Source organism: Caloenas nicobarica, chromosome 11 (genome assembly GCF_036013445.1).
Source record: "Caloenas nicobarica isolate bCalNic1 chromosome 11, bCalNic1.hap1, whole genome shotgun sequence".
Lineage (NCBI taxonomy): Eukaryota > Metazoa > Chordata > Aves > Columbiformes > Columbidae > Caloenas > Caloenas nicobarica.
Window position 1 is genome coordinate 1800087 of NC_088255.1, and position 143276 is coordinate 1943362.

General features: G+C 45.9%; 1 protein-coding gene across 5 annotated transcripts; it reads left to right on the forward strand.

Annotated features, from left to right (window-relative positions):
- The first annotated feature begins 10851 nt into the window (after positions 1-10851).
- On the forward strand, positions 10852-117315 carry FBLN2 (fibulin 2). Of its 5 annotated transcripts, none has more exons than XM_065642692.1 (17): positions 10852-10872; positions 46658-48130; positions 83161-83272; positions 87594-87723; positions 91165-91351; positions 92737-92943; positions 95317-95433; positions 95880-95981; positions 102546-102680; positions 104771-104908; positions 105224-105367; positions 109021-109149; positions 109642-109767; positions 110407-110523; positions 111324-111452; positions 115315-115438; positions 116377-117315. In XM_065642692.1, the coding sequence occupies exons 2-17, from the start codon at positions 46792-46794 to the stop codon at positions 116732-116734; spliced, it is 3594 nt and encodes a 1197-aa protein (XP_065498764.1). In that variant the 5' UTR covers positions 10852-10872; positions 46658-46791; the 3' UTR covers positions 116735-117315. The 5 variants fall into 5 exon arrangements, with proteins under 5 accessions (XP_065498764.1, XP_065498761.1, XP_065498763.1 ...); XM_065642689.1 differs by lacking the exon at positions 10852-10872 and adding an exon at positions 18441-18593; XM_065642691.1 differs by lacking the exon at positions 10852-10872 and adding an exon at positions 18725-18779.
- The last annotated feature ends 25961 nt before the right edge of the window (positions 117316-143276 follow it).

Below are 143276 nucleotides of genomic sequence, written 5' to 3' on the forward strand. Positions count from 1 at the left end.
CTCCCAAGAATTGCTCCTCAACTCCAAGGGAAAGGCAAAGGGGGTGAGAGCGTGCGTGCGATGGAACAAATCCTGCATCTCATCTTTCCTCTGCGAAGGGCTGTGAAGCCAACAGGGCTTTGGGACCAGCAAAGATTATTCTTGTTTGCATAACAGTAGCATTAACCGTGAAGGAAAAAAACCCATTATTTAAAAAATCCAGTTCCACATTTACACTGTGCTGAAATGTCTTTCTGTTGCACAATAGCATGGCGAGCTGCTCTGGGATAAAGATGGGGCAATTTTTCGTTTCGCTCTCCAGGAGCAGAATAAACCACATATTTTTCACACCACGTGAGGATTTATGGGAAATGTTGACTTGGTTGTGTCTGTCAGGGTTACAACAGTCACTTCAGCATTTTTTTTGCATACCTCTTTAAAATACAACTGTTCACCGGTTTGTCATCTTGGTCTTACATCAAGGAAGGGGTAATTTTGTTTTGCAGTTCGGGGATCTACTCAAGTATCTCATTGCCTTATTTATGAATATAATGAGGTGTGATTTTCATGTGTATATACTCAAACTGCAGCTACCAGTGTGTCCCTCATCTTACAGGAGCTATGCCACCAACTGATATTTAATATTTTTATGGTTTTTCTAGTCATTTTCTTTCCGTACTAGGTACAGAAAACAGAGCATACTTTCCTGTATACTTTGTATGGTGTTATAAAAAGGAACTCAGTGCTCTGGACATTAAACTCAGTTTGCAAAACAATGTTCCTACTGGAACCAGGACTGCCAAGCAAAATATCTGCCTATTTACTGCTCTGACAGTCTGGCAGTTGGACTAGGGTAGGTGGTAGCAGAGATATGGCATTTACCTTTGTTAAATAGTACCGCTTCGAAAGAAGATGACGTATTAATATATTAAATACCTTACAATCAGGTGGAGACAGACTTGGAGAGTCAAGAAGAGGGGGCTGAGGCTCAGGGTGATAAATGGCCAAGAGACTATGGGAACTTGGGTAGAAATTTAAAAAAAAAAAAAAAAAATTCAGATAAGCCAGTGACAGATAAAATCCTTGGGGAGGGGGACATGTGGAAAGCGAAATTGGGACCAAAGCAGGGAAATGAGAGAACCAAATGAAGCCTCTGGTTTTGCTCTTTTGTGCAGTCAGTTTAAGGTAACTGTGGAGAATCTGCGATGCTGAAAATCTAACAACCCTCTGAATTTTCACTACAGATAGTTTTTGATTTTTGTTGCTGGAAAGAAAAAAAGAAAAGGTGTATTATAGATACTTAGGATTATTTAAAGCGCTGTGTAGTTTTTGAAGGTGCCAATTCGATGCTGGTGCGGTCTCAGTGGGCGCTGGTTGCCCTGGTCCTGTCCTGTGCTCCCTGCAAGAGCTGCAGGACCAGAGCCCTGGTGGTTTGCATTAGGCAGGACAGCTGAGTGACGGGTTTCTACAGATCTTTATTGCTAGGCTATGACAAGGAAGGAACCCAGCTTGCCTTTCAGATGCCAGATTTGGTTTTGTAGTCTTAGCAATAAATTAAAAAAAAAAAAAAAGGAAAGAAAAAAAAAAATCACCCTGTGAACTGTGCACACATTATCATTTCCCATGGATTTCCAAATCGTTATGAGCCCCGACCAGGCCAGCTTCCCGGTGTGCAGGGTGGGATTGCACTGGAAACAGAGCTCACCAGCAGGAATTTGGAGCTGGACCGAGGAGCAGGGCTGTGCTGGTGGAGTCTGTGTGACCCGTCCTGCGGCACCGGCGCTCAGCCCCATGTCACGGCGCTGCCACCACCAGCTCCGCTGCCGTCGGGTAGATCAGTCCCAAGTACTGCATGGAAAACTTCTTAGAAAAATTGCTAGGACGTTTGAAAAGGCCCAAATCTATCCATTCGTTTGAAACGCGCACACAAGCTCATATAGACGCTGCTGGTGTCCTCACCACAGAATTTAGCAGCTGTTGGTTGTGAAGGGAAAGAGAAATGCAGCTAAACAGGAGAGCGATCAGTTATTGACCCTCTGTATGGTAACTGGTGATGAGTAATTACTGTTTTTTCTAGTTACTTTCACAAAGCAGGCTCATCAGGGTCTTAAAGTCAAGTCTCTGCTGCCATTCTTCTGGTTAAGAAACCTCAGGCTTTATGGCAGCTGCGTATATTGTAACACAACCACGTTAACATGGTGGCGAGAGATACGGCACAGCTGACAAACACCAGGGAGCCAGGCAGACTCACGAACGGTATCTTAAAAAAAATCAACTAGCAGAAGCAAGACAAAACACGCTATTCATTAAGTAACCCCATATGATCTTCTGAGTTCCAAACGCTCTACAACTCCCAAAAATGCCGATTAGGAGGAGGCTTTTAGTTAAAAGCAATCCTGTGGTTTGCGAAGGCAGGAGCAAACAGGACTGTAACTTCTTAGGCAGCTGCTGCCGCAGGACGCGGCTGCAGAAATGGGGTGAATATGCCGGTGTACGGCTTTCTGTCTGTGTTGGGAAAGTTTCTTTGCAAATTCTAAATTAATGCGAATAACTTGTTCACGTGGGTTTCAGAGGCTGTACAGCCTCGGCTTCTCACACCACAGTCGCTGCTTCCTCAGATGGTGACCAGTCACTTCCAGTGTTCTGTGGGTACTTAGTGAAATTAGGTGTTTGGAAAAACTCGATAATGTGAAAGAATACTGGAACATTTCTTGGATCAGACCACTGCATTACTCATGCATCATTAATTCTCAAAATATTAAGGGAACATTTCTTAATATTGGGCCGTATTCCATTAAAGAGATACAAAACAGCCTCCTTAGGTTAAGCCATGATGCAAAATGCTCCATCAGCTGAGCAGATCCACTGCGTAAGGGGAGGCAGGAAACCAAAGCGGGGCTGTTGGTGCAGAAGGGACTTGTTGGGCTTAGCTGGGGAGCTTTGGATTTTCTGTTATGCGCTGTGGTGTGTACATGTTTTATTAGCCCAGAACTGCGATATCTCATTGTGAATACTCGTATTGCTTAACTCTTACGTAGGATTTTCTGTTGTCACAGCAGACCGATTTCATGCTGTATTCAGCATTCCTTGTGTAACTAAAACCACTACAAACTTCGCCTGCAAGCCGGAGTTCGGGGAGAATGCAGCTTTAGTGCTGGTGGTGTTGGGACTGCAGCTGCGTGCATTCGCTCTGGTTTTTAGTGTCTGCCATTCCAGCGAGATTCTCCTCTTTTCTGGGCTCAGAACTGCCCTGGCATTTTCATTGCATTCGTTGCCACTCTGCTAGAAGTGCACAGAATTTCAAGTGAGCCTCTACATTGGTACCTAATGATGTTACCTACTGTTTTATTGCTCATGTCCCCGCTCCTGTGAAAGTGGTAGTTGTGCATAACGCTTCGTAACTGGAAAAAGTTTGGAGTGTGTCAGCAACCAACTGCTTTATTAAGTTATTTTTCTGGCCAGGTGATGCTATCCCCTGCATTTTAAGGTCATCTATTAAGATGGAGCGTGGAATTGGTAGATGGCAGAAGAACGGCCCCCAGGCAGCGCGGTCGGAGCTCAGCGGGGTCCCCACTGCCCTGACATCTGTGCGTGCAGGGGAGGAGGTGACACCCCACGCCCGGCAGCACCAGCAGGTGACACTTTTCACTCCGTCCGAGCTGATAGGAATAGCTGACCGGAGACTTGCTTCTGCCTTTTTATCACTTTCCAAAACCCTCCATCCACTGATTTCTGCAAACCCAACCGGCTCTGTGAAGAAATGCTCAGAATTCTGCGTTGCCTTCCAGAGCTCAATAGAAGTTGGTTTCTGAGCATCCCCCCGGTTTCCATGGGACTGCTCAGCCGGGGTCAGGCACAAACTCCTGCTGACTCGACCCCCCCCAGCTCTGACCGTGGGGCCTCTGGTTTGGAAGATGCAGCAGCAGGAGGGAGCAAGGAGCAGGACAGGTTGGATAAGCCACGTAATCCCCAGGCCTCGGGGACATTCCTTCTGCAGCAGAGTGAGTTGTGCTGTAAAAATTTATCAGCTTCACTTGCTCTTGCATACAGAAGACTTTATTTTGAAGAGCACGTATTTTTCTATTATAATGGAATTATTGTAGATATTCCTGCTGGCTATATGCAGAAGTTTGAAAGGAAACAATATATCTGCTTTTGGAAGCTGATGGTTCTTTGTCATGGAACTCATTTCTTGAAACAAAAACAATTTTCTATTTAATCATTCTCATGTGTTATTTCTCTGTATTATGCAAAGTAGTTCTTTACAGAAATTATGCTCTTGTGTATAATGTAAAAGGCAGACTTTAAATAAGAAGATATTTTTGGCAGACTACAAGATGGAATGCGACAAGGTGAGCTCTGGGGAGTTACTGTTTTGGGAAGCACAGCGAGGGCAGGTGAGGCAAAACCCGCCTGTCCTTGCAGTGCCCGGGAGCTTTGGGATAAACCCCCCATCACTGCAACCTGCTGCACAGTTAAAACTTGTCAGCATCGGTGGGCCAACAGAAAGATAAAATGAGAGACTTCTGTCTGACATTTGAAGAGGGGCAAGGCTATTCAACACTCAAGGAAATTCAGTTGCTGTATTTTTCAGCAATTTTCTCGTCTCTGGCATGTCAGGTGGGTGATAAAGCTTTAAAGTTGTTACCACCACGGGGACTCAGCATGAAGAGCAGCCAAGTGTGAGTCGACATCAGGCACCCAGAGCTGCAGGGCTGCGGGAAGGAGCCGGATCCTGCAGCAGCCGGAGAGAGGGGAAAGGAGAAATGCAAACAGCAATGGAAGCAGTAACGTAAACTGTTTACAAGGGAGGTCAAAACCACTTTATTATTTTTATCAGTTGGTTTAGAGTGAAAAATGAGATGTGCTCGGAGTGTTTTGGCAAATATCTAGCAGGTCTGTGGTTGTGAACTGCTGGGCTTGATGCAGCACTGATCTTTGGTAAGTGGTAAATTATGTATTTCCGAGACATGTGCGCTCAGCTTAGAGATTTAAATGGCCGTTCTGGTCTTTCCTTAGCAAAGACAGCAGTTTCATTTTTCTCAGTAGCTTTTCCTAGGAGCGCTCCTTCCTTTCCCACTTGACGTTATTTGAGTTAAAGGCACAGTCCTGTTGAACTCGCCCAGGGGATTAGGTAACCTGTAGAGATTTCTAAGGAAAACACAGATGCCTGGGGTCTCTGAGTCCTGAGGCAGCTTCAGGACTCTCTTCCAGCCGTCTTTGATGGCCTTTGCTTTCCAAAGCCTCTGCTTAGCAGAATGGTGCCACGTCTTACCTGAAAAGAGGAAAACCAAGATGATCATCGCCTGAAGTTTTCTTGGGTATTTAGCCAGGATCAAAGAGTTACAATCGGGTTAGCTATGATGTGGACAATTTTGAACATAAATGTAGTTCACCTATTCCCGCCCCCCCCCAACACACTTAAGAAGTGCCAGCAAGGATGAAGAAAATAAATAAACCCACTGTCAAGCTAATGAGATCCATCTGCTTGTGCAGTCAAATAAAAGTGAGCTAAACATACTGAAGAGCCAAAAAGCAGATGAATGAACCACAATAGACACTCTGAAATCAAGTTTAAAATGCAAATATTCACATTTCTCACACTTTTTTCCCTTATGTAAATCACATCTAAATAAGGCATCTGGTAGAAGAGAACATCTTTTTTGCCTTTGAGCTTGTACTCGAATGAAGCGAACCCAACTTGAGAGAATACTCACAGGCTGCTGCAATTACTGGAGACTGCAGAGAGTTGGGGAGTCACAACAAGACTCGCCACCGTGATGGAAGCTGAGTCTGAAAGTAATTTCTATTCAAATCTGCAGAAAATAATCTGAGATTTTTTTTTTTTTCCCCAAAAATGCAAGCCACACAATTTTCTCCTGGGATGAAACTGCAGATGCCGGGTTTGGGGAATCCAGAAATAGTTGGAGTCAGAAAGCACTTTAATACCAGAAAAATTATCCTCTTTCTTCTGTTCTGTTCCCATGTTACTTATACAGAAGAAGAAAAGAGAAACAAACTGCCAGCTTTTATGAGCTCGATATTACTTTCAGGAAAGGTGTATCTAAGGGAAGAATTTCCTTCCTTTGCTCAAGATTTGGGCCGTTCGCTGCTACGTGCTCGCTCTGCCAGCTGCTGCTGTCACTGACATCTAGTGCTTTGCGGGTCTGACAGATCAGCCCATGTTTCTCCACTAGCGATGTCATTTAATTGGGCAAATTATGTCTCAAAAGTCGTGCTGGCAGAGAGCTAGCTGCCCTCTAAAGAAAACGTCCCAAAATTCTTCTTTTTCCCTTTGAAGGTGCCACTGTGACTTGATGGAGCTACCAACTTGATGTGTGTGGGACGGGCCTCAGCGAGACGCGAGGATGGAGCTCGTGGGTGTGCTGCGTGGGGGAGTCGTCGTGTACACCCCTGAGTGCTGATGTTTGTGAGCAAGAGCGATGTGGCCGAACTGTGAATTTGTGGGCAATTCAAAGGGAGACCGGGGAAGGGGCTGCGTGTGGTGGCGGCTGCTTGGGCTGAGGAGCAGGGTGCTTGGTCAGTGCTGGATTCGCGTGCTTGCGTGGTGGCTGCCACCCTCCCCGTGACACCAGGGGCTGCACTGGGCACTAGCACAAGCTCAGCACTGGATAGACTTCTTGTGATACACTTTATGCATCGTGACATGTATGTATAATAATATACCCAGCATATATCGTGTGCTGGGGTCATAAGGGTACGTGGTGACACTAAGTACTGTTTGGTTCAATGGCGGCCCGATGTTTTTCTGATCTTTTCTTTTCTTATCTATACCTTTGCCTTTTGCTGATACTCTTATTTTTCTGATCTCCCTTTCAGGCAGCAGAAAGAAGAAATACACCCTTTTCGTGGTTACCCACCTTCTCTGATTTCCCTCTCTGTGGGTAGGACACATCACAATAACTCATCGGGCGGCGCTCTGCTTGGCACCACTGGATTAAACGCAAGTGTTCCTTCGCCCAGCCACAGCGATCCATCTAGTCAGGGTGTTAAACCGTGCTTACAGCACCCATGAAATGCCCTGGAAAATGCACTAATGCCACAGCTTCTCTTGCCGCTGCCACAGAAATCCTTATCGGCTTGGCTTCCTTTTGGACGGTCTTCCCAAAAAACAGAAAGCTGTGAATATTCATCACACTTGGTTTGATTCCCAGTGCCCTCTCAGATGGAAAGCTTCAACACGTTTTCAGAAAGGGCACTTTACCAGCCTGGGCAGTGCGTACCCAGTTGATGCCCAGCAGCAAAAGATGGGAATGTTTGGAAAAGACACTTATGGGTTTTAACCCAACATAGATTTTCACAAGATACAGTTTAACTGGTAGCTCAATGTTTATACGCTGTTTCTCTGTACCTTGGAGTGGAAAGGTAGAGCTTAAAAACGATGAAATACTGAGAACTGAGCCCAGAACGGAGAAAGCTAGCGTAGACGTACTAGAGCTATGGCAGTTAACACCAGCTAAGGATTTGGCTTTCAGCTTCTGCGTGTTCTCTGATTACACAAGTTTGTTGTTGTGGGTTTGGTTTTGTTTTGGTTTTATCTCCAGGTCTGCTGTTATGGGATTTCACTGCATTGCAACATCTCCAGCGAGAGGCCTGTCAAAGGCCTGCTGACAAAGGTTTTCTTGTGGTTCATGTTCCGTCTCTAACATCACTGAAATACAAACTAGCATTTGTGACTAGAGAGGGTGCCCTAAGTGCAACGAAAGTGCCGATGACGTGACACTCCTCCAGCTGAAGTGTGACGCTGCCCTGTGCTGGCATCAGCTGACAGACTATTACAAGGCCACTAATGACAATTCCCTTCCCTCATATCAAATTGTAAGTGCATTAATAGATCGCAGTAGTACCTCATACCTTGCTTAGCTGATGGAAGGAAGTCATTCTCCTCCAGATTACCTGAATTACAGTGGGAGTGCCATTCCAGATTCACCAGGACTAAAGCAAAGGCTTCTTTTATGATCCAAAATTTAGGACAATAGCTGTATTCTCCTGTTTTTTCTCTGAACCAAAAAGGTTCAGTTTGGCAGATCCTATTAACCACCCTCATGAAGTGCACCATATGTTTTAGTCTTTTTTAATTACTGTAGCCTTTACAATCTCAGCTAAATGTCACACTTAGTGCTTTGTTTCACAATTAAATCTCTCCTTTGGGTAGATCTTAACATCTCTTTTTCTCGTCATCTGTGAAGTGTAAAGGAGAACTGCAAATTTACATTACTATAGGCAAACAACAGTTTTGTTTGCTAAACAATCTTTAAACTATTATTATATCAAGATGTGTTTTGTTACATGCTGTGTCGATGCCACATAACAACACTGTAGGAGATAAAAGACATTCTCTCTCCTTCTTCAGCAGTGCCTTGCATAAGCCAGAGCATTGGTTTATTATTTGAAGATAAAGGTCTACACAAAATAAAAAGACAGTATCAGCTCAGGCCTCCACGTGTTTTTAAAATCCCAGTACTAAGGGCTGAGGATAAATTTACATCTCGAGCAGACTTTTGGTAACTGCTGCAGAACCTGAATCTTTTCAATCTCTCCCACTCCTCAAACCCACACATGCTTTCCGCAAAGTGCTTTGCATAGAGATATGTCTCATTAAAAGAAATCATTTCTTAAATAACAGAAAACTTAAATTTAGCCTTTCCGAACCTCATGCAGAGACTGTTAAAGTTCTGCTGGAAAACTTGTAGCTGTGAGGAATGCCTGGGTGCAGGGAGGGAAACGCGGCTGCCTCTGCCGCAGGGTTTGGCTCCGGAGATCTCCGAGCTGTTCCCCAACGCTGATTAAACATCGCAGCTCCCCGCAAGATAAACAAGGGCCTGGCTGCACCCTGTGCGCTCCAGCTCGGGGTGAAATTCAGCAGCGGGGTGACGGGGCCAGAGCTGCCCATGGCGGGAGGCGCGGGCTGGGGGTGCTGGCCATGGGGTTGGCTTCGTCCGAAATCCTGCGGAGCTGCAGCTCCTCTTGTCACAAACGTCACGAGCTTTTCTGTTTCCAGCAATAATTTCCAACTATCTTGGTTTGTGCCGCTTTCTGTAGGTAACGCTTAAGAGGGAAGTCTGTTATCTCGTCCTGTTTCTAGGTGACTGGTGCTCCCTCTTTGCTACAGAAGCTATTAGCATGGCAGCCTTAGGAAAAAATACATTTATTTCTGATTAAAATACAGATGGCCAGAAACAAAAAACGAAACCACCTTCCTCCTCCTCATCTCTCCTGGCTGTCACAGGGCTGTTTCTAACGCTTTTTTCCTCACGGCAGTGTGGTATTTTCACCTTTAACTCCTCCGCCGAGGGCCGCGGCCTCCGGAAGGGCTGTGCCGGGCAGGGGCGCAGGGACCGGCCGCCTCAAGGCCGGGCAGCCCCGGCCTCCCCGCACGGGGGCCCTGGAGCCCCCCAGCCTCGCCACGGACGCCCAGGATGAGGAGAAACAAGGAAAAGGAGGTTTTTGTGTGGAAACCATAAGAAGTGAAAGGCACTGCGCTGCTCCAAAGGTGTTTGAAAGCAGAGCAGGGCTGAGTGCCGGGAGGAGCGCGGGGTTGCCGGCCTCTGCAGGGTATGCTCCTCGCTTCTGTCTCTGTTATTTTATACAGCAGGCATTCGCAATTCATGTGTATTGGGAGACCGTCCCTGTTTGTCACTTTTTCTCCGGTCTGGAGCTCTTCCCCCGTGGCCAGTGGCTGCGGGCAGACACTGCTCAGGACGCCATGAGCTGTGCTCTCGCGTTTTCCCTCGTTAATTAGTCCTTGCTCTGGTCCCGCAAGCCAAGGCACGTCTCGGTGGGCACCCCTGCTCCCTCAGGCTTGCTCCCGTGCGGTGGGATGCAAGGAGCAGCCAGCGCGGGTTTGGGCAGAGCAGGGGTGCTGGGGGCAGCGGCGGCACCGCGGGTGCTCTGGCAGGGCAGCCCTGGGGCTCCGTGGCCTGGCCTGCCCGACGGGCCTTTGGCAGCCACACAGTCACCTCTCTTCCTCCTAACGCCTGGCTTCTGTTAAAATCAGGGAAAAATTGGGTCCTCCTTCCTTCTGCGGTGGCAAGGGTCCAGATTTTCCCCTTTCCCCTGTGTGAGGGCAAGGCCTGTGCCAGCTGTCTCTATTCGGAAAAGCCCGGGGGGGCAGGTAGCACGGGTCAGTGTGGCCTTTCTGAGGAGCAGCTCCCACAGCGCCTTGGCAATCCGAGTTTACAGATCTCGCTTCACATTACAAAACCCCCACAATCTTCCCCCTGTGACCCTTTCTTTTCCCTGCAGAGGCTCATCGTGGCTTACACTGGAGACCACCAGAGTGGGGTCTGCGGGCAGCTGGAGATCTGCCCATCGCTGCCTGAAGACTTTGTCAGAGCAACACTTCCCCGGAACTGTAACGTGTTGGAAAACAGACCAGGATGCTGCAGGTCAGACCCTCATTGTGGAGGTGTTTTATTCTATTTTTTTTCCCCTTTCTGATGGTTATAAAACTAACAGGCCACATTTTCCATTCTCTCTGGCATTGTTAAGGAGAAACAGGGACCTAGGGATATCCCTAAACAGTTTACATCTGTGTTCTGAATCTTGAAGAAAACACCCAGCCAAATTTCAGGAGAGAAACTGGAGACAGCTGTGAAAGGGGTGTTGCTGCTGTCTGTTTTATAGGGTCATCTATTCCCTTCAGTAGTAACAGGAGAACCACATCCAAGGCAATCATGAGTTGGCCTTTGAGTATGAACTAACTAGAGCCACATAGTATTACAGTTTTGTTACTCTCCTACACAGCAGCACCCATAAATTCAGCGAAGAAGTATGTAGATGCCTATTGCATGGATCCAGCTCTGAAGCTGCAGTTTCAGCTACGGTAGAAAAAAAGGAAAGAAAACATCTCAGTTGGATTTTCCAGAGCAGGTAACATTGGGACTACTTTGTAACTTTGAACTGAGATGATTTTGTGTGAACTAGGTTTATTTGTGCAGGATGACATCTCCAAATAGTCCCTGTGGGGCTCATGAGATGGTTTTGCTAAGAACTTGGCTGGCTGTGTATCTGTGCTGCCCAACAACAGGGATGTTTTGCTTCACTAGATGATAACTTTCACATGTTGTTACAGATCCATCATGGTACAAGTCAGTACTAACTGGCTCACATGGCCTTCAGCTTTCCAAGACTTAATCATCAGGTCTCTAGGCTGTTTCAAGTTTTTATTAGCTCCACACCTTATCCAATTTGGGAAGCTTCTAATATGAGGCCTTGTTCCTGGCTGGAGGAGAGAGATGGTCTGCCAGCACTTGGTGACAGTCACCCATTTCCCTGCAGCAGTCAAAACACAGTTTTGATAATTTCTTTGGATCATTTGTATTTTAAAGCAAGCAAGGAAATCAGTAGTGACAATTGCATACTAAATACCAGTAGGTTAGTTTCTAACCCAAGTGGTTTATTTTAACATAAGGCTAGTTTTCTGTGGAAGGAGGCTGATGCTTTTACCATTTTTTATTTGTTGGGGCGGGCAGAAATTGAAACTTAGTATTCTGCACCTGGACAAGGGCAGCTGCTCGTATGCCTTAATGATAATGGCTTGTAATGGCTACTAAAAGTTGGCAAAGAATTGCCTGTCGTGCTTCTTCAGGATAGCAGGCAGCATCAAACAGCAACTTGCACATGGCTTAACTTTGTGACATCTGGGGAAATAGCCACTCGGGTGGTTTATTTGCATAGTAGGTATTTATTACCAATGCAGGATGTTACAGGGCTCAGACCCTGCAATCTTGGCCTCAATGCAAACATTTCTATTTGAGCCATCACCAGAGGAAAACAATGATCTGTGTCAAGTAATTGTAAGGGTTTATGCACTTCTTTGTCAAAGGGGACCATGCTGTACCTCCCAAATGTGGGCCAATAACCCACACTCATTGGCAGCAGGTCTCTGCCTGTGCGGGCTGAGCCAGAAACCTCCCGTCAGCAGTGGTGCTCTCTGCCTTAGTCTTGTGTGTCACTGTGGCTGGGGTTACATCAGGCTCCTCACAAAAAATTCAGGTGCTGCTTAGAATGGACTCCTGGTTGTGAGTCACATGTGAGGACTCGGTATCTAGAGCACATGAGACAAAGCAACAGCCTCGGTTAATGAGGTGATGTGAGGTGCTGCTGGGATTTGAGATCCTGCTGGAGAGCAGAGAACCGTGGAAGGCTTAAACAGTGTTTCCTCCTGCATTTGTGAGCACTAGAGATGAGACAGAGGCGGTCTTATTTATGATTTAGCAGTTTTGAAGGGCCATAAGTTTCTGGCAGTTTTCTGGTAACTTGGTGAGTGGGCAAAGGCAGTGGGCAACTCCAGACAGCAAAGCAGAAACTTGGGAAATGGTACTTCCCATGCAGTGAAATGCAGAAATGTCAGATGGAAATCATGCCTCGCTTCAGGGATGGAGACACAATCTTCCCATTTTGGGCTGGTGATGGAATTTGTGATGGGGATGATGAGCTTGCCATTGCAATCTAGATGGGAATATGCAGGCCCAGAATGAAACCTTTACAAAATTAATTTATAGGTTGGGAGGGAAAGAAGGGGATCCCACATCGGCTGGTACATGTGGAAAGCACACAGCACTACTGTTGTGGACATGGGAGTGAAGCCCAGATTTCACAAGAGCAGGCGTATGAGTGCACAAGGATGTGCCTGCAGAGCTGTCTGTGCCGTGGTGAGCACACACACACCATGTTTGGGGAGTTCTGTGGTGCAGGCAGAGTGCACGTGGGCCAAGGTTCCAGCCGCAGTGGCTCCTTCTGATAGCTACAGGATGCTGCAGCAGGAGATGGATATGTGCTCATGTTGGAAAAAAATACAAGAACTATTAATTACAAGGTGTCCATGCAGATAGGAGCACTGCTGTGAGCAGAAATATTTCCACAAAGGGAAAAGCTCCTAGTAGTAGAAAATGAGCAGGTAAAATTTAGCAGTTGGGAGATATGTAAATTGAACATCTAGGTACAGGAATGATGGGAGATATAATTGACTTCAGGTTAAAAGCCTGGCAAGTCCTCGCTTGCATCAAAAGGGCAAGGGATTTAAAAAAGAGCTGACACAAACTTAAGGGAGAGCTCAAAGTCACTGCTGCCACCCTGCCTGGGGCTGGCTGCGAGTCCCCGCAGACTCTCCCGTTTCATCCCTTCTTGTCCCTGACTCCAGCTGTGGCAAACTGGAGTGGCTTTTCACAAGAACAGCCATGCAGAGCATGTGCAGCTTCTCAGGGCACTTCAGCCCTGCTCACGGTCCGGCTGCCAGGCTCCCCTTGCTTCCTTTCTTCTTGCAACCTGTAGCCACGCTGGCGTTCACACCACCTGCTCTCCTGCATCCCACCAGCAAGGCTGGGTGCAGTGCTGACAGATCTCTGCACCCACAGAGAACCTGCTGATGTTAGCAGAGCTGTCTGTGGGTGCAAAAACCCACATAAAAAGAGCCCACACAGGAAGAACCCGTGGGCTCTGGGTCCTACTTGGCAACCTTGAGTATTTGTGATGTTCTGCTGAAATGACATTTCAATACTGCTATTCTTTCCAAATTAAGAGCATGTTTCAGAGTCATAATGCAAAGCATTACTTGGAGGGTAGCTTCACATGATGCAGCATGTTGGTGGTCATTCTTATCTCAGATATTTATTTTGTTTTGTTTATAACCTGCATGCGATTTGCTGCAGCAAATCTGAAGTGGATTGTAATGGTCTGTGTTAGTCAGCTCATCCACCACGAAAAGAGCTAGAACTTTCAAGGTCAATACCGAACACTTTCAAAAAAGAAAACAATAAAGAGAAACTTGTTGCTTCAGTTGCATCCTCAACTTCCTCACTCTGAAGATGTTCAGGTAGAGAGGGGCTGTGAGAGGAACCGGGATGGCCAGGAGGAAATGGGAGATGCCAACAGGGGTGACTGAGGACAAACACAACCCCGCCTGCTCACTGCACGTCTGCATGGATGTCAGATTTGAGCTACTTCTGCATAAACGGAAATAAGTCCAAACTGAAGTGCGTCTGATGTGATGAGCTGGGGTTTCCTGGGAACTTTACGTGTGACAAAAATGAAGGTAGCAAGCCCTGGAACAGGGCATGTTGTGCCTGTTCCTACAGCTATGGGGTAACGGAAGAGCTCGCCTTGGTGGAAGATTTGTCTCGTAGCATTTGCAGTCTGAAAGTTCATCAATGAGGTGATGTTTGCTGGTCCCAGAGTGCTGATTTCTGAGAGCCATGCTTTCTGTTGTCTACTGTTGATGGTGAAAAGGTTTGAGAGCCAGGAATCGTTTCAAATCAGGTTCCAAGATAAAGATTCATGCCATTCGTCTCAAGGAGCCCTTCGATCTTAGATATGGGTACGTTTCTCAGACACTTGCAGCACGATGTCAAAATCTGAAAGAATATCTTATTAAACGCTGCTTATAAGTGCTCTCCGTTTGTCAGTACATTAAATTAACAGCGAGTCACTGTCGGGCACACATTTTATGCTTTACTTGGTTTCACATGTATGACTGTATTTCCTCCAAGGGCACTGAATGGGTATAGCAGAGCACTGAATTTGACCAAATACCTGCAGAAAAACTGGCTGATGGTAAAGAAAGGGCAATGCTGTTTCCCTCCTAAACTGTCGAGACAGGTAATTCTCACACTGCATTCATCCAGCACCTCAGGAATCTTCTCTTGTAAGCTGTTTCTTTAACTTTCCACTGTTAAGAGTTTGACTGTGCAGGTCACAGCAAATCTTTGCGAGTCCTGGCGATCAGAAATCTCCAGAATGGTACGATCGCCACTGGGTTCAGAGCAGACATCCATCGTAATCGATTTGTTTTAATTGGGCTAGTCTAGAAATTGTTCACTTTATCTCTCATTGAAGTGTTTTAGGATATTGACTCTATAGTATTTCGAAGCAGCAACATCTGCTAAAAGCTTTTCCTAGGTGAGCTGTACCTTTCTTATGTTTCTTGACTGTCCTCTGTGCTAAAAGGCGTGCTGGTGAATGGCTTGACTTTGGCCAAGTAAGCATTGTTTTCTGTTGCTGTGTGACATCTTCCCAAATTCTGGAAAACTGTGGTTGGATGAGGCCATGCAAGAAAATATTTCAGTCTGAGTCTGCCCACACTGACAGTTGTTCAGCTCTGCTCCATGGTTATTCAGCCAGAGTAGCACTGTTTTAAAGTGGGAATGCTGTAGCCATGTGGAGGAGAGAGTCACAGAAGATAATGTGGTAAAAGAGTTCCTAGAATTTACAGTAGCATAAAAAAAGGGGTACTGGCCTGCAATTAGGAAATTGTTGCTTAGGAAACACTAGGGAGGGGTGTTGTTTTTTGGTTTGGTTTTGTTTTGTTTTTTAATGTTAGCTGTGGAATTCTAAAATGTCACATCTTTTCTCGCCTGATTTGGTTCCTCTTCTTTGGGGCTTTTATTTGGAAAAGCTCCAATGGTTTCTAAGTGAGCCACACTCTCCAGGATTAACTGCACCATGTCCAGAGGCCTCTCCGTGTCCAGGTCTCCTGCCTGTCTCTTGAAGGAGGCAGCGCTACCCCTCTGCCCTTTGGTGCCCAGTGCAGAGTTTCACAAGTGTTGTGGGTTCAAAAAAGGGCCGAATCAAAGTCCAAAAGAAAGATTGTTGTTTTTTTTTTCCCCCCACCTCTTTAAGTCAGATTTCCAAAGAGTTAGCTTTGTGTTCCAAAGACAGTCCTTGAGTGGGTATGTGCTAATCCCACCCATGATGATGGCTGCTCTGGATCTTTCACACAACCTGCCTAATCCTTTCAGTCCCCAAACAATATTTTTTTTGTCAGTTTTCTTACATTCAGAAACGGTGGCCATTTCCATTTAGCCTCACGTCATGAAATCTTGGATGTATTAGTTCTTCAGTGTCACTTGAAGTCAAAGCAAACTATTTCAAGTGATTTTATGATGTTAAAAAAATTGCTTTGCTTCTGAGCCATATTTTTACTCGAGCAAATTGAGTGCGAACACTACCCAAGGACAGGCCACCAGCGTAGAACTCCAACTTTCAGTGCAGGTTTAGGACTGCTGGGTGTCTCCAGGTGAGCGGTTGTGTGGTGAGGTGCAGCAGAGCTGAGCTGGTGGGTTCTTCACGGCCATTTTGCTCTGCTGTGCCCAGGAATTTGTCCTCCCCAGTAAGGCCCTCTGTGGCCGTGTTGCATCTGTTATTGCTGGTTCACACTGACGTGTGGAGGGACGAACTGTTTTGTCCTACTGGTGTGTCAGGAGATCATTGCAGAGCAGGACAGAGTCCGCTCCCTGTGTCACAGTTATCCACCCTGGCCATGCCATTGCCCTCCTTCAGCTCCATCCTCAGCTGCTGGACACAAGACTGAGACCTTGCGCATGATTTCCTTCCCCCACCACCTCTCCCCTCCTAAAGGAGCCCCAACAAACGCCGTGGCTGTGGTTGTGTTCCCTCCTGAAGCCCCCCCATTGCTATATATTCATCTCTGGGCACTGCAAGGGCATTGGAAATGCTGTCGAACAAGTGGTGAGAAGGATTTTTAACTTGTCCTTACTGGGTCTGGTTATCGGGATCTCCTGCTGCCTCTGCGTCGGTTGTGCTGTTGGAGCAAAAATGGGGATAACAATGAATGGGTGTTTCAGGGAGAGGAAACCTCATGCAGAAGATTTAACATAAGGGTACAGCTTGCACCCCCTTCTTAGATCTGAGGAAGGATTTGTGTGCCTGGAAGCTTTTAAAATATTTGTGTGCATCAATCAGTCTGAGAGATTTTACCCCTACCTACACACTTTGCCTTGCTGAGGCCATCACGGCTTTAACAGCAAGAACTACTGGAGTGATCTGGGGAGTCTTCTGTAATTCCTGTTTTAGTTTTATCATAGTCCTGGGGTTGGCTCCATTGGTCTCTCCTGGTCTTCCTCAAACATCCGTGACTCCAACTGTGGGGTGTGCAGCCGGCAGGCCTGAGCTCGCTCCCAGCTCAGCCTCAAACCCGGTGCAAAGCCCAGATGAAGCGTTACCGCTGGCTCTGCTGCTTCCATCTGCTCATGGCGCAGCTGGGTGACAGCACGTGGCACTCATGGGCTGTCACCAGATGATTTAAGGAGACGTTAGTGCAGCAGTGCTCACATCACATCTTCACAGAGGTAGAGAGAAATCTGAGTCCTCTGCTCCTTCTATGTTTTCTTTTTTCCTTCAGATGAAATTCAAGACTCTGTAGGATCATTTTTGGAGGGTTGATTGTTTCCTCACAAAGTAAATAGCATTCTTCTCTCTGGCTAAAGTTACACAATAATTTTGTATAGTTGGTCTAGCCCTGAGGGCGTCCAGCAGCGATCGGCAGCAAACCCCCTCCCCGCACACACTGCAACATCACGCAATGCGACAGTCCCACTTTCCCAAGCTTTGGCTGTGTCAGAGACAGGATACCACAGTGTTCAGAAATGGAAATTCTTACACTGCTGTATTTCCCTAATTGTGCACACATTTTGTCTGTGCGGATTTCAAACTTGCCTGTGAATGGGAGCTGCTGCGGGCCACGCTTCTGCGGCCCTTCCCATGCAGGCTCGGGCAGAGCCGTCCTTTGCCAATGGCTTTGGGGGCATCAAACAGGACGAGCAGCGAGGCCAAGGCGTGCGCGGGGGGCGGTGTTTGGTTGGTCCCTTCCATAACTAAATGCCCGAGAAGACAGAGGAGCTCAGCAGTGTGACAACACCCAGCTTGTGGGGCTTGTTGCGGAGGTTGGGGGCTGGCCCTGCAGCCAGGCTGAGGGCTGGGAACGGCTTGTGCTAGGGGGGCAGAAACGCCAGGGGAGAGCTGAGGCCAGTGCCCCAAAGGGAGGCCCCAGAGCTGCCCATCCAGGGTGGGACAGAGTCCCTGACCCAGCCAGGGTGCTGGAGCCAGCCCGGCGGGGAGCAGGCACCCTGCCTTGTTCTGGAGACCCTCCGAGGGATGTTTGCTTGATGACATAGAGCTGCAGTGACTTTGTTCTTCCCAGGGACTTCTAATTTATACCAGGACTGGTTTCTATAAACAGTCTCTATTGTCATATAAATATGACAACTGGACCCTCTTGATGTAAAGATTTAGATTCTAAATCACCAAATGCTTCCGTGGTGGCTTACAGCGAGGTACGTTTGGCGCCGCTTCGATCTCGGTGAGCAGCAGTGGGAGGAAAACAGAATTAGAAACACTGCTTAGCACGATTTCGAAGTCACCTTTGATGGACTGACCGGGCTTAACATGGGCAGCCCCGGGCGGTGGGGCCCCTCTGCCCTACGGCGGGTGCGGGGCTCGGCTTTCGCCCTCCGCTTTTTTTCTTTTTTTTTTTTTTTTTTTCCTTTTTTTTTGTTTTCAATGGGAAGCCCCAGGCCCCGGGCTGCAGCCTGTTCTCCTCCACGTGAGCCTCCTCACCCAGCCGCTCTCAGCGCGCAGCGTGCCCAGCCCCGCTCCCCGCGCCGCGCAGAGCCCGGGCCGCTGCTGCCCGCGGAGCGGAGCGCGGAGCTGCGCCCGCAGCCCCGGGGCCGGCTCAGCCAAACCCCCCGCCGCCGGTCAGCCCGCCGCAGCTTTCCGGCCCCTCCCTCTGCCTCCCGGGGTCCCTTCGCCCCTTCCCCCGCGGAGCGGAGCGGAGCAGCGCGGCGCGGAGCGGCCCGGTAAGTGCAGCGGGGCGGAGCGGAGCGGCGGGCAGCGCGGGCGCGGAGCAGCCCCGTCCCCCGCTCCGCGGAGCCCAGCGCGGAGCCGGCCCCGCGGAGCCCAGCGGTGGGTCCCGGAGCGCTCGGCCGTGGCGGCTGCAGCCCCTCGGTGCGGGGACACGAGCCGAAGTCCTTTCCCGGCTACCGGTACAAATTCGCCAATGTTTCCTTACGCCGTTTCTCTTTCTCGCGTTTTTTTTTTTTTTTTTTTTCTTTTTTGCTGTTGTTCTGAAAGTGGCAAATTGTCAAGGAAAAAAGTTTCTGTAGATGTGTCAGGGCTGTTGCTTTATTGAAAACAACTCCCCGGGTGGAGGCGAGAGCAGCCTGCGGTTTGGTGGGAGTGTTTGCAAATCAAATGTCATTTGGAGGTGGGGGGAAATCTGGCAAAATTGTTCCATAACCGCGTTCTCCAAGTTGTGCTGGCTCGCTCGCCTCGTTGTGAGCTTAACGAAAACCAACGGGAAGTTTGAAGAGGAGAAAATACACGGGATCACTAGGAGAAAATACACAGGATCACTAGGAGAAGTGCTTTCTGCTGCTTGGATTCCTGGAGCGAGCCGGGGGGCTGTGTCGGGGAGGTTTGAGGGACCGGTCTGGCCAGGTCAGTGGAGAAATCCAGCCCCCGGCAGCAGAATTGCTCATGGTGTGTTCAGGGCTTGAGCGAGAGCCAGCTTGTCCTCTGCCCCGCGCCTCCCGTCACCTTATCTCTTCCTCTTGTCACTCAGAGGCTTGTGCTGGAGCCCGTCCGTCTGTCTGGCCGGAGCTGAGCCACCCGCGGGGAGCCAGGCTGGGGAGGTGGGGTGGGTGCGTGGTCTGTGCCACCTGCAGGAACGTTCTCTGAGCTTCCTGGTGCCACACTGGCACTGAGTTTTTCCTTCAAGCCTTTGGTACTGAAGGAAAATATGTTATTGTTGCTGAGGCGTATCAGCACTGAGTTTTGTGTCTTTGCCCCCGTGGGTGATGAGTAGAGGGGTGGTACTTGGGAGCGTGTCTGTCCCTGTGGTTTTCTAACAGACCATCAGCGCCTGAATTCTCTCGTTTCCCACTCTCTCCTCGTGGGACACCCTTGCTTTAGGCATCCTTGTCCTTGCAGTTGCAGAGGGAGGCTATGGGCACATCCCATAAATGTGGCTTTACTTATAACTTGTCAGTTAACAACAAAACCTACAGCTTATGATGTACAGTTAATGGATGAGAATTATCTGAGAAAGGTACAGCTTTCTAGGCATAAAACACCCTTATTAGTGGAATGGATGAAACTATTTTTAATAGGAAAGATTTTCCCCTAATGGCAGAACGGGGCCTAGAGAGGCCAAAAAAGGGTCTTTTAACTGCTCCTTCTCCCAAATGGAGTCAGCTGGACCTTCAGAATCACTTTGAGGACAGTTACACCAGCACTAATAGGGCTGGTATTGGCGTAAAGTTGTCATCCAAAAATCACGCCCTTAATTGGTGTTGCTGTGTTGGCAAACCTTTCCCAGTGCTGCCTTCTTCTTCAACAGCCAAATTATTTTAACTGTACCCATGTATTCTGTCTCACGGGCAAGGCTCTGAGCAGGGGTTATTGAATTCAGGGTGGTGGGTGAAGCTTTACCTTCTCCAGTAAATACAAGAACCCGACGGCAAAGCAGCCGAGGCCTCAGTCCTGGCAGCTCCTCAGGGATCCTGCTGCTCTGAGCACACTGCAGTGAGCTGCTTTGCAAGCTATACCGGGGTAATGGGTAAACGCTAGCTTTGCCGTGTATTTAAATAGGAGGAAGAATGTTTGTCTTTTAATTGAAATCTGTTTCTGTGATTTGAGCAATCTCTCACTCTTTTTCTTCAGTAGATCCATCCACTTTGCCGCTTTTTCAGTTGCGTTAAGTGATAATGTGGCATTAGAGACTTCTAAATTTATCTGATCTGCCTGCAGCTGGAAGAAGCCATCTTTCTGCGGTTTTGTGCACTGAGCCATAGGTGTAGCCTTTCGGGGGTGATGATGGGCAGCGAGTCCCACGGTGCTGGGTGGCATTAAAGGTGACATTCTAGTGCCATCATCAACAGCTTCTGTCCCGCTCAGGCACACAGCGTGGGAGAGCAGCAACAACCCTCACAGCTGAGGTGGGGTGAGCATGGCTGGGATCACCTGGCCCCTGGAAAAGGCCCATGAGCACATGGGATTCTGCCCCGGGGTGCTGGGGAGTGTAGTTTGACTCCTGCATGTGCGCAGGATGGAGCCCACCAGACACCCCAGGCCGGGCTTTAGCTCTGTCGGTAGGTTGCTGTAGAGCAGCAGCGTGGTGAGGAAATGGCATCTTCTCAACTGCTGTCTCTCTGGTGGGCTTTGAGCTCCGTTATTACACTTTTTGGAAGTATTTTGTTTTGCTGGACAGTTCCTCCACAACAGGAGGGGCAGTGCTGGTGCATTTCCACGCTGCCGGAGCCGCTCCAGCCCTGTGCGTGTCCGTTCCTCTGGATTTGCAGGAGCAGAGAGTACTTACGTCCCCTCTCCAGGCTGTGACCTGCTTTCGCTCCATGTTAAAAGTTATGCTTTTTATGCCTTTTGTATGTGTGTTGGAACCTCCAAGGGCTCCTGTGGCTCTCCTTGCCGTGGTGTCTGGTATCTGCCCTCAGTTCTCAAAGCCTGTGTGGGGACTGTTGGCAATGGAGGTACCTTGGCTGTTCTTCGTTGTCATCCTTGTGCCCATAGGTTTTGCATCCTTTGTAAACCAAATCAAGCCTACTGCCAACTGTGCCTTTCACAGCTGCACCTTGCCTTTATTCTGGGAGATGACATATGTTTACAATGTTGGTCTTCTCTTTCAAGCTGTTCTTCAGGAATTTTTCCATGCCTGGGAATTTCTTCCCCGAGTTTGTGGGTAAGAGGTGGGATTTAACTGCTTCTGACAAATCCAGAAGCGTCCCTTAAATTATCAAGGTATTTTTGTGGTTGCTGAAAGACTTACAGTGGACACATGCTTTCCTACAGCTGCCTTCTGGCTTTTCAGCATCATACCCTGAAGAAAGCAGCCCGCCGTGACTGGTCCACCAGTGCTGGCCTCTCCCGTGAGCCTTCCCGGCCTCGGGGGAACCACGATCCCAGGTGGTGGCACCATCCCTCTGGGAGCTCCTCTTCTTCCTCCCCCGTCCCAGGGCTGGACTGGACTGAGGTGTTTCTTTTCTGAGCTGTATGCAGATCCCGAGTGGCAGAAAGAACCTTGACTCCTAATTATTCTGCCTCTTATCTCCTCTTAGATGAACCAACAGCCCATGTGTTTAAAATAAGGCTCTGATATAGTGATATGGTCTCATGCATTCACTTTTGTTCTGCTTTTCCCTTTATTCTCTTGCATTAGAAATTTGCGTTTCCTTCCATCTCGTTGGCATAACATTAACCTTCCTTTTTGCTGGAAGTGACGTGTTGCCTTTAATAACAGGGGCCTGGATTTGATGTCCCAAGAGGACCTTTTCTGATTCCATGTTCATATAGATTAAGAGCTAAAAGAAAGAGACTTCTGAAAAGGACTTTCCAAAAAGTGGTTTGTTTTCTCCTGCTTACGTTATTGTGGTCTTTTTGTGAGAAATCAAACTGTTGAAACAAACATGTATCCTGCTTAGATATAAAGAAATTGCAGCTCACTTGTGGCCTGGATCCACTTTTTCTTCTGCTGAACATGATTAGAGCAAGACCAAACTGTTTGAGTTACCTTTTCATTCTTGTGTGTTACAAAGCTAATATATTATTCATGAAAATTAAGCTGTGTTAATTACATCGCCTGGTCTGCTTTACATTCCTGTCTGACTTGTTCGCTAATGAACTCTGTGGATCGAGTCCAAAATGAGGGAGAAGGTTGAGCACTGTCACGGATCCACGCATGCAACTCGCCCCGACGTCATTGTCCAGATGTGACCGCCGGGCTCCCCGTGTCGGGGCGGCCGTGGCAGTAAACGTTTGACCGGGAGATGTCACTGACTTTTACTGCCGGGTTCGCTGGAGCCTGTGGCTTTCTTCAGTGTGGTCTCGTTTTTATGAATGAAGGCAGGCAAGGACGGCCGAGCCGTCCAAACCCCTGCCAGAAATGCGGTGTTGGAGAGCCGTGGGTGGAGGGGGGAGCGTGAGAAGCGCCTCTGTGCCGGTCCCACCGCCGTGCAGCTGCCTGCCCATGGGCAGCCCTGCGACTGCTGCAGGGGGCCTGGGCTCAGGGGACCCTGGAGAGGAAAAAGTCACGAGGAAGGGCGTCACACACTCCTTTCCATGAAGTGAAGGCTTAAAAAGTGTCCCTTCTCACCTCACAGACTCTTTGCTGCCTGTCGTTGTAGGGATTTTTTCTTTTTTTTTTTTTGATCCTTGGGATGAAATTTCTTTTAGTTCAGTTCTGTTTTTTACTCTGGGCTCTATTGAGTCAACAGACCTTGGAGACAAGGAGCTCATTTTTTCCTGTATCCACAAAACCTTTTAGTAAGTGCTAACCCCTTACACCTGTGCATGGACAGTCAAAGAAGGATCTTAGCGTGGTTTTGTCTAGACTTGTGATGGAGGGAGAGAGAGAAAGCAATTCCTGGGGCATGGATACATGACTTTTTGGAGGCAGAAAATACAACCAGCAAAGATTATATCCCCAGCCGAACTGGCAGAAGGGATTTTATGGGTGTTCATAATCCACCTCACTGCAGTGTCAGCCAGGTTAGCTCAAACCACCTTTGTGTTTGACTGAAATTAGCTGAGTCTGCGCGAGCGCAGTGAATGTTCTCTCTGTCCCTCCTGCCAGATGTGCGGTGGGAGATTACCAGCCAGCGGCTGGGCCTCGGCCAACCGCTGCTGAAACCGCGGCCAGGAGGCACCGTCCGTGCGTCCCCCGGGCCGCGCTTAAATGAGACCTGAGCCGTTTATCCAGGATCGACGTCAGCACGTTTATCAGGTGGAATCAGCTTAAGATGTGCCCCTTACACTCACGTTCGTGCTGTCCTGAGTCATTTCAGCCTGGCACCTGTCCCCAGCTCGTAGCTTGGGTCCCATTAGCAGTTCTTTCTGGGGAATTTCGCAGGTCACTGGTGCTCTGCGGTGGCCATCAGGAGTGGGACCAGTTGAACTCCTTCAGGGTCTGTGCGGTTCACACTGAACAGCTGTTTTACCCATGGAAGGACAGACCTGTTCTTTCGCCTGGGTTTGTGAACTGTGGGGTTGTCTCATGCAGGGACAGGAGTTGAACTCGATGGCCCTTGTGGGTCCCCACCAACTCAGGACATTCTGTGATTCTGTGGTTTAGGATGATACTGGGTATTCATGCATGGACAGGTTGAGAGGGTGCCTGTGAGATTTGAATTCCCATTTAAATGAAAAGGCAATTTATTGTGGGTGTTTCTGTGACCATCCCATTTGAAGTGTTTTATAGAAACAACTTCTAGGACTTTCGCTTTTCTGAACTGTGCATGGGGCTTTGGAGGCCAGAATACTTACAAAAAAAGAAAAAGATGATGAAAGCCAGAAACACTGTTTTGTTGGTGTCATGAATCTCTAGATAGGAGAGAGACAGAATACATGTAAAACTCTGAAGTGTTGTGTAGCCTGAAACCTTTTCACAGGAGAATGCTGCTTTAAATATATGGCTGGAATGGAAAAAAAAATCACTTCTGCAAATGATGATTTTTTTTAAGAACTAAAACCAACTGTTTAGAAATGATTAATTATTGTAACATGTGAGCGCTGTAAAGTTTCGTCTATCCACAGTAGTATTTCACATGATTTGAAGTTGTTTGCTTTTACCATGTCATTAAGTCATGGATTTGTTCCAGCTGTCCTCCACAGATGTATCACTTGTGATGGATTTTGCATGGGAACAGGCTGCAAGATTTTAATTTGGATACCAAAGCCCCCTTTTTTTTTTAAAAAAAAAAAAAAAGAAAGTTTAGCTTTGCAGAATGTATTACTGGCTTTTAATGGAGCTGGCAGAGAAGATGCCAGAGCTGTTCCCCTGTCACAACCTCCCGTCGCTGTCACAACCTCCCGTCGCTGTCACAACCTCCCGTCGCTGTCACAACCTCCCGTCGCTGTCACAACCTCCCGTCGCTGTCACTGCCTCTTGGCAGGAGGTCGCAGTCCTCCTCTCTGCTGGCTGTGTAGCTCCTATGAGCACTTCTTAGTTTGCTTTAGGCAAAATCAAGTGGATTGTCTCAGGCCACTAATTAGACTGCTGAAGAGAATCCAGCTGGCTTGTGGGTTTGTCTCGTTTTCCTCCTGGAGTGGCTGGGGGGACGGTGCGAGGCGGCTGCAGCAGCCGACGGGCGCTGGGCAGCTGATGGGTGTCGGAAGGGGGCACAGGCACCATGGCCTCGCCAACAGCCACATGGAGTCATTACAAAGGAGAACATCGTTATTACTGAGCTGCTGAGGCTTGCCCAGTGGCCCTACCAGGTCTGTTGAGGCTTATTTATTACTTATTCGATTTTCATAACCAGAACACTTAGCATATAATGTTTTCCTCCTCTAAACTAATCTGCCTCGTGCATGGAGCTCTGTCTTTTAATCAGTACAACATACCGTCTGGTGATCTTGAAAGACTGGGTATGATTAATGTATAAAACTTGGCCGGCCACTTGGAAGGGATGCAATCTGATTCTGTACAGAACGGATTGATTTGGAGGATTACCCCTCAGTTCTGAATTGGTAACTAGTGTAAATGGATCTGCCCAGCAGGAAGAACGGCAGCATGCTTTGAAACGTTAGTTTGCCTTCAGAGCAAAGCCAAGATGCAGTCTGCTTTCTGCCGTGCCGTTTGGTTTCTGGCATGGCTGCTCGTGCATGCAGAAGGATGTGTCCCGTGGAAAGTGCTTGTAATCATTTGTCGGTTTTTCTAAAATGCAGACATCAATAGCAAGAGCGCATGATAAGCAATCTCTCTTCATTTTTATTAAGATTTTTGCATTCTTCTCAGAGTGTTGACATAGTACACTATACCCTGGGGTGTTGCAAGTGTCTGAATATTTAGGATGTGTAAAAGAACAAGAACATGTAATAATGTCTCTTCAGTCTGGGCAAACAGGTTAACTTGAGTGCATTGCTTTTATTGCTACATTTTAATAAAATGAACTAAGATTCTAGTAATAGGAAACTCACTGGTATATACTTACGTTTACTAAAACCTCTCTTCCTGTAAAGAGTGAAAAATAAATTAGCACTTTATGATCTTTATCATGAAGATGAAACACACCTCTAGACTAGACTCTTACATGTATTTAACTCTAAATCTTGGTGGCGTTTCTGTAGCCTGTGGTTGCTTGTCTCTGAGGCTGGAAGTCACAGCGCTGGGCACTGCGGTACTATCACACGCAACTGAGGCTCCAGGTGTTGCCACCATTGTGAAATACCTTTGCACTGGAAAAAAAAAAAAAACACTAAAATAGTGAGCGAAGGGCATCCGGCAAGCATGCGTGTGTTTTATTTAATAGTCTCCACTGGGTTTAAAATGAAATGTTTCCATTTCTTTTTAAGCCTGCTTTTCTAAAACCCATCTGAAGAGACTAAATAACATCTGCCACCAGCAGCGTCCTGGTGCTGGGGACGTCGGTGTGGGTGACGGGGTGGGGGGCAGAGCGGGGCGCTCGCAGGGCCGGCACCCGCGTGATAATGCGAGGAAATACTTCTGCTTGGTTCGCAGTGGCATTTTTTTCCTGACGGGTATATTAAGCAGATCTCATTTCCTCATCAAAAGAAAAGTTAAAGAAGAAAACTGCTTTCTGCAAATCACATCGTATCTCCATCCTCATTCGCTTAGCACAGATTCGAAGTTGTGGCGTGTGGTCCAGCTGACCTCCCTCCCCTCCCCGCCTTATTGACACTGATATTAGAACTATGGGAAAACTTCGACTGCTGGCAAAATGGGTGGAAAATCAAATGTTTAATGTTTTGCTTGAACATTTTGTGGTTTCTCCTGAAATTCTTTGTCTGAAACAAAGGATGTTCTTTGTTCTTTTTTTGCGGGGGTTTGCTTTTTATTTGAAAAAATATGCTATGTCATTGTGGATTGCAGAAGTTTCTACAGAAATGGCATAAGCTCTCTGCAAAATCTTTTTTTTTTTTAACTTGGAAAAAAGGCCAGATGCAAACCACAAAAAGTTGCCTCTTTTGACGGTGAAAAATTTTTTGTTGGCAGATTCTTACAAATGCATTGAGAATCAAAATGTTAGTGATTTGGAAAAATCTCGAAATAATGTAATTTCACATGAGCCTCTCTTGGAAGCTTCTAAGCTTTGCATTCTTTTCTCCAGTGCGGTCCCGCCGCTGAAGAAATACTTCAAAAACCAAGATTATGGATTCTTTTAAAAATGTCATTCCTTGCTTTTTGGGTACCGTACTAAGTTGTGTTTATATATCTTAATCTCATCCTGATTTATAGATCAAAATGAAGCTTTCATGGATTTGTTTGGAGTCTGGAAAAGATGTGAACTGACCCACAGACACTTGCAGGCTGGGGTGCCCAGGCCCTTCCAGCTGGATCTGGCTGCGTCACGGTGGCCGCCCCGTGTTCGACACCCCCGCGGTGACCTGTCCCCAGCCGTGTGGCACTGCCGGTGCTCCCGGGCCCTCCTCGCTGTTCGCAGGCACGAGGAGCAGCCATGGGCACGGGATGGGCTCTCCCAGCAGAGCTGCCTGGGGAAGGGGGTGTCTGCAGACTCGGGGCAGCAAAAAAGAGCAAATCCCTGGGAGCACACGGTGAGGGGGTGTCCAGTTCTGGGCTCCTCGGTTCAAGAAGAACAGGGAACTGCTGGAGAGAGTCCAGCGCAGCCACGAAGATGCTGAAGGGAGTGGAGCATCTCCCGTGTGAGGAAAGGCTGAGGAGCTGGGGCTCTGGAGCTGGAGAAGAGGAGGCTGAGGGGTGACCTCATTCATGGGGATCAATATGGAAAGGGGGAGTGTCAGGAGGATGGAGCCAGGCTCTTCTCGGTGACAACCAGTGATAGGACAAGGGGCAATGGGTGCAAACTGGAACACAGGAGGTTCCACTTGAATATGAGAAGAAACTTCTTCATGGTGAGGGTGCCAGAGCCTGGCCCAGGGAGGTTGTGGAGTCTCCTTCTCTGCAGACATTCCAACCCGCCTGGACACCTTCCTGTGTAACCTCATCTGGGTGTTCCTGCTCCGGCAGGGGGGTTGCACTGGATGAGCTGTCGAGGTCCCTTCCAGTCCTTGACTTTCTGGGATTCCGTGTGACACGCTCAGCCCTGCACAGTCCTCAGGGCCTCTGAGCTCCGAGGGACTATCTGAAGTGTGAAAAAATAGTGGTGTTGGAATGATGTGGGTGAAAGGACCTTCTAGTCCCATATCTTACTGTGATGCTGGCTTGTGCTCTAAAGTAGCTGCTGGTTGTCACTCGGAGAGCGTCCCTTTGTTATTTCAGAATCACTGAGACACTTAATTGGCTGTTCATTAGCTGCTTTAGAGAAAAATAAGATTTGATTAATGATAATTTCAGCAAATTATAGCCTGTTGTACAGGCTGATGAAGCGAAGTAGTGAAGAGCGAGCTGTGACTCGCCCTCCCTGCGCAGCCTCACAGACACCGGAGGGGTCACCGCTGTGAATTGGGGACGGAGGAGCGCAGTGTCATAGCGTCAGAGAGTCATTTGGGTCAGAAAAGCCCTTTAAGATCATTGAGTCCCACGTTAATGGGGTGAGGACCACAGAGCGCTGCCCAGGGCGCAGTGGGGATGATGTCTGTGCCTACAAGCTGTGGATATAAACACAGCAAGAGAGACGGCTATTGGCCATAATTCCTAACCTTTGAGATCACTTCTCTTCCTTTTTGCTAACTTTTTTGTAGGCAATTGTCGTTATAACTGATGAAGATCAAATTTCCGAGCTGAGATCTTGAATTCATCACTGAAGAACGTATCTTTTTCTCTGAAATAGCTCTATACAGTGCATTATTTCAGGTTTTACCTTGCACACTTGCTGATTTCAAACATAGCTGGTTTTAGTTAATTATGCAACAGGGAAGATGCAACTAGTGCCTTCGCTTTAGAATAAACTGGTTTGTCCAAAGGTCTAGAGTTTGAAGAAGGGGAACGTCTGCAGATGGACTAAGCGATCATTAGAAATCCCACACAAGGTATTACTCACAGGGCTGAGAATTAAACAAGCAGGTTCCTTACATGAAATTGTTTTGCTGCCTTCTGGCCAAGAGAAAGTTCCCCCAGAGGTTTTCTGTCTTCTGCCATCTTTGTGTCTTAGGTCGTTCCTTTGTCGAGACCCCTGACTGTTGCTCCCCTTTATTCTCTTTTAGGGCCCTTTCTCAGCTGTCACAGCAGCTACAGCTGCTCCCCCACCTGGCTGGGAGAGCCACAGGAACCTCCCGTTTCTCTGTGAAGTGGGGCTCCCTCAGCCCCCCCGTGCCATTGGATTTAGCAATGTTCGAGACACTGACAGTGGTGACATCAGCGTGACATGGAATTTGCTTTCAAGAAAGTTGGGGAATAGCACAACCGTTGATGGTTTGCACTTGACCCTGTTTAAGATCTAAACATTCATGAAAAGCCTCCCCCAGCTCAGTGTTAATCCGCTGGGATTTGGTGTGGTTGGGGCTGGACGAGCAGGATTGCCAGGACGGCTCTGCCCCTTCTGCCCTGTGCCCTCACTGGCGTTTCGCAGCTTCACCTGTGTGTTAATTCTGTCCTGTGCAGAATTTGGGAAGAATTTATGCTTCTCTGAAGCGTAATCTCATCATTAAGAGTGATGATGATTGGAAATGCAGAACGGAAACAGGTCAATAGCAACAGAAGAATATTAACAGAAGAATTAATGGAAGGAAGTTTAGGGGCTGGTGTTTGTGTGTGTGTAGCAGAAAGCTTTTTTCTGTTAGCAGAAGAAACAGAGGTTGTTTCTCGCTCAGCTTTTGGCAGCACTGGAGAGGAGTGGATGGGAGCCTTGCAGCACACCCCGTTTAACATCTTCCTTGCCAGGGATCCCGGGCCAGATGCCCGGACCGCGCGGGGTGTCGCGGGGCCTCCCCAGAGCTCTCTGTGCAGGGCCTTGGTGGTGGCCGTGGGGACAGCGGTGTCCCCAGCACCGCGCTGTGGCCCTCGGCAAGGAGAGCGGGCTCCCTGTGCTGCGGGGCTGTGGTCCCCTCTGCACCGGGCGCCCCAGGGCTCCCAGCCTGGCCAGCGCCCCCTCCCAGGAGCTGGGGGGGGGTTGATGGTCGCGCTGGGGTGGAGGAGGCAGCCCCAGCGCTGCCCTGGCCACACCGGGGTCAGGCAGCCACAGGCTGGGCTTTGAAATGCGAGGCAGCTTCCTTAAGGCATCGCAGGGGGTAAAAAGTGCATTAACCATATCATAGGCACATGGTACTTCCCTGCTCAGATTACACTACAAAATCTGGGCAGTTCCTAAGATAGAGCTGGAAGAGGGGATTGGGGAGGGTGAGCAGCGCTTGGAGCAGAGCACAGCTGAGATGGCTGGGAACAAAAGGTGACAGGAGAACTGCCCGTGTCCGCGTTGCCGCGCACCCGCAGGTCAGCAGAAATCCTTCCGAACGGGACATTTGTTGCACATTTACTGGGAGAAGCATAAAATAAGTTTGTTTGAGTGCTTGGCTTTGCTTTGTGCCTTGTGTTCTGCTGGTTGATTGTATCTGGCCGTGTTTCTCTTTGGATTTGTACTTTGCTTTCCAGATTTACTTTCTAACTGTTCATCAGACTCCAAAGCTCTTGTTAAATATCTTCTGTTTGCTACAGTTTAAAGACTTATGCAGATAGAGAGGTGGGTTTGCTTTGTTAGCTAAGACTGCTAAAGCTGGGTCTACTCTGCTTGTGGACAAAGCTTTCTGCAGTACGGGGTTTTTTGCGAAATACTCCATAAGCAACACGTGTGTTTGTGCTATTAGTCAGATCTTCGCAGGCTTCTTTTTATCTTCTCCTCAGCAGTGAACTTCTTACAAAACCAGTTATTTTAACGCCGCTTCTGGCCTTTTGACTGGGAATTCAGAGAGCGTTTTACCTCACATACTGCAGCGAAAGTTAGGTTTGTTTTTGTTAATGTAAGTCAAGAAGTAGCGATGATTCAGTGTGACAGGCTGAATGTGAGCCATATGAGCCGAGCTGCACAAGCATAAAGGATGATTGTGCTGCAAAATATCTCCGAGTAATTTAGATTTTGACACACTTACCACTTCTCAAGTTGCATTTCCCCCTCCTCGCCACTCCTGCCCTGCCCCCACCGTCCAGGATCTGATGTGATGGAAAAATATAGGCATTGTCGCTGGGGATAGGAATGGTTGGGCTAAAAGTGCTTTACTTCTGCACATTTTATTATAGCAGCGTGAGAGCTTCACAAAGAGACAATAATAATTGTATACGCTTCCATACGTAGTCTTAAGTAACAACTTTATAGGCTTGAATAGCTCAATTTTTAGATGATAATTCCTGTCACTTTTAGAGCATGCAAGTGCCATCTACCTACCCGTGGCACTCGCAGGTTTTGAAATGCAGCGGTGTGTAGCGGGTTTGTGATTTGAGCCGTGCACGCCCTGCCCTGAGCCGCTGGAGCAAGGCTCGCGCCGCTCCCGGTGACACGAGCGGCGTGTCCCCAGCATCCCAGACACCTGGGCACGGTGCCACCGGCCCCGCTCCGGGGTGCAGGATTCTCTACTGCCATTTTTTTCCAGTTAAGCACTATTGATTTCTCTCGCGCATGCTTTATTTTTCTGTCGGAACTTTTTTTTTTTTTTTTTTTAATCTGTGATTTCTCTGTATGGATGGCAATTGAAGGCTGTCGTATTGTTGACTCGAATGATGCATACTCATAGCAGGATTTTATGTCCAGCCTTTGTATTGATTAAACTTCTGCGTGGATATAGAAAGGAATAGCAGATGGCAGTTCATTTTTGGCTGGGGTTTCCTACCAGTAGGTGAGTGGTGTGTGTGTAGGGGTGTGAGAGTGCAATATATTGGTGTAACATCTATAAAACAGAATGTATTTTAATGGCTCTTGAACTTGAAGGTTGAATTCTGTTCTCTTAGGAAGTATATCATAGAGGTACAACAGACACATAGCAAGGTAAATGAGAACAGAATTGGGTTTTTCAGTGAATCTGTTCCTAAACCATTGGCCCAGTCCCAGCGGGCTGTAGTTGGTAGAAGGGACCCTGCTGACACTGGTAGAAGTGGGGACAAAGCCAGGCTTTGAGATGGTCTAGATTGTGACACACCTTTGCTGTTTAATGTTGAATGTGAAGTTTTTAAAGAAGCAAACAAAAAATAATACATTGGATGCTTTTTTTAAGGCAAAATCCCAGCAAAACATCTGTCATCAGGTTCCAAATGATTCCTTGCGTCACTTGAACAATGAGCTATCCATTATATGGTCTTAATTTATGGAATGTTGAACAGTTTCTGGCATTACTGTGCCCCTGCGGGAAGACCAGATGGTACTTTTGAATGAGTTTTGCTATGGGTTAAAATGTTCCAGGTCTTCAACAGATCATATTCATCTGTAAGAAAGGAATAGCATTTGTGTAAAATGAACAGGGTAGAGTCAAACAACTTGAAATCCTCTCCTGAAGGAAGAACAGCGCCTCTCAGCTGAGGTGGTTCTAGGCATTGGAATGTAATGTGGAAAGCTATTGTTTAACATTATTTTAAGAGTGAACCTTAATTTTGGTTACACATTCCAAATCGGAAATCTTATCTATCAGGACTTGGAAGGCAGCGGTCAGTATATAACACGGTCAGTATATACTGACAATAGTCCGTGTGTAACAGGAGTATGTTACATTTATAATCAGATAGATTGGCGATGTCTTCATCTTGTCTCCATGCCGTAAAGTTCTGTTTTATTTGATTTATAGAGCTTTGGCTCTCTGAGAGTAGTGTGGAAGCGATGAAGACCCAGATCCTGATGGTCCTTATCGTGTCGATGTGTAACGTAGCTGACCTTACGAACAGAATGGAACATCTCCATCGTGATGCGCATCCTGCACCATCCGTAAAAATTAGCCCTACGAGTCAAATGGAGGATTGGCAGAATCGTGAGAGGCTGTACCACTTTCCTTCTCCATTCTTCTGAAGGACCTGGAACTGCTAGAATGGTGGAGCCCATCATTTTTTAGAGCTCTGCTGGGATTCTTCCAGTTGGCCTCTTGGGGAACGATTGCTTTCTCTACACTGGCCTCTGCACTTTTGTGGTCCACATGTGGGGAATTAATATCTCCTTCAGTTTTTCTGTCTTAACGATTCTATAAATGCTGTTCATGTTCCCTGCAGTGTTCTTGTTTGCAAATTGAAAAATGACAGGCTCTTCAGCTTTATCTACCTGAAAATAAGGTGATTGATCGTGTAAGGTCCCCGTATGGTGCACAAAGACAAGCTCACATCTAGGGAGCAATCCATCCATCCATCCTAAACCAGATTATCAGTGATATTAGTTGCCCTTGGAAGTTTTAGCCACGTCTCCGCTGACTGTAAAGGAGGCTTCACTTGTGGGGGGTCTTGTAGGAAACTGAAATTAAACTGAACCTGTGATCTTTAGAGGACTTAGATTCATGGTCCTCTTTGCTCTGTTCGTGTTCTTTATACTTTGATCACTGTATCAGAAGCTTGGTTTCAGAAGTGATTCTGCAAAGTTGTGGTACCTTTATATATTTGGAAATCTGGTGCAAATTTTCCCTCTCCCAGCCTCCAAAATCAGCCAGCTGGGTGTGAATGTCTCCCATGTTTTAAGATCATTCTCGGTGAGACAAGGTCGTGCCGCAGGAAGGGTCTCTGCAGGTGCCTCATTCTTCTTCTGTTGTATTAATGATTTCTTCCCTATTGTGTAAATCATCTTTACAGTTGTAGGATTTCTTCAGCTGGAAAATAAGATAACTTCCTCACCTTCCAGGAGAAAAGTGACCAAAACGTATGTATGTATTTTAGTGTATCAAGACCAAAACAAATGGTGCTCCCTGGTCAATACCACCTTATTGGAGTGTTGTTCATTGTAATGAAAATCAGACTCAGTTTACTGTTTGGCTAGTGTGCTCAAAAAACCAAGATGTCAAAGGAAAACACATATTCTTATTATTTAAATTATATGCACCTCCGTAAGGTAACATACAAAAAAATATTCATCAGCATTTTCTGTTGGTAGGTGTACCTGCATGTACTTAACTTAGTGCAAAAATAGAGCTGTAGTCAGTTGATTGCTCTGGATTCTCTCTCCAGCATAGAAGCAACATGTGAGTGTGGCCCAAAATGACAAGCAAATTTTACGTCAATATTTTCATTTTGCCCAAAATTTTATACGAGAAGACGGGGCTAGTGTAATTTTCAGTATATTTGATAGGGTCTACTTCTTTCTCATGAATGTTGGAGAAAGTCTGGTTGGTTTCTTGAGTAACAGGACCTGTTCTCTTCTGGGCAACACTTGCAGTAAAATTGCTATTTTGTTAGATATCTTAAATATCGCATGTTCCCCGTTAGAAAAAAAGTCAAATTTTGCAGTATTAGCGTTTCTGGATTGCCGAGATTTCTAAATTTGATTGTTCTGCCTTTAGTTGCAAGTTATGGTGGGTTTACTTCTATTTTTTGATGATCGATAACTTAAAATATTATGAGTATGGGTTGCATATTTACACAGCAGACCATACTAGCTTTCTGTGGTAATAGAAAATGTGATGTATAACTTACAAAGTAAACCAGACTTGCTCGTCTAATACCACTCTGGTTTGTAGGGTGAGTATGGTACAGAACCACAAATCATTATGAACACAAGAACTACAAACGTGCATCTGAGGGCTGAAGTTGTCTAAATGTACTTAGACATATAGGAAACTATCTCTTTGTTATTGCTGGATATGTGAGTTGGAGATTCTGTACAGTATGCAGAATAAAAACAGCGCTCCTATCCCCGGGAGATGATTCTCCAAGTCGAAGTTACACCTTGGACAATTTGGATGTGCTACAAAGCTGTTGAAATTGATGGAAGGAGTTAAGGATCCAGGGTTCCACATGTGCAGTGGACAAAAGGGTTGTGCGTTACCGTCACCTTCCTTAGGGAGCAAAAACGTGCCAGGGGAGTACAAGAACTATCATAGAATCACAGAATGGTTTGGGTTGGAAGGGACCTTAAAGATTATTTAGTTCCACCCCCCTGCCATGGGCAGGGAGACCTTCTGCTAGACCAGGTTGCTTAAAGCCTCGTCCAACCTGATCTTGGACAGTCCCAGGGATGGGGCATCCACAGCTGCTCTGGGCAGCCTGTGCCAGGGTCTCACCACCCTGTGGATTCATATGTTTCCATATCTGTGTTGAAACCTTTCAGAAAGAATTAATACTATAATAGATATTTTGCTTTTACGAGTTTCAAAGTACCAGTCAGTGCCTTCATTTTATGACGGCCTCTGAATAGCTTTAAATCAATTTCAGGTTGGTTATAAATAATTTTGCTGCCCAGAAGAGAACAGGTCTCATCACTGAAGAGACGCACCAAACTTTCTCCACCATCTAATATGAAGCCTCCTCTGAAACACTTCTCTAATCTTCAGTAAATGAGGTGGCATTACTGGCCTTGGCATCTCTTGATGGATAAATGGGGCTCAAATCCAGGTCCTCCCCGGCAGAGCTCTGAGTCTGTCTGTCCGCAGGAGCTCGTCATCTTCCTGGTCAGCATCGGGTGTAGTGCACAGAACTGTGTGCTGCAGCAGATGCCAGGAAGGGTTCCAGGCAGGGTGTGTGTGTACTGGGTGCTTGGGACCCCGACCTGCTTGGCCCATCACCTTGAGGACTCGCCGGCTGAGGAGCAAATCCTTCCCCAGCCTCACACCCAGCCCGTGAGGCGCAGGGTGGCTTGAATTCCCAAAACTGGGAGGCACGCAGCAACCCCCGGCTTCTCTTACGCAACTCGTGGAGGATCGGTGAGGAATGAAGGCAGGGTGGGAGATGGGAGGTGTTGCAAGAGTAGCTTCTGTAGGTTACATCTGGCGTTATTGTTGTTGCTGAATGAGTGGCTCTGGGCTGGAATAGCAGAGCAGGCATCTTTTCACATTTTGGTATCCAACAAACCAAATTAATTCCATTATCTTTTATGGAAAGTTTGTGCAGGAGCATTTTTGATGGATGGATTACATCTGCGGCTGCCGGCTGATTAGCAGCGTGATAGATGGAGCTTTATTTACAGGGATTCGCTTTCATTCATGAGGAAAAATTGAAGGTTTCTTTCCAGCATGTTTTTTGCATTAAAACTTTTCAAAGTGCTCCACAAATGGTAGGCTTTGATTTCCATTTGTTTAATGCCTGTGGCAATTAACATTTCTTTGAGAACATTTTAACCAAATGTTCCAGTTTCTCCTCCATTAAAATAATAATTTTTCGCTTTAGCTAAAGAATCTAATTGGTATATATAATAACTCTGATTTGGGATTTCTTTTGTCACCATACGAGAGTAAACTTTTCCTGAGGAGTGATCATTGTTGCTTTTTCTGGACTTCACTAATCGATAATTGGCAAGATGCCTCCTGGAACATCCAGTCCATTCACTACCGATGTGCTGTGTCTGCAGCCCATTGTCTCATGGCGTGGGCATGTATGCGAGTGCTGGAGTAAATCCCAGTTCCTCGTCTTCATGCCACAGAAGAGCTGGGCAGATTCTCAAGCAGATCAATTAGCTGAGCAGTTTTCAATGCAAAATCACAAGGCTGGATCCTTAACCCAGCCTTTGTAGAGCTGATTTCTAAACTCTGTCCCCTCCTTCATGGCTTATGGAAAACCATAGGATTGGGAAATCAGGAAATTCAGCTGAGTGGTGGTGGAGCAAAGGAGATGACTGTTTAGTGGTACTGGTACCAGTTTCTCTTGGGAGATGCACCCACCCTTTCATCTTTTACAGCTCCATTTCGTCCTGTGTCCGCGGTTCCTGTGTGCAGGCTCAGGCTCAGACTGAGCTCTGGCTCAGAGGTCCTACCTGACCTGTCCTGCCGTGGAGCTCGAGGATGTCGGTTCAGGCCAGGCTTACTCCAGGTAAGCCTTGCAAGTAGAAGTCGTGGTCAGGACAGTTGTTTCATCTTGCGCTGCTCATTCTTGTCCCTCCCTTCTGTCAGGAAGACACTCTGTTCAGGTTGGAGCACTCTCAGGGTCACTGTCAATTGGGGATGGTTTCGGCAGTAAGAACATGCTGAGGGCTGAAGATTTGGAAAATGAAAAATTCTAAGAAAACTTACTGTAAGAAAGAAAATGCAATGCCAGTGACTAAAGACAGAGACATTTCCCTGAAGTGTGAGGTGGAGGCAAAGAGGACAGCAGTGATGCCTCCGAAACTTGAAGAGGATTGCAAGCCTTGGTGTGCCTGTGATGGATAGATCTCAGCTAGCATTTTATCTACCAGCAGTAATAAGCTAAGGAGTCTTTCTTCTCCAGTTTTGCTCCCAGCCAGAAGAACAGGGCAGTGGAGCACAGGCAGCGATGTCCGTGCTTGCTCTCTCCCAGTAGAAGGCCAATGGTACCTGGGGTGGATTAGAAGGGGAGTGGTCAGTAGGTCGAGAGAGGTTCTCCTGCCCCTCTACTCTGCCCTGGTGAGACCACTTCTGGAATATTGTGTCCAGTTCTGGGCCCCTCAGTTCCAGCAGAACAGGGAACTGCTGGAGAGAGTCCAGCGCAGCCACGAAGATGCTGCAGGGAGTGGAGCATCTCCCGTGTGAGGAAAGGCTGAGGAGCTGGGGCTCTGGAGCTGGAGAAGAGGAGACTGAGGGGTGACCTCATTCATGGGGATCAATATGGAAAGGGGGAGTGTCAGGAGGATGGAGCCAGGCTCTTCTGGGTGACAACCAGTGACAGGACAAGGGGCAATGGGTGCAAACTGGAACACAGGAGGTTCCACTTGAATATGAGAAGAAACTTCTTCATGGTGAGGGTGCCAGAGCCTGGCCCAGGCTGCCCAGGGAGGTTGTGGAGTCTCCTTCTCTGCAGACATTCCAACCCGCCTGGACACCTTCCTGTGTAACCTCATCTGGGTGTTCCTGCTCCGGCGGGGGGGTTGCACTGGATGAGCTTTCGAGGTCCCTTCCAGTCCCTGACATTCTGGGATTCTGCGATTTGTTGAGGAGCTGGAGCACAGGCAGGATGGTGGGTGTGCAGGAGTTCACCGCTGTTGTGTGGGTCTCAGCAAGGTGCGTTCCACAGCCGGGAGAGCAGCAGATATATTTTCTCAGCTGCAGAGCACAGGACAGCTAATGAAAGGAGCTGGTTTGTTGCTACAGTTGGTTACTGAAAGCACGTTTACTCTTGAGGGACAGATTTGGATCCTGGTGAGTCATAAAGGAAGAGTTTGATCTTGGGTCCTTCTGGGGGTTTTGCTACATTGTGGAAAATTATTGTGCATTTTGAGGGGAACATGTCAAGATTCACAGCCTACTCCTTGGGAAATTCTAATTGGAGACAGCAGCTCTATGTGCTGTGGATCAAAAGGTGTCCATTGACAGTGCTTTGTGTAAAAGTCATGGAACAACTGTGAACAAATTAGTAAGAGGCTGTAAAGCGTTCACTGTACAATATGTGTTTTTTTCACCTCATCGGCAGATAGAATTTTGCTATTAATCACAGCACCGACAAGGCCAGGACATATTTACTGAAAAATTATTTACTGCAAACTCACTGCATTGACATTTTGTTTTGACACTGATTTGGAATTAATCGGCAGACTGAAGCAAACCCCTCTTAATTACTCTGGAGAGTCCCAAATTGCTGAGCTCTGAGGTTGAAGTCCAGGCGCTGGAGGAACTGCTGCTCCTCTGGCTGGTGAGAACTTTTGCCCCACAGGTGGAAACTGTTGCAGTTCCCTTCAGTGTTCTCTCAATGAAAACAATTGTTAATTATTTCCAAATTGGCACGGAGCAATGCACAGGGCAGGAAAGGCCACTTGCTAAGCTGTCAGTTAAACAGTAGTCTTTCTTTTGCCTAATTTGTATTTTAGGGTGGGCGTGGAGGAGTTTTAATTAACTGTTCCAAAAGTAGGTAGATAGTACCCAGGTGTGTGTCTCTGTAATGCCCTGGTGCTGCCACCAGCATGTTTCCCAACAACAGGAGAAGATGTGCATTCCTGATGCTGTGTAGGGCACTGCGCTGCAGGCAGGACATAGAAAACTTGATTAAGAAAAGAAACAAATCCAAAGCTGGAATCTGTTGCTTACAGAAAGTTCTAAGTAGCACTGTAGTAATTTCATTGACGAAAGAAGAACCGGGGATTGGGAATCACAGAGGGAGTAGAAACGAGGCGCTCGGTGTTGTGTGCCGCTGCCCCTGGTTTTCATTCCTTGGTGAGATTCAGCAGCAGCCCCGCAAACGTGTGAGCTCTGTGGGACACTGGGAAGGGGCAGGGGTGTCCTGGAGGAAGGTTCGGGAAAGAAAGGAGAAAAACATAATGCAGGGCCTTACAAGGATGCTTTTTAGGGAGCGTGGTTATGAAACTGTACAGGGGTATCGTCTGCCTATGGTTTCCCACAAAAAAGAGTATCTAAATAATGGAGAGCATCATGGAAAGTAGGGACTGGTTTTGTCCTGAGAGGGAAGGGAGGAGTGCAGCTCTTTAAGTAAATGGGAAAAATTCATTTCCTTCACTCATCAGAGCAGCTCCCGGTATTTACAGAGTTCCCTGAGCCCAGGGCATCGCCGCGGGGCCGTCACCGGAGCCGTCACCGGAGCCGTGCAGCCGCGTCTCCTGCACTGCCCCGCATGGCGCGGCTGCGCCGGGGCCGTGGAGCCGGGGGGCACGCTCAGCCTGCCCGCTGCCAAGACAGCTCTCTGTGCAAATTAGTCCATAACTTATGAGCTCTGACAAGTTTTTGTTGGCTGTGCCCTGGGAAACGCTTTTGAATGGCTGTTGCTGAGTTTGCTTTAATCTTTTCCCAGATTTTTTTGGCTGTCGTGGAAATAGCTGGATTACTTAATTTTGTTTTTTGAGGTGCTTATACAGTCACCTGAAACCTAGTGGTGTAAGAAGGAAAAAATAAAAGTACATCAATAACAAACACATTTATTTTCAGTGAAAATAAGGAGATCGGCTCCTACTTTAGCAGAGCAGAGTGACTCTGGCCCTGCTGCGAGCACATGCTGAGCGTCCTGCGCCCTGCGCTGGCATCGCCCCGAGGGACACTGCATCCGTGCGGGTTGTCACAGGCTCCAGGCACCGCGCTGGCTTCGCCCCGAGGGACACTGCGTCTGTCCGGGTTGTCACAAGCTCCAGGCACCGCGCTGGCATTGCCCCGAGGGACGCCGCGTCCGTCCGGGTTGTCACAGGCTCCAGGCACCGCGCTGGCATCACCCTGAGGGACACCGCGTCCCTGCTGGTTGTCACAAGCTCCAGGCACTGCGCTTGCCGCGTTCCAGCCGCTCTCGTGCCCCCGTTGCGCACAGCGCCTTTGCTGAGCTCCCCAGCGCCGGCTGTCAGAGCTGGGCCAGGAGCAGCCGTGGGCGCTGGGTGGGATGGGGTTTCTCTTTGCCTCCTTTTCCCCATGTGAGTTGTTTCTCTCTCGCTCCTCTGCAGCTCCATCCTCCCCCTGAGTCACTTTGGATCTGCTGCAGTGGCGACTCCCAATGACGTAGAATTTCGCTCTTCAATGAGCCAAGTGCTTGCCCTGTTATTTTGGGCTGGTCTGGGCGAGGGAGAGCACTGACGTGCTAGATCCAAGACATAATTCTCCCCTCCTCTGCTCTGCCCCATCGTTCACTTGGAAAAAAGCTGCCTTCACTCTTCAGAACTTCAAAAATGGCTTCAAAAGCTGCACATTCTGGAATAATACATCCCAGAGCTGCCTGCTCGCTCTGCTAATGCTTGGCTACTTCAGCTGAAATACCTTGGGTGATGCTTTTCCGTTACTGCAGCGTGTCAGGTTCCCGTTTGGATCTGAGCGTGGGGAATGTCCTGGAGAGTGTCAGGAGCATCTCTTCCCCGGGGACGCTTCTGCTGGGAGGGGAGGTCTTACCGGAGCCGCTGCTGGGAAACCATGTGAGTTTTGATCCCGTGCTGCTCACTCCTTGTTTGTCCCACTCTTGAGTTCTCTGTGAAGTAACGATCCTTCAGATTCCCAAATGTCCATTTTTTACGCTTTTCTTTGAAAAGGGGGTTAACAGTAACTGGTTCCTTATTGAAAATAAAGCTGAAGAAAACCGCCTGCAAAAACTATGACTTCTGAAAATGGGCTGATTTTGCCAAGAACTGGAGTGTTGACAACACTAAGTGACTAAGCACCTCATGCTTTGCTTTCGATAAGAAAAAGCAGTTCATCAAATTTGGATTTACACTGAGGTTTGTCCTACCCCTCTCCTCTTTCTCCCCAGCCCAGGTGCCCTGAATGAGGAGGCTGACCTCGGCTCATCTCAAATTTCATCAATTAGCAGGCAGAAACGACTGGCTCTGTGCACTGTGTGTTGCATAAGAGCAGGAAAGGAAACCCTTCTGCGCTTTTCATTCATCTGGTGAGCAGCCCTTGGGTTCCCTGTGCTCTGGAGCCGGCCAGCGCGCTGAGATCCCGGCTTTCCCACCGAGAGGGTGCGAAGGGAAGAGCTAATCCCTGCCTGGCACAGCTTAGGGGCTTTTCTGGTTTTCATACAAGAAAGATCTCTCACAGATTTCCATTTTCTCTTGTGTTTAAAAGGGATTGTTTTTCAATGGATATTTCCTTCCGTCCCCTCCCTTCTTCCTCCCCTAGTCTAAGCTCTGACTGCAGCCATTGAAACGCTGCTGGCCACGGAGCAGCGAGGTCTGGCTGGGGAGAGGTGCTAAAATACACAGACTGGCGAAACACCTCAGCCCTGTCGTTCGGTGTGGGTGTGCACGTGCGCTTCGGCCTCCTCCTGGGCTTTTTGCAATGCTTTCACTAACGTGATACAGAGGAGATTCAACATCACAGACCGGTGTTTGGTCACTGGTCATGTACAGCCTGAGCCTGCAGAGCCAGTTTGGACTGGGTGGCACTGGGAGACCGGGAAAACTGTTCACAGCTGCTGTGTGGGTTATGAAGTTGCTTTGTGCGCAGGTGCCGAGCGCCGCTGCTGCATTTGCTTTCCCACAGCTCAGCACGTAGCCAGGCTTGTCTGTGCGCGTAGATCGGTGGCCGAGCTGGGTGCTGACCCCAGTGTCACCCAGGGTGCTGCCAGGACATGGCACGTGGGGTCATAGCCCTCTGCCCCCTTCTGCTTTCGCATCAGGCTTGCCACTGGCTCTGCACACTGTTCAAAAGAACATGTATATTAAACCAACTTTGCTATTTTCACCGTCCTCAAAAAGGGCAATTTAGTGAGGAATTGAGAGGTAGCGTAAAGAATTGTTCTATCTAAACCTGTTTGTGGGGACCTGCAGCTGGTTAAGTCACATCTTCAAAGCTGGAAGTCAGTGGATTCTCCTGCAGGTGTTGTCCTCTTATTCTGTTTATTGCTTTTTGTTTATAAATGGCTGCCTCTTCTTATTCCATCAGCATTTGAAAGAATGCTCTTGATCCTGCAGCATCTCTTCCACACGTGCACACCCTCTGCAGTTGTTCTGCCATCTCTGAGGCAACCTTTACATAGAAAGATGATGTTTGTGTGAAGCCTTTGAAGGAAAGTGCCTCTTGTCACCTCTGCTTACCTAGAATAAGCTTTCTGGTTCAGCACTGAAATGAAACCATCTGGAGAAAAAATCTCCCAATGAAATACCCCTCTTAATTTAAAGAAGTTGCACATTTAAAATGTCTAGATCTTCTGCGGGAACACACTGGTTTCATCAACATTTTCAAGTAATAGAGCTGAACTGTTTTAATCAAGTCAACATTCTTCCTTTCAACTTTATGCTATGGCTTTGATTGAAGTAAATCACTCGAAGTATATTGTTTTGCAAAAATGTCAGAATTTATAACTTTTTAGCCCCCAAATGAAATATTTTGAAATCTTGTTTTGTTCTCCCCGCTTCCCCTGCCAGGAGACAGGAGGATGGTGTTTTTCAGCCAGCTCTAGTTATAATTTTGATGGTTGCTGTTGTTAGATGTTCTGTCCCACGGATACTGGTTTCATCTGCAATGTGAAGCGTTCTCTTTTCCTTTTCCATGAAATTGTGTGCCTGCAGTTCATGTTCATTTGGACTCCTACTTTTTAAAGCTGGTTTTCTGTAAGGTGTCTTGGCTTTGCCTTTCCTAGGATTTGTTTTTAAAGAAGGAACTGAGGAATAGGGAACTCCTTTGTGGTCTGACCATCCTCTATTTGCTGCTGTTTTACCTCACAGGTTTACTTCTGTTGACTTTGAGGGACTTAGTCCCAACCCAGAGCCTTTGCTCTCCCTTGCGCGGGTGCTCGTGCTTTCTGGGGACGCTCTGTGTGCACAGAACTGGCAACAGCTCCTTTAGCAGTGGCCCGGTCTGACCCCATTAAAGCAAACAGGGTTAGTGCTGGAGCCAAAGCAGAGCAGCATCTGCAGCACAGCGGGCTGGGAAACTCCACAAAGGACAGAAATTGGGGCCTTCTGGGTCATCAAGCAATGCATGAGGACTGAGGGGACACTGGGGTTGTCTTGCTGTAAAGCTTTCAGCAGGAACCTTGAAAGACCTTTATTTTAGGTGTGCAGGGCTTAATTTGTTGTGACATCCCACCCAATTGAGCAGCGAAAGTCAATGACATTGATAAGGGAGGGTGAAGGACTGAGTTGGGAGTAAAAAGACCTGATTCTCATTAAGGTGAAGCCCTTGGGTATTGTGTAAAAGGACGTTAAAGAAAGCATTAAAATAGTTAGTGGAAACAAGTTATTGCAACACTGTCTACTGGTATTAAACTTCCCTGTCCTCCAGAGATGGTGCATTTTTTCCCTCTTGGTATAGACACCTTTATTTCACAGCTCCAGCTTTTGATGCCATTACCAAGTAATGAGCTGCTGTGTCCAGAGCATCGTTCTGGTGCTGGGGAGGCCGCAGATCCAGGGGCAGCGGATTCAGGGGTAGCGGATCCAGGGGCAGCAGCACATGGGCCGCCTGGGCTGGCAGGAGCACACGCACTGTTTGGGGGGACGCGATTTCGCAGTGGGGCTCAGTGGTCTTGTCTGTGCGCTGCGCTCAACCCTGGTTTTCTCTGTGCCTGAAGCAGAGACTGTTTCTTTGATAGGCAAGTTTATGGGGTGGGTGGGGAGAGCAGGGGGAGCGATGGGTGTGGGGAACAGATGGAGAAAGCAGAGGGAAAATGAAATGCTTTGCAGGAATAAAAAGAGATACTTGTGTTGGAATCATTACACCAGAAACAAGGAGCCTCTGGTGAAGGAAAGTGAGCCTGAGGACAGGGAAGGTTGTGGTGTTGTTAACAGAAAAAGGGTTTAGAAGGATTTCGGCCTTATCACTTTGAGGTTGGTAGTTTGAGAAACCAAATGTTGAGGGATGTGGGAATGATGAGAAAAGAAAGGGTGCAGAGGGAGTGATGGGGCTGAGCAGAAGGTGTGAGGGGTGGGAGCAGGGACGGGGCTCGCTGGGGGACAGGGGCCACCAGCCCTGGGGCCTCTCCATGGGCGAGAGGCGAGGGAGCGAGGAGGGGAGCAGGAAAAACAGGAGCTGAGCTGGACAAGCAGCCAAACCCCTGGACAGAAAGGGGCTGCAGATGAGGAGGAGGTTGAGGGGAGGGCACTCGGGCACCTCCTTTCACTAAACCAGGGCTGTCCCGTGATAAACCTTCAGCTGAGCTTGAACTTCTGGCGTGCTAGGTGTAAAGTGTGCCTAGCTTTCTGTTTCTTGCTTCAGGACATGAGATAATGTGGGGTTTCTTGTTGGGGGTTCAAGTTCATGCCTGAGAAGTGAGTGAATGGTTGCTTTGGGAAGGCTGACCGTGCAAGCAGGGCAGGCAAACACCGTTCACGGGGCTGTCCCGTTCGCGTTGTCACTGGTACCTGCCGGGCCGTGCTGCCCCAGGACAGCAGCCGGTGACTGTTTGGATGTGTGGTGGGTGATGCACACACGGTACAGAATCCCAGGCTGGTTGGGATTGAAGGGACCTCTGGAGATCCCCCAGTCCAATCCCAACGCTAACGCAGGGTCACCAGAGCAGATCGCAGTTGTCCTTCCTGTGGCCGGCGGGTGCTCGTGCCCAAGGCCACGCCGTGCCCTGCCCTTGTGCAGGCAGAGGTGCCCAAACCTGGGGCTGGGACACCCCGAGAGCCCCTGTCGAGGTCCTGGGGTTTTGTGAGCCTGGAAGCAGCGATGGGCAGAGGGGACATGGCCAGGGCAGAGCTGTGCCCAGCTGCACCAGCACCCAGGGTCACCAAGGGCTTCCACGTGCTGAAGCGTTGAAGCCAGGAGGTACCAAGGGGAGGGGATGGTGAGAAAATCCTGCCGTGGGACCCTTACAGAAGAAGCTTATCTTGAATTGTCCTCCCATTAATGATTTCCCAGCAAATGCTACGTAATCATTACAAATTTGGATTACCTGGGAAAGCTGCTGAAAGTAGGATAAATAATCAATTCCCAGACTGGATTCTGAAGAATTAATTTCAGCACCACATATTGAAAGTTCTCCCTCATACAAAATACCCTGGTTTTGAGAGCAGTTCTGCAGAAGTGATATTCTTCCCGGCCACTCTTACGCTTTCTGACAATTTTATTTTTCCTTCAATGAGTACCCTTTAGCACGCTCAACTAATATACTCAAATTACTAGCAGGAAAGCTACATTTGTAAGAATTACATCTCTGTACAGTGTGCTGAAGTAATTCCAGTTCCAGGGCAGAACTGTGGAAATTCTGAGTGCAGTTTGCCCGTATCTTATCAGAGCAGACACGCTTTTCCCATGGCCTGGCCGCCTCCCAGCGCCGCCGGAGCAGCCTCCTTGAAGCCCGGTTTGAATGGGAGAGGTGATCTTTCTGAATGGATTTTCTGGCAGGATTCCTGTTGCGTGTGTGGTTCATTGTTCTCAGCAATGTGACTACATTTTGCTCCCCTAGATAAATGTTTCAGGGTCTTTATTTTTTGGTGGCGGGAGGGGTTCTGGAAAAATAATCAGAGCGCTAATTCTGTACAATTCTATACGCAAACTTTTTTTTCTGTTTTAGCTACTTTTCTGTGTTGATTGTGTAGCTTTTTGAGCATGTTTTAGATATGAAGGACACCAGCTGATTTACTTGAACTCTTAAACTTTTCTGTGGTCGAAGGGTTTAGTGATCAAAAGCAAACAACTTTCTTTTCCTCGACGCATTTTAGCACAGTGCTATTATGCCACTTCATTTATGTATATATTCTGTTCAGAGTGTAGTAATTCACTGTAAAGTACTACTGGTAGTGTCAGAACTGAAAGAAGTGGTCCCAATGGTGGCACGTCCTCAGCTGGTGTCACTGTCCCTGCAGTGGGGTTGGAGTTGATCCCCGTGTGCGCTGTGCTGTGCAGCTCTGCCTGCTCCGTCAGCTCAGGATCCGGCCTCTGGTCTGTATTGCAGGACAGCTAACGTGCTGTTTAACCGCACAGTAACCACAATATACAGAGAAGTTCTATTTTAGCACTGCCGGGGCAAGAAAATTACCGTTAATGCAGAAGACTGAAGTGCAAAAGATTGCTAAGAGGGGGGAAGGAGGCAGAAAAAAATTCCTCTTCTTTGGAGTTAATGTGTGTACAGACAAATTCTCACGTCTCAAGGCTATGTTTTGTCTAGGAAAGATCCTTAAGATTTGGGTCTTTGTAATTAAAGCATAAAGCATAATTATCTTCAACTTACATCTGCAGAGGAAGAACTGTGTATTTACTTACTATCTGCCAAAAAATCTTTCTCTTTTTAGCTAGAAAGAATGATTAACAAAAAGGCATTGAAGTATAAAGGCGTTTTTGTTGAAATATGTATACATTTTGTGAACAGATTCAAAAGAGAAGAGTCACAGCCTTTTTTTCTCTCTTTTTCTTTCTTTCTTTTTCAAAATGGGTGTGAGGGGGAAGCATGCAACTCCAAACTTTGTCCCTACCATGCTTGGAAGACACGATGATTAATTTCATACTTAGGTTTCCAGATGTTGGATTTTGTCCCAACGTTTAAAGACCTCTAATGTTTAACAGGATATGTGCTGAGTATGGTCTTTAACAGAGTTCTCTTTCATAACTCTAGGATCTGTGAGAAAAGGTAACTCGGGAACAGCACTGCAGATCCGGAGCTGAACCTACAGCCTTCTAGGAAAACAAAACAAAACAACAACATTAAAGGTGCAAGTTTGGCCTGGAGCTGTGTTATTTGGGAAGACCATGGGTAGGTGCCAGCGCTGGCAGCAGAGCTGTTGGAACGCCGTCCTGCTGGCGCTGCTGTGCGGCGGCGTGTCCCGCGCGCAGCGCGACTGCACGGGCGCCGAGTGCCGGCCCCTGGACAACTGCATCGAGGAGGTGCTGGAGCCGGGCGAGTGCTGCGCCACGTGCCTGCAGCACGGCTGCACCTGCGAGGGCTACCAGTACTACGACTGCGTCAACGTGGGCTTCGTTAACGGCAAAGTACCCGAAGGGCAGTCGTACTTTGTGGACTTTGGGAGCACTGAGTGCTCGTGCCCCAAGGGGGGAGGGAAGATCAGCTGCCAGTTCATGCTGTGCCCAGAGCTGCCCCCAAACTGCATCGACGCGGTGGTGCCGGCCGACGGGTGTCCTCAGTGCGGGAGGATCGGCTGCCTCCACGAGGGCCAGAAGTACGTGGCGGGGCACACCTTCCACATGCCGCCCTGCAAGGTTTGTCACTGCCCCAATGCCGGCGGCGAGCTGATGTGCTACCAGCTGCCAGACTGTAACGCGTTTGCCTTGAACACCGCGAGTCCCATAGATGCCGAGGACGGCGAACCAGAGAGGCACTACGATGATCCGTACAGCTATGACCAGGAGGCGCCAGAAGGAGACAACACCCAGGTGGAGTCTCCAAAGAAATACAGGAGTTATTCGTCCCACCTAGAGCAAGAGAGTATCAGCCAAGAGCAAAGTGAGGATTACGACTACCTGCCAGCCAGCATCCCTCCTTCAGCCTTGGCTCTGGCCGATCTGGACACCGAGGAAACGGCTGCGCCGCTCACCACACCGGTGCCTAACGTCCCCTCGGAAGTTCGCAGTGCCACAGAGAGAAGCGAGCGAAAGAGGGTGCCCCGCACCACGGCGGCGTCCCTCCAGCAAACAACACACAAGGAAGCACCAGTAACCACCAGTGCTCCTCCAGAGCACACAACGGCCACCACTGAGACGCCCAAGCAAGTGGAGGAACTGGAGAGGAGACCAAAGGGGAAGCAAGGGGACAAAGAGAGGCATGAGCAAGAAAGAGCCCTCCACTCTAAAATGAAAAAGCATGCCAGGAAAGAAGACCCAGGGAACAGCCTGCATCTGGGCTTGAAAGAGGTGAACTTAACAGAGCCCAGTGGGTCAAAATCTTCCCAGGAAATGCAGGAGGGAAATGCTTTCCCCAAGGTGAAGTTCAGCGCAACAACCTCTCCTCCGGTTGCTCTCAAGGAAGACCGCAGTCAGGCATCCCAAAAGCAGTCCCAGACGCTTTATCGTTACCATCCCGAGGAAGACGGGGACCCCAACTCCATCCACGCTAACCCCAGGTTACCAGAAGGTAAGAACCACTGCCAGTGTAGATGTCTAGAGAACATTTATGCATAATAACATTGGTGCATATCGACTATTTTTTTTCTTTTTACCGCTCCACATGGGCATGAAATCAGTCCAGTTACCTCCTCTTGTCCCTTTCAGAAGATGGTGTGTTTTTCATTTGACATAACAGATGCCATTTCACTATTGCCTACCTTGCTTTGGTTTTGCGGACTGTGGATGGTGTTTTCAGGTATTTTAACAGTATTTCAGATGTTGATTTGTTAGAATCTGACCTTTTCCTTCCATGACTTGCTTTTAGTTTCTAATGGGATGTTAGAGGAACGTCTTAACTCTACACAGAAGAATTGAATTAGTTATCTGCTTGGATCCTCCAGTTACCAAGTGAATGTAATCACATTTGTAGCTTTTGTCTTTTGCTGGGGAGAAAGTGAAACAGTTGTGCTTCTACTACAAAAATATTTACAGCACTTGTTGTAATATTTATCCTCTGGTTGAAAGGCTGTCTAAGCTCTTTAGTACAAGAACTTGATAGATACACTCAAATACCCCAGAGGACTAGTAGGGAGAAAAAGAACTGCCTCTTGCTTTGTGATTTTTTGGGTCTGGAAGTTTATGATGCTTATGTTGAACTGTGGCAAGTGTACGTATTTCCTCTCTGCCTCCGGATTCCTCCTGACATCTGCAGTGAATGTTGATTATATGCTTTATGCAATGCTCATTACTGTAATGAATGCAAACCTCATCACTATAAATTAGCACGTGTACAGCTCATCTTTCCAATTCATTTTTCATCAAATCAAGAGTAATATCTCCTTTTTCCAAGATGTGGCACAAAATGTTTTCATGAGACTCAGATGCATCATAATTGCAGTCTGAGCAGAGAATACTGATTACTCCCTAGACAGCGATATTTCTTCCTGGGTTCAGCAGGTAGCCCTTAAACATCTTGAGCTGCCCCAGCCGCCTACTGGAGATGTCGAAGGGAGACAGGAGGAGAGCAGATCTGGAGCTGAGACTCCGGGACCCAACACAAACACCACCTGATGCTTCCTCACCAAATAAAACATGTACTAGGTCCATGAATGGAGATGGCAACGTTTTTTTTCTGTCGCTTCTCTTTTTATTGTAAATGTTGACCTCACAATTAGTGATAGCAGCTCTTATCTGAGTGAGACCTTGACTCTTGGTTTCAGCAAAACAGTGCTCTAGAATTGGGCTTACCAAAGAACGTCACTGGTTGTAGGAGAGCGACAGGGTTTGAACACAGGGCCTTGGAAAGAGAAAAAAAGAGCTGAGCACACAGACCATCCTGGGGGATGCTGTTAGCAACGTAGGCTTTCAAAAGAGGTTTCATAGATAGTTAGTGTGCTCCAGGCCTTACCTCTGTGCTACCTTCTCTTCACGGGTGCCTGTTGTATTTTCCTTCTGGCTCCTTTTGGTATGTGAAAGGTGAATCAAACAGGGGTGATTATCCTCGGGGAGGAGTGAGCGGATTCCAGCCTTGCAGTTTGTGTAACCTGAGGAAGAGGATCTGTCCTTAACGCCTGCGTCTGCTCTGTGCAAATGCATGTGGCAGAAAGAATCTGCCTACATGGTGCCCTGAGTTCAGCTGTAGTTAGACTTACACCGCGTAGTATTACCGTGCAGATTAAGTGCAAAGCTCTTCCCTTATATTTGTTGCCGCCTACCACAAAACCTGATCTGAGCTGTGAATCAAGGCCGTGCATGATACACGGGTCTGAGTGGGGACTAATACACAATAACCTGTTTTCTGACGTGACTTAAAAACAATTTATTAAAAATTAAATTGCCTTTTTTTTTTCAAAAAGGAAAGATGGGAGAACCATCCTGAAGTTTTCAAAGAGGGGGTTTAAGAAAGCCCGTTGGCGTAGCGTTTAGCAGCAGAGCTAACTACTGCGTTTTAGAGTCTCCTCAGGTGATTTCCAATCTGTGATTCCTGGGGCCTGCTTGGCTGAGACGGGTCTGCTGTATTTTTACTTGTTTGGTTGCTTTAATTGATGCAGTTGTGACTCATGCAAGTAGATCCATATGTTTCAAGTAATAAACCACATCCATCTTCTGTCGCTTTGGTGACTCCTGAGCCAGTGATAGAGGGCCAGTGAAGATATCAGTCAGACTTGAAAGAAAAATTAATTTTGCCTTCAGATACAGAATGAAAACATAAATTTTGTACATGTATTTCTATCTATAAAGTGGCATAATCTACTGGAGTTGCCAAATAACTTAGTTTCTACCCTCAAGAATCAGCAGCATGATGTGACTGCATCGATTCCTCTCATTTTCACAACCCGCCAGGTGGTTTTGCTGGGGATGGCCCCAGGACGGAGGTCACCTCACTGGGAGATACATTTTTGTGACTATTGGGACATTCTAGGGGTTTTTTTTGGTTTGTTTTTTAGTACTTTTTTTTTTTTTTTCTCCAGAGTTTACAAAAGTATAGAAGGCTTCATAGCTTCATGGAAACATTTGCTGCCACTACAAATTGAGCCCGAGTTAGATGGCTGTTTTATTTGTTCTCCCTATTAGCTGTGTCCTGGCACCAAAACTCAGCTGTGGTTGGACCCCTGATGCCTTTGGTTAAAAACTTGGCTTCATTGCTTGTATTTTATGTATCTCACTTTGGTTTTATATGTAGCTGAGTTTTCATCTCCCAAATCTCTGATGCCTCATATATAATCTAATGGCGGAAACAACATGCAGGACTTTGGTGCTCAGGAAGGGTTAATTTTGTGGTTTAATTCTCTTTCTGCTTTTGGGCTTTGCTTTCCCCGTGTTCCCATACAACTGCGGGGCTGGTCCGTGCCGCTGCCCTTCTCACCGAGGTGCAGGTTGGTCCCCAGGACCAGGACGGACATAATTCTGCACCCAAAATCCAGTTGGGGGTGGGACAAGCATGTACAACGGGGTGTAATATTGCACTGCTTTTGCATCAGCCAGCTAAGACGATCTATTTAATGTCGTCACTTGCGGACTGCAGTGAATTGCCATTTGGTTTGGGAATTTTTTCCCCTCTCCTTTTTTGGCTGCTCTGGCCCCAGGTGTTTTGCCAGTGCTGGGCTCTGGGGAGGCCAAACCTCCAATCCTGGGGGCAGGTCTGGGCCCCTCACACCAAGAAAGGCCTTGAGGTGCTGGAGCAAGTTGAGAGAAGGGAACGGAGCTGGGGAAGGGGCTGGAGCACAAGTGTGATGGGAGCGGCTGAGGGAGCTGGGGGTTCAGCCTGGAGAACAGGAGCTGGGGAGAGACCTTCTGATCTCTGAACTGCCTGAAAGGAGCTTGGAGCCAGGGGGGGTCGGGCTCTGCTCCCCAGGAACAAGCGCCAGGACCAGAGGAAACGGCCTCAAGTTGTGCCAGGGGAGGTTGAGGTTGGATCTGGGGAACAATTTCTTCCCCAAAGGGCTGTGGGGCATTGGAACAGGCTGCCCAGGGCGGTGGTGGAGTCACCATCCCTGGAGGGGTTGGACAGACGGACATGAGGTTCTCAGGACATGGGGTAGTGCCAGTGTTGGGTTATGGTTGGACTTGATGATCTTGAGGGTCTTTTCCAACCAAAATGATTGTGTCATTCAGGTGAAAACATCCACTCCTGCCATAGTTTACAATGATTTGCAAATGATTGCCTTATGTGAAGATGACTTCAGTAACCGTGCTTGCAGGTACGCAACAGTATCGTTAATCTTGATGATCACATACAAGCATGACTTGCTCCTTTTAATTAGGACCATGGAGTTGAAACAAAGCCCATGAATTTTGTGTGTGATCTGAGTGGTGTAGATTTTTTTGTCAGCGGGGGGATGAGGGAATTAACCGCTTGATGTCATTGTATTTCTCTTGGTGTATCACGGCCAAAGGCTCCAGTGGGGTTACACTGAGCTGCACCACGGGATTCTCTGGGACACCAGCAGCACTCACAGGCCCCAGGGAGGATGCAGGTGCTGCTGCCGTCACAGAAATGGGCCCCGCTGCAAACCCTCCGGTAAAACGGTGACCTGGGGAGCTGGTTCCTCCGTTTGTGGGGTGGGGAGCGCAGCAGCAGCCCGGTGGGTCCTTCCCCACCTCTGCCGGGGCTGCTGCCGCTGCTCGGGGCTCTCCGGCCCCTCTGCTCTGTGCAACCCCAGCGCTCCTGGCTGCGGAAACGTCTGCGTGCTGCTCCTCATTCACGCTGGGTGTCGACTAAAGAGCACCTTTCTTCAGCAACACACAGACCTGTTGAAGTTTCTGTGGCAAATGCTGATTACTCCATTCCTAAAGGAACTGTAAGTGTAAAGTAGAGGTAATTAATCAGCTGAGGAAGTGTAAATTAAGTACTTTGACCAAGGGAAGGGGTGTGATTGATGCATGGAGACTATTCTCTTTCTGCAGTCTCTTTCCAAACATTGATCTTATCCTGTCACTTACTGCAGAGCAGCAAACAGAGGGAGTTTTAATTTCTGTATTTCCTATTCCCTCATCCTAAAAATGCCCTGAACAGGGGAGGATGGAATAAAACATCTTTAAAGACCACCTTGCTGTCAAGTTTCGTTACGATTTCCCCGATTTTTTAAATTATAATTATTACTTTTTTTTCTTCCCATTTCCCTATGCTTTGCCAGTGGAGAGCTGTCTCTTGCATATATGCAACTCAGGTAGGAAACAGCCTCGTTGTGAATGTTTTCTGATGTGCGTTGTGGTTTTGGCAGGCTGAATAGCAATTTGTGTCTAGCTGGAACCACTGTGTTTCCGAATGGAGGTATTTTTCCACTTAAACTCATCCACAACTGGTGATTGTTTTATCACGGTCGTGTTTAGAGATATGGATAATTGCTCTCCAACTGAAGTAAATTGCACCAAGTAAATATTTGCGAGCCGAGATCAGTGGATGTGAGAATGGCATTTATTGCATGGGAATCCTCATCAGGTAGGAGGTTCTGGGAGGCTCCCGTGTAACTTCTAAGGAGGTAATTGAAATTTCAGCCAACCCATCTACTGCATGTTTGCTGATATTGGGGCTCATGAAGAAAGATGACCCTGAATTTCTGAACTGAGGACAAACAGGAACTGAGGTCCATGAAGCAATGAGGGTTTCTGAGGCATTCCCTGGGCACACCGACCTTTCATCCCTTCTGTTGCCACCATAAAAATGCACTGGAGGTGGGAGAATGCTGTGGATGGTGCGTCAGAAACACAAACTGTGTTGCAAATTACTTTGTATAATATTTTTTTGTATCAGGCGAAGCATTCTTTCACATTTACTTGAATTACCTCAGGCTTAATCCTATGTCGTCCGCTTCGTCCCAGCTCTCTCTGCTACAGGAAGAAATCAGCTTTGAGCCCTCAAACTAGGATAACTGAGAAGTAAAAATAAACCTCTGGAGAGTGGAGTGCGGGGAGAAAAAGCCTCTGGGCCAGCAAGTGTGAATCAGCATGAATCACAGCCCCAGGTGACAGTGGTCGTTGTCTCTTTGGTAGTTACAGTTCTGAGACAGTAAGATTATAGAGGAAGATTGCACGAGTGGGTATAAGGCAGGCTGAGATACTTACAGAAAGAGGAAGACTAAAATACTGTAAAATTAAGAAGTGTTTTAAGAGAGAACTGCAAAATACATCGATCTGTTCTGCCAAAACCAGCATTCATGCCTTGTCTGGTTTGGTGCTGGGGCGCTGCCAGCCGGCCCTGCGGATGGGGACGTGTCGGTTCAGCTTTGTGCCCGAGCCGAGCGGGGGGGATGAGGCACAGCCAGGTCTGTCCCCTGCACACCACGTGTGGAAGGAAACCTGCCCAAGCTGCAGGAGTCACCACAGCCGTGTTTCTCTGTCTTTTTATGTCTTCCTTCCAATATCTAAGAGCACAAGTAGCAGCCAGGGTTGGGCAGCAAGATGAAGGGAACCGCTTGTGCTGGGATGGGCCCTCTTGGCTCTTTCCATTCTAACAAGACCAGTAATTTCAAGTGTGTGTACACTGAACATTGCTTGTGGCATGGATTTGTGAGCAAAGGGTGTGAGGGAAATGAAAACCTGCACCAACATGTAGGAGGACACCCAGGCTGATTGTCTGCACACCCTGCAATAACCAGTAGCCAAAGGGATCACATCTCCAGATCTGGCCTGGCTTTCTGTTTCCAAAGCTCTTACTTTCAGTGGATGCGACATTCAGCCTCTATCAAGCACTCTGAATAGTCCCACTCGAGGAACTGGAGCAGGGCTGACCTGACCTGCCAGCCTGGGCACGGAGGCAGCAGCTGCGTTGTGAGTGTCCCCCCTGCCCTCCCCAGAGCACACTGCTGGGTCAGCGCTGGCTGGGGGTTTGTCTCTACATGATCTCTGGACGTGCTGCTGCATGACTGCTGCTCGTCTGGTTGTGTTTCGGGAGCTGCTGCCGGTTTTCCAGCTGGCTGGGTTCAGGGTGCCTCTCGGAGCTGCAAACTCGAATTTGGTGCGTTATTCTTTCTTTGCAAGAATTCCCTCGATGAGCCCAAGCCCTGGTCACCACAGACCTCCTTCCATTCATCATGTGCATCTGCTTGCTAAAACGGAGATTCTAAGCAAAGATCGTGAGCTCTTAGTTAATACTTTTGTGTCAGGTTTCTATTTATGGTGTATTTTAAGTGGCAGCTGTATATTGAACCAGGAGCTCTTCGTCTTTAGTTAGAGAAAATAGTGTAGAGAATCTTTTCTCAAAGATGTGAAGGTCTGTGAAGTGGCGCAAGCACAAGCCTGGGATACAGAATGCCAAGTTTCACTGTGCTTTACAAAAAACTGTGTGCATAACCTGTCGAAGTCAGGTGTATGCAGATGTGTAACAACTTACAGAAATATTCAGGTCTCGACATCTTTTCTTTTTAAGCCCCCGTACCTTCTAATCTAGTAACTCGAGGTGTTTGAGACGATGGATTTCTGTCTTCCTGAGCTGCCCCTAAAATGAAGATACCAGCTCTTATAATGAAGCACAATTTGGGGTGATCTTATGGGTAAGGCTGCAACTCAGCAGGGACCATGGCGAGCAGGTACGGTATACAGTACAAGGTGGGACAAATGTGTGTATTCCTTCAGATTTTGCTGGTCTTGCCTTCATTAAATACTCTCTGAAGAGCAAGGTCTTTTTCCCAGAACATGGTGTGATGATGTGGTGTCGCCAGATTTCCCATCTGCTGATGGTGCATTTTATATACCAAGTTCTTTTTGCTGCAGCAAAATGGGAACACTGAGCACAGGCTGGGGTTTTCAGATATCCTTAACTTCATGGAACTTAGTTACCAAGACAGTTTCAATCTTATATGTTGAAATAATAAATTCAACTGGAGTGGAGCACCTAACCTTCCAAAATATTTTGGGAAACCCATCCTGCATACTTACTTTGTAGAGGTAAACATCATTGTTTGTGAAAAATTAGCTCCATCCATCATTTGCAACAGGAACATTTGATTTCAATTCTGAAATTAAAACATGCTGGAGACGAGCTATGGAAATAAGACGGGTGTTTTCTTGTACAAATTAGTTAACTGCTTGAAAAGACAAGGCTGTTGGGATGCCCAGGTTTCTCAAGGAGACTGCATTTGCTGTTTATTTATAGTACATATCTGAGAGTGTATGTTTTGTATGCATGTTTGGTACTTCTTCAGAAAACAGAATTTAAATGAGACCTCTTTGCAGTAGTGTTTGTAGTATTTTAATTGAACACTGAGGAATTAAAACCAACCCTGAATATAACTCCTTCTTAGAGAAAGGCAAATGTAAGTAGTAATTTCTGATCCAGATTTTGTGAGACAATAACCTTTTGAACAGTTTCAAATATGTAGGCCAAATAAATGTAGCTTTCTAGCATATGCTTACTCATGGAAGGATCTGTAATTCCGTTACTCCAGGCCTCACGGGGAGCAATATCTCTTACCTCTTAGGGATTATTACGTAACAAGCCAGCAGCAATTGGAATTTTATAAAGATCCCCTTATGTGTGAGCAGGTTTTCTGTTTTATTGACCATTCCCAGCCTGTCTGTGCTGTGCCTGAGATGACCAACTATCTTCCAAAAACACCAACAAATTCTAAACCTCCATCCCAAAGCCCTGGTGGTGCTGGCGCTAAGCCAGAGTCTGAGAGAGGGACAGGGGACAACAGTAATTGTGCTACCAGACAATTTAGGACCAGCAAACCTCCACTGCACGTATTCCCCTTTCCTTCCTTGCCCAGGGAGCTGCGATGTCCCCCGGGCCCCCTCGTGTTTGCCCTGACACGACACGCGGGATGTTGGGGACTCGCCTCGCAGTGACAGGGACTGTGAGCAGCGACGTTACAGAACTGCCGGGTCTGCGGTTGCTCCTTGTACGTCGAGTTCCCGGGTTTTGCCCCATACACCAAAAAAGATGCAATTTAGAAAACCACACGAAACAGTAATTCCTTCTCCCTCATTGCTATGAGTGTTGGTTGCTTTTGTGTTCCTTCTGTGAACTGCTGATTGCATTCAAAAGGCCTCAGAGTTGTTTGACCTTAGTTTTGAATTACCAGGTACTAAAGTAAATGTTTGTGTCTCCAACAACTCCGGGTTTAACACCTTTTAACATGAAAGGGGAGGATTTGCATCAGTAACTTCTTTTAAAAGGCATTATGAAAGTTGATGCTCTTGCGAGCTGTTGCTGTGTGTATAATACAAATCTTAAAAATAATGAAAATCATCAAATGAAACCCGGTGCCATTCACAGGGGAGGTTGTTGCTTGTGCCTCCCGTCCGGGTACGGCACAGATGACAGGTTTGCATGCAGTGCTGTGTGCCTTTCCAGTGAGGCTGTTTGAACTGGGCACAGGAGCGTGTCTCAGGGATATGTAAGGGAAGTGCTGCGGATAAGCTCTATTTTGTATGAGGTCACTATGTAGCTATTTTATTTCAAGAAGGATTTGCATCGCCTCTCCTGTGTTAGCCATCTGTGCTGCACCTTCACCTTCCCTGCGTGTTTTGCCTCTTGCTGGACCTCACTGGGGATTTTCCGCGCCGTGTGCTGCGTGTCTCCTCCTCCCCTTCCCAGAGCCCTGGAGCAGCCGCCTTCTGTGCCTTTGCAGCTGGGGACACGTGTCATTTCTCTGAAGCCAGCGCTCCGGGCGTGCTGAGGGCTGGGGATGGCGGTGGGATGACACCCCCGACTGCTGCAGTGGCTGCAGGTGGCTGCAGCCCGGCACGGGGACTTTGCAGCCCAGCATGGAGGCTGTGGCTCAGCACGGGGACTTTGCAGCCCAGCACGGGGACTTTGCAGCCTGATGTCGGCCACCAGATGTCGAGGACCAGTACAGGAGCTCTTCTGGGAGAGCCGCAGGGAAGAAAGAGAGGAAGATGTGCCTGTGTTGGTGTCAGGGAAGTCAACAGGTTACCAAAAACAAATAACTGAAAAGGCAAATAAGTGCTCAGTACAGGGTTGTCAGTGAGCACTACTGAAAAGGGACAGGAATACCAGATGGGAAAAAATGGCATTTGCCATGGGTATGATACATAGTCTGAGGTTCCTAGGGACATGGTTTAGTGCTAGAGTTAGGTTATGGTTGGACTTGATGATCCTGAGGGTCCCTTCCAACCAAAATGATTCTATGATTCTAAATTTTTAGCCAACTTCAAGCAATTTATTCTGCTCTGGGTACGTCCCTGAGGTGCTCTTGGTGTGGTTTTGTGAGAGCCGAGCCCCGCAGCAGCGTGCGCTGTGTGTGGCTGTGACGGCGCTCGACTCCTCCGGTTGTGCCTGGAGCAGGAGCCGGGGCGCACAGGAGCAGAGCTGAGGAGAAAATGAATGAGCTCTTGCAACAAGAACATCTGGCTACATTTCAGTTTCCTGTTCTTCTCACCTCTCACTATTTATACGTTAGTTTCTGTGTGGGTTTTGAAAGACATTGTATGTGCTACTTACTGGAATAATTTTCTAAGCACAAGTTAAATCGATTAATATTACGGAGTTATACATCCTGTACGACGTGAAGCATCGAAAATGCTTCTCGTATTCATATTCTGATTGCGCCATTCCACAGGGGCTTAGGAAACAATTATGTTTTGCTATCAGTGGTTTGTAACACAGAATTCATTGTAGAATCGTAGAATTGTTTCAGTTGGAAGAGACGCTCAGGATCATCGAGTCCAACCATAACCTAACCTAGCACTAACCCGTGTCCCTAATAGCAGACCTACTGAGTGCCGATAGCACATAGCACACACAAAAGGAATTCCAGGAACACAAACCTTGCTTCAGTGGGGAACAGAATTTCCTGAAGAGCAAACACTGAAATGAAAAGTGTGTCATCTTCTCCAGCCACTTTGGTGGGGACAACGGGCAGTCTTGTGGGCCTGAGACAGGTGATCTGCCTTGGGAAGACCTGTGTTCAGACTTGGCTAACTTGTCATTGAAGAAGTAAAGATCATTACTGATAACATCTCTTTTTAATGAAAATGGAGCTTACTGTATATATAATACATATATTTCATATAATATATAAGAATATATAACGGTCATTTCTTATGACTCCTTCCATAAGGTTAAAGAGCTCTTTTGCATTGAATGGGAAACTTTCAGCTAGATTGAGGGTGTTTAAGGACTCTCTTTGTTTTTTGTTTTCTGTTTTTTTTTTTTAATAGCGATTCTGAGAAATCACTAGGAGGAGGACTTTTAGAAAAGAGCATTAAGTCAATTCATGATGTGCTTGGCGGCACGGGAAGCTTTACACCCACCCAGCAGTTCTGCCAGTGCCGTCAGCGTTTGGCTTTCCATTGATGGCTATTTCTCTCCAATGCTCAAATAGACCCAATTGTAATTCTTCAGCTACCTCTATAAAACATCTTGTTTATGGCCTGTAAGTGGCTGCAGATTAGTATAGTTTTCCCTTTTATCCAAGAATTCTTCCTCTGCAATGTGCATTAATTTTCCTTCTGTTGGAATTGCCTTGCTAGTGGCTTTCGGTTCCAGATTCAAAGCAACAGTGTTCCAGACACATGATCCTGTACGAGAGTTATTCTGAGGAACTGTTTTCATTGAAGATAACATATACTTAAGTAATGTCTCATGTATTAATGATAAAATTTGTACTTTTGCTAGTTCTGGATCAAAGTCGGTAAGTGTTGTAACTCGTGTCATAGAAATCAAAAGAAAAGTATGGTAAACATCAGCGATAACTAGGTTTTATGTTAGAAAGTTACACAGATGTTTCATTTCCATCAGCTTGGACTGACTGCGGTCACAAGCAAACTGTATTTTTGCTTGTATCTTTAAGAGAGGTGGAAGATAAATATGGGGACTTTCCAAAATCCCGTGCACTGGTCTCAGAATTCTGGAGTATTGCATGAAGCTAATGAATGTGCTTTACATATGTGTTTGAAATACAGACTTGCGCCTTGCTCGGCCTGTGGCCCTGGGAGGCGATTGTCTTGGTGGCATCTGTGCCCTGTGATCAGCCCCAGGGACAAGAGGAGCGGTTCACTTTTGGAGTCAACCAGTTCCATTTGCTTTTCAGTGTGAATAGAATCATAGAACCATAATGTCCTGAGTTGGAAGGGACCCACGAGGATCACTGAGTCCAGCGACATTGCAGGTGGAACACTTCATCAGCATCGCTGATGGGATCTGGCCTTCGTTAGGTCATGTTAACGTCCCTTTTTGGCATGGTGAACAGCTTTACACAGTCTTGAAATCTGACCCTGCTATTTCAGAGAGTTTGCTCATTGTTATTCACCTTATGGAGTTGGAAACATTTCTTGAGAAAAGACTTTGAAGGTCAAATCCTGTCCTGTCAATGCCATATTAACCCCCTTAGTTCCCGTAAGGTACAAACTCATTTTAGCTGTGTTGCTTCCTCCGGGATTACTATAAAATGGTAAAGGACAACTGTTAAGCATTAGGAATTCTGAAAGTTAAATGCTATCTTTAAGAAAGAATGCCTTACGTTCCATGTGAATGTACAACAGTTGGTCTCACTCCACAAAGTTTTCTTTGCAGTCACAAAAAACTTATTTGTTTGTCTATTTTTTCAGTCAGACTCAAATTCCTCTCCCAGATCTCACAGTTAATTTGTAGGAAACAAATAGCTCATAAACCATGCAATCATTATACAAATGCATTATTGTAGCCATTTGTCTTTTTGTTTGTGAATTGCACAAATTAAATGTCTGGGTGATGGATGCGTAGGGGGATGCAGGTGACAGCAGCGCCCGAGCCCACAGCACGACACGCTGCCGAGGGGCATGAACGAGCCCCCGTTCCATGGCCAGCAGGGATGGGCTTGATGCCTTCTGATCCGGCTTCCCCCATCCGTGCCGGCTTAACAGAGCTGAGGTTCACGCTCCCCTGTTTCCAGCCTGACACAGAAAAGTCCAGGCTCCCCCAGTTAATCATGCTCCTGACCACAAGTACCTGGGTTATGGTCAGTTTTGTAGATGAATCTGTCTTTCAGATATTAGGGACAGACCGATTAATTGTTTTGCTTCTCTGAACCCAGAGTAATTGCACTATCTTATAACTATGTTAGTATGGGAGTTGTCCTTGTGTACTGCATTCATACTAGGTCAGAATACTGCTGTTCTTGGAGCATATCTTGGTTGCAATTGCAACACAGGTAGGTCCTGGTACTAGTGAAGAAATCTTCACAGTGCTTTATTGTTTTATATTCTTTAATGGCAGGAAACAAAAAACTTTAAACGCTGCAGGGATAGGAATACACCCATTTCCTGGGAGGCCAGAGGACCACACTGCTGAAATGGTGATTGATTTTGTTCTCAGAGATAAACTTGAGAGGTTTTCTAAACCCAACTTGTTTGTTTTGGCTGGCTGTTTGCTGCCACCTTGCTGAGATTTTTCTTTAGCTGCTTGAATCTGCTCCAGACTCTTCAGAACATGAAAATTGCCAAAGCTGATGACAAATAAGAAGGAGCAAGTGTTGGTGCAGTGGAAGGAGAATGCGAGTTCTCAACGGGTGTTAAGAGGGCCAACATTTGTGGTGTTGGAGCCTGTGGTGTGCTCCGCACCGTGGGTACGTGCTGCCCTGGCTGCGCGTTCTCCCAGGAATGGAAAGCACGTTATCTGCTTTAATGACCCATCTCCTCTCGGCTGCTCTGGCAGTGCTGGTGGTACAGTGCAGGTTTGTTCAGCAGAGCCACTCGTGGGACTGAAAACGTAAAGTTCAGGCTTTAGCTGTGCCCTATCTTGATTTAATTAGAAGATGCTACCCGTGGGCTCCAGCGGAGCAGTTTGGGAGCGTGGAGACGCTGCTCCCGCTCGTGTGGCTGTGCAGGCTGAGCTGTGGCGTAGAATATCAAGTTGGTGTTTGTTAGAGGAGTTACACACAGAGAGCACGTGGGATGAATGTGTAAATACAGCCACTGCTGGGTACGTGTTGCGTGTGACTGTCAGGTATCAAATGCCTTAAAAAAAAGGTGCAGAGTAACTTCCAGCTGCGTGCTGGAGCGCTGTGTGATAGGACTGGAAAATGCCTTTGCCTCGCTTGCCCCCTTCTTGTCTTATTCCCTGGTAGTAAGACTTGGTTCCCAACTTTCAAACTGCTGAGCAACTTTTAACCACTTGTGTATACTTAAAAAAAACCCACCTAAAATACTAAAATACTTCCTAATGTGTTCTCTGAATCAGTCTGTCAAGCAGCTCTGCAGTCGTGATGACCAGTGCCACAATTTATGTAATTGAAAATAGAAGATTTATAAGCAGGAGTTTAAAAGTGGCAAAATTACTCCACAGGTTTACGTGGTGCTGTAGGAATTCTTGCCAGCTTGATGTAAAGACTTTGCATATAGATGGAAGGTTTGTTCATCTCTCTTAAAAGTGCAGTGCTGTAGAGAGTCCCATAAATTGGGCAGCTGGAGATGGAGCCACACTGGACGGTGTCACCAGTGACACAGGGAACCTTTGTTGGGTGACTGAGTTGGGCCACAAACCTTGGAAAATCCTCAAAGTAATGCAAAATTGGTTTGCAAAACCAACGCAACACAGCAAATGCATTTCTGGCTGTAGCTGGATAACAAGAGCATGTAAAAAGACTTCACCTGGTTTCACGTTTAACTGCAACATTTCTCACAGCTCAGACTTGCCTGGCTTTTTTCCCCGTAACTGCCAGTCGTGCAAATTGATTAATTTGACAAACTTCTGCCTTTTGTAGCAAGTTTTGTTCAGAACAAGGAAGAGCGAAATTCTGTATGCGGTAAAGTTGCTTGTCAAGTCTTGTGCCACACATGCTTGTAAAGGAGACTCATAAACACTTTCCAGCACAGAATGTATGCCTTGGACATCACCGACAAAACTAGGGCAGGAGTGCCAAATGCTACAACATGTTTCAAATAATCCAATATTTGAGGTTATTTGTAAGGTTCCATCTCCCGGAGTCTTGTGGCTGCCCAAAAACATCACCTTGCATTTGAGAGATTAAAAAAAAAAAAAAAATAGGAGAGCCGCACAGTCTTCCTTAAAGAGCTGAATCTCAGGAGTTTAAAAATAACCAAAACCTGCCTCACCTTGTAAACAGACAGCAAATCACAAGAATTCGAACGTGTCCCTGTTCCTGCTCAGGCCCACGGAGATCACTGCAGAGGGAGAACATCCTTGCTGAGATGTTCGGCAAGGGGAGATCAGCAGACAGGAATGTCCTACTTTGCCCCACGCCATGAGTGGGTGATGGGGTGGGCTCGGCGTTTTTTTTCTATTTTCCTTTCCACCTGGAGGCGGCTAAATGGGAATGGTTTAAAATAGTATCGCGGTTGCCATAGATACTTGTCTAAATTGAAAATAGAGGTCTGGACCAGGCGTTCGGTCTGTCTGCCAAAGCAAAACTTGGCGCCGAGCGCTGAAACCCGAGTGGGTTTGGGGAGTCACGCCGCAGCTCGCGGTGCCGCGGGCGGCGATGCGGCCGCACCACCAAGGATGGGACGTGTTTGACGTCACCGAGCAGCTCCAGCGAGGGCTCACGTGGGCCTGGAGACGCTGGGAAGGGAAAAATCCATCATGCTTCAAATGTTTTCCTCCTCTTTTTTTTTTTTTTTTTGCCCCAGGAGGTCTGTGGAGCTCGGAAAAACACCGTAGAATGCTGCTTTCCTGGGACTGGGTTTGATTTTTATTTTTTAAATGTTACTGCGCAACAAAGCAGCAGCAAATTTAAAGTAGTTCAGCCGGATAAAAGCATCCTATAAGGTAAATTCAGTTTATTTGTCCCAGGAATGTGTGGCAAATGTGTATCTGATTACAGATAAGGCAACTAAGCCTTTCATCTTCTTTCAGTGAAAAAGAATCTGCAAATAAAGCGGAAAAGGTGTTGGTGAAATGTATGAAGGTCTTTTCAAGGATTTGGTTGTCACAAGTGAGCCCCACTGCAGGGAACTGGGAATGTTTCTCCCTGTCCCTCTGCTGTGTGGGTGGCACTGGATGGATTGGGACCGTTTCAGCTGACTCTGGAAATCCCTCACTTGGAGATAAAAATCTGCCTTTGGAGATTTCTGGGTTCATCTGTCATTTTTAGATGGAGAGGCAGGTCAGTCCTGGTCTGGTGAGGATGGTGGAGCTTGAGCCTGTCCTGAGAAGTGCATACTTAACATCGTGTCGTATTTCCTCTCCAATTTTTGTCTCAGTAGGTGGTAGAGAATTAGTGCTTAATTACTTGCAGGCTGTGGACAACAACCAGCCCCCTTAAACTGTTTACATTTCTGGATAAGGCCGGAGCTGAATGTTCTTTGTGGGTCAGTCTTTCTCAAAATCTGTGGAACACTTTGTAGCGCTTGTTTATCTTCTGTACCATATACTGGGAGAAATGTTTCTTCCCAAAGAGCTTTGAGCTATTAAAAAAAAAAGTCCATTCATCCATGTCTATATCACATTATGGATGATAAATCTGCTTTGTACCATTCAGCTCCCCAGCTTGCGAAGAGGCACAGGCTGTCGTTCAAGAGGCTTGTGCAATTGTGGGAGTTGATAACTGAGCAGAAAATCAAATCCAAATCTTATAGGTGGAGCTGGAGTTCTAGACGTGGATGCAAGGAATAACATTTAGCAAACATCACTTGAATAAAACATTAATTTCCCATTAAAAAACATTATGTTGCTGGGATAATTGTTCCTGTTTTGAGTGATCCTCATTTCCTGCGTGGCTCTGGTGACTCATCCCAGCAGAGATCTCATCCGTCCTGCTCTGCAGATGCTCTCAAGCTGTCTGTTCCCATCTGACTCAGCTTCTGTATCATCAGCATCTTCCCTCCTTGCTATTGTGCTGTGAAACGTGTGCTTTGCTACGGGCATCATTCTCCTTCCAGCTTCTAAATGGTCGGCATCGCTGGCTACACTTTTAAATTTAACTCAAGTTTTAAGGAAGACATAGGTTAAAAATTCCCATTTGGTGTTTTCAGGTTGTCTCAAGTCTTGAATCTGCAGCTGAGAAGCTCGGATTGCAAAGATTTGTGCCTCTTGAGTCCCGATCTCTGTCTACAACGGGAACAAATCTTCCTTTCAGATTTTCTGCAAACGGTTTTGCCGGTGTAGTGAATTCCCAGTGTGATCTGTGCATCCTGTAACTTCAACCGGGATTGACTCTGAAGGGTTAACAGAGGTGGGTGGTGTGTACGGAGTCCGTGCTTGTCAGCCATCGCCTCTGAGATTCTGTCGCTGAAGTTTATAGGTAAATATAAAGTTTAAAGAAAGGTAGTGGGAGGAGGGCGTACCAAGCACCAAACCCACAGGATTCAAAGGAATCCCTGTTGAATGTGCAGCTCAGAGGGCTGCAGCGCCCTGCCGGGCGCTGTGCCTCCACGCGGAATGTTCCAGCACCTTTCCCTTTAGAGCCCTCCAGGCTGTGGTGTTGGGTGTGTGTTATTGGCAATTATTTAAGCTTCTTAGCTCATATTTGCGTAAAGGTTTTCTCTCCATACTGAAACGGGTTGTAGTATTAAAAATTGCATGGGGACAATAGCTTTCGGTCAGTGAGTGGTGGTGGAAGGAGTTTTGGGACAGTGCCATGGTTCGCGTGGTTCTTCAGATATAGCTGTCATTTGAGGTGGTTACCTCAGCTGTCAGTCTGCTGAGATTGCGTAAGGTTTTTAAATTATCTCCTCTTTGTGTGGCCAAAAAATGATTCAGTCCTCTTGCGTATCGTATTACCTCAAGCTCTTGGTATTTATTATGCACACAATCAAAAAGTTAAGAGCCTGAGGCTTGCAAAAATTTGTTTAGTAGCATTTAATGGCTATCTGTTTGCTAGTAATTTGACTCAACAGAATGAGAAATTTATTTTTGAATTGTCTTTCAACGAGCAGATAAGCAGGTTTCTCTGTCACTCTAAAACTTTGGGTTGTCACTTCAGGGCTGTGTTTTTACAAATGGAAATTGTTCTCTCTTGGATGGGTAGCAGGCTATTGCAGTAGTTGCTATTGGTTTTAGTGGAGCTTGGTTTTAAATACCCCCATTAGCTAAAAGAAGAATCAGAAACTTTCTCTTTTACTTCAGAGATATTTCTTTTACTGTATATTTGATAATCCTGCCAGTTACAAAAAGAAAATGAATGTCTTTTTTCATGAAACGGGAAAAATTACATCATCATTTATTATATGGGAGGAGAAGGATTGTGAGTGGGATTTGTACTACACCGGCTCTGATAAGCGAAGATTACCACTCTTAAGGGAAAAGTACCTTGATAAGATGGTTAAATATATATATATATATATTTATAAATTGCATGCTAGCTTGGCTCCTACTTAAAAAAAAATCCTTCTGTAAAGGTGATGAGTGATGGACCCATTTGTATATCTGAGGTGACAAAGGAAGGAGAAAGTCTCCTGAGCAAGAGATCTGGATGAAATGAAGATGACCCCAGCCATGCTGAACAGAACTGGATAGACGGGAACAGTACCTCATGCTAGCAGCCAGGACTTCTTATGGCATTGCGAAGATTTTTGAGATATGCATGAAGAGAGATTGTGGTGAGTTAGACTGCTGGGATTTAAATTTACGGCCATACTGAAGGAAAAGTGTCCTCAGCTTGAAGTCATTCAAATTAGTGTTAGGTCAGTCTGTCCTCAGAATTTAAATGAATAAAATAGTTGCTAAAAAAGTGGATGCATTGCAATGGGGAAAAATGGCGAGAGGTTGAGCGTTTGTGGAGCTGTGATTGTACTTACAATCAATAGCCATTTTTAATCGCTGCTTGTAAGTATACCTTTGTAAAATTTCAAATCACTTGCATTCTTCCAACAGAGCCGGAAATGGATGGTGCTGGATACATAGTTAATAAGCTCAACTTGTAACACTGGACTGGGTTGTGAAAATATTCCATCAAGAGTTAAAGTTGAGTCTTTCTTATTAGCAAATATCACTGGATGTCAAGCAAGCGTATCAAAGTTAATAGACTTCTTAAACGTATGAAGTGTTTTGGAACTATTCCATGGAAACGGCGTTTATAAAATCTTACCTGTCGGTGCTGTTCCTGTGCAAGTTGGATCTATGTGTTGCTGGCAGAGAACTGGGCAATTTGGGCTCTTGCTGGTCTTGGGCTGATTTTGTTTGGAGCCAGATGTTGACTCTTGGGAACTAATGTAACCATCTGTGTTTAAATGCCAGTGTATTTTCCTCATTTGCAAAAGTTTTTTACGTGCCAACCCCACTGTACGGATGTTTGGAAAATAACTTTTTTTAATCACTGATTCTCAGTGACAACTTATGTTATTAAACTTTTTTGTGTCATAGATGTAAGTTGACGTAAAGCCTGGAAAGCTGGAAGGGGCAAAACAGTTTCCTCACTCCTAGGAAAGCAAGCAACTATAATACGGGAAAATGTGCAGAGAGGAAGAGAATATGGAAAGCAAAATTGTATTTAGAAGGCTTCTTTTCATTCCTTTCAGTATTCAATATTACTTCCTCACTAAATAACTTCAATCCACAAATCAAGCGCATAGGGTTGCACTAATCATTACTTTAACAGATGATGGTGTGGAAAAGTGATTAACTTTCAATAACAAATTGTTACGCTATGCCAGGCAGTTTTGCTGTAGATGTAAGTTATTCTTACTATCATTATGAAACTGTGAACTCAGGTTCTCTCCAGTTCTTGGAATACTATTCATTCGGTTATAGTGCTCGTCAGTTCATGTGCACACTGGAGATTAAGTCGTATAAAAGTCAGTGAACTGCTGCACAGGAATAAAATAGTTTCCAATTGTGAGAATTCAATGCAAACACCAAATGACTTTGATTTCATCCGTTGGCTTGAGGTGGCAGCACACGGGGCGGTGCAGCACAGACCTGGCACTCGGGATGGTGGAGCTATGGGGGATCTCTGGGGGATCTCCTCCTCTCACACTTTCACACCTGCTGACCGCCAGCTCAGCCAACAGCACTTGTGAGAGCACTTTGGATGCACTGAGCATTGGGAGCCCTGAGCGAAGGCAGAAGCTTTGCGGAGTCAGCGAGTTAATGTGCAAAAAGGTTTAAGGGCGACAGAGGGCTGGGGACACACGTAGACCGAAGGAGCCGTGCGGTGGCCAGTGACCGGAGCATCAGTAATTGTGGACAGGCTGGGTGGGGGGTTTGTGTCCTGACACAGAGGGAAAGGGATTGCTTTTTTCTGTTAGAGACTTTCTAAAAGACGCGGGCAAAGAGATAGCATTTGGAGGGAGAGAAGGAAAAAGGGCGAAGAAAAATAGTAATACGTGCAGGTAGCAAAGGGAGAAGATGGAGTCAGATGAAATCATGCAGTGAAACAGGGAAACCTTCTGGGGTGAGAGCTGCGGGAAGACAGCTGGACACAGATGCTGTTGCTTGGAGTCGTGGGGCTGTTGCTGTCGTAGTTACCACTGTCTGCCCGGGTACTGGTGATTTATCCGGACGGTACCGAGCGGGTCACAGCCATGGGCACAGCCGGGATCATTTGGGTGAGACGAGAACATCACAGAGAGTGGTCCTGGCCTGAATCATGTGGATGGCACTTTGCTGTTGTCGAAAGCTGAATTTTCATATTTGTATGAAAGTTTTTGTAACAAATTGCCTTGTGATCCCAAGAGGTTTTTTATTGTCTTTTCCCAGATAGCCAGTCTTTCATTAGAATGTGGTTGCAGTGCATTTAACTTCAGTTTTAAAACAAACAACTCCTCCCAAAAAGCAGCCTTGCCAGTGGGGTCTGCCAGTGGCCCTGTCCCTCGCCAAGGCAGCCCGGCTCAGAGCGACGCTTCTCGCAGCAGCTTTGGAGCTCCCCGACACGGCAGCTTTAACCTCTGGTTGTGCTGTCGCTGCCAAAAAGCCTTTGCCCATGCCCTGGTGCTGAGCATCGGAGTCGCAGGGACAGCGTTAGGCCTTAGAAAGCTCAAAATGCATCCGAGACACCTGCAGCTTGGGCTGGGTGGGTCAGAGCCTTCCAGAGCACTCCTGTGCTGGAAACAGGTACATTTTTCTTCACATTTTTATAAGGACTCACCTATCTGATGTGATAAGAATTTCTGGGTTCCGTTTTATTTGGCAGATGCTGTGAAGATATGCGCTGATACTCTGCTATAGTCACACGCAGCCCATCTTCCACCCCTCTTCCCCTTCATTGCAGGTTTAGACAGTGGCAAAGCCTCACCACAAGTCGGATTCGGACCCTGTCTTTCCAAAAGTGTTTTAGAGGGGAACAGTTTTTTCCCCTCTCGCCCCTGTGTGGCCCTTGTCCCCTGTGCAAGCCGGTGTCTTGCAGTGATTGGGAAGCAGCGGACGGTTAACAAAGAGTGTTTGTGGATGGGAGAAGCAGCAAGCTCAAAGGTGAACCTCCGCCTCGAGTAAGAGAGTGAGACGCGTTCCTTACTGGGGAGGGTCTGGCGGGTGCCACTGCCAAGGCCACTGCACCGTTCCGTGGTGTCCTGCACGTTGTTCCCTGTCCCCTTCCCACGAGGTCTGGGTCAGTCCGTCGGTGATGGGGCGATGGGGGCTACAAAGCGGCGCCGCGGCCTCTGGACCGTGTAGAAATGCAGCTGGTGCTGAGCGCAGGAGCTCTTATCGGTGTCATTAGAAGGGACATTATTCAGAAGTTCATGTCTGGTTTCATCTCTGAAGTTTTAAAACATTTGAGTTTTAGCGCTGTAAGAGAGGTTTTCCCCTCGCGTGAGTTAGTTGGGGTTTAAATGGGAATTAGTGGGTTTCACGTGCCTGGAGCGTGGCGGAGGTAAGGACGGTCCTGCCCGCAGGAACCTTCTCCTTCCATGCCTCCAGGATCCCGTTTGGGATGCGTGGATGTGCTACTTGGTGCGTCAGATGCCTTTCTCAGGGAGAGAGGATCTTTTGGAGGTTAATAGAATTTGCATCTGATGAGAAAAATGAGGAGAAGAAAACAAGGGAATGCCACAGGCACTTCACTGAGACCTGTGGGGTGCTTGTGGGTGCTCCCTAGTGTTGTATTTTGCTTTTAAGGATCCATTTAACATCCACTTGAGATTGCAGATACAGCACAGAAAGGTGTATCTGGCAAATCCAAATGAAAACAAATCAGATCTCAGCAAGAAGTCAAAATTGTAAACTTGCTGGAGAGACCAAATATTATGCATAGAGACCTCTTTTTCTGCAATAGTTTAGAGAAGACCTATTTTGTACTGATTTACCTTTGTATGCATAAATAACAAAATAAATTAGATTAAATCAGCTACAGAATTAAAAATCTGCATTACAGTCCCTTTTACAGAAGGATGTCAGTGTTTTTACATGTTTATAAGTAGTACAGCCAATGTGCATAGGAAGCACTAAGATATTTCTCTTCTTGGCCTGGGTCTGTTGAAGAACCAAGAGGGGGTGAGTTTATCTTTCACTCGTCTTCGCAGCGCTCTCTGACCTTATTTAAATAATCTGTTTGTCATGGGGTGTACTGAGGTGGGAGGAAAAGAACACTGAATAAAATATTGGCCTAGTGATTTTGGTCTCTGTGCAGGATATAAATCTATCCCTTTGATTTTGAGGGTGGAAATGCAGCTGGATCCCTGGGACCCGGCTGAGGTGGTCACCACACGCTCCAGCCAGAAGTCAGGCTGTGGAGCCACCCCGGATCAATACAAACGGTGTAAACAGCGCTTATCAGGGCGTCTCAGGGGTCACCAGAACGGTGCTGTGTCTGTAGCTCTGCCGCGTAGAGCAGCTCTGTGTGAAGTCATTACCTCATACGTGAAGATAAAATTTATGCGTTATTGGGCTGCGAACGTATTTTTCTGTTCTCCAGAAGAAATGGGCAGATCCCCTCTCAGTGAAGGTGCGAGGATTGTGCTCATTTTCCTTAGAAATTAATAGGCCACTGAGAAGTTATTTTCTTTTTGCAGCTATGTTTGGACTTTTCTGGCTTTGAGTACATAGACACAGAGTTCCTTTCTGATGTGCTCCCCCCAGAGGTCGCGATCAGCACAAAGTGCTTTGTATGGATCTTATTATCAACAGCCTCTGGGATAGAACTAAGACTGTACACCTGTCACTAGCTCTTAGTGGGCTGACTTGGACTGGAAACCTGCATAAGAAATTTCCGAATTGAACCATCCTGATACTTTGATCTTTCAATTATAATTTGGTTTTTAAACACAGAGCACTAAAACCGCTTCCCTGCTCTGCTTTTCGCTTCCTTCTGTTCTCCATCATCTCCTCCCTTATCCAGCTTCTGTTTCCTCAGCCTGAACAGGTGCTGTGTGTGAATGGACATGGCTTTATTGCTTTCCCAGATTGTGGTTGAATATTCAAGAAGAAAGAAAATGAGCAGTGGACTCTTCACTTATTCACACAGAAATAATAAAAACCTGGTTTTTGGAAATACATTCATGAAGTGGAATGTAAAGTTCTACCTCTTTTAATATTTTCTTTCACTCTGTTTCAGATGTCTCCTGCAGTAATTAATTGTAATGAGCCTTTGTGGGAGACATGAAGAGACTCCTCCACCCTTCATTAGAATTTGCTGCCTTATCTCCAATGCTCCAGAACACATTTAAATCACAGAGTTGGAGCTTTTCACAAGTCAGTCCCTTTTCTCTCTCCTCATCTCTGGTTCCAAAGTAAAATATGTTCAGGAATGTAAATTCCTTTAAAATTGGCTGCAGTCTGTAGTTTCCAAGTAGGAAGTGTAGCCAGAGTCCATTGCAGGAGCTGGAATTCCAGCGAGATGTAAGTTGTGCCGGGGCGAGGTGCTGGTGGGGGGTGGTGGATGCAGCCCCAGTGCTGCACTGGGACCAGAAGTCTCCTTCCCAGCTGTGGATGGAGTACTTGGCCAAGCTGGACTAGGCCTCTGTCTTTCCAGTCATTTTTGTGATTGTTTTGAGTGGTTTATACATAAGAGCTTGAGAAGGAGCTATCTCTGCAGCTGAGAAAAAGCATGAAATGCTGAGATCGCTGAAGAAGTAGTTTCTGTAGAGACAGATACAAGCTGCCAGCTAATGAAATGCTAATCTTTTCACAACATCCTTATGATTATTTCATACTTTGTAGGAGACAGATGTTACTTGTTGAATGTTCCCCATAGGACACACTGTCACACTTGGTCGCACTGCAGCTCGTACAGGACTTGAGTCAGCAAAGGACTTCAGCATGTGCCTGATTTCATCAATGCTGCTGAGCTAAGGAATTGCTTAAATATAAACATCTTCAAAGTTATTCTGCATATTCAAGGGCTTTGTGCTTTAATTTTAGTAAAGCAGACCACAGGGCCTGTAGCTCCCATGGACACTGGTTCAAACCCTGGCGATCTGGACCGGCTGGATCGATGGACTGAGGCCAATTTTCTGAGGGTCAACAAGGGCAAGTGCCAGGTCCTGCACCTGGGTCACAACAACCCCATGAATGCTCCAGACTGGGGAAGAGCGGCTGGAAAGTGCGGCAGAAAAGGCCTTGGGGGTGTTGGTGATGGCGGCTGAACATGAGCCAGAGTGTGCCCAGGTGGCCAAATGGCCACCAGCATCCTGGCTGGGACCAGCACTGGTGTGGCCAGCAGGCCCAGGGCAGTGACCGTCCCTGTGCTGCGCTCTGGGGAGGCCAAACCACAAATCCTGGGGGCAGTTTTGGGCCCCTCACACCAAGAAAGGCCTTGAGGTGCTGGAGCGAGTTGAGAGAAGGGAACAGAGCTGGTGAGGGGCTGGAGCACCAGTGTGATGGGAGCGGCTGAGGGAGCTGGGGGTTCAGCTGGAGAACAGGAGCTGAGGGGAGACCTTCTGATCTCTGAACTGCCTGAAAGGAGCTTGGAGCCAGGGGGGGTCGGGCTCTGCTCCCCAGGAACAAGCGCCAGGACCAGAGGAAACGGCCTCAAGTTGCGCCAGGGGAAGCTGAGGTTGGATCTGGGGAACAATTTCTTCCCCAAAGGGCTGTGGGGCATTGGAACAGGCTGCTCAGGGCAGTGGTGGAGTCACCATCCCTGGAGGGGTTGGACAGACGGACATGAGGTTCTCAGGACATGGGGTAGTGCCAGGGTTGGGTTATGGTTGGACTCGATGATCATGAGGGTCTTTTCCAACCAAAATGATTCTGTCATTCAGGTGAAAACATCCACTCCTGCCATAGTTTACAATGATTTGCAAATGATTGCCTTATGCGAAGATGACTTCAGTAACCGTGCTTGCAGGTACGCAATAGTATCGTTGATGATCACATACAGGCATGACTTGCTCCTTTTAATTAGGACCATGGAGTTGAAACAAAGCCTATGAATTTTGTGTGTGATCTGAGTGGTGTAGATTTTTTTGTCAGGGAGGAATGAGGGAGTTAACCGCTTGATGTCATTGTATTTCTCTTGGTGTATCATGGCCAAAGGCTCCAGTGGGGTTACAGTGAGCTGCACCACAAGAGACCAGATAGTTTGAGCTGGAGTTAAAGTCTGAAGTGGAACTGAGCAAAGCAAGTTACCTGGGACCTCCTGTGTGAAACCACAGGGACAGTATCAAACAAAGTGCTCCATTTAGAAGTTAAAAACTCCATTTTCCTAATTTCCACCCCAAATCATTAATTTCTTAGAGAACTGCAAACCCTTGTTTCCAAACAGCTCTGGTTCTGATGAATACTGCATGGCAAAAGAGAAATTTCCTGCTGGGCTTCCTGCTGGCAGCTGCTAAATTCCCCTGAAACACTCTAAACATCATTATCAGCCCACCAAAATTAATATTTCCTCCTACATTTCTGAGGGATAAAAGGAAGTTTGTTTTGTTGCTGTTGACTAAAGCATCCCAGCGAATTTCCTTTGCAAGAGCTTCTCTGGCACTGGGTGCATCCTGGAGAATTTAAACTCGGGGTTACTGGATGAAGGCGGAACGTGGCCCATCGGCTCTTCCAGCCTCCTGTAATCCAGGAAACGCCCTGGGCCGCAGTCATTAGTGCTGGAATTCTTGCACAAATGCCGACGGCAGAACTTCATTTAAAAAAGCCAAAGGAAATGAGAGCGCTCTTCAGAACATCGTAAAATACGTAAACAATGTAATTTATGATTATGAACCTGACAAAAGGATAGCGAGGAGTACAGTAGGATACCCCAAAAAAGAAAAGCTGGAACCCTACAACAACTTCTCTGCTCTTTTTAAGCATCCCTATGCACTAGTTAGAAACTCAGTGAAACTCAAAGGTTCAGAATTTTTTGGCCTGAGGCAAAGAAAGTGTGCAGGGCCCTGGGGCTGTGATCGCTGCTCTCACCTGTGCAAGGTGTGCAGGGCCCTGGGGCCGTGATCGCTGCTCTCACCTGTGCAAGGTGTGCAGGGCCCTGGGGCCGTGATCGCTGCTCTCACCTGTGCAAGGTGTGCAGGGCCCTGGGGCCGTGATCGCTGCTCTCACCTGTGCAAGGTGTGCAGGGCCCTGGGGCCGTGATCGCTGCTCTCACCTGTGCAAGGTGTGCAGGGCCCTGGGGCTGTGATCGCTGCTCTCACCTGTGCAAGGTGTGCAGGGCCCTGGGGCCGTGATCGCTGCTCTCACCTGTGCAAGGTGTGCAGGGCCCTGGGGCCGTGATCGCTGCTCTCACCTGTGCAAGGTGTGCAGGGCCCTGGGGCTGTGATCGCTGCTCTCACCTGTGCAAGGTGTGCAGGGCCCTGGGGCTGTGATCGCTGCTCTCACCTGTGCAAGGTGTGCAGGGCCCTGGGGCTGTGATCGCTGCTCTCACCTGTGCAAGGTGTGCAGGGCCCTGGGGCTGCTGCTCTGTTGTTAACATCCCGCGTTCACGTCCTTCGAAACTTGTGTTGGGAAACGTTGCAGGGAAAATGAGCTGACACCAGCAGCTGGGGATGAGTCAGTGAGTGCGTTTTCCCAGTTTCAGTAATGTTCTGAATAAAGATGAGCATTCAGTTCACAGTGAAGAACTTTGCTGATGAATTTTACCGTGTTTCTGCTTTGCACGAATTGGTCATGAAGAGAAAGCAAATCTTGGCCTTTTTTTTTTTTTCCTCAAAAGGATTCGAGAGGTTTTTTGTGAACAATTCCTGGCTGGGCTCTCCTAGGGCGCAGCTCTGGGTGCGTATTTGTCGTCTGTGCTGATGCGGTTGTACCGATCCAAGCAGATCAAGCACTGGTCATCTGCTTGGGGTTTTTTTCTCAGTTATCAAAGTTGCAAAACTCAAATTCCTAAAAGCTCACAGCTACAACCTGAAAGTGAACTTGGGGGTTGGCTCCCCATGACTATTCAGAACCAGTTTCCTCTCATGGGTTAGTTCTGCCAGGGTGTGTGTCTAAACCTGTCATCTGTGCCCCTGTGAAGAAGATACCGTTCAGATATAAAGGTACAATCCTCCTTTGTGACCTTACACAACAGTCCAATTTCTGCTGTGGTTGGTATGAAAGCAAATTCTGTATTTAAATGGGTTGCCTGATTAAGGTGTGTCCAGCATTGTTAAGCAATTGAACTCCAAAATGGCACAGTAGCTTGACTTGTCCTTGATCAGTGTTCCCCATCCAAAATAAAGACCTTTTTCACTACTACACTCTTAAATTTTGAAGCAGCAACGTCTTGATGGATGGCTGTCCCTAGTATTGTGGTGCATGGGTTTGAATAGTTACATGGTGAAACTAATGAATTTTTTTCTGTAGGTAAAGGCACAGGAGTAGAGGAAGCACATAAGCTAAATTAGGGCCTTACACACATATCCATTTGCCTCTTTGTTTGCTTTTATTTAAAAAAAAAATATTATTTTGGTAATTTCAGTATCATTACAACCTCAGAACAATCTGTAACTGGCTATGAAGATACTGAAAGTGCTTGGGTTACTAAATGCTTGAGTTGCAGCAGATTCAGGGATCCTGCCTAAATTTCCCAGATGCTCGGACAGACAGCCCCTGGCTACATCCCCTGAGAAACACTTTAAAATTAAACAGGGCTGGTGGAAATGCCGGCTTTGGAGCAAGGAGCCTACCTAGCCACAAAAAGGAGCACACAAAGAGCACGCTCTCCCCCAAGATAAAATCTTTTAGGCAGGAATCACAAGCATAATCGGAACCAGGCTTTCCAAAGCCTCAGCTCTTTTGAAAGTTAATAGAATAAATATACTCGGTGCAATATCTGGGGAAGGAAAGTTGAGGAAAATACAGCCAAGACTCTGCCGAAGGGCAAGGAACATTGTGCCTACTTGAGTTATAATTGTAGCTGATAGAAGGATGATTGTGAATGAGCTGTTTCACTTGAAACTCGCTGACAGAAGGATGGATCCAAATGAGCCAGTTTTTTTAAAGGCAGGAAGAGGAATTGCTTAGGGTTTTAGTTGGTGAAAAAGGTTAAAGAATTCATTTAGTTGGTTCCCCTCCCCCTTCTTTCAACCTGGAGCTAATAAAGGCTGCTGTCATGGAAACGTTAAAGACCAAACATCGGCTACATTGTCCGACCTCTGGCACAGGTAAAACAAGTTTTGACTTACAAGGGTTATCCAGAGCTAAAGCCGGAGGGAATATAAGGTTGCTATTCATTCACACTTTGAAGAAAATCTGCCAAACAATCCTGGCTGGGGTTATGTTGATGTATGTCTCTATTGTACAGTGCAGAATAAAATGAGAACATTCTGTTTGTTTTATCCAGTTTTTCATTGTGCCTTTGGGCAGACACAACTCTCTATGTTTTGCCAAGCAAGCCAGCATAAGGAATTTATGAAAAAAGAATAATGTAGGAAACAGAATGATTTCAGGTTGAAATGGAAAGCAGATGCCTCCCAAGGAGTGAAGGCAATAGAACAGAACTGGTCCTGGCTGATGGGTGGGATGGGTTTCTAAAGAGAGCCAGGTGACCTCGGGGGAAGTAGGAGAGCGTAGAAAAATGCTGTGCTGTATGAAGTTTAAAGCGAAGGCAGGTTGCTGCGGGTGTGATGGGCCTCCTTACACTTCTGCGGGGATGGCACGGCAACCCCAGGCCGGTCGGAATGGGAGAGGTGATGGAGAAGGGGACAGGAGCGTTAGGTACTGGACTGAGGCCGTGAGATGTGTGTTGAACTCTCGGCTCTGCCGATATTTCTGCTGCCATCTTTTTTGTTATTTCCAATGAGAGGAGCCTAAAAGTCTAATGAGCGCCCGTGGATTGGCAGTGAGCTAACGCGGGATTTGATCATGGAAACACTCGAGCACCGCTCTCATTTCAATGGGATTTAGGGTCAAATATGCTCCTGATCACGGAGGCGCTTTGAGGAGCCTGCGGTAACCTGCGCAGAGCAAACCCTGCGCTGATTTATCCGGGAGCAGGTCCTGAGGAGAGCTGAGCCGGCCCTCATGACGTAAGTGCGACTGGGTTTGAAGTGAGAGCAGCTGGGCTGTCACCCTGCCCTCCCCTGGCTTTACCAACAGAAACGTTCTTCTCTTTACCCTAACTCATTAAAATGTCTTCCTAGCCAGCTCAGATGAATCAAGTTAAGAACATGTTACACTGCACAACCAAATGGTGAAATTCAATGAGGGAATTTAATAAACCCTCTCAGACTGTTGATAAGATAAGAAATGACAAGCTATTAAGGAGCAAAGTTATGGTACTTTTTTTTTTTTTCTTTTCATTTATTAAAGCTTTAAATGATGAAGAGATTGGAGCAGAAAAAAAGGCCCACTGGAAACAGGTATTTTTCTGTATTCGAAGAACTCCATCAAGTTAATCGTTGTTCTGTGAAGTTATTCTTCACTATTTACCATGATATATGGGTTTTTGTTCTCAGGCAGGTATTTCATAAGGAAACACAATACCTTTTTCTCCAATGTGAGCAAACAATTCTTGTGAAATGTATGTGCAGGGTGCATTGTAGGCTTAGATACCCCCTCCTTTAAAAGGAAAGATAGACATATATAAAACTATAAACATATTTTCAAGGTGCTTTTTGGGGTTTTTTATAAGGGAGTGGGGAACAAGTCATGAGCACCGACTAGACAGGAAAAGCAGCACTCTGCTTTGATTGCTTCCTTGACTGCGTGTGCTCGTGGAACGTGATGGAAGCTGCTTTTGTGCTGCTCTACTACCATTTCTGTTCTTTCTCCACTCATTTCTGGTGGGTGAGGATGGTGGCAGCGGGTGAAACCAACCTATCCCACTGGGTCAGCTTTTACACCACGTAACGCCTGTCTTTTGAGGTGTGAAAAGGTGCCCGAGTACTCCGGTACCTCAGGAGTCAGGCTTTGCTGCTTGGGAAGCCCTTAATCCACCGTGGCTGTTCCTGGGGAGACTCATCAGCTGCTGGTTCATTAACCCGATGTGCTGCCCGGCTGCACCATGAGCCCTGTGAGGGCTTTGTGCAGTTGCTTTTTTCAAAATGACGTTATAGCCTGAGAGTCAGCTTCCCACGTGGCCGAGCAGTGAGATCCTCCAAATGAAGATGTGTCTTAGGGGAGCGCCTTGTGTCTTGAGGTTCCACATCAAAATTAATCTGAGTGCACAAACTCATTTCTTTCCAAGATCCTGCGTCATTTGTTGGATTTTAGTTCCCCTCCCACCTCAAAGAGTAAGTTTTGGGGAAAATAAATGATTTTCCTCAGGTACAGGAGCTGAAGAGCACGCTCCAGAACAAGAGTTCAGCTCAGGTATGGAGGTATGGCCATGGCCTCCTTTGCATGCCAGTGCCAATTAGCCAATTAACAGCTTCAATTAAAGCCAGCAGTGAAGAGATGGAGCTGTCTGGGGCTGACAGCATCCCTGGATGCCAATCTTACCTGTGATTCACGCTTCATCTGGAACGACGTGCACTGACTTTCCCTGGCTAATAGGTAATCTTATTGGGGAATAATACCAGTTTTGAACTTAACCTACAGCTTGGATCAAATGGTTATATCCAAGCCCCTGTGCTATGTCTGCCTATGTGCATCTCTCTATAGATAAAAATTACCATATAAGAGTATTTAATCCATCGTGGCTCCTATAATAATTTTAGTAGAAAGGAAAGTAATTGTTTATTTTAACTGAATGAACTCTTGGTAGTGTCAAAGCCAATGGCCAAGGTTTAACCCATCACTTGCCACTGGTGCATGGGAACCTGGATGGATTGATCAGCGATGGGTCGGTGCTTGCATCGGGAGGGAGTGCTTATGTCTTAGGGTTTGGCTGTGTGTTCTGCTTAGGCAAAAGAAACATTTACAACAGGAGAACAGTGCATAAAACACGCCTCATAGCTCCGTCAGTGAGTCAGTGCATTTGCCCCAAGAGTGGGTATTTGCACAACAGAAGTTAGTCGGTCGATGCAAATGTGCTGCAGGGCTGAAGTGAGAATGGAAGCAAGCAGTGAAATCAGAGGTGTTAAACCACGTAAATGTTCTGAGTGGAAGTTCAGGTGAAGCTGAAATCAGTGAAACTTTACTGTCACAAAAAGTTCTGGCAAGAAATGGAAATATTTTATCCCTTCTTGACCAGTCATAGAGCTGGCTGATGTTTTATCACTCTCAAAATGTAATTTATGAACACTGAAGGGAAAAAGAGGGAGGAGGGTTTTTGAAAATCCCTTTTTTCTCCTGTCCTATTCTGACAAACTTATGGTTCACTGTGCAAGCGGGGGGAAATAATTTAGTAGCCTTTAGCTGTGTGTTTTCCTCGGTGTAATATTTGAGCTTCAGCTAAACTTTCCAAAATACACACACCCCCCATAGCAGATTTTTGTGTCTGCAAGACGAGCTGCGTGGACGTCGTGTGGCCCTGGAAAACCGTGTGTGACCCTGAGCCGTCCCACCGAGCCAGGGCTGGACCCGGCACTGGGACAACCTGGCCTGTTAAACCGCAGTCAGGGAAGAGTTAAAATTCTCAGGAGGGGAAAATGTTTCAAAAAAGAATTGCGTGAAATTCTAAATGTCTCTAAAAGACAATACACGAACTTTTGAGATTTGGCCAAAATGTACTTAAGTTCATATCTTCAGAGTGATGTAGAATGATAATGATGGGAGATAAGTTGCTAAATTGAAAACGAGTGAGGAGACATGATGCTGTTTTATAGTACAGCTTGAAATAAATTACTTTTTTTTCCTAGTGAAGAAATTAATAAATAGCAAATTATCTGTTCACAGGTGTCTTATGAAGTATCAAGGGCACACACAATGTAAAAAATATTCAGGATTATGGTGTTCTCAAACACAATTACTTTATTTTTTGTGAGCAGATGTAAATCTAATTCTAAATCTGCTAATATCATGAGAGCCTCAAATAAACAGAGCTCTGTTTGAATATATCAGTGTTTCACAGTCTATAGTCTCCATCCAGCATAGAAGCTGTGTGATTTTCAGTCTTGTGCATGTATCTCGTTGTATATGTTTGTTCGTGCTAATGTGTAATCAAAATATCATAAATCCACACTAATGACTGTGAGTCCTATTATGAATTATTCAGTTTTTCTAATTCCTGATTGAGATAAAATGCAGTAGTTTGTTCATTTTATTATAAGTGCATTCTAGATTTAAAAATTCATAAGCTCGTAACAAAAGGCAATATATTTTGTAGATATGACTGTTTAATGGTGTGGCACTTCAGTACAGCAATCTGATACTGAGTCTTTAGTGAGGAACGAGTAGTTCATTTTTATTTGAATTATAAATCATGTAGATTACTGCAATACACATTAGTAGATTCTGCTGTATTCTGGCGTTTTAAACCTAGCAATACTGTAGCAACAGATGTGTTTCAGCATGTGGTAAAATGAAGGGAGTTTCCACCAAGGGAACACATTAAAACTACGTTGAAAAACTGTGTTATAGCAATGATTTGTTACTATCTGGTACCAGGTGTATTTCCTGCCTAGTTTAACTGTGTATATCCTCCCTCTCATGTCATATAGCAACTCTTACATGTAGTACAGCTTTCAATACTCAGTTATATTTTTAACATGGTTAAGACACCGCACAAAACGAAAGCATTGCCTGGGCTGAAGTCCAGCTGTGGTTCGTTCTGGTGCCACGTGTCCCGTGTGTGAGCAGGAACGTGGGAGGACAGGAACGGCGTCGGGCACGGAACCCTCTGCAGCGGGGCTGCTTTGGGTTGTCTCGCCCCAAAGCCTTAAAGAAAATGAGATAAAATTTACAAAAGTTACGGGAGGAGCGGGGACTGTCCCACCTGTCCTTGGTACGATGGCTTAATGGCATCGCGAGACTGTCCCCAAAGCATGTTCCGTGCGGCAGCTGGAGCGGCCAGCACTGCTCAGCCAAGTCGCACTCAGGTCTGTACGGCACTGCCACGGAGTGTGTGACATGAACTTTATCGGGGTCAAAGAACGCAGACCGAAATGGAATTTGGCAATTTTCTACCGTGAGATCTTGGTCAGTCACGGGACGTGTATTCCCTCCTTTCCCTCCTTTCCCTCCATTCCTTCTTTTCCTTCTTTTTCTTCCTTTCCTTCTCCACCTCTTTTTCCTTCCTGTTAGATGTAGTTTCTTAAAGTTGTTTTCTCACGTGCAGACATTTCATGATCACACGCACCATATTTTGTGTATGTTTAATTTTTCTAGTTGCTTTTTATAAAGCAAGCCATGCTGGTGATGAGAACTTTCCAGTTTGCAAAATGTTACAGTTAATTTGGGAGATAATATTACAAGCATAAAGGAATAGTCTTCTGCTGAGGAGGTTTGTAGTGTTTGTGTAAGTGCCAATATTTTCTAACATTGAAGATCACACTACACTTAAACTGCTTACCCTTGATATCTACTGACTACTTAGCTCTCCAAGACACTTTATAAAGTTCTACTATTGTTTGAAACATAGAATAACTGCTGTAAAAACTGCTTGCATGGGCTGTCTTTGTCTCTTCTGCATTGTGCAGCATGGGTACCCAGATGTTTTGAATTGTAGCTGTTTCTAAAAATGTCTCACTTAAGTGTTACAATTTTGCAAAGAAAAATTATTTGGCTTGATACCATCTACCGAATGCAGACAAAAGAAAGGGTCGTGTTAACTTTTTCACTAGGTCTGGCCTGTTGGAGGGGCTGCCATCTGACCCTGCTGACTGCAGGAGGAGAGGGTGCTCAGTTCAGCTGGGATGGCGGCAGAACCTCCGATGAACCGCGATGCCATTCCCTGACAGATCCAGCCTGTGCAGGGCCAGTCCAGCAGCGACTGCCTTCCAAGTGTTGCGTTTCGTTGAGTTTTGCACCTTCAGCAGCAGCGGCTTTTCTCCTAAAATCCCTGTAGAGAAAGAGGTTCCTCACGCTCCTGCTGTAAGCAGAACTGATTCAGGAGGGATTTATCTGAAGAGTGGCTGGGGGATCTTGAAAATCCGTAGTTCTGCAGCGTGGGTTGCTGCGTGTTGGTCAGGGAGTGATACCCAAGGTCCGTTGCCCCCACACATCTCCTACAACTCTGTTTGGGATGGTTTTGTCTTGTTTCTTCTTAATGGTACCATCAAACCATGCCAGAGACTGGCCCAGAAGGATGAATGAAATGTACGAATTGTTCCTTATATCCATAAAAATGGTTTTGAAAGGAACTGGAGCACTTCTGATGAGCCAATGGAGCAGGTGCTGCTCCAACTCCTCCGCCCAGGGCCATGGACTCTTGTGGAGGAAGAGGAGCCCTGTGGTCTGATCAACCATCTTGATTCTGTGTATTGACATGAATATCAATACTGCGAAATCACAGCTCCCGAGCAGTTGTGATGCACCTCATGTCTCTCTAACATACATCTCTTAATCACTTTCTTACCCGGTATCTGTGTTAACTGTTCCCAAAGCCGACAGCTCCTGCTGTGGCCCCGTTAGCCGGTCCGCTCGTTAGTGGAGCCCATCCACGGTGTGAACGGGCGCAGGAGGGACCTTCCCAAATGTCTCTGCTCAGCCTGATGTGACCTGAGTCTGTTTTATACCGTCTATGTAGCGTATTGCAAATCCACTAGTTTAAGTCCTATTTCATCGTGACCTGAAAATTTACATATTATTGCTCGTGTTTTACATAAGCTCATTAGCAGAGTCATAGTTACGTTTCTCACACCTTTTTCGTTATGATTTTAAACTAGCTGAACCAGCAAATTCAGCCACAGGACACTGCAGGTATACGTACTCCAGGCAATTCTGAGGAGTGAAATTTCTCCATCAGTCTTATGGAAACAATTTCTTAATGCTACGTACGCCCAGCCTACTAAAAACACCCTTGCAAAATGCTAAGACCTTTAAGGGACTGTGACAAGAAATGTGCTTCAGTTTGTTGTTACTCATCAGTGAAACTTCGTATTTATAATTTGGTATAAGAGAACTGCTGCCCCTTGTGTGAGCCATAGGCCAAGCTTGTGTACACTCGCTGTGCTGTATTTTGTTTGTCGTGAGCTTTATTTGGACACCTTCATGCTGCCCAGCTGGTGGTAGCAAAGGCACTGTAATGACTTATTAAACTTGCGTTAAGTGGCCAAACATGATTTTTCAGGTTTTTGTTCAGAGATGTCAAAGGTGGAGTTGTCTTCAAATCAGTTGTGTCTTTTATTGTGTTTAAAACTCTAATTTGCTTCTGCCGTTCCTCCCTGGAAGACGTTATTAGGTGTCAAGATATTGCAGGTATTAGTCGCCTCTTTCTTTTCTTTTGCATGTAACTGAATGCAATGTGGAAAGGAAAAAAGAAAAAAAAAAGAAGAAAAAGCCGAACTATTGTTATTTTAAAGATCTTCTTAATTAAGAAAACAGAGCTAAAGCCAGCCCATTCCATACAAAACATTCTGGGTGTATGTTTTCTACAGGTTCCACAAAGGAATTGATTGAGAGCTGCTGTGGAGCTGGACAACAGTGGGCTATAGACAACGGGGAGTGCACAGAAATCCCTGTAAGTGGAATGGATGGTGATATTTGCAGGTACGTAAGGCAAAACTGAGCATTTTAAATGAACATAGAGAGCAGCCCTTTAGAAGAAATGAAATGATTGCACAATTTGCGGGATGTTCAGGGCACTGGGAACTGTTTCATTCATTGTATGAATTATTGGTAGACTGGCAATATGTTTTGACAAATTTGAAAGAAGGATTTCCCCCTCCCTTTCCCCAAAGTCTGATCTAAACAAAAGCCTTTTAAGGTTTCTTTCCCTCTCTCATGTGGGCAGAGCGCAAATTTTTGTTTTCCAGTTTTATGTGCATCTGTGGAGTAGCAGATAAATAGAAAGGCAGAGTAGCTAAATGTGTTTGTCTTCCACTTGGCAAGTGCTAAATGCAGTGATTATCCGTCTCGTTAAACGATGTGCTTATTGTCCGATACGAATGGCTGCGGGTTCTGACGCCTGTGTCAGCAGCATCTGGGCTGAGTGAGGGTGCCAGGTCCAAACCGCACAGCAAGAGAAGTAGAACGGGTGCAGGGTGACAGGGACAATGACGTTCCCTCCCATTCATTCCATCTCTCTCTCCTCCTCCCCCAGTCTGAAACAGGCCATAGGGAGGGATGAAGGCAAAGTTCTCTGGTGCTACATAAGATGGATTTCTCTGAGAGTAATCCCAGCATTTTCAGCGTTAAAAAAGTTTGCCATCATCAGTTTTATCAAAGGTAGGACCATTCTGAGGTTACTGGGAGATTAAAATCCCCCGCACTGGGATCTGGCATGACATAACTGACACGTACCAACTGTCTGTGAAGTAAAGACAAATTAAAAAATTCCAGCCTTCTCCTAAGTAGGTGCAAATCCAGTATGTTAATGAGTTGCACCTGCACATCCGAGGCTGGGTTTAGATGAAAAAGCCAGATCCTAAATGTTTCAGTCCCTGTGAATCTGTTGGGATTTGGAAGAAAAAGAGACCAGGAGTTCAGCTGGTTTACTCTCAAAATTTCAGTTGTGTCCCTGTTTTAAAGATTTAAAACCAACCCTAAATATTCCACGTAAAGAAGATGTTTCATGTAGAAAAGCGTTCCAATCCAGACCTCGAAAGTGTAGACAAAACTGCCGGGTCCAACACCGTCGTGCACCATCACCATCCAGCATGCACGCACCCACCAACGCCACTCGGGATCTAAAGGGTTCGAAAAGTAGAAGATAGATACTAATTGTAAAAATTAGTTACCGTTCTGCCAGGATGGTTGTCTGTACCTCTTGGGTTTTACAAGCAACCATGAGTGCACTGAGGGATTGATTTTTCCAGCTGAAGCAAACGAGCGGTGCCTCCCCCGTGTCTGCTGAGGCTGAGGTTGTTTCTATAGAGATGGCAGGTTGAGGTGTCTGGTGTTTCCGAATGCCGTTTTGGGGTTTTCAAGTGGCAAAAACTTAAATGTTAAAGCTACTCGTTGATGTATCTTGATGTCTCTGGACGTTTTATATTAGTGCACCAAGTCAGTGTACCTCTGTGTAATGATCAACACCACTAATGGCAGCATGGGAACTCTATTAATGAGATGATCGAGGTCAGGGTGAGCATTGGGAATGTCCAGGGGAGGGTTTGCGCCGAGCTTGGCTGCAGACACAGTGGTGAGTGATGTGTGAAACGCGATGTCCCCCCTTGGAGCAGATGTAACATCTGGCTTGGCCAGGGACATGATGGCGCTTTTTTGATCTGCCCAAGGGTTATGTGCAAAACCCCACCACAGTTCAGTATAAATTTTCCCATTTCTCCAGCTATCATAAATGTCATACAGCGAAACAAGTCGTGCTTATCTGAAGTCTTTTTTAGATGTGATTTGTTTGTTCCCTTTGATGGTACAGACACAATGGTTTGGTTAAGAAACAACAGCAGGTTGCCTAGAAATGATGGCTATGACAGAGGAGTCTGCTGCAGCTGGGACTACCTAAAAGAGCTCGTGTGCAGTAACTACACAAATGAACTTAAAATAAAGCAAGTTACAGGAAAGCCTTAGACAGTCAATTGATAGTCAGATGTAAAAATACTCCCAGAGCTTGTGCCACTGGCTGTGTCAGAAATAGGATGTTAGGCTAGATGGAATCTCATCTGACCCAGTGTAGTAGTTCTTATCTCCTAATTGAAACGTTTTTATCGTAACAGAGCGGTGTTTATCTGGTGGCATTGACATCAGCTGTACCAGTGTGAATCCGGCTTTCTGCTGACGCTGTGTCCCCATTAGACTCACATCAGTGTGATCACATTGACGTCATTTCACTGATCTTAACCTGTTAACTCTCTCCCTAAAGCAAAAATGTTCTGAATCTTCTTCGAACCAACAACTCGTCTGCTCTCCTAAGAGTAGGTTTGTGAAGAAGAAACAAGAGAATGTGGTTAATGCTGTTCCCAATTCATTTGCTGCTAATAGAGTAGCTGAAGCTGAGCTGTGCTGATACACTTAAGGAAATACTAAAATAAAAAATGGCCAGTGATACCCCGATGCTCCAGATAATGCTGTTTCTACTATGTATTTCATACACCAAAGGAATTTCTCGCAGCTAAATGTCACGTTGCGGAAGAAGATGAATCTATAGAGGTTTTAGTGTTTTAATACGGTGAATGCTTTGCACATATAAAAATGCTTCTAGCAGCATTTTGTCATTTTTATAAATGATAATGACTTCCAGATAGTTGTGGGGTTTTTATTTGTTTTTAAATTAAAGTTTGGATGTCTTGTGTAAGCAGCAACAGTTAAGTTACTGGCACTTGAGTCTATTTGGGTAATAACTATTCATTGTTCAAAAAATTCTCCAGGTGGCAATTATACTGGATTAGAAAACTAACTTCCTAGAAAGCGAAGCACATGGAGGTGGTAAATCCCCTTCCTGTAATGGCACTCAAACCACTGCTTCCTGCTTACGCCTCTGCAGCATAAAAATATTAATGTAAAGCTGACGCAACAGGCCATTGGTATCAGGAAAGTGGCCAAGTGGCTGTGGCTGGCTGGGTTCTACTGGAAAAAGAGACATCCCTTTCCTTTTTTAATTTTTTTTCTTTAATGGAAGCATTAGGATGAAAGCTGTGAATTGTAAATACATTTTTCTCAGAAAATAAAAGGTTTTGTTTCCCGGGACAACTGTATTTTCTTGCAGTAATAACAGCATCTGACTGACAAAAGTTGTTTGCTTGCAAATAATTCGGTTGGAGGAGAATTGCTTCGCTGTGGGGCACTGGCTGTTAAGATGCATCAACCTCCCACTCGCTCATGGTTGCCGGGCACCCCGTGAGGCAGCGAGCGCCGTGACGACGCGTCAGCAAAACATAGTGCCACATCAAGGTTATTCTTGGAAACGTAAAAACTGCGCTTAATTCCTTCATGCCACCAAATCTGTCCAGAACAGAAATTCATCCTTACTTATGACATAATGTATGGTTTCATCTGAGTTCTAACGTGTCAATCCATGTCACATACGCCCAATCTACAGGTCATAACCCCCGCAGGACAATTCCTGTGGCCACAGCTCCCAGTGCTCCCCCTGCCCCATCACGGGGCCGTCCCTGTCCCGGGACTCCCAGTAAAACGAGTAAAATGGGACAGGGACAGGAGTAAAGCCAAACAGACAACCTGATTTTGTCTGCCCTTTTGTATATGAATGGAAGAAGCAGACACCTCTTTGAAGGGGCATCGGGGAAATCTAATATAGACTTGAAAACAGTAGGGAGGAATATTTTATTATTTCAATAAAGGTCTATTAAATTTCATTTAGAAATTTGCCATTTAGATTGTTAATCTGTTTCATTTCAACCTCTAGTGAATCCTGTTAAAATGTTAGATTTGAAGAGCTATATATAGGAGATGTTCATACACAGTGCTCGAGCCTCCCGTAACCTTCTCATTGATAGCTGGAGTCAGAGGAAAGCTGAAGTCCTGGGTTACGATCTGCAGGGCTATAGCGCATGGAGGGGTTTTGTGATGTGCCACACTCCTCACGTCCCGTCCAGAGCTTCAGCCCTCTGCTTGGTGAAGAAATAAGTGCGTACAGCTGCATTTCCCTTTTCCTACTTGCCAGAGAACAAGGCTTCTGTCCGTTTTCTCTTTCTGAAGACTTCTGAGAAGCAAAGCATGGCGAAGAGGGACTATTTCACAAATATAGCCGAGCTGTAAGGGATATCGCTGGCCAGGCTTTCAGAGATAGCGAGCTGAACACGAGACTCCTCAAGCGTTTATCAGTGCATCTTCTGTATCATGCTAATGTTGACACCCGTGTCAAAGAGAGATCAAACCTGTGGGCTGCGTTGTGAAGCCAGCAGCTCGGGGCGGGGGGTTTGCTGTGCATGTGACCGCTGTCCTGCTCTTGCAGGGTGGCACAGAAGCAGTGCTGCGTGTCGGCCGTGCGGGAGAACAGCTGCCTGGCCGGCGTGGTGGCCGCCAAGGAGGGCGACGCGTGCGGGCCGGACGAGAGCGATCCCTGCGGGGGCTCAGCCTATAAGGTACGGCGCTCCGATGCTTCCGTAGGTTTTGTTGCAAATCTGAGGTGTTCTCCCTTCCTGCGTTTAGCAGTAATTTCTTGATACGTTATTATGGAGCACAGAAAATCAGAGTTGTGGGAATGTGGCAGGGAAATGACACTGCACTTAGGTTTCAATTGCCTGGTGATGCAGCCCCTTCTAAAACTTCACAGTAATGTTGTTTTGAATTATTTCCGTCTCTATTTTTAAGATGTAACTTGCTATATTACTTCTACCTCCTCACTTTGGAAATAGCTGAAAAGACCGTTTAAGTTTTTATATCTATGTTGTGGAAGAATTTACAAAATGATAGGGGAAAACTTAAGATATAACGCGAAACCCATTACTGAAGAGTTTGCTTGGCTACGGTGTTGAATTGCAGCCTCATTTCTCAGTTAAACAAAACGATGGACGAGAGGAGCGAGCATTTTAGATGATGATGGAAGCATTTGGTCATAAATAAAGGCAGACTGTTAACAAATGGTTCAAATCACGAGCCACAGCCTCAGCTTGTATAAATGAGATTTGCTTTATGAGAATCAGTGGAGCCAAACCAATTTAAACCAGTTTGAAGATTCAGCATCTTGCTTGCTCGCTTGCCTTGTTTTTACCAGAAGGGTGCATTCCACAATTCATTTCCCTCTGATAATAATTTACATAGCTATATCTAAGCTTAAGTGCAGCTTCCCTTGTCTCAGCAAGAACCTGATTAGTTCTGTGTGTTCTTATACATCGGTGACGCTTGTGGATAATTGTTCACTGCAAAAGCAGAATACATGGACGTCTACTGCGGAGTTTAAAGTTTAATTAGCTATGCCGATTTGTCACGTTCAGAACTATTAATTACTTAGGTCTGGAGTCTGCTATTAGAATCGAAAGAGAATTTGTGCATTTGCGAGCAGACACTGATATTTCTGAAGTGTGACAGAGTTATTATTCTTATGTTTTCACCGTGGGTCTTTTGCATGGCAGTTGAAGCACAAGCCGTAGGGTAAGTCTTTTGTCTGGAATGTAGAAAGATAAGTTTGTTGCCCCAAAGACTTTGCAAGACGTTTACACTGTCCTGCCAGAAGCCGGGTGGTTTGCTTCCAGGTGGCAAACGTGTAGGTCTTCAGGCATCTTAGATCACGCGTAGGTCTTCTTCAGGCACTTTATTATGGATGTGGCTCTTTTGCTTCGAGATGGATGCAGCAGTGCCAGCTCTTCAGCTCCAGGTATTCAGCCTGTCCTCAATACAGCTTAATCTTAGGCTGATTCTACCCGTTATTTAAGACAAAAAGCACGTGCCTAGGGACTTGTTGCTAAAGGACGGAGATGCCAGCATGGTAAATCCAATTATGCTGGATTCCAGGAAGGATATTTTGAAGAAGAACATAGAAAGCTGTGGATCAAACAGTGGTTCTCAAGGCAAGTTTCTCAATCTCAATGCAAAAGTAGCCGTATTTGTTATTAAATCAGTTGTAAAATTCTGGTGAAGTTCAAAAGGTGGGTAATGGAACGTCAAGACGTTCAAGGTTTTGCATTTTAGAAGGAACTTTTTGACAAACAAGTTTTTCCACTGGAAAATGAGTCACTTGTATTAATCTGGAAAACATGTGAACCCAAAAGCGTGCGACTGATATAATACTCTCCGCGATGCCTGCACATGGGATAAATTGTGAATTAAAACTGTGACTGAAAAAAGCCATATTATTTATTATTCAAGACAAATATTCCAGTATTTTTACAGCACTTCAGTTAAAACCTTTAACTACTTTTATTTTGCATGTTGAAGCTGAAAAAAGCGGACCAAAACTAGAAATATTTACAGAAAGTAGAATTCTCAGAATTTGGGAATTCTGGATTTGAGGAGGATGAAAACAGGTTTTTTCTCTGTTCAAGCATGACCACAATAAATTAGGTAATTTTTTTAATACTTCTTGAAAAGGTGATTCAGTCCCTTTAGTATCAAAAATAATTCAGCGTCTTCAGGACCTGTACTGTAAACTTTTCATAGACATACGTTTGGGCACATAAAGGCAACTCTTTATGGCTGTGCACATTCATAGATGTGAATAACACCTCCTGTTTATGGTGTTTGGGGACTTTTCAGGTTAGAAAGCAGGGACAGAAAACATGGGCTGTGGTCGTAGGTACTGGGCTGAACGTGCAAGGGGTATGTATAGCGCACAAAATGCCCGAGAAACGCTAAAGCTCCGGTGTTTGAGTGTTGAAAAAAGCGTCTCAGCGGAAGAGTTTCTGCAGATGGAGCTGTAGGGACAGGTTTCCCTGTCTCCACGATACAGACAGACTCTGGTTTGATGTCGGTGCCAGTCTAGGGTTGCAAATCATGAAATGTGTTTCCTTCCCATTTCCATCTGTATCCAGCCCATCCAGCGCCGCTTCTCCTCGGTCAGAGATCTCTCTCCTGGGAAGTGGGAGCTCAGTTCAGTTTTCTTCTGTTCCATCCTTGGACTTCCTGTTGACATATCTAACTGGTGCCAGTTGGAATTACGACCTTCATTTTATGTGTCTGATGCCTTTTCATTTAAATCCAGACAGGCATCTTCACAAATGGCCCCTGTATGTCTCTTACAACTCCCTTCTCAGCTTCCTTGCTGAATTAGATATCCACTGTGCAGACACAGTATGGACTTCTTGAATTTGATATCATGTATGTGATGTATTTTTCTGGTCGACTGTGCAGTAGGTTTGTGTGTGGCGGAGTAAAGCACAGCACAGGTTCTGTCTGCTACCTGCAACAGAGGAGACTGCAAGAGAGACCCCAATACAGGGATGCCCCACAGCATCAACCCCTCAGGGAAGCTGCTGCTTAGATGGACTCAGGAAAGGAAAGGAAGGCAAATAGATCATAAAATATACCCTGGCCTTGCTCTGTCTGAGCTGGACTCTGTCCAGGACAGTCTGGTAATAAAAGGTCACAGTGGATGTGTAGGGTAGTGGTGCATCAAGGAAAGAGTCTTTACTGATGGAGATCAGGTGCTGATGCTGATCCTCATGTCCGTGCAAGATATTTTCAGGTCCTTTCACATCACTTCAACAACTAACCATTTTTTTGAGATCTAATGTGAAGAGGTATAGCATTATTTTGTTGACAATGTACTCTACACAGAGCAATGGCTGTGTGCAAGAGCTATGAAGAGGTGATGCGCGGCACCGTTACCTCTTTGCATGCGAAGTTGCCGAAATCATTGTCACAGCGAGAGTGTGTGTTCAGCCTGGTTGCAGTTGAGCCATTTGTGCAGGGATGGCAAAACCAAGCGCAAGGAAAGCTTTGATGTTTGCAACCGTCCACACACTAAATGCTTTTCCAAATGTTCCGCTGCTAAAGAAAGTGCGGATCGGTTCTGGGGGTGTGTGTGGGCTCATCCCTGAAGCGGATGGTGTGAAATCCTTGTCACTGACAGTCTCCTCCTGTTGCAGCAATGCTGCGATTGCTGTCATCTGGGCCTGCGACTGAGGAGCGAGGGGCAAACCTGCGAGTCCAACGTAAACCTGGGCTACCCCTGCAGCCACGTGATGCTGTCCTGCTGTGAAGGGGGAGATCACTTCATCCATCCCGAAATAAAACGGCATCCTGAACCTTTGCCAACAGTGACACCTGAGAAGGGTAAGTGTCCATTTGTGATGTGAAGACATTGCAGATAAGGTCTCTGGCTCCTGTGGTCGTACGGGGAGGTGTTGGAAGGAGTAATGCTGGAAGAGTACAGTTGCCTTCCCCCTCAGATCGAGTAAAGACTTCCTTGTTCTTAAAACAGTTTTGAAAAAGAAATGTAGGTATTTCTCATCCTCAAAATAAACCTTCAATCGTTTGGATTTTTTTTTTTCCCCTCTGAGTCACATAGTACAGAGACCTGCCACTGACTCTTGGTAAGAAGCAAAGATGAAGCTGGTCATTGCCCTTTAGCAGAAGCAATCCTTAAAAGTTCTGCGTAAAGCAAATTGTGAGTTTTTTCCAGGTGAAGTAGTCCCATAGATGATGATACCAATGAAACCCGGGAATAGATTTCCTATTGTACTGCTGAATCCCAGCAGCTTTCTCATGGCACACTCTGGAGAAGCCCCAGAGCACTGCAAGTTTCGTTTTACTCTTTCAGTGTACGAACAAAGTGATGCTGAAGAGCGAAGTCAAATCCCTGCAGCCAAAGAGATATGGCAAAGGGAACACAACAAGTCTGGAGCTTGGACATCTGTGCTCCCCCAGCCCAATGAAGGCTCCTTCCAGCATCGCTCTGGAGCCGCCTGTCACACAGGAGTCCCATGGTGACCTCCTGCCTACTCTAGGATTCCATTTTTGTCCATTCCTTTCTCGTGAACCAAATGTCTATTTTCTCTCACCGACAGATGTAAAGGTTTATGTTGACCTAGCTGAGACCTCACTGAGTAAGGAAGTTTACATGGCCGTGTTTGAGAAAAGCTGACTGAGAAACTCGCTGAATGGTTCATTTTAGTATTGCAGAAAGTCTTGTCAGGCTTGGTCAGGAGATGACAGGGATGGTGCCTTTGCCAGTGTCTAAGGGCACTAGGTGGGACAGCCGTGTCACTGCTCAGTGTGTCCCAGGGTGTTTGTAATGCTAACTACAGAAGTAGCCAATAAATGAATAGTGATGTTGAAAAGAGTTTCCAAACCAACTGGATAACTTTTTCTCCTGAAATTAAAAATTCAGGGTGGTTCTTCAGTGAGGCCAATTCAGATGGGGCTTCAGTGTGATACGTTAGTTCAAAGAACGATAGCAGTGACATTAGTGTCACAGCTCCCAGGGTCACCTTCTGTGGCAGTGGCTCCCTTAAAATGTCTGTTCTTCCAGCCTTACAGAAGGAGGTGGACCTTCAGCACAATGGTCTTGTCTTCAGGATGGGTTCCTCTGGTCCTTGGTGTAACTCTTTTGGGTGGCTTTGGCTGTATCTGGAGTTTGCATGAGCAAAAGCTCCATACTGTACAGTCCTAATGCCAAAACACTTGTTAGAGAACCAGCAAGCGTTGTCCTCTTGTAGTTTCAGAGACAGAAGATCACAATGAAGCTTTGTCCATCAGTAATGAAGCCGAACTGTCAAATAACCTTCCTGGAGACGACCTGGATGAATGTCTGCTCTATGGTGGGGAACTCTGTCAGCATTTGTGCATCAACACCGTGGGGTCCTACAAGTGTTCGTGTTTTCCAGAATTCACTTTGCAAGAGGATGGAACTAGCTGCTCTCCAGGTGAGAAAATGGGCAGGAAACACCATGTCTTTGTGCCACCTGCATTGATCTACCAAGCTTTTATTTAGTTTCTCTGTAGTTTCTGTGAGGTTTTTTATATGTTTTGATGCATGGACATTTTCCGTAGAAATTGGACAGGTTAATAATGTAAAGACAAACAACCATTTAGGAAACTTAATTATGCTTAATTTTAGTGTATTGGTGCCATGAGATCAGGGTGGTATTGAATATGTTCAAATCAAGACTGCTTTCACTTTTCAGAAGAGGATTTCTAAAGGTTGTTAGTGAAATACCTTTTCTTAGAGTCGTTTGTACTTCACAGTTAGCTCTCCTTTAGCTAAACTTTACTCGGTTCAGACAGGCAGCATTGCTTCCTGAACTTTGATTTTTATCTAAAATCGTTAACATCTTTCAGTGATACAAAATCTAAATAAATCTAGTGTGGTAGAAGTCTTGAAAAGAAAGTCTATTGTGGTGTCATTGTTTTGATGTCTGGAGTTCTCCAATGGCAAGATTCCAAATCAGATAACCCAAAAAGTTGAAACCTTATATTAGTTACAAGTGCTCTCAGTTATTTAACAAGCAAAATAAGTGTTGCCATCCAGTGACCAAATTCCTTAGGTTTCGCATACTTTCTGCCCAAGCCAAACAATGAGCATTCATTATGTCGCTCTTCTCAACGTGATGTTACAGCGTTTACATCAATAATGTGTTTGACAGTGTTTTGGCGGCAGCTGTCTGCTCTGTTGTTTTTATTAAAATTCTGGGGAAGGAGCCTAATCCAGAAGAGGTAGAGAAAACGGTTCTTGTTTTAGCACTGAAAAATTTGGCTTGGTCGTTCACCTGGAGCACGTGCGTCTTTGCTTTGCTTTGCTTCTCCCACAATCCGAAGTGCAGATTTGGGTTAATGGATCTGGTACCTGGCCAGTCGGTGTTCTGAGCAGCTCTGCCAGGGCGTGCTCAGGGATTTACTGAGCTCGGCAGGGGATTGTGGCTAGAGTCGGGGACTGTGAGATGTCTGGAACAAAGAGCACAGCGAGGACGGGTCGCTACCCGTGTTCTGGAGTCCTGGGTCCTGTGAGAGGAGAGGGAGGTGGCACCTCACGTGCCACCCATGGCTGACCCTGTGTGCTCTGCCTGGCCACACTGAACAGTGGCCTCTTATTTCTCATTTTCCCCCTGTGTACGTGCACATCTCTGTCGTGGTCTCCACATGGAGACCCGCGCCAGACAGTTTCACGTCTCATGCTATTGGTAATTTTTACTCCCGTGATTAGATATAATGCTTTCGTGTTTGTTCCTGTCCCAGTAAATTTCCTGCTCTTTGCTGGATCGTCAATGTTTTTGTATTTAACTTTCGTTTTTTAAAATATGTCACACTTCTTCATGAGGCTTGCACAAGGTGATGTTCTCGCAGTGGCTCTGTGGGTCAAGGAGAAAGCGCATACATTGATGAAACTTCAAAAGCTCCTTCTCACTTCTCTGCTTTCTCTCTGTGGAAGTCATTCAGGCTATGCCACAAGCAAGTGACTTTTATTTGCTTCTGTGTCATAGTCCATTGTATGTCTGTGATTTTATTTTTTTTCCCCAAATTAAATCCCTCTTTTTCCATACCCCAAACCTTTATTGCATTCACATGTAGCCATTTAATGTTTTCAGTGTTTGGTGGCTCACGCTTTGCTCCAGGTGACACTCGAACTCAAATCAATGGGAATGGGACACATCCATCTTAAGGAACAATTTAGCCTTATGGATTTAGGCTTCTCTTTTGATGATATTGATAAACTGGATTAATCTTATTGATGTAACAGAGCTGCTTTATTTTTTTTTTAACTATTCTGATACCTTTAACATTACTGTTTGTTGAAAATCTTAATGACAGAGAGCAGCTGTCATGTTTTCCACTTGGCTGTGTAAAAGCCATTCCAGAGTATCCCATGCTTGTAAAGGTGAGCGTCTGCTTTTCGTCTGTGTTAAAATAGGATGTACAGAATAAGTTTAGAGACTCGTTTGGGGTCCAGCTTTTTTTTCATCATACACCGAATGAAAGGCAGCCAATTTATAATACGGCAGCATTTAAAAAACCAAAAATTAACACTTTCTGGTTGATTCATTAGGTGTTGCAATATTTGACTCTACAGAAGCTCCCTCATCTGTATCCATGACGTCTGTGAGCGTCGCCATTAGCACACAGCACAGTTGTTCATATTGAGCAGATGGCAACTTCCAAACTTCCATGCAGAGACAGTTGTCTGGGTCACCAAATCGTTTCCTCCTACAAAGCATCATGGAGCGGGATGAGGGACGCTTGGCACGGGTGTCTGGTAGAGATGACGCTGTCCCTGATCCGTCTCTGCCTCCCTTGCCTTACAGATCCTGACAGGGGACAGGTGACAAGGCTGGAAGCAGAAGCCACCATCCCTCCGCCAGCCTCTCCTTCTCAGCCTCTTCTCATCGTGTCCTTGCAAGAAGAGCTTGACAAGTGTAAAGGTATGTTGGAGGTGCAAACCGCAGATGAGTGAGGAATGTTTAGAGAGCTGGAATAAAATTTCACCCATCCCTTCACCAGTCTGATTTCAGTGCACATCCTTATTTTGTTACCTCTGGCATAAGGCCGAGCAATTGTCAAGGGACAGCTGAGGAAGCGATTTGAGGCTCTGCTCTGATTGCAGGGTTAGTACACACCTGCGATTTAGTTTAGGATAAGCAGTGCAGCTGTGCAACAAAACCTGAACAATACAGGTAGGAGTGGCACAGGTGTGTTTCTGTGTAATTGGAGGGTTGTAAGTAGTGATTAGGGCTGCCTGGACAGATTGTTTACAAACTGCATTCCCCATTGCCTAAACTGGAATTGTATTTGGATGACCTGGAGGTTTGTAACTTCGGCTGATCTATGTTGTGAATGCTAATGTATTTTGCAATTTTGCTTTGTTTAGATAATGGCCCCTGCAAGCACATCTGCAGCGTTGTGGAAGGAAACGTCGTGTGCTCTTGTTTGTCTGGATACACGATTATGGCTGATGGGATTTCTTGTGAAGGTGAGGGGTTGGGGTTCACCACAGAGACATGGTTATAGCGCTTTTATATCTCATACCCCGAGGTGTTTCTCTAAGGGTTCCTTATTTTCAGCATTGTGAATTGCAAGGGGCAGTACAGAGAACATTTGGCAGAAGAACTGCCAAATGCACCAGTTGCACCAGGGGAGGTTTAGGTTTGGTTTTGGTTTGTGTTTTTTTTTTTTCATTATGATTTTCTTCCTGGAAAGGGTTGTGAAGCACCCCAACAGGCCGCCCAGGGCAGTGATCGAGTCACCATCCCTGGAGGCGTTTGAAAGATGTGTAGATGAGGTTCTTAGGGACATGGGTTAGTGTCAGAGTTAGGTTCGTGGTTCGACTTTATGATCTTGAGGGTATCTTCCAACCAAAATGACTCTGTGATTCTATGGTTCTAGGAAATCAGATAACTCCTGAGGCACAGCTGTCTGGTGTGCCTGTCACCTGGGGACTTCAGGTGAAGGCAGGCCTGGATTTGTGCTCTTTTCCTCTGACATCCCGGGGCTTTTTTTCAGCCCTCTTAGTTTCCCTTCCCACTAGGATTCCTCCCCAGTGTCTGTCTGCACAGCTATGGACACACAACCTTTCTTCTGAGAAGGGCAGCAGCCGGCTGGACGTGGGCACGTTTGCTGGCCCGAGCAGCCCCCTCAGAGTGACAGTTCTGCCCTGTCACCTGTTTGGTTTGTTTTATTTCTCCTTGCCTTGAAAACCTGAATTCAATGAGGCTTCACCGCTACGATGAATGTGCCATTGTGGGCCGGGCCAGCTCCGTGTGATCCAGTCGACACTAAAGCACCATGGTGAGCAGGGAATGCCAAAGCTGCATCGTGGTTGTTCATAGTAATATAAATTTTAAATGGACGTGTTTGGGTAATGACAAAGGATACGTTTGCCCAGGAAAGATTTGGGGGTTAGAAGCAATGCCCTGTGACGTACCTTAATTATAAATCTGTACGTGTGGGAGCAGTAACAGCCAGTAGCAAAATTCAGTAGAAGCTTCTGATGCTCAGAGTTGCTCACAAGTGATCCACATCCCTCTTAATTTCAGATTTTATTGAGGAACAAATAATTTTCATGAAATTCCAGATAGCCTGTGAAGAAAATGGGAATTTAGTATCACCAGATAAAACATTCACTGTGCGTTGCTTACTCAAGTGTGGTGGAAGCTAATTTGATTAATTAATGTCAGAATCAAAAGGGGCGTTTCAAGGCAGTTGGTTTGCTACAGGAGGTGAAAAAAGTAGTGGGTTTAAATTGTAGAGAAGCATGTTTATGATCCATATTAAAGTAAGTGGTTGATGGTAAGGGTGGTGGTGCACTGAAACAAGTTTTCCTGCAGAGTCTGTGTTGCCTCTGTGTGACTGCCCAATTTTAAGAACGGCTCTTTCTGAAATGACAAAAGCGTAGGGGTGCGAGCAAGGACTAGATAATCTCAGAGGGTTTATTCCAGCACTATTTTCAGTGTAACACTGTATGTATTATAGCACAGTGCTGATGTGGGAGCTCCAACACACTTCATTCAGACATCTCCAGCGTGAAAGAAGTGTTGTTTCATTTCAGAAATGGTTCTAAGAGAATTCTGGTTTTTGCTTTTGGTTGCAACATGTCAATGCAGATTTGGATGAGTGCCTCACAGGTGCTCACGCTTGTTCCAGAGGACAATTATGTGTGAACACACTGGGATCATTCAGCTTTGCTAACCACAGAATGATCTGTGCAGAGGGCTTTATGCTCCGCAGGCACAGGGAATGTGTTGGTAAGATGATCGGTATAAGCTGTTCACCACAGCAGCATCATTCTTCATGCTCTGCAATGCATTTAAAGCATTTGTGCTAAAAGGCTCTCTGGCCATCCTTGCTTATGACATTTCAATATGAGTTAGTAAAAACACATGTGCAGCATTTGCTCAGCCACTTACCGTCAGGAGTTGTATGCTATTTGGCTTTTTCCCTAGCAATACATTCTCAGGATACATATAACTTTGTGCAAAAGTCGTAAAAAGTTCGTAGGTATGATGACCACAGCAGTACTGCTGACTGTTAAACTGAACTAAGAAAACACAGCAGTTGATCTCTGTGGACAGTGTCAATACTGTCCGATCCCCAGACATCATGAAACAACAAAACTTCATCAATACAGCTCAAGAATTCTGCATAAGTCCGGGCAGCAGAAGAGATCCATTCCAAAGTGATGGAATTTTAAAATTCAGATTAGTCCTTTGTTGATTCTGGCACAGACTTCTTTGTGTAAAAGTCAAAGATGCATCATAATTCTGCTGTATCATCCCTGCTATTTAAGTTCATATAAGAAACCAATCTATTTTTACAAGTGTATTTATGAGGATTTAATTTGCTTCAAACAGCCAAGGCCTGAGCTTATGAAACAGTTTCTATTTGGGGCGCTTTCCTGGAGGCTGGTTTAGGAGGCACCTGCAGCCGTGTTGTGTGCTGACGCCTGGAAAAACAGAGACCCGGAGAGCTCTGGTGGTTCATGAAAGCAGCAGCACCTGTGACTGTAATGTCATGTGTGAACACATTCGCCTTCTTCCACCCCTGTGCTCTCCCTGCATTTATAACATTGTTTTTCTGACCATCACAGCTTTGGTGTTGTTCTTTCAAAGCTCTATGATCTCATCTTACCAATGAGCATCATCCGGCATGAGAGAATGAGCAGGAAATTTATTCAGTGTCATAGTTCAGAGCAGAAATGTGATTTACTGTCTTCTTGGGTTTTCCTTAAATTGTCAAAATTGGATTTTATTATTATTATTTATTTATTTTGAAATCAGAGATTCTGCTAAGCATGGGAAGCTAATACAATTATTTAGTGTAAATTAAATGGCTGGGAGAGCAGCGCTGGAAGGAGAGCTGCCTTTACAGAAGACATAGCAGGTTGTGAGAAGGCGATACTTGCGCTTGGCCCGTCTGGTGTGTCGGGGCTTTCGTGAGCCTGCTGGAGGACCCGTCAGGAACGGCCTCACCCCGCTTTCCGCTCCTGGAAATCTCGCTCCTTAATCCCCTCATGTTCCTCATGGACTATGCAGCAGGGATATACCTATCCTTTTCTACATTTCCCAGGGGTGTTCTGAAACGAAATTAATGCGTGTTTGTCAGCACCTTTGGCAGAAGGTGCTATACAAGATGCCAAGTGCTTCCTTTTATTCACTTTCTTCCTCTCCTGTCCTCTACCCCGTGACATTATAACGGAGTTTTATTGTGACTGGTATAAGATAAACCTCAGGCATCGCTCATTTGTAAAGCTAAAAGATCCTCTTCTCCCTCAGTAAATAACAAACCTCTGTATTTCTCTAATGCAAGTCAGGTTTTTACAGGTATCCTTGTAAATAATCTAGAAAACTCTGAAGCTTCTCTTTCTTTTGGAGTAGCTGGACCCTGAGTGCTCCCTTCTCGTACACAGCTCTGCTCTGTGTGTGGAGCCTGCACAATGTTTGCTGTATTTACCATTTTTCCTCCTTCTCTAGGGGAAGGGGGAAGCCACGAGCACACGGTGCTTTTTGTTTTGTTGAACCGCCCCATTGCAGCCGTATTAGCCTCAGGTTTCCCTTTTCCAGCCTAACTGCTTTTGTGCCTTGTCCTGAGCCATCTCAAACACCATGAGGAAAGCTTCAATCATTTGTTTGCAAATTATCGTTGGTTTAGTGATGCTACTCTGTGCATATTTTAGGGACAGGAGTAAGAAGACTGTAATCCCAGGTACACTCGAGCAGATATCCCGAATTCCTGAAAGCCAACCATGCGCAATGGAGAGTCACCAGCTGTTTCAGTAGCTTGTACACGCCAGCTCTGTGTAACTTAGTGAACAGATATTAAAATGTCTTAGGCTTGAAAAATCCGTGTTCTCCAGAGACAGGAGCTGGGGGTTTTTACGGCGGATTGCTTTTCCCGGTGATGTTCGGGCAAAGCCATCACCACCACCCACGTGCACACTCTGCTTTGCTACTCCCAGCTACATTTTCCCTCCTGCCAGCGTGAGCAGTAAGTGGTCGTTTTATTGCTGGGCTGTAGGGACTGTTTGTGAGCGCAGGATGGGTGGCTGCAAAATAACAGCGGCCCTAAATAAAACAGATGTATTCCAGGAACCAAATAGAGCTGAAGTAATTTGAAGAGGAAAAAAAAAATAATCATAAGAAAGCACATGTGCAGGACCGAAGATATCTACTTTTCACATTTTTACAAAATGTGCAAAAAAAAATATTTTTGATGTTGTAGTACATATTGAAAAAAATAGCAGTAGGTAAATGTTGATATTCCTTTGCAAAAATGTCAGCTGCTCAGATGCAACAGGTGCGCTCAGGGATTGTCTATATGTTGCTGTTTTCAACCACAATTCCGGGAGGAAACAGAAGAACAGATACAGCACAATAACATTTCATTCTGGTTTTTACTGACATAAAGTGAGGAATGTTGTTGCCACACACATAGACTTAGTAGATTTCTCAAAAACTAACCGTATCACTTGTTTGTAACGTATTACTGAATTATTTTCCCTCTTATTCCTGTTTTCTTATAAACATCACCTTGCCCTACCTCCGTCTCAGTTCTGTTGGATGAACACTGCAGCTGGTCCAGTGTTGGGAATTAACTTTGTTTCAAACTGAAACCATAACTCATCTTTTTCCTGGTGCTCTGTCAAGCGTCTTGCTGACTGGTTGAGTTGGTTTCCAGTCCTGAGGAGAGACGGGTTGTGGGTGCTCTTGGTTTTATGAATAATCAACAGGGAGGAAAAAAGGAGAGAGAGGTTGTACTGTTTAATAAAATTTACCCCAGCACAAACTGAAAGCGAAAATTCTGCATGTAATCCCACCATTTCCTTAATTTTCATTCCCTCAAATCTGTTCTGGCCAGTTCTACTTATTTTCTCAAGTACTTAGAAATTTGAAAATGGAATCAAAAAATGCAGACAAACCACGAAATTATATTGGGTCTTTTTTTTCTCCGTGAAACCTTAACCTTCTTGTAACCTGTTTACACCTGCTAATTGGGTGGAATCCTTCCTACATTATTTGGAGGGTGTTTCAGACAAACGTGCCTTCCTCCCAGTGGCTCCTTTGACATCGTGCTGAGCAGATTTAAGTTCATGTGATGCCGTGTAGTGCTGACAATTTGTTTATATGGGAAAGCTCTTTGTGATTAGCAAGAGAAGATAGACTCAGATCTGTTGTATAGCCAGTAGAAAGTCCTGCACTGTTTTGGATGCTGTTAAGTGGCTATCCATGGCCAATTTAAAAGAAAAATCTCAAATTTATTGATATTATTTTTAATGACCTTGCTGGGGATTAATCAGCTGGCTTTGGGAAGCAAGTATGCAGCAGGTGAAGAATAGCCATGGCAAATGAAAACATAAATAAATAAAAAGGGAGACGGCACCGAGCGAACACACTGGCCCTGCAAACGCCGTGCACGTCGCCAGTGAGCTGATCGCAGCGGGAACTCAAGTGTCTCGGTGCTCGTCTTCATCTGGTTGGTAGAAAATAAGCTGACACGTTTTCAAAGACAAAAGGCTTTAAAAAATGGCTTTTCCTGTTTTCATGCTTCACGAGGGGAAGTAATATATCTGCTGCTGTACTTAGCTGGGAACGAGGTTCTACAGCCCAAATGAAAATCTGATTTAAACAATACTTGCTTTATTGTGTAGTATGAGAACAGCTTCATGTGCAGAGGAGCTGGATGATTGGTAGTCGTTATGGTCACATTTGGCTTTCGTTAGCTCTAAAAATACTTCTTGGCTTTATATAGAACTGTGAACGCGTAAGATTTTGTGGAGAACGGCAAGAAAGTTTCTGTTCCAATCTCTACCCTTATCGTTGCTTGTATTTGCTCATCGTGGTATTCCTAGCTTTCATTATTAAAATAAGCAAAACCTGAATTTGAGATTATTTCATTCAAGCCTATCGAAATGTATCATTTTAAAAGCGTGGCATATTCCTTTCCAAATGGTGTCGTGCATTCCGCAATCCGCTAGTTAAGTAGGGGTTTTTTTGAAAGAACTTTTCTGCACCTCCACCTGCTGAAACCAGATCTCTTTAAAGATTTAAATGCAAATTTAGGAATTTGATTGAGCTTCAGGATTCCTCTCCGCACATTTTCCTGCGTATCCAGTTCTGCTGACACGTTCCCTGGGTGATGAGGGTGTTGGGTGACCCCAGTTCCACACCAGCAGGACCGAGAGCTGCTAACGAGCAAGGGGCATTAATCACATTCTCATTCGCTTGTCCAGGAGGTTTCTGTGCAGCGAAACAGAAGCTGGTTCTCAGTCCTCTGCCGACCCTGCATTTAATCAGCTCTGTCCACCCCTTGTCCACAGTGCCTGCACCAAGGAAATCTCCCTGTGATTTGTGTCTCGAGTTACTCTGTGTTAACAAAAGATCTGGAATTAAAAAAACTTTCATCAGAACACTGTAGCAAAGTATATTGACTATCTTTTGGAAGAAATGGTTTCCCTTGAGCTCTTGACTCCTTCCCAAAGAGCAGGAAGAGGCGGATCACTTGATAAATACGAGGCACTGAATCGTTTAACCATTTCTTGTAGACATGAACGAATGCGTAACAGATACGCACAGCTGCCAGCGGGGAGAGCACTGCGTCAACACCGTGGGCTCCTTCAAGTGTCTGCAGGAGCTGAGCTGTCAGCCCGGTTATGAACTCAAGGACGGAGAATGCGTGGGTAAGACAGGTGTTTCTCAGCTGATGCAATTGCTGTCACCAAAAAGGAAAGGAAAGGGATTGCAAAGCCTTTTATTGTTGCTGGTGTGTGATATCAGGGTTGTAACTAGAAGAAAGCAGATCATCACGGAAGTTTTTGGCTTCATAGGCCCCTTCTGTACATTCAGTTATTGGAAATACTTGCCGGCGATAACTATAAATTATTTGGAAAATGGATGAAACCTTCTGAATTAGGATTTACCCTGGTTTTAAGGGGTTAGCGAGACCTCACTGGTGGAGAATTCCTGTTACGCTCCTTTGCCTAGCTCTGCTTTCCTCCTGGGGCTCGCTCAGTCTGTCCTTCCTGTGTTTAGGAGGTCTGTCTGCATTTATTTACATCTGGAATGGCCATGGGGTTAAGCAGTTATTTATTCTTCATTGCCCCCACTCTCGGTCTGTCCGAGGTCCAACGGAGAAGCCGAGCTAAGTCATCACAGCGCTGCCGAAGTCGCTCTGCAGCACAGGAGTGTGCAAGGGACACGTGTCCTGCATTCCAGGGCAGAACTCGGTGCTATTTACACCTATATTTTTTACACAAAGAGTTTCCTGACAGCTGGAGTAAGAGATGCCTAAGGAAAGAACTTATCTCTTGATATATAACGTAAGGTTATAGAATAGAAGGGATTGGAAATCTCACTTTATACACAGCTGTCGTAAGTAAATCTCGGTTTACTTGAAGAGGCTGTTTGTGAACATCTTGTTCTGTTGTCTGATTTTATAGCATTTCCACCATTTATTGCTAATCTAAATTGCTTTCTAGTCTTAAAGTTAGATAATAACAGATTATAAAATTTACAAATTGTTGTAAAGTAGCCTTTAAATTAATGGCTTATAAGAAAGACGAACATTTCAGAACTGCTCTGTGTAAAATTGCCAACAGATAACTAGTGAATTCACAGGGGTTTACAAAATAGACAATTCCACATTTTTCTTTGTCTCAGCCTATGAATACGGTAGGAAGAGTTATGAATACAGTGTCATCTGGGAGACTGGTGATGTTCCCTTGTGACATTAATGTTTAATTGTGGAGTTAGAATAGGAGAAGTGCCGGCGGTTCTCCTCCCGCCTGCCCGCAGGAGTGGGGACTCCTCAGCGCTGGAGATTCCTCTGTCTTTATCTTTTAGTAAAGATGTTCATCTCAGGGAGTGTTCTCAGGAACCAGCGTACGTCACAGCGGTATTTGAAAATAGTTTTAGTAACCGAATTTTGGACATATTTAGAGCTGAAGTCTGTTCCTAGGTGGGGTTTCTTCAACTGGAAAACAGAAGCACTGCCACTATAACACCTGATCCTTGTGGTTGCTCAACACAGATCAGTCGAGTGTAAATTGAGAAGTTTGAACCTTGCAGGATATGTTTTCAGTGTGCCTAGAAAGCAAGCGTCAAGTTGGTCAATGTAATTTGAAAACGAGTTCATATACATAATAAAAAATGAGAAAGCTATGTTGAGCTCTGGCGCCAGAGTAAGGAAAAAAAAGCAAAATTTGTTACCGATATTACTACCTCTCGTTCAGATTTTTTTCAGAATAGTTTTCAGAGTTGAATGAGTGTTTGTTCTGTATATGTAAGTACGTATGTGTACATATATGTGCCCATGTACACAGTGAGATCCCAGCCCTGTTCACATGAGGTGCCCTGTTAGTATCAAATTCAGTGCAGGTCAGTTTCTACCTAGAATTCCTGAGGTACAAAAGGAATAAGAGACCATTTTGCTTTTGAGGAATGTGGTACATGCTTTATTATGTGTACCTTATTCCTCGTTTTATTTGGGGTCCTTAGGATTTTGAATGTTTCGGTATTTGTGGCTCACAAGAGATGCTGTGAACAAGGCAGTGGGGACCTGAACGGAATTTGCGGCAGGACCTGACACATTGTGTAGCCCACACTGAAGTGGGTGTCCAAGAGCAAACACGCCTGAACCTCAGATTTCCCATAGGCAGCGCTGAATGTCTGCTTTAAATAATGTTTCCTAACGTCCTCCCTGGGAAGTCACAAAGATTACTGAAGGTTACAGCTCAACTAGTCACAATTTGGTGTTTTGATCTGTTAACAGATGTTGATGAATGCGAGAGAGGAACTCACAGTTGTAAAGTAAACTTTGTTTGTCAGAATACAGAAGGATCATTCTACTGCGAGTCAAAGCAGCGCTGTATGGATGGGTTTTTACAAGACCCTGAGGGAAACTGTGTTGGTAAGTGTGAGCAGCAAGATGTTTGTTGTATGTGCAGCACCGCCAGCCAGCTCCTGTTCATTTTAGCCTGCCCAAGGGGTGCATATTGACCACATGTAGTTTTCCTGCTGGGAATTTAATTTAAACATTGCTGTCCTTCTAAAGATATGTGTACTTGCATATTGAATTTGTAAGTGTTAGCACAGCAGACCTTCATCAGGCTTATCTTTGTAGCACAATAAATTGAAAACAAGGAAAAGAAGTGACAGCTGGAAGAAAACAGACCAGAAAGGTTAAATGGCTTCTCTTACTATGCTAATTCATTTTCTTCACCAGATATTAATGAATGCACATCTCTCCCTGAGCCGTGTAAACCAGGATTCAACTGCATCAACACCGTCGGGTCTTACACCTGCCAGAGGAACACGCTGACGTGCAGCAGAGGCTACCACTCCAACGAGGAGGGGACCCGATGCGTCGGTAAGGGCCGGTCCGGTGGCTGCTCGGGTGCCCTCTCAGAGGAAAAAGTACACTTCAGTTCTAAAAAGAGGTTCTGCGTTGCCTCCAGAGTCCTAAATTCCTGTGAGGAAGGGGAATTCGCTGCGTGTGTTTGCTGTCCCGGCCGCTCAGTGACCTGCGTGCGCTGCGGGATGCTGCGCTGGTGTCTCGCTGCTGCCTGGGGTCCCTCGGTGCGCCCGGTGACACCGGGTTTGGCTGCATGTGGCATTTACTGGTTTCCATTCTGAAGTGGATGTGGTTTAGTTAAATATTTAACCTCATGCTGTCAGTCAAAACCATGATCCATTGCTGGTTTTTACACTCTAAGCGATATGATCCGCAGCCGTGGGATGCAGCAAACAAGAACCACTGGGTTTGTGGATTGTGAGAGCAGCGCTCAGTGGATGTTCTCTGCTGCTTGCCGTTCACACCCACCGGTGCGTGTGGTTAGGATCAGTTCTTCCTTTCTGAAAAGAATGTTGAAATATTCATATAGGCTGGCACACAGCTTGATACTGATTTGTATTTGTTCCACTGTGTTTATAGAGTTAGTGACTCAAGAGCAGATTTCAGCTCTTGTGAGCATTTGTTCTGCAAATGAGCACACGAGGCACAAAGGAACTGAACGCTTGGTCCTTGGTGCCAGGCGGGGCTGGCTGTGCATTTTTGAATTCCCTATGTTCTATGTTACATGAAATATGAAATTGTAAAACAACGGCAGGGAAAAAAGAAAAAGCAATGACAAATCAGTATTTTGTTTAGCGATGATATCCTAATAATTCCTACTTATGTTCCCTTTCAATAAAAGGAAGGATGAAAAAATAAAAAATATATATACTTTTGTGATACTACAGGTGGGTGGAAGCCGTGTCAGTCACAACTAGCAACTGGTAGAGAAAAATAGCAGTATAGCTAGAAGATCTATTTCCGCATAAATTTCTGCATTCTCCCTTTTGCTCTTCATTACGCTGCATCTCCCTTCATGATTTCCCCCCCAGGACTATCCAGACAATGCACAGCCAGTGAGAAGGTGGGGAAGATTTGGAAGTAGCAGATAATGTGGACAGTTTCTGTGTGTAACTGCGGAAATTGAGAAACCGTCCTAATACAGCTCTAGGGGATTGTGTTTTGTACATTTGGGACACAGTAGTGCAGTCTCATTTGCTGCCTTGTTATATAGCAGCCTGAGGTATTTTGGCTGTTACAAAGGGAAGCTCCAGAAGTCCTGTCTCTGCTCTTCAGCTGGTTTCCATCAGCCCTGTTTCAGCAGAGTCTGCTGGCTCAGGTACGTTTGCACCACCAGGCGTGTGGTGCCCCTGAAATTGTTTATAGGGTTACCCCATTGCCAACATCTCCAGAAATGCCATTTTTTCCAAATTCAGCAGTCATCACCGAGCAGCTCGAGTGTCCTGGCTGGAGTGCTAACGGCCTTGGTTTGCAAGCCCCGCGAAAGGCCAGGGCAAATTCTGTTCCTAAATTTCAAACTGATGATTTGTAGGAAGAATCCAGCGTATTTTGCCCAGTTGTTCCTCAAAGAAAGTGACTGTGTACAAATATGTGAGAGGAGGAAATAGCCATTTTTCATACAGCATTTAGGTCTTTAAAGCGTGATGAGGTAGCGCAATGTGTTGTAATTACCGGTGACGCTTTATATGACTGACAATGCTTTTCAGGAGCAGGTATAAGGAAACTTATGTAGTCTGATTTTTGGGAAAACAAATGTTTAATGTTAATTGGTGAATTCTCTGACTTTGCTCTGTGCACTCTGCAGTCTATATCTTTTGGTATTTTTGTGGTATGACTTTCTTTAAGTAGGCAGAGCGCATGGAGAAGAAAAAAGAAAAGCATATGGTCCTAATTTCCTCTCTGTGATAAAGACTAGTTTCCTTACGGGATTACAATAGCTAATTAGATTCCTGCTTCAGATTTATTCATAGTAGTAAATACATCAGCTGCACATGTTTCTCCAGAGCTACACTGCTTAGAGCAGGGGTGTCAAACTCCTAGGAGTAGTTACCTTTATACAGGTCTAAAATTACGTTCGGCCCTTTGAAGGCAACCGTGAGGCTGATGCGGCCACCGGTGACAATGAGTTTGACACACCTGGTTTAGAGGATTCATCTCTCTTTAAAAGGTTTATATTATCTGATTTAGCAAATCACTTATTAAAAACTAGCTCTTATATTCATTTAACTGAAAACTACTCCGACTGTCCTGAAATATAGCACACTGCTGGTGGTGTAACACTCTAGAACTAATTAAAGTCTGAAAGCAATGGAATATATAATTTTGGACGAACTAATGGAATGGTTGCACACGTGAATTCATTGCAAATAAAACTGCTACTTTACAAAGTTGTACCTGCATTAGAAACGTCCTTGTTTTGATGCCAGCTCTGGTCTTAAAAGACAATGAGGAGATGGGGTTTCAGCAGGAATCTCTGAGCCGCTCAGGAATTCCGCGCTGGGCGAGTGCCATTCCCTGCCGTCCCTGGCCCCGCGGCCAGCAGGGGATCTGCTGAAATAGCGAAGAAAGTATTTGTTAGCACCTCTCTCTGGGACTGATACAATCTCCACTTCTCCAGATCCATGTTTCTCCCTTCCCTCTCATTTTCTGAGCCAGTGAGCGCTTTCCGGAGCGCTCTGCAAGGCTGTTGTGTGGTGAGAACGGCCCAGAACCCTTGGAAATCAAACAGGGCTCAAATCTGTGACTGCAAATAGGACTGTATGGAGAACCCCTTAGCCTTAGGCTACCATCCTAATTAATATTACATGAACAGGGATTTTGGTTGTGAAAATAGTTGGAGATGTGAATAATAGGAAGGAAGCAGGATCTGATAGCTTACTAAATGGCAAAACTCAGAATACTTGAAGAAATACAAATTTCTGAGAGTTAATCAGACTTTTTGATGCTTCTTGCCACAGATGGTAACAGGAATTTGTTAGATACTGATGAGCTATTTAGTCATGTTTCAAGTCTTGGAAATCAGCGTGTATTGAAAACCCTCGTCGTCATCTGAGGGGTTTTAAAATGAGATTGGAAGTGATGCGTGCGAGCAGAGAAGCAACTAAATTGTTGGTGTTGGATTTTGGATGAGGCCGTGAGGAATATCAAAATGTGACTTGATGGAGAAAAGAAAAAAGATCAACATTGGGAGAGAGCAAAAGGTAGACAGCAGAAGCGAGATTGAAATGGCAACTGGAGATGAAAATAGCAATCGCTTTAATTGAAGGGATGAGCAGAATTTCTGGCTGGTTCTTGTTTTGCTTTAAATGGCTTGCTGTGACTCACGTAATGGCAGAACAGCAGAACAGGGTGTTTAAATGTCACGGTTCCGTCAGAATCAAAATGTGTTTACACTGAGTTGCAGAATACACTGGGAAAGCTCCGTTGCAGTTACAGTTCCCATTTTCACTTTTAAGATAATGTATTACTTTCCAGAAGTTTGACTGGGAGATACGGAAAGCTGACTCTAAGAAGAGCATGGTGGGAAAAGCTGGTGTTCTTTGTTCTGTCCAGGGGACGATCCCAACAGTTTCTATTCCTGTTACTTCATTTAATTTTATTTTTCCTCTTCGTAAACACTGATTTTCATCAAACTACATTTAAGCTAATTGCTTTCTCTGGTTCTGCAGACGTGGACGAATGTCAGACTGGTGTACACCGCTGCGGCGAAGGGCAGATTTGTCACAACCTTCCCGGGGCTTATCGCTGCGACTGCAAGATGGGCTATCAGTACGACGCGTTCAGCAGAAGCTGCATCGGTACGTAAGGCACAGGATGGGATGAAACGACCGATTGATTGAGCCTCGGACCTCAGGGCAGTATGTAGCACCATTGCGGTTACTAGTTCTGCGGTGCGGCGCCTCCAAAGATGACGGCACCGGCGCCCAAGCAGCCGTTGCTCCGTGCGACTGGTCATGGCGCTGCCACTCCGTGCTGACATTTCGAACCAGCTGCCCTTGGTTCGGTTCGGCTGCAGGTTATCAATTAGTCATCTGCGCAGTGCTTTCCCATGGGTTACGCTTCTCCTGCTGTGCAAGTTTGTCCACTGAAAATTTCACAAATTTCTTTGTAAAAAGCTGTGACGCAGCATTTTGTATTTTATTGCTGCTGTGCACCAATTAGCGCAGAAGGTCAGACAGTATAAAACCTGAGGTTGCAGCATTTCATGCACGGCAAATCTGACACTTTTAAAAATATCTCCCTGCATCTTGTTCGATGCTTTTGTTTCTAAGTTGATTATATATTTGCAGATATCAACGAGTGCTGGAATTACCCTGGCCGCCTGTGTCAGCACACGTGTGAGAACACCCCTGGCTCCTACCACTGCACTTGTTCTTCTGGGTTCCGCCTGTCGTACGATGGGAAGCATTGTGAAGGTATCAGACATTTTTTCCATGAAGAAGAAATTGCAGTGTGAATTAAGGGACTTTAGAGAGGTTGAGGTGGAACATAAATACAGTAAGCCCATTATTTATGTGTCCTCAAATTTGCAGATACTCAATCAAACACTCAAACTGTCAGATGAGAGCCGACAAGTTTCTCCTCTCTCTTCCTTTCCCTTACGCACTTTTTCCTTTCCTTCCAGATAAAAGGAGAACATAACAAAGTTAGAATATGAAACGTTTCATTCAAGTTTTAATAAAGATGAAACTTGGTGGTGACAAAACTTGAAAAATTGATTTTGAATCGAATGGAAATTTTTAAGGTCTCCATTGTATTTTTAAGATAATGATTACATGTTTTTAATCAACTGTAACATGTAAAGCCTGAAACACGTGTTTGCATGTGGACGTGTATTTATTGGCATACATAGAAATGAAATTCAGGTGCAACAGCCATCCTCCCGCTTCTTGGCATTCTGCCGAGGTAGCAGAAACATCTTCTCGGGGTAAATTAGTCCCTCCTTATTCACTCTGAGCAGAAGGGTCTGGTAGCTGTTCCCAGAGGCGAGAAGTGGTGGAAGTTACAGTTCTGAACTGTTGTGGCAGTGCCTGTGGGTTTGTTTTTGGATACAGATGTGAATGAATGTGACACTAGTCCCTGCAGCCAGGAGTGTGCCAACGTCTACGGCTCCTACCAGTGCTACTGCAGACAAGGTTTCCAGCTGGCAGAAGACGGACATTCTTGTAAAGGTGAGGCTGCTGCTTTCCCAGGTTGGGTTCAATGTGTGTGTCTTCATTAGCCGTCAGTCAGTGCTGTCGAGCTCTCAGCAGCAGAGTGCTGCAGGTGATGCCCAAGGATGATTTTGAGTTATATCCGGCTGCAGAAGCTGCAAAAGGCAACTCCAGCTATTAGAAAATTCAGTTTATTTTCATGCCTCCTACTTGGGGCTGGAATACACTTGTGTAGAACCAGCGAGGTCATTGTTTCATGCGGCGAGAGCTTACGACTGAAAAAATGAGAAGCGAAGATATTTTACCTACATTGCATCAATTAAAACCTCCTCTCAGCCACAGCTGCATGAAGGCTTGCTCTTACTTCTGCTGGTGGAGGGTGAATGAGTGATCAGAATGGAGAAGGGAAAGGTTCTACCTGATTTCTTGAAATTACCAATCCTGACACATGCTTTGGAGAGTATCTGTTTAGGAAATAATGAAGAAACCCGTGTTCTTCCTAGCACAAGGAAGCCCCTGAAGCAACCCTAGAAGAATTACAGAGGTACTAGAGTGTTTTAAATTCAGATCTGCCCCAGACTTATTGTTCTTTTCGATAAGTCCACCCTGCTTGCAACCAGTATTTTTGGGAGCAGTCTTGTGTTCAGCATTTCAGAAAGAGCCATCCACTGTCCTGGAGCAATGGCAAACTTTCATGGTTGCGTTCTTGTTTAAGAATATATTATAAATGCATCACATAAGAATTTCCTTATGTTCTACAGCCTCCCTTTTCAGATTTCTGGTTTCTTCATATGTTTGTAATTGTGTTTTTTCCCCAGATATCGATGAGTGCACACAAAGCGCAGGCATTCTTTGTACTTTCCGCTGCGTGAATGTTCCTGGGAGTTACCAGTGTGCTTGTCCTGAGCAGGGATATACCATGTCAGCAAATGGAAGAACCTGTCGAGGTAATGAGGAGTTTAGGAACTCAAAGGATTATATCATGAAGCTTTAATCCTCAGAATGATCTAAGCCATCATGATTATTCAGTCAAATCTCCATTTTATTACATTAGTCACTGTCAAAAAGCCAGTATTTGACCAAGTTTCCAAATATTGGTATCTGCAATGTCAGCTTTATCCTGTGTTAGAAAATGTGCCGTGGCAACTCAGCGGTCACTGTGGGCTCATTGTTTAAATGAATTCCCAAGGGAGCCCACGTTACCGTTCAGACTGGGGCCCTTGCTGAGTTGCACGGGCTGGACGTGCACCTTGGCACAGCAGTGAGCGATCTGGTTTTTAGAGGTGCCAGATGTAGGAATCTGTGGCTCCGTGATGAGCTGCGGTTTCCTGCCCCAGAAAACGGGGAGAGCGAATGTGGGAGCTGCGATGGGGACTTGCACGTCCTGACATCTGCCACCTAAGCTTCAATATGTTGGCGTTAGTAAATGTTAGTGTGAGATGTGTCCTCCCCGCACACACACCTTTTCTCCATAATCACCCAAGTGTCTTCTGGGTGTCTGGTGTTTTTCATCTGGTGCGCAGCTGTCTGGTTTTGAAGTAAAAAGCCCTGATTTCCAAAGGATGCGCTGCCTGCGTGATGATGATTGAAGATCTGATTACCTTCACGTACTCTGCGGGCATTCCTGCCGTCGGTTACACCAACTACCAGGCATTTCCTGCGCTTAGGTTTTCAGGAACCCTTCACATAACTTTTGGGTTATGTATCTCCTGTGCTAAGAGTCTCTTCTCAGTGGTAACTGCATTGAATTTACACTGTGTAAATCATGAATGGTATAAGCAAACTTGATCCTGACTCTGGAGGGAGAAACAGACTAAATAACAATTAAATTTTGTTAAAGATTTTTAAAGCTTTTTTTTTTTTTAATGTATTTTTAAGTATGACTTCAGAATGCAGTTACATCTGTGGGCATTTCATTTCTTACGTAAAAATCACCTTTAGAAAACCGCAGCTGTAACTCTCCTTGGTTTTGTGGTTGGTTTGTTGGTTTTTTTCCTTCCTTGGAGTGCTGGCCCATTATCTGGCACCTCCACCAGCAGCGAGGTCTGAGCCGAGTCGCTGCTCCCCGGCCAGCTCAGCTCCAGCCCGACGCACCCGGCGCTGGAGGAAGGAGGTTTCCACACAGACCTGTGGATCGCACTTGGATTCTTTGCATAGTGTGAAATCCTCCCTGCACGTTCCCCCTGCGATTGCACAGACCGGCCCTGCCGAGTGAGCTGTACAATAACGCTTAGAAAAACTTTTTGAAGTCCTTATGCCACCTGGAACATGCACCCTTCAAAGGGCAAAGTTGTTCTTTTGCAAAACTCGGCATGTGTGCGGCAGCCCCGTGCGCGGCTGGAGAGCTGGTGTTCAGTCAGACGCTGGAACCAGCCCCACGTCCATGCCCTGTTCGAGTTCTGCAAGTGTGTAGCTACAAGTCTGGGCAGGCTTTTATATTGAGGTCTCTGAAAACACAGTCAGGGAAACAGTCTGAATTGATGCCAGCTGGACTAAACTCATTATTATATTGCTTTCCACCAGCTGAAGGTCTGGCCTCAGTTGCTCATCATCTGAGCAGTTCTTAAGAGTTACTGGTGGTACATTCTTTGTAGCCTCTTTTTCAAACAGAGGGCTTGTATCTCATGTAATAGTGTCTCCACATATGGAACGTTTTGGAGGTGCTGGCTGTGGTATTTGCAGCCCAGCCGCACTGGTGCACTGAGTGCCTTCATGACAAGGGTTGCAATATGGAAGAAATTTTCTGTTCACCCAGGGGCACTTCTGAGAATCAGCAAGGCATTTAATTTACTTTGATTCTCTCCCACTTCCTATTGTATACTTCTCTTTGCAAGACTCTGAAAGCAGTCAGCTCAGTGTGTGAGATCAGTTCTCATCCCGGGGGAATGAAGGGAGTGGGAGGCTGGAGTTTTCCTCGAAGTGTCTCTCCTCTGTGACAATTGGCAGAACTGCAGAGCCCAGCACAGTCCACGTGGTTTGTCTGTTAGCATTTATTTCATTTTAAAGCCTCCGTGCGTTGTCTAGACATTTGGGAGTACACAATGTGACTGTGGGATCTTTGCCAATATTTTCTGCTCAAGCTGGATCCTTGTTATTGCATCTGGTTTTCAGCATTTCAAGGTCTATGGCTTGGGTTCATGCGTATGTATTACTTAGGTAACTACATTTATGCTCTAAGCCATAAAGTGTCTTTGAGCTTTAAATATTCTTTTTTGTCTTCTGCAACATTATTTCTCATTACAGGGGTGTATTTATATTTAACTTTGCCTTGTTCTAAAGTTAAGTTCCCATATTTCATAATAGTCTGGTGGAGCTTACATCTCCTGGATTGTGCAGCTGTACAGCAGTGGTTACTGTGTGTTGGATTTGCCCCCTGCTTCAATCCAGAGCAACCTTCACGCACAGACAAATTCTTCTCCGGGCATAGCCCAGCTTTCTCAGTTTTCAACACGTCACTGAGAAGGTCCTGTTGGCTTTTAGCATGGGCTGGTTGTATTCCGGTGGGTTTGTTTATTCCTAATGGCAAGCTTTTGTCACAGCAGGCTGTCTTTTAAGGCCTCTGCAGGCTGGGCTGACGGGGAAATGTTCCTTTGCTTGGGATAAGTGGCCACTTCACAGCCCTGTCCGTGAAGAAGAAGCCGTTGCGATAGCACACGTTCTGCAGCGTACGAGCGGTTTATAGCAGCGACCGTCCCTCGGGTGCCAGAGCTCGCACGCCGCGTCCCACCCGCAACGTCCCCGCACGGGCTCTGCCGCCTGGTGGCTGCTTCCCCAGCTCTGGAGCGGTCAGACGTGCACGGGGCTGCGAGCACCACACCTCGCAGGACACAGGCGCCATCTGAGCCTGAAACTGGGGGTCAGGGAGTACCAGTGACCTGCGAAGCCGTAAAAATTGGCCCATCACTTTCAGGAAACTACTTAAAATCTACTTTCCATCACAACAGCTGTGGAAAGCTTGCACAGCAGCTGCGGGGATGGATGGGATGGCTGGTCTGAGAAGTTCAGGGTTCCACTGCCTTAGACTGCTACTACCTAGTTATTTTATTCTGCTTTCTTTCAGCCTATTTTTTAATATTACAACACATCTCTGACACCTCAGGAGAAGGGAGAATATGACAACACAGACGATTCTGTCTAGGTGTTCATGTTTCATTTGAACAAAACATGTTCGTGTTTGGTTTTTACTGCAGTGGGAAGTGGCAAAACAGAGGGAGTCTCGGGGTTTGACAACTTTTTTCCTTCTCGTGTTTATTCCCCACGGGAAGTTAAATGCTGTGTCGCATCAGGCGTGTTTGGGATGAGAATGGCTGGGTTCGCAGGTGTTTGCAAAGGCCAGGAGGAAGCTCACGGCCCTGGGCGGCTGCACTGGCCACAGCCTCTGCCAGGCATGGGCAGGACCACGAGCTGCTTGTAGGGACGAGTGGTCTCCCTTAATTATCGCACGTGCTGCCGAGTGGTACTGTCAGGTCTTATTAACCGATAATGTCAAGGAAATAATTTTTTTTCTGCAGAAGACACGAATTTTAGCAGAATTGAAATCGACGTGATTTACCCTGTTGCTGCAAATGCCAGAAAGTGTCTGTGCGCAGAGCTGAACCCGTCCCACCTGGGCGCAGTGTGCCTGTCCCAGCCCAGGTGTGCCCCGCGGCACCGGCACTGCCCAGGCACCGCCACCCAGCCCTCGGCACACCCGCAGACCCCTCTTCCCCTGCACACAGAGGCTCATAAGCATATTACAGCCCATAAATTGTGATTAGTTTCGTATTTTTGAACTTAGCATGTCTTTTTCCTTGTGTTTCTTCTTCTTAGATGTCGATGAATGTGCGATAGGGACCCATAACTGCTCAGCTGCAGAGACTTGCTACAACATCCAGGGCAGCTTCCGCTGCCTGTCCTTTGAGTGCCCTTCCAACTACAGAAAAGTGTCCGACATGTGAGTATCGCCATCACAACAAGGCCAGCAGCCCCGTAGTGCGATAGTTTGTGAGTGTAAGCACCCAGAGCTCTGAGAAGATGCTTTGGTACCTGGAGCACACAGACTTTCCCCATAGAGAAGAGCTTCTGTCCGGTTTTGCCTCTTCTTCTTCCCAGCCCTCAAGCCCCCATGTGCCCTCCGACTGCTGCTGTAACAGCAGCCATCAGAGCTTGCAGCTCGACTTGCTACAGCTCTAACAGGGCTCTGTTTATAATTAAATTTAAGAAAAAAATAACATCTACGCTGCTGATGTTGTTGCAGTGGCTGCCAGGCTGCTCAGTGCGCCAATTTTACAGCGGTTTTGGGGCTCCCTGTTTAATATTCAGGTTGCAGCTCCTCAGAGAGTATTGAAACATCGAAGGGGAGCAGGATAAGGAGCTTGCCAGGCTGCAGCAGGGGTCTGGGAATGGCACATCCCGCAGCAGCTGGGGCTCGCGAGCCCCAAAATCTCCCTGCCCATTTCTGCCTCAGTGGCTGCCGGGACTTTGGAAGCTGTATTCTGTTCCTTATGACTTAAAACAAACTTTTCCTGCCTTATAGAACTGAGCAGCTTTGCAAGTGTAGGAGCTTGTTTCCCATTCCCATGTCTTAGCTACCTTTTTCAGCATTTTTATTCTTATTTTCTTGGAGCGCTGTCAGTGATGAATCGCAGACGCCTCTTCCACGCTCTGTGCTTCCCCACACAGCTCCCCATGTCCATGATCTTTTTCTTACACCGTTGTACTCTGACACTTAAATCATTTACAAATAGGCCCTGTAAAAGCAGAACAAGCAGCTGATTATTACACAGCTGAAATTTGGGACACCCGTTTGTCTAATACTTTTGCAATTCTCTGAAATACATCTATTTTTACCTGGACGTGGACACTGAATGTGCTTCGTTTCTCATCTCTTAGGCGGTGTGAACGAATCAGTTGTTTTAATTATCTGGACTGCCAAAACACCCCGGTGCGCATTACCTATTACCAGCTGAACTTCCAAACCAATATTGTGGTCCCAGCTCATATTTTCCGTATTGGACCATCACCTGCCTACGCTGGAGACAACATAATCCTCACCATCAACAAGGGGAACGAGGAAAACTACTTCAGCACGCGAAGGCTGAACTCGTACACGGGCATCGTCTATCTCCAGCGACAAGTCAAAGAGCCTAAAGACTTTTTGTTAGATGTTGAAATGAAACTGTGGCGTCAGGGAACATACACTACTTTCCTTGCCAAAATTTACATTTTCATCACAGCTCATGCGTACTGAAGCGTGTATCGACATTGGATTTTATTGGTGCTATGCTCTTTAACTGTTCTACCAAAGCTTAATAATGTTGAACTGGCATTTAATGTATCTAGCCTTTATATTATTTTTCTATCATTGCTTTAAACTTTTTTATTGGTCGTGTAAATTAAGTTAATTTTTATCTTTTGTTTTGTTTTGTTTTCTTATGTAATTCTTTACATCGTCATTTGACAATGAGCGTAGGAAGGGTTAGAAAGACAGTACATACATTGTGTTAAGTGCTGGAACCTTTTCTTAGAAATTATTTTTAGGTTTAGTCACATCTGCACTAGAGAGGAAAGATGTTCACTTGGGAGTATTGGGTTTTGCCACTAAGGGAAAAAACCTTGAGCAGTTTCTCTTTATGACACAAACTTCTGGTCTGGCTCAGCCCCGGACCGCGCTGAGGTTCCTCTGTGTTGAGACGCTGCGGCGACGGCCACGCGTGGACGCTGACGGTTGGCTCACCTCATCGTACCGGCTTCTTTTCCTCCTGCCAACTTTCATAATATGTTGCCTAAAATATATATGTATAAATAAAACTCCACCAGTGAAAAAGCCTACGCACGAGTCTTGCTTTAGAAGGACTACACACGTCATAAATATTTGCAAGACCAAGGCCTTGAGGAATGTCATGCTTTGGGGTAAAAGCTCACGTTGCCGTTTTTAGTAATTGTCCTTATAGGTGCTGGGATTCCTCTCTATATAGACCCATGCTATTTAGGTGACTATAAGTGTAGATTAGCTGTGTTATACTTCTTAAAGGAATATCCAAGAGGAAACATGGAAATAATGAAATAATCAATTACTGCTCTGTATTTTAAAGTGTGGGTGTGCCACTGAGGAACCACTTGCAGCTTTAAATAAACAAAAAGGGGAGTTGCTTCTCTTCTTCAGGAAAATGACTTCAGTTGTGTTACTAAATGACGCAGGGGAAAATGCTCATTCAATTGGTGGTTTGTATTATGCCATTTAGAAAATAGCACAACCTCAGTTTCGAGCTGGATTTCCTGTCGTTCTACAGGAAACTGGATGTGGTCCAAAGCTGAAGGCCAGATGTGGTAAAGCATAGTATAATCGAAGTATTTGTTAGGATTTAGAAATGAATATCAGAACTTCTTTATGGCTGTTTTCTTTGGTTTTGATTTTTTTTTTCTCCCCCCAAAAAGCAAAAAGGCTCCAATGTTGACATTTTCTGGGCTTCCTTTGTTCCAGTTATAACTATTCCACAAAACGTTTTAAAGGAAAAACATAGCTACACTGTGTTGATGTTTACCACACTGCAGTTTAATAATCTGTTCTTTTCTGCACTCGATCTGGTTTTGTCCAGAGCGTATTAAAAAAAAAAAAAAAAGAAGAAATCCAATCTTACGTCTCGTTATGCTATAATCAACAATGTTATTATATTGTAAAAGATTCGTTTGAACTGCATCTTAAAATCGTGTAAACACCACATGGTGAGAGGGGAGATGTGCTGTATTCACTATATCCCAAGGCCAATTTCTACCACTTCAAGTCACTTTTAAAATTTGGACTCTGTTATTGATAATAAAGTGCAAATTTTTCTGTGTCTAACATCACAAAGACCCATTACCGGGGAAAAATTATCGCTGTTCCCCAGCTGTAAAATATGGGATATCTGAGTTTGCATCCAACAAGCTTTGCTTTGGTTTGGTTTGGTTTTTTCTATAAAAATCATTTTGTAAAAGTGATCGTCATCTATCTTTTGTTTTCCATAGTGAACAGTTTCATAAGCGTTTAGCAGAGAGGTGCCAGCGGAGAGACCCACGTTGCTGTGATTTGTCATTCCAGATGCCGCGGATCTCGCAGCCCCAGGCCCGGCAGGACCGAGAGGCGGCGACGAGCAGGAGCTTCCAGGTTCATTCTGCAGCCTCCGTGTGAAGCGGCGATACGAGAGTCACCCAGAGTTCTCCATCAGCATCAGGGTTTGATTGAGCGTAAATGATATCCAAGCCTCAACAGCCTCTCTTGTCAGAGCACAATTGGACAGGCCATTTGTTACCTGGAGACCTTTTGCTGACTAAAACCAGCCGTAGTCAATCATATTAAGGATCTGGCAGTTTGTAACACCGACTTTTCATTTTCTAGACAGGTAATTGATGAAGAAAGTTTGAGGAAAGGCTTTGCATACTATTATAAGTAAAATGCTGTGTTATAAAAAAACAAGTCGTCTTCAGCACTGTGTCCGGCAGGCATTCAAAAAGGGTTGGGAACAGTCGCTGGGTCAGAGCAAAGGAAAGGCTTACGGGAGATAATTTCACATTCCTCTGTTCCCAAAACAACCAGAGGAATCTTTTACCACTCACCAACCCGACGTGCGTGCCCTGTTGGTTTTAGCGGACAGCTGGCGCTGCAGCCTCTGCTGTGTCTTGGGACAGCACTCATGATGGAACTTGGAGTGGTGAGGACGTGCTCCCACTGGCTCGCAGCGGCTTTGGACTGGAATTTCAGTCTCCTTCAGCTGGTCTGGCCCCTGGCAGCGCCAGTTCCCATCACCAGTAACGTTCCTCCCGCTTTGTTTGGCCAGGCAACCCAGACAGAGCATGAGAGCGCGCGTGTCCGCCTGCACGCGAGAGGTTTCGCCGAACGGAATTTCGGGCCTGGACCGTGTCTCTGTGGCCTCTTACACTTTCTTAAAACAGCAATAGCTTTCCTGAATTCTCCCTTGAACAGCCATATTTTTATTTCTTTCTTTCCTTTAGTTCCTTTCTCCATTTCTAACAAGTGAGCTAAGTAGCTTTTTATTTATTCCCTCAGCTTCTTTGTGCTCCCTCCACCTTGCCTGTTGGAGGTGAAGTAAGAACAGCTACCCAAGAACTGAGGAAGACAACAGCTCCAAACCTAATAAAGAATTATAGCAGACTTGGGGCATATGATTATATACGTGTAAAACCTGAGATTATTAGTATGCCCCAAATTGGAAATGGCCTTTATGTGACCTGTCTGAACAGTCCATGTTCTGCTTAGGTTTGTGGGGACTTACTCCTGCCTCTGCGGAATTTGACCTCGTTGTACTTGGCTGTTTTATTCCTTGGGAGATCTGGTGATCCCAGAGACTGAGGAAGATCAAATGTATCATTGGAAGGAAGGAGAAATGAAAATCTGTGTGTTTGCTGGAAATTTGAATGGGTCTATTACAGAACGAAACATCAGGTTTTCTTTTGACTGGAATTTACTTAACACGTAGTTCAATTAGCAGTAGATGAGCGAGAAAGATGTTTTTACCTAATATTTTTAATTGTATCTATTCTGCACCAGGGAGGAAGTATTTTCCGATCTCTTAGCGTGTAAATAATACCCGTATGTGGATCACTGCGGTGCTGGCTGGCGTGTGGCAGCGTTCGCTGAGCCTGCTGGCACCGGGTGCTCCGCGTGGGCCTTGCTGCTCCTCGCACCGCGGGACCCCAGCCCGGCCCACCCATCGCAGCAGAGCGAGCTGGTGACCGTAACGGGCCAGAATTCTTCTGTTTGAGGGTGGTAAAGTACTGGCCAGGTTGGCCAGGGAGGTGGTGGCTGAACCATCCCTGGGGACACCCCAGGCCAGGCTGGACGGGGCTCTGAGCAACCTGAGCTGGTGCAGATGTCCCTGCTCAGGGCAGGGGGGCACTGGGGGAGCTGGGAAGGTCCCTCCAACCCAAACTGTTCTGTGATTCTGTTAGCTCCGAGATCCCACAAACAGAATTTCATTCACTTTTATTTTTCTTCTCCTTTATATCAGTTAGTCCAGTGATTTAGGAGAGAAGCAGCTTTCGGCTTTTCAGGGTTTCGTGGTCTGGATTATCCTTTGAGGTCCAAGCTGTAGCAAGGACATGCTGCAATAACAGCTTTAGCACCAGGGCATGAACCAGTCCCTCCTGGGAAGGCCTCGTTGAGCACAGCTGTGTCAGCACAGCTGTTGGTGGTTCAGCGATCAGGGTGGGGTTTGCAGGAGGAGCCCAGGAGAGCCCCCACCTGCTGGGGCTGGGCGGTCGTTGTCCCTGCGCTCCCTCCACTCGGCTCCCGGGTGTCGCTGGGCGCTGCGGAGGGGACGTCTCCCCCGTTCCAGCTGTGGTCTGCGCGTCCTCGCACCTTTGCAGCCCGCCCAGCGGTGCTCTGGAAAACGCTGCTCGTCACAGCCCGGCCAGGAGCGCTGAAAACTGCATGCACGAGATGGAAAGCAAAGGTAAAGAACGATAAAACAACAAAAATGAAGATTTTTTTTTTTTTTCATTTCTCTGGTGCTCTGGCAGGTGATTCTGGTGCTGAATTTGGGTTTTGTGTGGTCCTGGGGTACAGTATTAAGCATGTGATTAAAATGGGTGTCCTTTGTGGGCAGGGAAGTTTGGTACTTCCCTCACAGCTTTGCAGGGTGAGGAGTTGCTTTCATTTGGTTTAGAGGTTACAGAGATTCTGTTGTATATTCTTTGTCTCCCCCCTGTTCTCTATAGCTCATGTGAGAGGCCCTGGCTGTTCTTCCTCGTTCATTTTTCTTTTATTTTTTTTCTTCATCTTTTCATTGCTTCCCCCATGCCAGGAGGAAGAGAAAGTTCCAGCTGGAGGAGGGGATTAGAATTCTTGAGTAAAAATAGATTTTGAGGTTAAATAGAAAGCATCTTCCCACTTTCAGTGTTCTCTGCATCACAGACACATTCATTTTGAAGTGGCTATGGAAAACCAGGATTCAATTATACCCACTTCCAGTGGTGTGAAACTGAAGTCACAAACTTGATCCTTTTGTCTTCTAAAACACAACTCTTGACCTCGCGTGTTCTCTACAAATAGCAGTCGATGTGTAGGGCTGTTCCAGGGCTCTGCAGCCCTTTAGAGAAGCTTTGGGCTTCCAGGGCTCCCGCGTGGTGTCCCCTGGCACGAGCTGCTGGGGGCTGGTCCTGAGGCTCTTCTCGTTACTGCTGGCAGCGTGGGAATGGGAACATCTCAAGTTGGATGGGACCCAAGTCCCGAAAAAAGAGCGTCTTCTTCCAGCTGCACCCCAACAGGCTGCCTCAGCCCAGGGGGCTTTTGGGGAAGGAGGTGACATTGGCTTCCCGTGAGCTGAGGTTCTCATCGCAGTGGGGTTAAAGGTTCTGCCATCTGCTATGGATTTTCTTTTTTTTAGCTGGAGTTGGAGAGGAAGAGGATGCTGCTGCGGTGCCCTCTGTTCTGTGAAGGGACGGGCAGGAGGGGATCCTTTGTACGTTAGAGAGTCTTGTGTGTGGTGGCCAAGAACTGTGCTGACTGCGTAAATTAACAGCAGGATGTTTTAGTTGCTTGGAGCTGGGGCGGTGTGGTGGTACTGGTGGGATGGAAGAGCTGAGCTGGTGACGCGGGGCTTGGGGAGCTGCTGTGGCACAAAAGGCGATGAGGGAGACCTGGTGCGACAGACCCAGCCCAAGGGGAAAGTCACCCCTGGTTCATGCTGAGTGAAGAACTGCTCTCAGCTGGGATATGTGCACTTAGAGGTGACCCAGGGCGAGGTTAACCAGCACAGAATGTGTGAGAAGGCAGATGGAGATGACTTCTGTCCAGGGTTTATGGGGATTTGTTTCAGTGATAATGGTCTGTAACTAAAGCATTAAATCAAATCTCATAGAGAAAGACCAAGTTTCTGGAGAGAAGCACTGGTTATGGAAAGGTCCGTTGAAGGAGTCTGTGTTCACAAATTGTTCCCAATAGAACAAGTGATGAATGCCATCCTTGGGGCTGGGACATGGGAGAGGGAAGTGTAAAATCTAATTGTGTTTTGGAATAACAGCAAAACATGCGGAGTACTAAGCTCTCATTGGCGCCACGAATTTCTAGAAAGTAATTATAAAACACATTAGTAACAATAGCTGATCCAATTTAAGGAAAATCCATGCAAACCAGAGCCATAAATGCTTCGAGAGCGCGGGAGGGCGGCGATGCTGTCTCTGCTGGGGTGTCTGGTCGTTCCACGGGCTGCGCTTCGCGGAGGGGCTGGACTCGCCGTGACTGCAGAACTGCCGGTTGAAGCCAGATGCACCATAGCAGAGGGTAGATCCTCCCTGGCATCGATGGCCAGGAGAAAAAAATGTGCGCGGAGTACTTTTGGTATGGGAAAAAGACTGATAACCTTCAATGGGGCACATCTGGAGTGTTGCCATTTTTGGAGTTTGAATAAACTCTGGAAACGTGGTTGATAAAATGACCTTTTGCAGGTAACATACGAGGATGGAAAGTTTGTTTTATTGTTGATAACAAAGCTGGTCTGAGCAGCAGTTAAAGAGGGAGGACATTGGTGTGTGTGAGTGGGTGGCTGGAGAGCCCGTTTCCCACGTCCATCAGTGCAATGTGTCCCCAAACTCATTTCGGGGGGATGAGGCTGCACCTCCCTGGGCTGGCGTTGGAAATTCTGAGTGTGTCCTGTAGCACCGCGCCGGTGCTGCAGCCGCTGAAATGTAAAATGATCATTTTCTTCTCTTACGGACATTCTTCACGGTAGTTTTATAAAAGAGCAATCCCAGTTAATCTCGGCTTTTGCAAAGGTCTGTCACGGTTAATCCTCTTATCTTTCATTTGCACCTTGGAGAAATAGCTTTCACATTGACCAGGAATATCTCGGTTTCAGGTTCACTAATGTAGAATTGTAATCCTGGAGTAACAACAAAATATAGTTTAGAATTGCCGCTGTGAGTAGGGGCAGGACTGTGCCGAACCATCAATGGAAGCACCAGCTACGCGTCGTAATAACTGAACTCTACATTGTAGGTATTTGTGTATCACAGATTTGGGGTAAGTGTGTGATATTCTACCAATATATTGTAATGCTTAACTCAGTGTAAATGGACATGAAGCCGCCGTGGTGTTGAAGAGAGGAAAAGACAGTCCTGTAATGACTCGTGTTTGTCAGTGGAGTTGAGAGGGCACGAGTGTGGAGTTTAGTCACAAAGTTTAGGGATTCCCAAAGCCAGCGGAAGACTTGCGTTTGCAGGCCAGGGGAGTCTGTAACAGGAGATACAGATACTCATAAACTTTGCCAGAGCAGACAACGCTGCTTTGAACGCACTATCCGTTTATAGAGAAGCAGCAGTTACTGGCGCAAGTAATCGCGTTAATTGGGCAGGCTTGGGTGCTCAGCTGGGCTTTGGAAGAGCTGGAACCTGTTCTGGGCTCTGTCCAAAGGGACCACAGGGCACTAAGCAACGGTGACGCACGTGGCTACAACCGCGACGCGTCCTTGCACCCAGTACAAGAGCTATAAAACAAACTCTCCACTTCACCCCATAAGGGTAGTAGATATACAACCACAAAGTACCACATCGATACTGTTACCACGTTAGAGGCTGGAATTAAATCCTATGGACTGTTGTCTGTCACCTGCGGTTCTCCTATACCAGACACCAGAGATAACAACACCCAAAGGGGGCGGTGGGTGTTCCCATCTCTGCATGGCACGTTGTGCAGGTCGCCTGTGTGTCACTTGGGTAGAGTCAAGTCCTTCGGCGTGTAGTGCAGCGTTGAGTTTTACAGGTATTATTTACCCGCTCAGGACTGCGAGAGCCCCCATCAGCCCCGCGTCACAACCCTCCCATCCCTAGAAATATCTGGACTTAAGAGTTTTTGGTAACTTGGGTACCTTCAACAACCTTCATCTCTTCCTTTCATGAATTCCACTTGCAGCCTCTCTGCTGTCGTTGCCTCCTGTAGGTTGTTTTGCTTTTACCCCGCTGCCAGGAGGTTTTTGTTTCATCACTTCCCTCCCCTTTAAAAGGGCGCAGGGCAAAAAGAGAAACATCCAAAAATCCATCAGCCCTTCCTCATGGCTGCCTTAGAGACGGCACCGGTGTCAGCAGCTCGCTAATCCGCTGGCAGCACCGCCGAGCTGCCAGGCCAGGACCTGAACAATAATATTATTCTAAATTACGCTCCGGCTTTAAACTGTGCGGTGTTGCAGGTTTGGAAGGCAGCTGTTCCGTGCACTCCTGGGACTTCACAGAGTGCGCTGTTGAATGAGCGCCCTGGGAAATCGCTAATAAAAGATGACTTGTATTTTCCCAAATTCCACTGGTTTTTGTTTTGCTCCTTTTTTAAAAAAATTTTTTTTAAGGCATTACGTTCCGTTCTTTCTTGGAGTGCTTTTGTAGAAGAAACCAAATGTAGAGTTTAACGTTAAATATTTGTTCCCACGTGTTCCTCATGTATATTTGGAGGGAGTATTGGATTTTTCAGTTTATCTCCTTAAGCATCATCCTCACCATGGGCCAAGGTCAGGACCGGCCCGGGCAGAGCGCTGGCGTCGCCGCGGCTGCGTCCGCCTCGACCTGCGGCTGATGGGCAAGTAGGCCAGCAGGTTTTGGGCCTGTTGTGACCACACACCCACTTTTTTTATTTTTATTTTTTTATTCTGTATGGGGTGGGTGGGTGGGTTGGCTGGTTCTGGTTTTGTATGGTTTTATTATTATTTTTTTAAGCGGTGGTAGAGCTGAGTCTCTAGGGCAGTGGGGACGCTCATGGCAAGTAGCAGCACAGTAATAGTTGGTTCATAAGCTGGTTACAAAAACTAAAGGAACGGAGGGAGATTTCCTTTTTTTTCACATACTGCCACTGAAAGACTTTGAAGAACAGAGTCCAAGACCTGTTGTCACCTGCAGTCAGTCTTCCCAGACCTGCCTGTTGGTGGCGGTTCATTCCCCTGCAATGACAATAACTAGATTATTTTCTAGATCGCTCTATTCCCCTCTCCACGCAGGACGAGTCATTTTCAAATGCAAATCAAGGTCTTTCATTATCTCCGTTCTATACTACAGCTTTCTCTTCAGAATCAATAATGTAATGATTTGCAGGCAGGCTCATTTTCTTTCAACACTGATCTAATGAGTTAATAAAATACTAGTTTTTCCCCAACCTCCTCATACCTTTCCCCCTCTCATTTCTCAGCCACTGAGGAAATATTTCCTTCATTCTCACAGAAAGCAATGCATTTACTCTTGCCGCAGCAGCTCAAAGATACCAAGAATATATTTTCCTGAAGCTGGTAATTGCTTTTCTTGGCTGTTAGTTGATCAAAGTGGAGGAAATGGAATGGGGGCAGTCAGACTAAATAATAGGTGTTTGGAGCGGAACCAGGGCTGGAGCTTTCTTGGGGTTTGTGTTTTGTTTTCAGAGCGCTAAACGATCCGTCCTCTGCACACGGGTGTCTCGCTGGTGGTTACACCTGTAGTAACTGTGGAGGTGGGAGGGTGTAGAATGAGCACTGTGCTGCTCCAAACCCTCAGCCGAGCCGCGGCCGTCATCTGAAGGAGCACGAAGCTTTAATGCGGCTTTGTTTTGCAAGCAAGCTGGAGCGGTTTTTTCCAACTAGGAAACACTTTTTCTACCTGTCCTGCAAACTACACGGGCTGTAATGAAAAACTGGGGAGCAGGGGGTTCTGGTGGCGTTGGGTTTGTTGTTTTTTGTGTACTTTTCTTTGTTTGGTTTGGGGCTTTGTTTGCGTTTTTTTAAAAAAAAAAAAAGGTAAAACTTAAGGTGATTCTTCTGTGTTTCTGGCACTGTTCTTGTTCAAAAAGCTTGTATGGAACGTGAAACTGAAACTTTGTATTGGCACAAACATTTCAAGGCCCTTCATCAGATCTGTTACTCTTCCTGTCACTGTATTTCATCATCGCTGCTCCATAATGAGATTTGGCTGGTACTGGCTAGACAGTTAAGTCCTGAGTTCACTCTGTTGCTTCATTTGGATTTTTTTCTGGGTTTTTCCACCTCCGTTCTGTGTCCGGCTCTGTGAGTTTTGGCAGACTTGCTTGGCTCCAAGAGTGCCGAGACAAACCAGTTTCTAGATTTCTCGTGATTTGGACCAAGTGCCCTTATTGCTGTTGCCAAGAATGCCCCGGTCGGGTGGCGAAGGTCCAGGAGCTGCCGCGGTCCCCGGAGCTCCCGGGGCAGGTTTGGGATGACGGGTCCGGGGGTGCAGCCTTGCACTGAGGGCGGCGATAACCCCTGTGCAGTGCTGGCCGCTTCCGTGTCGTTTTCTGTGAAAATCTTGGATAATCCTCACATTTTAATATGATGCTGAGATGGAAGATGACTTGCTATCTCAAATGAAGCTTGGCTTTTTTTTGGTAGAAGCCTCCTTGTTTACTTGAGTGGCATTTTAATCATCTCAAGACCCATAACATGTGGGAGATGCTCTGATTTGCTCTTTGTTTCTTGGAAAAGTGTTCTGGAATAGACTAAAAGAGGATTTTGTAGGCCTCCTGGAGATATTACTACTGTCCTGCAATCCTGTACTGAAGGGCCATCTTAGAAACAATGTGAAACTATTTGACCTAGAACAAAAGGGGCAAAAGTGTCTGGAAGTATTGATATATATACTCATTGGAAGAGAAGAAGGCACTGAAGTAGTCTTAATGATTTGAGGTGGAACAATGAGGGGAGTGGAGATGTTTAAAAGGTGTTTAGATGAGGTTCTTGGGACATGGTTTAGTGCTAGAGTTGGTTAGGTTATGGGTGGACTCGATGATCCTGAGGGTCTCTTCCAACTGAAACAATTCTACGATTCTCTAATGTTTTGATTTGAGTATGGAGGAAGTTAACTTGATGAGTTGACCCTGTGTCAGTTGGGATAATTACAACTCTCTCTACCTGCCCTGTCTCTCACTTAGGGTTGGCTCCTGTGTTTTTTGAGGTGTTTGATTTGATACTACTGAAGGCAACAAACTCGTGGCAGGGATGAGATCAGTGCAGTGTTTCTGCTTCAAAAAGAGGAAAAGCAGGACTACCTGGGAATAGGTCGGGTCTCTGAGCACTCTTGATCTTGGCTTTCCTTGTGCGTGGGGGAATGGCAGAGGAAGAAAATTGCTCTCTGGGATGGCTGATCTGAACATTATCATTTTGCCAGAGAGGATCGTCATAAAGGAGTCACCCACGGAAAAAACGCCATTTCCACACAATTAGGACTTTAGGTGCAATGACTGAACTAGTTGCGATTATCCCAGCCACGCTGTCAGTTAATGACCAGCTGGCAGGCACAATAAGTGTTTAAAACTGGCCTTAACAATGTAAAATTTTAAGTACCCCAAAGCAATAAACTGGATGGTTCGTAACCTACATTTAATCAGGGAAGTAGCACACCTCTGGGCACTTCCATTCCTTGTGCCGTGCCCACGTGTTCTCCGACACGGAGGAGAAAGGCACATCAGCAACGCCCTGCACAGATGGGCTGAGCTGCTCGCCTCGCCGCCAACACCAGCGCCGTGCGCGGTGGTGAACGCGTCGGAGGCCGACTGCGGGGACAGACGTGCTTTTGGAGGCTTTCCGCTGGGAAGAGCTGGAAAGCACCATCTTAGGCCATCGCTGCCAGGATTTACATCCATCAAGCCATAAGTGCTGAGGTTTACCGTGGTTTGCTGCATGCAGTGAAGTTCTGGGTTCTTGGCAAGATGGGTCTATAGACGTGCATGAAGTCATCGCAGTGTGGCATGTGGCGGGCTTAAAAAATGGAGCAAGCTCCCCCTTGCTGAAAGCTGGCAGGAGCAGATGGGAGGAATATTTTTATTATACAACTGCAGGGCTTTGATGGCGGAACTAGCTGGCTTCACTGGTTTGTAACAGACTGACATCATGCTGCAGAAAGGAGCCAGGAGAGTGGGCGGATTTCTTGCTGGCGCTCCCGAGTACGCGAGCGTGGCTGGTGCTCGCGATGGAGAGCACGGTGTGGGCGGCTGCTGAAGGGTGGGCTGTCCCAGGCAGTGGCCCTGGCCAGCAGACGGCGTCTGTCCCGTCTGTCTGTCCCGTTTGCGCCCGGCGGAACGACGGGGATCTCTCGTGGCATCGCTGCGTTTGCCTGTGACCTCGTCGCCTGTGTCTGGGTGGTGGCACCGCCTGTGTGCCGTGGTGACGGAGGCCGGGCCAGAACACGGAACCGAGTTCTTGGGCCTCATTTTCATTGGTGCTGAGGCCCCCGTGCACCCACCTCAGCGGTGTGTAAATGAACTGCCGTGGGTACAAATTGTGCCTACGTTCACTGTAAGGCCACCTTCCCTGGTGGAACGATGCAAGAGGGTTGAGTGTGAAAGGTGCCTCGCTGGCCCAAATCTCTACAACTACCTGAAAGGAGGTTGTGGCATGGAGGGTCTTGGGCTCTTTTCCGAAGTGGCAAGCGATGAGATGAGAGGGGAAACGGCCTCAAGTTGCACCAGGGGAGGTTTAGGTTGGATATAAGGAAAAATGTCTTCTCTGAAAGCGTTGTCAGGCATTGGAACAGGCTGCCCAGGGAAGTGACTGGGTCAGCATCCCTGGAGGTGCTTAAAACACATGTAGATATGGTGCCTAGGGACCTGGTTTAGTGGTGGAGTTGGCAGTGCTACGTCAAGGGTTGGACTCAATGATCTTAGGGACCTTTTCCAACCAAAATGTTTCTATGTTTCTAGCCTCAGTAAAAGGCTTTGTTTGGCTTTGGCCCTTCATGGGGATGCTCTGGCCAAAGGACAAGTCTGGTTGTGGGCACCTCCTTGGGAAGAGACCAAAGTTTAACTCCTTGTGCTGCTCTGGACTTGATGTGACTGGGCAAATCAGCTAAACTCCCTCTGGCTTGCTGTCCTCTTCAGATGGGAAATATACTGTTCCCTAACCCACACTGCACAAACACTAAAGACTGTCTTTTTATTGGAACTGGGGAAAAAAAAAAAAAGTAATGCTACCTAACCTCTAAAATATAAGTTTAGGGTATTTCCCATTTGCTTTAGTTTTTCTTATTTCTTTTGGGAAGAACTGAAACTAATTTTGCTACACCCACCAGCTCTTACCTCTGAGTGCCTTTTTTTTTTCCTTTCTCCTCCTAGTAAAATGTTTTTCTTAAGGATTATAGACTGATTTTACTGTACACATTGCACTGAAACAACTAACGTTTTCTTGTGCCTACTCTGAGAGCTGGGTCCTATAAATAGAATTTCATATGGCAAGCACAAAATACCCATGGTCCCTGGTCTGTGCCACTGGTTCTAGGTATGGAAATGAGGTCAATGTTCATCTAAAAGCCGTAATTTATTTGGAAACTTGTATTTGCACAAGTTATCCGCGTGATGGGGAACGGCTTCATCTCTGGGAGCAGATGGGAGGCGCGAAGCAGACATCTTCAAGAAGAACTGTAAATTGCTTGAAGTCTGCAGGGAGAGATAATATCATTTCTGAGATATAATGATATACTTGGAAAAAACAGACAAGCTTTAGACCCTGCAAGCTGAAAAAGCGTTTTGAGCCTGAACGCTTCTATCGTTTTACCAGTTTATCCTTATGTACAATAAAGATGTTATCTCTTCCCTCAAACTTTGTCTTGATTATATCCTAAGACCTTCATGTCCAAAACTGTGCTTGTAGGATTTGACTTTCTGACTTACTGTCCCGTACTTGCTATCAATGTCTGCATTTACCCACCTGTGAGGCATGCTGTATGCCCTGATACTCGGCAGAGGATGGGAAACCAAGGGTTAATTTTGCTGTCCTTATTGTTCTTGCTGCTGAATGTTTATTTATCCATCAAGTCAGATTAAACAGTCATTTGTACTGGATCTTAATTTAGATTACGGATATCCTAAGTACTTGAGTAATAATGTCATTGTTTGTTATTAGGTTTTAAATAACAGGCATCACTAAATAAGACAATATAAATATAAATCTACTTAATTACTGAACCTTAAATACAAGGCAATAAAACCACATCTTAAAAAAAAAAAAAAAGCCATTTGAGTTACTAACATTGGAAAGACTTCAGAAAGAGTTTGTCTCTATTATTAAATGTAAGTGGGCCAAATCCTACAGCTCCTTAGTGCCAAGGAGAGGTTTGTTCAAGGCTGATAAGGGCTACACCATGATAAATGATGACAGAGGGTGGTGATAAATGCCATGTGTTGCTTATTAGGACAGGCAGAGATAGGAGGGTAAATGATGGATACTGATCCAGTGATTTATTTGCAGAAGAATTGAAAAACATGTATCCAATGTAAGCTGTGTGTTGGGATGTTACTAAATAAGATTGTGCAAAAACTGAGTCTTAAGAATATGGTCTGGGACCCTGGCGGGAGCTCTTGGTTCAACCTTCCTCCCACCGCTCGGGTTTTGACTTTCCATCCTACCAAAGCTGACGGCAGAACACTGTTAGGGCTGCGCTGGTTAATGAGTTGCAAATGGACGAACTGGCATTATATCACATCTTTATCATCATGCAGAATAATGGAATATATTTGAAGAACAAGAATGCTTTGTTTTTTTTCTTTCACCGCTTTCCTGATGGGCGACATGAGTCTCGTTAGAAGAGGGACTGGAATCTGGGGTCGCTGCCCCTCACCTCTCCGGTTTTCCTGCATCCTGGGTTGTACCCTGATGCCTCCCCAGTCACCAAGGAATGCAGAAAGTGCCTGTATTTTCTTGGAGACAACATTCACAGTCTCCAGCTTTGGCATAACTTATCTTTCCTGTGACACACAATCTTTAGAAAGAATTTGTGATAAAGTACAAACATAAATGCAAACAGTAAACACGACTGTCTTTGTGTGTTTCTGCAGCCCAGTGCCGTTGCCGTGGAGTTTGCTGCTCCCAGTTGGGTGCAACACCCAGACTAACAAAGTTAGAGCAGACCCTGATCTCCCGGTGTAAGCTATGGAGTAGTGCAAGCCAAAACCAAAAATAAACTCCTATGTTATCAAGGGCAATTAGCAGCTTTCAAAACAGATGGCCAAAAAAACAATTATAGAATTGTCGTTCTTTTTCTTTCAAGGAGAGAACAAAATTGCCTGTTTACTTGTTTTTTCCTTTTCTTCCTCGTTTCTCTCATTTAAGTGTTGTCCCTTAGCCCTGTGGTTACCGTTAAGGCAGTAAGTATATATGTTTGCTCTTTACATAAGGATTGTCAGGCTAGATGGGTTACAGGAGGTAATAAGATGCTCATAAGATTTGGGAGACCTGGGTTTAATTCTGTCTTGCGGAAGACATCCTGTGTAACCTCAGGCAACTCTCTTCTGGTTGGAGAATATTTTCAAGATACATTATTTCTTTCTTTTTTTCCTTCTCCTAAATTAGATAAAACATTCAGACTGAAAAGTGTTCATTGCCTGTCAGGTCCATCAGCCTCACTATTTCAGACATACAGTGAAATATAATAATATTCTGTCTCGTGCATTTGCTGTGAAAATATGTTCAGGCTGTGTATTAAGCTAGATAATTATATAATGATAATAGAGTAGAATCTTTTGTTATCCATCTTCTATAGAACAGAAGTAGAATTAATAGTAAGAAGGAATAAAAGTTTATACAAAAACTAATTGATTGAAATGATAGCTTTAGGGATTCTCTAAGCTGGATAGGTTTCATAACCTCACAGAAAAATTTTTTTGCGTTACCTTCTCAAAAGTCACCTTTGTGTGAAGCACTAATAGGTAGCAAAGTGGAAAACTGACAAAAAGCCTTCTGTGTTTTCTGGGTTTCAGCAGTTTGAGCTGATTCTGTAGCGACTCGGAGCCCAAGCCATGGTTCTGTTGTTTTCTTTAAGTTCTTGGAGGGGTGATGATGGGTGCGGCTGTGTCTGCTCTGTGTTTGCCAGGATAAAACCGGGTTATGGCAATTGGAAAGAAATGGCAGTGATATCCAGCAGAGGAGGGAAAGCGGACTGGGTGAGAAAAAATCACTCTGACCTTCGTTGTCACAGGCACCTAAAACCTATCAGATAAAATAAATGTAACTTATCCCAGGCATTGAGCATGCTAACCTGTGCCAATATTCCTCAAATTATTTGACTATCCTAGGGACTTACCCTTGACGCTGGTTGATGGTGTGGTCTTTACATATGTGAAGGGAAACTAATGTTTTCTGCTCTGAATCGGGTGGGGATCCCGTGAACGAGACGTAGTGAGGAGATGGGTGGCAGGACGATTTCTGGAGATGGGTGGCAGGACGATTTCTGGAGATGGGTGGCAGGACGATTTCTGGAGATGGGTGGCTGTGAGGACAGGAGCGGGAGCTCTGCCACGGGGGCACCACCACGTATGGCTGAGGGAGCTGATTTGCAGTTATCTCACTCCTTCACTGGGAATAAAATCTTGGAGTCTTTCAGCAAAGTACCGCAAACCTCAGAGCAATTGTTCTGAGTGAAAATAACATCCAAGCACTATAGATAGGCCAGAATGAGAACAGTAACGATAAAGATTTTGTCGTTTGTGATAAATTGTTGCAAGAACCGTTTCCGAGCTTCAGAGGATGAAGGCCTCTTTTTAAAGAGGAGCGTTGGCTGATCTAAAACCAGATAAAATTCACAGCACTACGTTACATTCATCAGCAGACCTAGTCAGAAAGATGATGGGTGTCACCATCATGCCCAGGAAGACAAGGGCAACCAGTATCAAATCCCACACCTCAAGGGTTTCTTTCAGACCTGAACAGATTTCCAGAAATTATGCAACCAGAGATTAATTTCTGGCGTGATCCTGCTTCCCCGACACACTGCGGTTACTCGCAGGGCTTTCAAATTGGGGTACTTCAGATCTTGGGGCTCTGTATGCCATGCAACCCTTTCTTCACATGGGTGTCTCTTTTCCATAAGCCTGGGTGACCTCAGGAGGTGCAATCCAAACAAGAAACCAATTTGTTGGAACTCTTCCATCCAAACTGCTGTTCTAGAACTCGTTTGTTCATGTGAATAATCTAATTAATTAAAGTCAGTGGAAATGTAGAATGAGATTTCAAGCAGAGGTAACTTTCAGCATCTTTAAGAATTGTGCAGCTTTGCAGCCCAACAAAAGGTGGGAGAGAATAGGAACATGCTGGAAATGCTGTCGTGAGTAATGGTAATTGCGATGAATGTACTTCAGTTGCTATAAATATACAACTTACCTTCCCTCACAGATCTTTTAAAGTAATAAACAGCCCATCTGAGGAATTATTTTATTTTTTTGACATCCCCCAGAGTGGTTTATTTGCAAAAGATTTGCTCATTGTGTTCCACTTCTATAAAAAAATGTGCTTAGGCAGGTTTCTGAGCTTCATGTGCCGCACAGTGGGTTGTGCTGAGGGCCTGGTTTTGGTTTGGGGTTGGGGCTTTGGCTGCGGGCAGGAGTGTGTGTTTGGGGTTCTTTGGGGGGTTTTTTGGTGTTTTTTGGTTGGTTGGGTTTTTTTCCAATTTATTTGGGTTTTTTTCTGAGTAGCTTCCTATGAAATGGTGTTGAAAGGACGAGGAATACAGACTTGCCCTTCCACGGCAGCAGGGAAGCCAGCAGACCACCTATTATCTCAGTATACTAAAATGTAGCACTAAGAACTGAATAAACCCTCTACATCAAGAAGATGAGCACATACATAGTACCCTATGGTTTGCGAAAACAGAGAGACTATACTGTAAAATTATTTGGTATAGGCAGAAAGAGAAGACTTCTGTTTTTCTGTAGTTATCAATCTACACAGCCAGCTAAAGGGTGGGGTTTTTTTCCCTATCTTCTGATTGCCTTCAGATTTAAATTAAAAAATGTGAACTGGCCAGAAGTTCTCCCTCTTAACTTATGTGCCATCTTTTACTACCAGCATCTAGCAGGGTGTCATATGGCAACAGTGCTCCCACCCTAAAGGAACTTGCTGGCTGAAAGATTTTAGAATGAAGCTTCTGTGATATATGGCTCATAAATCTGAGAAATTCAGAGTTCTGATTTACACTTTAATTGAAGTATGTGTCATACTTATATTGAAATTCAAATGCTCAGCTAATATAAAGGTCAATGGAATGCACAAGCTTCTCTGTTCCTACATTTTTAATTCCCACATTTTGGTTTGCTCAGGCAAATGTGCATACAGAGTGATGAAGAAACTTAATCCAACATTTTATAAGGAAAGCTATAGTGATGTGTCTTAATCTAAATTCAAATTACTTTCTTGTGGGGGGAAAAAATTATAGCTGTCAAAAACATTGCTGCACTAACTATTAGTTTATCACTTTTGTTACATAATCTTCGGGGGAATTAAATTACAGAGCCTGTTTCTGGTTCTTCAGGCCTATACACCAAACAATAAAAGATGCCTTGATTCATAACCTGTTACACTTGATTTAAAAAAAAATGGAGTCTAGAGATTTATAAATAACAGCGACATTGACATAGCTTCATTTGCAAAGAAATTACATCCATAGCTCTGCATTAATCTGTACATGCTTATGAATGAGAACTTATTTATCAATGTTAGGAAAAAATATTTATAAGATTTACAAGTGAGATATGATTTATCTCGGAGTTTATTATTTCAATTATATACAATTAATACCAGACTTCTGCTTCATGAAAGGCTGTGCATATTGATTAGTTCTCTCTTATTTTTTTAGTAAGACATTAGGAATGTCATGCTTTGAATAGTTTTTAGGGACTGTAGGTTTTCATCAAGTAGTAGCAAGCAATAGCACAGATCTGTTTTATATGGTAAAGATAATACTCAGGTCTTAAGTGGCAGAATATTAACGTGATGGGTAAAAGCTTTGTTAGTGAAGGTGAAAATACAATTTTATAACTGTAGATGTTGTCTACATCTACCTGGTTTCTCCTTTTGAGACTGTTTTATACCCGCTAAAGCGCCAGGCCAGTTTCCTGTTCCAACATCTTTGACCTTGTGTCTACCTAAATCCTGAATCTGAACTAGGAGGAGGCATGTCTGCACAGGAATAGTTCAGCCATCTCTGGGAAGACTGGACAATGTTCTATGAGTACGAGGCTTGTGGTTTGTTTTGTTTAAGTGCACGATGTAGAAATGCAAATGCTCACAGTGTCTGAGTGCCTCCAGACCAGCACCAGAGGACAAAGCTGCTCTCTAGGCCCAGAAAGTCTTCAGAACAAGGCAAGCACTAACAACCCAAGTTTTCCCAGTTTGACAATGTCCCTCAGTTCTCTCAATGTCAAATCATTCAATGCATTGCTAAAAATACTTTCCTTATGCACAAAGCCAGCCTACATGAAAGGCCGGCATTCTTTGAAGAGGAAAGCATGGTAGCTGTCTGAGCTGATTGACTACTCCGAAAAAGCATTCTGCAGATAGCTGTTCAACTTCTTCAATCAATTAGCTACGGCTGTGCTCATGCCCTCTTTGTATTTTCCCCTTGTAAGAACATATAGGCGTTAGGGTTTTTTTTTTTTTTGCTGTGGGTATGCTTGCTGCAAGCTAATTTTAACCTAGAAGCATGAACATCAGCAAATGGTGGCTTTTAGTTTTTCTTTTGAGGTCTGTTTTAATCAAGAATATAAAAAGTTATGCTTGTCTTGTTAGGGAAATAGAGCAACGTGTGTCTTGGACAGAATCGAAGCTGCTGTTACATATTTGGTAGCTCATTAGTACAATAGTAAAAACTGGCAAATTAATAATTCAAATCCTAGTTGATGTCTCCTCATTTGTATAGTATTTGATTTGAGGCTAATAAAGGTGTGAATGAATCAGCATTTAACCTTTGGGAGCTTCCATTTGCACTTGCAGCAAAGACCATGTGCTCTTTGGTACAGCTGTGGTGATTCAGAACATCAAATCCCACCCAAATGGAGCAATATCAGATGATGAGCAATTACCTGACAGGCTGTTCGTGATGCAGCTGGAGTGCAGGTTATGACAAGATGCAGTAAGTGGATGAGACAGACTGAAAGCGGAGCTGAGGAAGACGAAGTGGGGAGCAGAGCAAGTGATGTCGCAGTTGTTTGTAGTCTCAAACGATGTTTTTCAGTGACCATCATCTTCCTCAGATGTTGCGGTAGCACCGTGAGGAGGATGACGGAGTTTGGAAGGGTGTCTTCTTTCAAACAATCGAAATGTCCTGGATGGATGAAAACCTCCTGACATTTCTGCTGAAGTTTATTTTGTTATTTTTGGAAAGGCAAATAAGCCATACCTCAAAGTGGCAAATGTTTGAATGTGCCTTAATTTGACCATAATGTAAATTCATATTTTTTTCAAACATAGGTCAAAGTTGCGATGGAGGGAGAGAGAGATCAAAGTAGACTGGAGCCCAATTGCAGCTGAGGGAAATGTGAAACTAATTTGCAAAACCACAAATCATTTTATGATCAGAACAAGAGAGATCAGTGCTGGAAACTGTAATATGGTTCCTACATGGCAATGTCAACAGTACCGAGAGATTTGGTTCAGCAAATCACTTACATATGGGCCGGTCTAGGCAGTACATGGTTCCACTGATGACTATTTGCTTGTTTAAACGTTCAGCTGAATTGGCCTTTGTGCTTTCATACTCATTGTCTCTATTTAGCAACAATTTCAAGTCGTAGTATTAAATGACTTTCTAATATTGCCTTACTGAGTGTCCGCAGAGGACAATTACCTCTTCAGAAATTTGTGGTGCTGTCATTATTCCTACGGACAATCTTATATTCTAGAAGCTTGGTTTGCCTTGTTCCTATTGATTCAGTTTTGTGACTGGCTGTCTTGATGAGGTTTTCAGGCATCTTCCCACAAGAGCCCACGGCCACAGTAGCGTCACAGGAAGAAATGCTCGCACGAGGCTCCCCTAAGGCCTAGGGCAGAAGCCAAAGGAAGGGGGAGCCTCCTCCTATCTTTTTTTTAAACTTGCAACATCTAATACACAGACCTTTCTCACTTAAACGAGTGCATCAAGAGTAGTGTGGCCAGCAGGACCAGGGCAGTGATTGTCCCATTTTACTTGGCACTGGGGAGGCTCAACCTTGAATGCTGGAGTCAGTTTTGGGCCCCTTGCGCCAAGAAAGGCCTTGAGGTGCTGGAGCGAGTTGAGAGAAGGGAACGGAGCTGGGGAAGGGGCTGGAGCACAAGTGTGATGGAGCGGCTGAGGGAGCTGGGGGTTCAGCTGGAGAACAGGAGCTGAGGGGAGACCTTCTGATCTCTGAACTGCCTGAAAGGAGCTTGGAGCCAGGGGGGGTCGGGCTCTGCTCCCCAGGAACAAGCGCCAGGACCAGAGGAAACAGCCTCAAGTTGCACCAGGGGAGCTTGAGACTGGATATTAGGAACAATTTCTTCCCCAAAGGGCTGTGGGGCATTGGAACAGGCTGCCCAGGGCGGTGGTGGAGTCACCATCCCTGGAGGGGTTGGACAGATGTGGGAATGAGGTTCTCAGGACACGGGGTAGTGCCAGGGGTGGGTTATGGTTGGACTTGATGATCTTGAGGGTCTCTTCCAACCTAAATGATTCTGGGATTCCATGTTTCTACATTAGCCGGGCCCTGAATCACCCAGCTCCCATCACGGTCGATCCTGAAGCCAAAATAGTTGGAAATGTACCTATAGAACAATACAGAAGCAGGAGAACACCAGATGATCCCACAGAGATGCCCTTTATAGCATCCATACACGTGCTCTGTTTAAGGCAGGGCTTTAGAATATCGGTAACTCTGAAGACACAAGTGAGACCCTGGCGTTTCGGTGGCGCTGCCGGCTGCCCTGCCCTGGGGACGGGCGGCCGCAGCCTCCAGGGAACAGCAGCAGCCAGCCCTTCCCTGCACAATCCCCAGCCAGGTTCTCAGCCAAACGAGAAAAGTCTTTGATAGCAGAGATGCTGAACGCGCTGAAACCCAGCTGTGTTACCCAAGAGTTCTATTTCTTCTTTAAAGATCCTTTCAAAAAAGTGTCGATGAATTAAAATGCTTTTGAAAGCGCAAAAGAAACTGCATTTACATCTCTTACTCCTATCTCTCTCTCACAAAAGAAACTCCAAAAGCTAACGCTTGTCTGCTGGTGATGGATGTGCACGAATGAGAAGTGAAAGTTCGTTTTATTCTTAACAGCCCAGTGCCGCAGTTGGAGTTTCAGCCTCTTAATCCGTCAGTGTCAGGCAGTGTCACAGTTGCTGAGCACCACCCTGTTACTCCCGTCACTGCTCCTGCTGCTGCACGGGCTCCGCTTCAGCATTTTTTCATCAGAAGGCAGGCTAGGAGTGTGTGAAAAACTGTTTTGCTGAAAATACTCGCTGGGCTTTGAGACACCCAGATGTCTGCTGTCTCCTCGGCCAGCTTCAGGGGGCAGATGGGCAGGAAGCAAAAGCTGCTGCAGAGGGGGCACAGTCAATAACTTTGAAAGATGATACATCAGTTATATAGAGGGAAGGGAAGAAAAGGAGAAAAAGAGTAGGGTGAAATACACCATTGTGGGTGAGTCAGGATAGTGCCCGAATCTCCCATTCTGGTGTAGTTTCTCTCTATTACTGGAATTCCTGAAGCAGGGCAGCTGCTCTAGGGATGGATGGAGCGGCTGCTGCACTGCTTTGCTGTTCTAACCCTGCTGGTGTTGTGGGCAGGGTACGGGTTGCCCTTCAACAGTGCTTATCAGCTCTTGACCTTCAGCTTTGATGTCTCTAACGTGAGGACAGAAATTTAAATCAAGCCAAACAGATTGCTTTTGTCATTTAACTTCATGCTGCAGTCTCACCGCATTGCTCCCAGCTATATCTTCATTTTTTTCATCTTGGACTGATTGCCCAAAGGAGTTAGGGGGAAGTTTTGTTTTTTTTTTTTTTTTTAAAAACACATCGCTTCTATAAATAGGAAGACAATGGAAGGGTTTTTTTAAGGGCTTGCTGTCAAGTATTGTCTAGAATGTTTTTCTTTGAACAACGAACGGTTAATATGGTAGTCTTAAAAAAAACATAGTTCCACTGTAAAAAAAAAAAAAAAAAAAAAAAAAAGCAATGGTAGAAAAATCATTTTCTACCTGACAAAGAAGTGTAGTTTGCTGCTCTGAATGAAAGGCTGAGGGATCCAGTGAAAATCCGAGTCTGTTCCCTCCTAAACCTGGGCCTCTAGGAAAACATTAACAGGCAGCTTATGGACCGTTGTAGGAGATGGAGGATTTTCACCCTGCGTAACCCCTTTTCAGATGCAGACACCACACCAGCATTCCTTTCATTGCCATGTCCAGTACACACGTAGCCATGAAGCGGCGAGGAGGTCTTGCCTTCTTCCCCCCGCCCCAACTATAATATCCGCGGTGCTGTGATGCTCAGAGCAGCTTCCAGCTGCCGGTTTGAAGCTGGAGCCCAAAGCACGTGCCTCCCCCTCTTCCAGAGGGCGCCTGTACGTACAATGAATTCTGTAATAAAGCTCTACATGTTATTAATTTAAATTTTTTTTTTCTCTCCACTGTGCTTTGGAGCTCATCGTTAACCAACCAGGCACTACGCTGTTCTGTGGTGGTTCACGACCACCATCTAGTGAGCAGTTTTGTTTCCCTGCTGCCTTCAGAAAGGCGCAGTATTTGCACAGGGTTGTTTGGGTGGTCTCCATTTACTGTGGGGTTTTTCATAATTCCCAGTCCTTAGAACAGAACTGCTTTGTTTTACTTAATATGATCATGATGAATTCTAAAGAAAAAATATTTCACCCTCTGTGCAGCTGTAATCCAATGTGCATTTTAGGAGACTTAAGAACTCCAAGGGCATTTCTGCTGGGATGTTTCATGATGTATCGGTAGGTCTGTACTTCTCTCTGTAGAAATGTGCCCTAAATAATACTTCCATCAGAAATGTTTTTTGTTCGCAAGTGGGTTTTGTGTTTATCAGTCCTTTAACTGTTTGAATACAGACAGTGCAAAACCAAGAGAGCGTTACTACAGCAGTGGTGATAAATACCCAGAGGGGAAGCATACTGCATCTTGCTGCTGCTGGTGTGGTGCTTCTGTGACTATCAACATGAAACCCTTGGGAAATGCCTGCACAGGCAATGTCTTAATCTTCTGCTTTGTTTTGAGGTCCTTGTTCCTTTGTGCACATATTCACTCTTGGGTGCTGCTTCCATTGTGAACCGTGCAGCTCTTTCTGAGATAGACCCTCTGTGCAGGCCCGGGGTGTCTCACCACGAGTACACACATCTGGATTCATTCCAAAAAGCTTACCGCCCCCATGGCCTGCAAGAAAGGCATCATGGTGTTTCAAATGCTTTGGAAAGCGATTGTCACAACAGAGACTCAATCCAGAAACATCCATGGTAATGTCCTATGGCCACACGATCACCTTGAGTAGCCCAGAGAAGACTTGGAAAAAGACCTGGCCTAAGGCAGGCCAGTCCTGAGCAGTGTGCATAAACCTGCTCTGACCATTTAGTTTAGGGACTAGGGGCTGCTTCCAGCCTGGATTTAGCACTAAATAGATGCTCATATCTCCTGCTTACGTGTTTGTAGTCATGTCCATACCTCCATGCAGAGTCAGGCACAGAGGATGGTTTTTGACTTCAAGCGACGTGTTAATGCCAGAAGCAGGTTAGCAAGGACTACCTGTCCAGTAATCCTGCAGGTATTGTTAGTTGCTGAAAAATGAGAAGGGGAAGAGAGGAAAGCCATGATTTACTGTAGCACTGGTAAAACAGAATTGACTTGAGCTGCTGCAAAGCCGACAAATCGATACGAAAGGCTTCCGAAATCAGACTTTAGTGAAAATATTTTATTAAGATACTTTAGAACAGTTTGAAACACCTTTTTTTTCCTTAGAAACAGGTGGAATGTTGTTTTGTACTAGTGCATTTCTTTTTATTAGGATTACGACTTTGTCTTCAACTAGAATTTGTTAATAACTAGGCAAGGTTATTAACCATCTCTAAAAGATGGTTAGAGGCTGTTCTGGTCCTAAAGACATGCAGATCTATTTAGATGAGTCTGATGGGAAACTGCTGCAGAGATGAAGTGCGTTGCACAGGGACATAGTGAATTAGTAGCAAAACAAGATATGAAAGCCTGGTTTGTGAATTTGAAACCTTTATTGCTCTGTGTTTCAAGGTAAGTCAGCTAACAGATGTATGAATCGGGTGTGTATGTATGAGTGCAGATATGTAGTCCTGGGTACTTTTTTCCAATGAAAAGTTTTACTAAAAATGTATTTTAAAGAGGGAGGATGGGATGAGATACATGTGCTCCTCCGAGACACAAGGAGGCACAAGGCACTTATTTTCATGCTTAGATGATGAGTAATTTATATTAACTCATTAAAAAAAGAGCCACCTAAATAATTTCATTGCTGGAAGATTTTACTGAGGAGGGTTTGGTTTCCTTATGCCTGAGAGATCAGACCAGTGCAGAACTCAGCTCAGCACTTTCAGCTCTGCTTCATGGTTTGGGCAGGTTAATCACGCCTTGGGCTGTTAGCCAACCAATCTGATTATTGAGTTATTTATTCAATACTTACTCTTAAAAATTCCAAGCAGATTAAAATTTGGCAAACATTGGCTGCTAGAGTGAGTGATGCACAGAGGATCATAAACAGAGCAAAATTAATCTGACTTCCTTTTGGAAACTTTTCAAATATGTGTATTAAAATGCACTTAAATCACGATGAATATGAAGTGCATGTTCACGAAAACACAATTCCCATTTACAACCTGTGTTCCCCATAAATCCGTAGTTTACAAGGCATGTAAATCTTCTGCAGGCCCATCTCCACAGTCATTCCAAACTAACAGAATATGCCGTGTGCCAGAAGCTGCTCCATGCCTCCCCACAGGCCATTTTGCTAAAAGGAATCCTCTGAGAGAATCGCAGAATCCCAGAATGTCAGGGATCGGAAGGGACCTCGAAAGCTCATCCAGTCCAATCCCCCGCCGGAGCAGGAACACCCAGATGAGGTTACACAGGAAGGTGTCCAGGTGGGTTGGAATGTCTGCAGAGAAGGAGACTCCACAACCTCCCTGGGCAGCCTGGGCCAGGCTCTGGCACCCTCACCATGAAGAAGTTTCTTCTCATCTTTAAGTGGAACCTCCTGTGTTCCAGTTTGCACCCATTGCCCCTTGTCCTATCACTGGTTGTCACCCAGAAGAGCCTGGCTCCATCCTCCTGACACTCCCCCTTTCCATATTGATCCCCATGAATGAGGTCACCCCTCAGCCTCCTCTTCTCCAGCTCCAGAGCCCCAGCTCCTCAGCCTTTCCTCACACGGGAGATGCTCCACTCCCTTCAGCATCTTCGTGGCTGCGCTGGACTCTCTCCAGCAGTTCCCTGTCCTGCTGGAGCTGAGGGGCCCAGAACTGGACACAATATTCCAGATGCGGTCTCAGGGCCTGTGCTGTTGGGCAGGACAGAGACCGGCTCAGCCCTTGAGCAGGGCCAGCTTTTGGAACGTTTCATCCACAAGAGAGAGATCGGGTTTTACAGCCGGTGCCTGCTGCACAGCTCTGCCAGGCCTCCTTGCTCTGCCTGCCCAGAGCCCTCCTGTTCCAGCTCTTTACATTATTCCAAGGAGCAGCTGCCGGTTCACACTAAATATCCTTCCTGCTAACTCCTAGCATGCTTAGATGTGGAATATATTGGTAGGTTTGGGAAAACAACCCAGAGAATAATGCAGTAGGCAAAGCTGGCAGAAGCCTTGGGAGATAAGCTGTGTTTGCTTGGAGTCCAGTTCCTCTGAGACAAGCTATGTCACTTGGGGAGGGAGATGTTGCTTACTTGCTGTTATTGTGAAGGGAAAAAAAATATTCCCGTGGCTTTTCTCTGCCCGCTGTGATCTGCGTGTTGCTGGACTCGCTGTGCTTGCAGTGTTCACGCTCTGGCGTTCATTGCTGGGAGAGCATGTTCTTATTGCTCTGTGCATTTGTATAGCTT

Excerpts from the sequence above, each read along its gene's own strand:
- FBLN2 (XM_065642692.1), top strand. The coding sequence starts at position 46,792 with ATGGGTAGGTGCCAGCGCTGGCAGCAGAGCTGTTGGAACGCCGTCCTG. Across the intron at positions 109,150-109,641 it reads GTTCAGCAGAAGCTGCATCG|ATATCAACGAGTGCTGGAAT; the intron begins GTACGTAAGGCA and ends ATATATTTGCAG. Across the intron at positions 109,768-110,406 it reads CGATGGGAAGCATTGTGAAG|ATGTGAATGAATGTGACACT; the intron begins GTATCAGACATT and ends TTTTGGATACAG.